This window comes from Natator depressus, chromosome 14, assembly GCF_965152275.1.
Source record: "Natator depressus isolate rNatDep1 chromosome 14, rNatDep2.hap1, whole genome shotgun sequence".
Classification (NCBI taxonomy): domain Eukaryota; kingdom Metazoa; phylum Chordata; order Testudines; family Cheloniidae; genus Natator; species Natator depressus.
In genome coordinates, this window is record NC_134247.1 from 47,484,024 (window position 1) to 47,620,374 (window position 136,351).

The window sequence follows — 136,351 nt, forward strand, 5'->3', positions numbered from 1 at the left end:
AAGCCCAGTGGCTCCGTCACGTTGAATTTAATCTGGATCCAGTTTGAATCAGAGCTGCTCCCTCCAGAACCGCGTACAGCCAGACCCGGCTAACGCCGCGCAGACCACGGCCTCGCAGTCCCAGCGGGTCTGGGTCTGTGCAGGGCAGAGGCACCCCAGCCCCACCCTGCCCCTCCTCAGCCGAGCCAGAGCCGGGGGAGTGTGTTCATTGCCCGGATTGCAGTCGTGTCTGGGGGGCCCAGGCCAGGCGGAGACCCCCCGGCGCCAGGCGCTGCACAGCCAGTCCCTGCCCCAGGGAGCAGACAGCTCTGGGGAGAGACGCTCAGACTGGTTAACGTGGCCGGCCTGGGGCAGGGTGCAGCTCCCGGGGGACTGGCACGACCGGCATTTCAGCCCCGGCTCCCTGCCGCCTGCGTGTGACCCGCGCTGGGCCTGGCGGGCGCCAGACGCTGGATAGCAGCAGCTCCGACGCTCCCCCAGAGCGCGGGTCCCCACGTGACGGCCTCGCGCCCCAGCGGCTGAGGAAGTGGCCAGGGAAGAGGAAGCGTGACCCTGCGGGCTGCTGCGGGCACACTGCGACTTCGCCATCCTGTGCCCCACCCCGGCCCCCGGCATGGGGAACTTGTGGCCCTGCGGTGACCGGGGGAGAGTTAAACGCAGCCGCTGTGCCGGTCCCCTGCCCTGGGCTGGGCGCCCCTGTCACCGCACTGGCCACCGCACAAGGTGCCGGCCACGGAGGGGACAGACACACCCCGACCCCCCGGGGAGCTGGGCCTGTTCGCTGGGTTCGATCCAGCTGCCTTCTACTGCCTATGGGAAGGGGTGGGCACGGGGGTGGGGTGGGGTGGGGCAGGGGAGCGGGCACTGGGGCAGGGAGGTAGGGCTCAGGCAGGCAGAGCCGCAGCAGGACCGGCTGGGGGGCCAATGTGGAGCAGAGTCTCCCCACAATCCACCAGGAGCTTTGTTACTTGCTGTTGAGTTTGTGTGGAAGGTGCCCGGATGCCAGGGTGACGGGCAGCAGGATAAAACCCTGAGAGAGGCCCGGAGGCAGGGCCTGGAGCGATAGGATGGGTCAGTGGGGAAGGAGGACACAGGCAGGGTGAGGATTAAAGGCGGGGGGGGGCAGGGGAGTTAAGGAGCCAAGTGGCGTTGGAGGAGGAGCCCCATTTCCAAGGGGTTTTAGGGTCAGATTTACAAAGGGGAGGGGTTCGAAGGGGTTGAAGCAGGTTCGGGGCCTGACTCCTGTCGATTTCAAAGGAGTTACTAGCTATGGAGATCCGACACTAGGGCGCTAACCCCCCCGGGGGGCTCTGAAAGGTTAACACGGGGGGGGCTGGGAGCCAGGACTCCTGGGTTCTCTCCCCAGCTCTGGGATGGGAGTGGGGTCCAGTGGGTTAGAGCAGCGGGGGCTGGGAGCCAGGACTCCTAGGTTCTCTCCCCAGCTCTGGGATGGGAGTGGGGTCCAGTGGGTTAGAGCAGGGGGGGCTGAGAGCCAGGACTCCTAGGTTCTCTCCCCAGCTCTGGGGTGGGAGTGGGGTCCAGTGGGTTAGAGCAGGGGGGGCTGGGAGCCAGGACTCCTGGGTTCTCTCCAGGACTAAGGCTCCTAAATCACTTTGGAAAACGCCCCCTGGCAGCGCAGGGGGCAGGCTGAGGGGCAGGTGGGTCGTGTGAGCAGGTGGGGGGCGGCTCATTGGGGGGCGGGGGGGGGCTGGTGTGTGTCCTGTCTGAGCACAGAGGGTTCAGTTCTCTCCCCCCATCTCTGTGACTCTGTAACTGAAGTGCGGGGTGGGGGGAGGCCCCGGGACCCCGTGCCTGGGTGGGGCTGGGATGGGGGCTGGGGGTCCCGGGGCTGCCCCCCAGCTGTGCCGGAATCTCACTTCCTCCCTGGCCCGGCCGCGTGGGTCTGTCGCAATGGGCAGGACACGCCCGTGGTGCCCAATCCCCGCGGGGGGGGGGCGGCTCCCGGGGCCGACATCAGCCCTCCCCCGCCCCACACAGCACAGCGGGATCGCGCCCCACACGGCATGGGGGGCCCAGGCAGCCTCCTCCTCCTCCTCCTGCTGGGGGGCGCTGAGTCACGTGAGTAGGGGCAAACGGGGGGTTAACCCCTCCCCCAGGAGCGGGGGCTGGGAGCCAGGACTCCTGGGTTCTCTCCCCAGCTCTGGGAGGGAAGTGGGGGCTAATGGGTTAGAGCAGGGGGGGCTGGGAGCCAGGACTCCTGGGTTCTGTCCCCGGCTCTGGGAGGGGAGTTGGGTCCAGTGGGTTAAAGCAGGGGGGGCTGAGAGCCAGGACTCCTGGGTTCTCTCCCCAGCTCTGGGATGGGAGTGGGGTCCAGTGGGTTAGAGCAGGGGGCTGGGAGCCAGGACTCCTGGGTTCTCTCCCGAGCTCTGGGATGGGAGTGGGGTCCAGTGGGTTAGAGCAGGGGGGGCTGGGAGCCAGGACTCCTGGGTTCTCTCCAGGACTAAGGTTCCTAAATCACTTTGGAAAACGCCCCCTGGCAGCGCAGGGGGCAGGCTGAGGGGCAGGTGGGTCGTGTGAGCAGGTGGGGGGCGGCTCATTGGGGGGCGGGGGGGGGCTGGTGTGTGTCCTGTCTGAGCACAGAGGATTCAGTTCTCTCCCCCCATCTCTGTGACTCTGTAACTGAAGTGCGGGGTGGGGGGAGGCCCCGGGACCCCGTGCCTGGGTGGGGCTGGGATGGGGGCTGGGGGTCCCGGGGCTGCCCCCCAGCTGTGCCGGAATCTCACTTCCTCCCTGGCCCGGCCGCGTGGGTCTGTCGCAATGGGCAGGACACGCCCGTGGTGCCCAATCCCCGCGGGGGGGGGCGGCTCCCGGGGCCGACATCAGCCCCCCCCGCCCCACACAGCACAGCGGGATCGCGCCCCACACGGCATGGGGGGCCCAGGCAGCCGCCTCCTTCTCCTCCTCCCCCTCCTGCTGGGGGGCGCTGAGTCACGTGAGTAGGGGCAAACGGGGGGTTAACCCCTCCCCCAGGAGCGGGGGCTGGGAGCCAGGACTCCTGGGTTCTCTCCCCAGGTCTGGGAGGGGAGTGGGGGCTAGTGGGTTAGAGCAGGGGAGGGCTGGGAGCCAGGACTCCTGGGTTCTCTCGCTGGCTCTGGGGGATATTTCTCTGCCACAGGGAGGGCACAGTGGTATATTTCCCATGGTATTGGGGGAGGGATGGGAGGTACTGCCCAGGTGGGGGAGCGCCCGGCAGCAGTCTGGGGTGCCAGTGGATAGTGGGTGAGTTGTAGGGGGCTGGGAGCTCACTGGGGAGTTGGGGCCAGACCCACCCCCCGAGGGTGATGTCATCGGGCTGGGGCCGGACGTGGCCATGCTCAGCTGTGACAGCGACCCCCTCCCCACTGTTGTCGCCCCACATCTGCCCCATCCCCCCTCCACTCTCCCTGCAGCTCTGTGCTTGGCCTAGGGAATCAGGGCTCATGGGCTGTGCGGTGCAGGGCTGTCCTGCGGTGCTGGGGAAGGGATTTCCGTGTGTCTGTCCGTCTGTCCACTGGCTGTGTGTGTCTGTCCCTCCCTCCCTGCTGGGCATGCGTGTGTGTGTGTGTGCAGCGTCCGTGCCCACACACACACCCTCTGCCCCATTCTCAGCACGGCTGTTCACTCCCTACTGTGTGTCAGGTGCCCTGCAGTGCCCCCAGATGCTGGTGATTCCCCGTTTGCTCTGTGCTTCAGGAGATGAGTGCACTGTGCGTCAATCCCCCTTACAATTACATTGGGGGTCTCGGTGGAGCTGTGGGGACTGCTCTCCCGGCGTTTGGGGAGGGGGGTGCAGAGAGATCCCGCCAACACCTCCGCTCCCCCTCCCCCGCAGGGTCGCACTCCCTGCAGTACTTCCTGACGGCCGTCTCGGAGCCCGGCCCGGGGGTGCCCGAGTTCACCGTGGCCGGCTACGTGGACGGGCAGCGGTTCGTGGAGTACGACGGCGAGGCCCAGCAGATGCGGCCCCGGGCGCCCTGGATGCAGGCGGCCCAGCCCGAGGTCTGGGAGCAGGAGAACCGCGTCCACAAGGTGCGACAGGCCTGCTTCCGGGGCAAGGTGCGGAGCCACCTTCACCTCTACAACCAGAGCAGGGGTGAGTCGGCGCCCGCCCGCGGGCAGAGGGGCCGGGGGCACTGGGGTCGAGGAGGTGGAGGGAGGGGACCTGGAGCACTGCTCTGGGACCCAGGACTCCTGGGTTCTGTCCCCCAGCTCTGGGAGGGGAGTGGGGTCTAGCGGGTTAGAGAGGGGGTTGGGGCTGGGAGCCAGGACTCCTGGGTTCTAGCCCCAGCTCTTTTCCCCTGACCTGCTGAGTGACCTTGGCCAAGTCAGTTCACCTCCCTGTGCCTCAGTTTCCCCTCTGGTTTCTTGTCTCTTTGCCCTGTGAGCTGTTTGGGGGCAGGGACCGTCTCTCACTGGGTCTGTGCCGCGCCCCCAGTGGGCCGGGGCTCCCTACACCCCTCTCTGTTCCCGGGAATGGCCGGATCAGAACCAAGGTCCATGCAGCCCTGCCCGGCAAGGACCCCGCGGGGGCAGGGGAGGGCTGGCACTGAGGGGGACGCAGGGCAAGGCCCCTGGAGAGGGGCAGGCTCCCTGCCCAGCAGGCTCTGGGGGGGATCCAGGGAGGGGTCGGTCGCAGACCCAGCCGTGGTCCTGGCTCCGTGGGGTCCCCGTCCCAACCCCCCGGCTCTGCCCCGCCCAGGCTTCCACATCTTCCAGTACGCCTACGGCTGCGAGATCCGGGCCGACGGCAGCACCGGGGGCTTCCGGCGCTTTGGCTACGACGGGGGCGACTTCCTGATCTACGACGCCGCCCGGCACCGCTGGGAAGCTCCCGCCCGGGAGGCCGAGGCCACCCAGCGCCGGTGGAACGGGGACCCGGTCGCCCTGCAGTATTATCGCCACTTCCTGGAGCGGGAGTGCGGCGAGGCCCTGCACCGCTACCTGCAGCTCGGGCGGGGGGCGCTGGCCGGGCGGGGTGAGGGCGCTGGGGGGCGCTGGGGGGCGGGGAGAGGGCGGGGGGTACTGGGGGGCGGGGTGAGGGCGGGGGGCGCTGGCCGGGCGGGGTGAGGGCGCTGGGGGGCGGGGAGAGGGCGGGGGGTACTGGGGGGCGGGGTGAGGGCGGGGGGCGCTGGCCAGGCGGGGTGAGGGCGCTGGGGGGTGCTGGGGCGGCGGGGAAAGGGCAGGGGGCGCTGGGGGGCAGGGAGAGGGTGGGGGGTACTGGGGGGCGGGGGGCGCTGGCCAGGCGGGGTGAGGGCGCTGGGGGGCGCTGGGAGAGGGCGGGGAGCGCTGGGGGGCGGGGAGTACTGGGGGGCGGGGTGAGGGCGGGGAGAGGGTGGGGGGCGCTGGCAGGGTGGAGGGCACTGGCCGGGCGGGGTGAGGGTGGGGGCGCTGGCCAGGCGGGGTGAGGGTGCTGGGGGGGCGGGGTGAGGGTGGGGGCGCTGGGGGGCAGGGAGAGGGCAGGGGGCGCTGGGGGGCAGGGTGAGGGTGGGGGACGCTGGGGGGGAGGGGGAGGGCAGGGGGACTGGGTGGATAATAGGGGGTTCTGGCGAGGCAGGGGAAGGGGGGGGTGCTGGGGGGGAGGGGGAGGGCCGCCCTCGGGGCCGTGGGGCTGGGGGCAGGGACGTCCCTGATACTCCCTGACTTCCCATTTGGGGACACCCCTGCCCCAGGGATCCCCGGGGCCCCTCACTCCGGGTCTGTGTCCCCATCCGGGCCAAGGGAGGGACGCTGGGGCAGGTGCTGGTAATGGCTGGGGGGACCCGGGTGCTGCTCACTGGCCATGACCCTGCAGCTCCCCCTCTGCCCCCTCGTCTCCCCAGAGCGCCCGGTTGTGCGGGTCACCAGCAGAGACGCCCCCGGCGGCCTCACCACCCTCTCCTGCCGGGCCCACGGCTTCTACCCCCGGGACATCGCCGTGAGCTGGCTGAGACACGGGGGGGGCAGCGAGCAGGAGCCACGGCGAGGGGGGGTCCTGCCCAACGGGGACGGGACCTACCACGCCTGGGCCACGGTGGAGATCGACCCCCGGGAGAGAGGCCTGTACCGCTGCCGTGTGGAGCACGAGAGCCTGGCCGACCCGCTCGTCGTCGTGTGGGGTGAGGCCGGAAGAGAGGGGTGTTGGGGGGGGGGTGAGCCCCTGTGTGGGCACTGGGGACTGACCCTGTGATGGAGGAGGGGGGCTATGGGGCGCTGATGGGGGAGCGGGTGACTGACCCCTGTGCTGGGGGAGGGGGGTTATGGGGCGCTGGCGGGGGAGCAGGGAAGTGGGGTCTGTGGGGTCTCGCCGGGTTCCCTTCAGCCACTGTCCTGTCCCCGACACAGAGCCACCGTCCGACTCGTGGCTGGTCCCGGTGGTGGCGGGCACGATCCTGGCCCTGGGGGCAGTCGCCGTGCTGGTCGGCCTGGCCTGGAGGAGGAGGCAGTCAGGTACGGAGCCGGGGTGGGGGGACCCCCGGGCTGCCCCATGCCCTGTGGTGCAGCCCCAGCACTGGTGCCGTGGGCCTGCCCCGAGGGGGGCTGGCAGGGACACTGATGGGGGACTCAGGGAGGGAGCCAGCTGCTCACCCTGGGGTGTCTTTGGTCCCCTCCCCGCGTGCTGGGTTTATCCGGGGACCCCGAGTCCAAGTGTCCGTGCTGGGCCGGGCCCCGGAGAGCGACCAGAGCCAGCTCCTGCCCTCGCTGAAACCTGCCTTCTCCCCGCAGGGCCCAAGGCGGATCTGTACTCGCCGGCGCCGGGTGAGTGAGACGACCCCCGTGCCGGGCCGGGCACTGTCCATGTCCCCCCCACGGAGACCGGCCTGTCCTCGGTGCTGAGCTGTGCGGTGTGGGGCGAGCTGGGGAGCAGGGTCTGGGCACCACGAACGGCCTGAGGGTGCTGCTCCTGCCGGGATGGTCGCTGTCCTATGGGTCTCCCTGAAACCCGAACCCCACACCCAATCCCCGGGGCCCCTGGCGGGAGGTTCGCTCCCATGCACCTTCCCCAAATGCAGCCTGGAAATCAGGTGTCAGGGCCTGCCTGGGGGCGGGGGGGATTAACCCCTGGAACAGCTGGCCGCAGGCCAGGGGAATTCTCCGTCGCTGGCAGCGCGTAGCTCACCAGGGGGTGTTTGCTGCCGGATCTGCTCTGGGGATCATTGTGGGGCCGGTCGCTGGCCCGGGCTATACAGGACGGGGATGAGATGGTGCCTTCTGGCCTTGGACTCGGTGAAGGGGGCTGATGTTAGCAGCCCCCGCGACTTTAACTGCCCCCCATTAGTACACGCTGAGGTCCCGGGTCTCTGCCGTGACTGGTGCTACAGAAGGGCTGGGTGGGTGGGTGGAGCCGGGTACTTCGGTCTGGCATTGCACCGTGAGATCCTCAGGGCTGGACCAGCCTGGGGTGCTCCGCACGCCCAGTCCCGGTGCATTGTGGGGATTATTACCCCACAGCTGGGTCTGCCTGGTCCTGCCCGTGGTTGGCCCCTGTGGCTGGCCTGCTGGCCCCAGCCCACCTTCCCTGTCGGGGCTGGGCCATTTCTTTGCCTCTGTGTTGCAATCTGATCAGCCCCCGTTTGTTCTCCGTGGGGCTGGGAGGTGGGCGGCTGCGCCCAGGGGACCGCATCAAACCCCGCCAGACACTGACTCCCTTCCCTTCTCCCCCCACAGCCAGCGAGCATGGATCGGACACCTCCATCACCGGTACGTGGGGGGGACTCTGTCCCCGGGGACTCGGTGGAGACCCCAGGCCTGGCACCTCCTACAAACCAGCCCTGAGCTTCATGCCGGGGTGCTGAGTGCAGGGCCGGGTCCATCTCCCCTCTGCAGGGAGGGTGTCTCTGGGAGGGGGAGAGTTTGGGGTGGTCTCTCTGGGCAGTGGCCCCAAGGGGAGCCCCCCGGTGCCAGCCCCTCTCTGACCCGTTCAGACGCAGTTCGGGGTAGACCCTGACTCTCCCGTGTCTCCCTCCTGCAGCTCTAACGTAGCCGGTCGGAGCCAGAGAAGAATCCAGACAGTGAAGACACGGACTGACTGATCCCCACCTCTCCTCAGTGTTATTTCCCTGTTACTCCTTGCACAGGGCCTCGGAGCTGTGCCTGGTGCTTTGGTGAACAGCCCCACATCTCCTGAACCTCCAGCCTCCCTGGGACCCACTGCCGGGGGGCTGCCTGCCCTGTGCTCTGCGTGTCGGCCACGGGACACAAACTGGCCAGCCCTGATGGGCACGGCCAGCCCCATTCACTGCATGGTTTATTTAGTGTGTAAGCCCCTCGGGGCAGGGACCGCAGCCTCCGTATCTCTGGGGTGCAAGAAGCCCCCTCCCAGCAGCCACTGGGGAAGGGTTCTTCACATGGAAAAATCTCAATTTTGGGCCAAAAACTGAACTTTTGTTGAAAACCACAAAATTCCATGCGGCGAAGCTGCCGCAGTGCCTCGTGGGAGCTGGAGTTCGGGTGCCCTGTGCTCCCTCGGTGCAGCATGGGAATCCCTGCTGGTAGGATCAGCGTGGTCTGGGGGCCAGGACTCCTGGGTCCTATTCCCAGCTCTGCTGCTGGCTCGCTGCGTGATTCCCACCCCTGTTCTGTGCCTCAGTTTCCCCTTCTTGAAAATAGGGAAAATACTTTCGTTCCTGCCCTGGGGGGGTTGTGAGGGGTGCCTGTTACAGGGCCCAGAGTAGCAGCCGTGTTAGTCTGTATTCGCAAAAAGAACAGGAGGACTTGTGGCACCTTAGAGACTAACCAATTTATTGAGCATGAGCTTTCCTGAGCTACAGCTCACTTCATCGGATGCAAGTGAAACTCCCCTGCCACATTGCCAGGTCACCGCTCCCTGCTTCCTCACCGTTAGTCTCTGTTTAAAGCACTTTGAAGACTGTTTGTCCCAGCACCCAGCCGGGGAGGGGGAGGGTCCCGGCGCTGGCCGCACCGGGGGGACCCGCAGAACCGGGCTCAGACGTTTCCCTGGCTCTGACCCGCTGCCGTCACTGCCCCAGAACCGGGCACAAACTCCTCGCTCTGCCGTGTGCGTTGTCACAGGGATACAGACACGGCCCTTTCCGTGTCCTGCCCTGGGTGCGCGCGGGGGGCTCTGGGCGGCCCCTGGGCCGGCAGCTGCGGGCTCTGTCCGTGTCCGCGGCCAGGGGCCTGCAGCTGCTGTCTGGGTTCTCGTCGGCGTGAGACTGACCAGCTGGAGACTGTTACCCCTGCTGTTACAATCACCTCTTCATTCGCTATAAAAGTCGACACGAAATGAACCGAACGACCGGTTTTTACCTCGTGGAAGTGGAACGTTCGGCCGTGTCAGGCGGTAACGATGGAGCGGTTTGTTTGGCCTTTCCCCCCCCACGCAGTTCAGCGAGGTCGCCCCGTTCCCAGCATTTGATCGGCCACATTTCTGAATGCACCGAATTTTTGTTGGGTGGTTTCTAGCCCTGCTGGCGCCTGGCAACCACGACACCCCGAAGGGCTCGAACCCGAAGGGTATTTAAACAGAACCAGGATTTTGAAAAACCTCTCTGGGTTTTTTAAGCTGATCTCAAAGTGTCGGGGGGCCTGGCTGGGAGTTATGGATCCAGCCTCCCTCCTCGGCGACCCCCCCGTGGGGCTCTCGGGGCGGGCTCCTCAGCGGGTGGAGATCAGCATGGCCAGGCCGGGGGCGATGGAGCTGAGTTACCCCAGCAGGAGGGCTGGCCCATCGGTCCTGGCTATGCTCCGTCTCCCGCTGTGTGGCGTGATGAAACCCCCCCACCGCAACACACACACACACACACACCCCCGGCTCAGCCCGCAGGCGAACACAAACGCACCTTTCGGAACTTTTTACAAACTCGTGGTTTTGGGGGGCCCAACCCCTGGGGTTCAAATGCCGAGGGCTGACAATGCTGCACCCGCAGAACTGGACCCTGCCCTGCCTTGCGGGTGGGTTTCCAGCGCCAGCCTGCTTCCCACTCAGCATCCACACACGCCCCATTGGCTGGGCCCCTATGCGGCTGGGCGTCTCAGCTCACAGCTATGGGGGGCTGTACAGGGCCCCCTAGAGAAGAGCATGCAGCCTGCCTGGGGACGGGGTGCAAATCCCCTTGTGCCCCGCAGGGCCGGGATGCCGTACACCTGGATCTGAGCTGCCAATTACCGCACCTCACTTACTCTGGGGGAGGCTCACGCCCAGCTGATCTGGCTCTGAGCAGGGCCGAGAGGCACAGACCCAGCTACTCCTAATCAGACGGCACTCTGGGAGCGGCTAATCCAGATCAGCTCAGCACTGTGTTCGCACCTACTTCATGCGGCTCGTATTCGCTGACGCGTCGCCCTGGGCCGGGGTGGCTCATTCCAGCTTGTGCCGCAGCCATAACCCGCCCCAGCCCGTGGGCCGCTCCTGCCAGTCTCCGGGGCAGGGCAGATTGGGGTTAAATACCCCCAGGTTCAGCCAGCCGGGGCCAGTTTGCCGCTCCACGTGGCATCGCCCCGCCCTGCATTTCCTCGCCAGCTGGGCCCAGGCCGGCAGCAGAGAGCCCTGGCGAGGAAACGCAGGATGGGTCCATGCCAGCTCTGGGCCTGGCTGCCTGGGGATTTCCTGGCTACAGACCCAGCAAACAACCCGCCCTGATTAGCCACTAGAAGGAGCCCGCAGCCGCTTTATTGTGTGCCCGTGAGCCAGGGCCCTTTCCGAGAAATCACCCGGGAGAGGAGAAACCTTCCCTCGCTGGGCTCCAGAGGGGGCTGCTGCCTCGCCTAGCCCAGCCTGGGGCTTCCTCCAGCTGGGAGGGGAGCTGGGCTCGGGGGCGGCTGGGACAGAGAAATCCCCTGCACAGTGAAATCCCGAGAAATCCCCTGCTCCTCGCCCGCCTGCCCTGCCACGTTCACCCTGGGGCAGCGCTGGGATGGGAGACCCAGCACCCGCAGTAGCTGGGCATGGGGCATCCGGGGTAAATCGCAGAATTTTTAGGGGGCGTAATTCATGATGTTTTAACATGTGTGGCTGGTTATAGTGCGTATGAAGAGGTGACGTCTCAAGAGGGACTTGACGGAGAAGGTTGGCAGACTTGCTTGGGAAGTGTTGATAAAATACACTGTGGTGGGGGGGGAATATTGTAATTAGCTTGTGGAACTCACTGCCACAGGACATCACCGAGCCCAAGAACTAAGTAAAACGCACAAAGGGGATTGGCCATTTCTGTGGCTCACAGACTCTCCAGTGCTGGACTAGTTCATGCTGACAATGGGCAGGGATCTCAAACCTCGCACCGCAGGGCCTGAGCCAATCTCTGACAATCACAGGGCAGATTTTGTCCCACAGCTGCTCCTGCGGGCTCTGCTACTCACTCTGCCCTGGCTGGCGCTGGTCACCGGTGCAGACGGGAGCCTGGCCCGGAGGCCCCTGGCTCTGCCCTGACCGGCGCTGGTCACCGGGGCAGACGGGAGCCTGGGCTAAGTGGACGTGGGGTCTGATCCACTGTAGCAATCCCTGTGTGACGAAGTGGGACTGTTCTTAATGGTTCCTCCGAATATTGTGGGGGTGCCTCAATTTCCCCTATGCAGTTCTTAAGTATCTAGGTGGTGGGGTAAGGGTGTATGATCACTGCAGAGCCCTAGAGGGCAGGTGTGTGCAGGGGTCTGGACACAGAGAATGGCCGACACCCTGTTTCCTGGCAACTGATGGCCTGGGCCCTTCCCCCCTGCAAGGTGAGAGCTGAAGGGTTGGAGAACAAAGGAATCAGGTGACCTCCTGGCCCGGGAAAGGAACAAAGCCCAGAGGAGCGGGGGCTGGAGGGAGTTTCAGTTTGGGGCTGGCTGGGACATGGAGTGAAGTGCAGACATGGTTGTCTGAGTCACTGCCCCCCAAAATGGACCCAGCCGAGGGGTCCCGTTCTCTGCACCTGCAAGCTCTGTTTTAGACCATGTTCCTGTCGTCTAATAAACCTCTGTTTTATTGGCTGGCTGAGAGTCACGTCTGTCTGCGAAGCTGGGGTACAGGACCCTCTGGGCTTCCCCAGGAGCCCCGCCTGGGCGGACTCGCTGTGGGAAGTGCACGGAGGGCAGAGGATGCTGAATGCTCCGAGGTCAGATCCAGGAAGGTGGAAGCTGTGTGAGCTGTGTGTCCTGCAGACAGGCTGCTCACAGGAAGGCGACTGCCCCAGAGTCCTGACTGGCTTCATGGGGAGCAGTTCCAGAGCATCGCCCAGGGACTCCGTGACAACAGGTGGCAGCGGTGGGATGTACTGCTCCCCGTGGATGGCGCTTCCTGCAGTAAGTGACTGGGGAGCAGTAAAACGAAGGGGATTGATGAGGACCAGGCATGCTGAAGGCTCAGAGAGGAGCGGTTTCGGGGGGCGGTTAACCCCTGGGAGTGTGTGACCAGCGAGAAGGACTGTGCAGTAATGGGGTCACCCTGGGGGCTGCGGTGAGCAGTCTCAGGGGCGGAGGAGCCTGCGGCTTGGCCCTGGGAGACAGAAGGACTTTTGCAGTAACAGGGTTCCCAGGGGGATTGAAGCGAGCGGTCCCAGGGGCGGAGGAGTCTGCAGCTCGACCCTGGCAAAGAGGTGGTGACCTCGAGAAGGGCTGGCACACGAGGGGTTCTCCCTGGAGACCGTGGGGAGCTGAGAGCACACGGGCCTGTGAGTCCACAACAACTTGGGAGGAGCGGAGTGATGGCCTGTCACCGTCTCCTGAAGAAGGACATTGTAACCCTGTGCAGAAAGAGAGGGTTGAGCATTGGAAAGTTCACCAAAGCACAGTTAATCGTGCAGCTGGAGGAGGATGACCGCTCTAAGGGACAGATTCCTGACCCCAAATGGGGCTATAGCAGGATCTGGGAGCAGCTGGAGTAGTAGCCAGGCATCGCCAAGACTACTGTCCCCGACCAGACGAGGGTCTTCACGATCGGGTTCCCCATCCGGGGATCGGAGATGGATGGATTGGAGCTGAGTCCAAGAGAGCGAGAGGACCGTGAGAGACAGCGAGGGACCGAGAAAGAGCTGCAGAAGCAGCAGCAGCATGAACTGGCGGTGGGGGAGCGGAGAGGCATAGGGGACCTCCCCGGGGTGAGTGGGGATAGACCCCGGGGGGCCAGTTCCGCAGGGAACCTCGAGACTAAATTGCTGCCCCTGGTTAAGGAGGGGGGGGGATGTGGATGCCCACCTCACTGCCTTTGAGCAGGCTGGAGATTTGAACCAGGGGGACCCTGCGGAAAAGCCCCGGTGTCTAGCTCCCTTGCTGGGTCCCAAGGCCATAGACTCCGTCAGCCAGATGGGTGGGGAGGTGGACAGGCTCCCACTCCTGACCCCAACCTATACGTCTGTGTGGAGTTTCCTGGGGTCAGGCCCCTCGGACCTCCAGCGGGAGCGGAAGGTGACGGTCAATGGGGAGACATTTCTGGGGTGGCGAGATCCTGGGACAGAGAGAACCGTTGTCAGGCGCTGGGTGGTGCAGCCTCAGATGCTGAGGGGCTGTGTGAGCTGGGTGAGGGTCCCAGGGACGAAACCCCTCGCCCTGCCTATGGCCCAGATCCCTGTGCAGACACAGGAGGGGTCGGGCTGGCTGGTTGTTGGGGTGCTCCAGGATACCAGCTGCAAGACCCTGTTGTGGGATGACTGTGTCTCTTTAGGATAGGATCCAGGCCCTGCTCCTGTAACGGCTGAGGGTTTGAATTTGAATCCAGGGAACCAGTCGGTGGAGAGGGAAATGGTCAGTGAAAATGCAGATGACCTGGCTGGCAGGGGGAGGAGCTGCTCGGCTCAGGCTACCTGCCTGCTTGTAACCAGACCCCTGGGGCTCCCCGCCCCCCTTGCACACTGGAGAGGGGGCTCACGCTGGCTCTGATGCTGTGAGGAAAGCAGGGAGCTCGCTGCCTACCCCCACTGGGACAGCAAGGGCAGCGCTGAGCACAGTGGGAGCTGAGACCCCAGCAGAGGGGTGGGGGGAGACACAGGCAGGGCAAGGGATCTGTTGGGAGTGGCAAGGTGCTTGGTAAGGAAAGTCTGGATGAGCCTAGGCAGCCTTGTGAGCTGATGGCTTTGTCTAGTCAGCAGTGGGGGAAGGCGAGGAGAGTGGAAGATGAGTGTCCCTGGACCTTACCTGTTAGCTGGGTGGAGAATTGGGACAGTGAAGGAAACGTGCCTGTGTCTGTCAGGGGTATTGACTTGCCTATGGAGGGAGCTACCCTGATCTCCAAGCAGTTGTCTGTGACCAGCCTTGTGTGCTGGGACAAGGGGAATGAGATCCCAAGCTGTGTGTCTGGGAAAGGAGAAAGTGTGTCCGGCTCTTCTTGGTCTGTGGAGCAGACAGAAGGGGCCTTGCAGCCTGTGATGGTTGAGCATCGTGCAGTTGTCTCAGAGCTGGTTCTGGATTCAGCTAAAGCCCAGGAAGGGAATGGTCCTAAGTTTGTGTCTGCTCAGGAGAATGGCCCTGTAACTAGGTCGCATCCAGTTAGTGTCTATGTAAAATCCCAGAGCCCAGACAATTCTGGTGCTTGTATTTTGCCTGTTGCTAGTGTGTTGTTGGGAAAGGGTGTCGCAACTCTGTCTAATCAGGGTGAGATCCCAGCCAGGGCACAAGGAGAGCATGAAGGTGTGTGATTATGTTACTGACTGAGGGTGTGGAAACCTGTAGCAAGAAGGAAAAGATTCCTGAACTTGTGTGTGGCAAAGGGAAGGAGAATGCTTCTGACCATTTATCTAGGAAGTCTGTCAGTTTGCCTGAAAGGGGATTGTGTAGGAATCCACCGGACGGGCCAGAGGTAATTCTGGATGTAAGGGAGACCCAGAAAGAGTCTGTTGTTGCTCAGGAACGTGTTCCTCTAGAGCAAGCCCTAGGTAAAGAGGGTAAGAGCAGAATTTCTGGGAGGGGTGAATTGTTGCATAGAAAAGCCCTAGGGAAAGGAATCCTCATGGAGTCTTTGCAAGCAGTTTACTGCAACTGAAGGGTGTGAAAGTGATTTAATCAAGAAAGTTTCAGTTCCTAACAGCCAGAAATTTTCTGTTGTGAATGGATCCACTGACTGTCCTGTTGAAAGACCCAGTGTGGATAGCTTTGAGAAGGTCTCAGATGGAGTGAAAGCTGTTAAGAAACTTAAACAGTCCTATAACCAAGTGGCTGTGTTTGGCCAGCTTGTTGGGGAGAAGACCCAATCCAAGTTTGACCCCCTGGGGTTTTGGGGTGGCCAAAGGGCACGGGCCGCAGAAACCTTCCCACATGCGGCCTGCGAGTGCTATCGACCACCCCCGACCTAAGGGAGGGCGTGAAACTGGAAGGGCCTGGTGTAACTCCTACCAAGGAATGGCAGAGACGCTGGGGCATCCATGGGAACGTTGGTGGCTTCGAACTTCCCCAGGTCACCGGCTAAAGTGACCCCGCTCAGTTCGATCTCGAAGGGGGAGAGATGTGACGAAGTGGGACTGTTCTTAATGGTTCCTCCGAATATTGTGGGGGTGCCTCAATTTCCCCTATGCAGTTCTTAAGTATCTAGGTGGTGGGGTAAGGGTGTATGATCACTGCAGAGCCCTAGAGGGCAGGTGTGTGCAGGGGTCTGGACACAGAGAATGGCCGACACCCTGTTTCCTGGCAACTGATGGCCTGGGCCCTTCCCCCCTGCAAGGTGAGAGCTAAAGGGTTGGAGAACAAAGGAATCAGGTGACCTCCTGGCCCGGGAAAGGAACAAAGCCCAGAGGAGGGGGGGCTGGAGGGAGTTTCAGTTTGGGGCTGGCTGGGACATGGAGTGAAGTGCAGACATGGTTGTCTGAGTCACTGCCCCCCAAAATGGACCCAGCCGAGGGGTCCCGTTCTCTGCACCTGCAAGCTCTGTTTTAGACCATGTTCCTGTCGTCTAATAAACCTCTGTTTTATTGGCTGGCTGAGAGTCACGTCTGTCTGCGAAGCTGGGGTGCAGGACCCTCTGGCTTCCCCAGGACCCCGCCTGGGCGGACTCGCTGTGGGAAGCGCACGGAGGGGCAGAGGATGCTGAATGCTCCGAGGTCAGACCCAGGAAGGTGGAAGCCGTGTGAGCTGTTTGCCCACCGGACAGGCTGCTCACAGGAAGGCGACTGCCCCAGAGTCCTGACTGGCTTCATGGGGAGCAGTTCCAGAGCATCGCCCAGGGACTCCGTGACACCCTGTGTTCCTTGATAATAATCCCCTTTGTTCCTGTCCCCTACCCCATGTGTGTCCTTGTGGGGCTGCCCCACTCACTCCAGGAAACAGATTTGGTTCCCTTTTCCTCCCCGTTAGATAGCAAGAGGGATCCCGGAGCTGCAGCTTTGGGGTTGTGATAAGATGGCCGATGTTCATCTGGTGGGTCCTGCACTTTTCTTGGCGGGGAGCTAAGATGCCACCCTTTGCCCCTGTTCTTGGGGCATCGATGGCCCCGCTAGTGGCCCAGGAAGGTGGTAAAGGAGGGAAGCAGGGGAGGGGTCTGGGTTTGCTTGAGCCCCAGCCCCTCTCAGCCCCTGCGGGTTCTTACCCTCATCCCCCTTGGCTAGGGAACCTGCAGTCCTTAGACACTGGGGAAGGGCATCTCCCTCCCCTCCTGGGCAGGGTCCCCCCCCTTACTTCAGTTCTCTGATTTTCCAGGTCTCACAGCACCCCTCTAAGCTCTAGTCCTCTCTCCTTCCTCCTCTCTCTCTGTCTGCCCGAAGCAGGGGGGTTTATTAGGTTCCTAACAGGGCCTTAATTGACCCAATTAACCTGCAGCCACCTTCCCTAGTCTACAGGGAACCACGCCTCAATTAGCCTTGAGCTGATATATTTCCCCTCTCGCACTCTCCCACTGCTCCCTGGCCTCTCTGTATCCCAGGGGCACAATGACCCAGCGCTGGTGTAGGACGTGCACAAACACGACCCCGGGCGCTCCCCGAGCCTGGCTGGGGGAACAGAGCTGGGACCCGTCTATCGCAGCCCGGGGGTTGGCAGGTGTCGGGAGCGGGGTGATAAGAGGCTGGTTTGTAAAAGGCCCCCGGGGAGTTGCAGGGAGTGGGCCACGGGGGGAGCTGGGGTACAAATCTCTAAGGTGGGTGTAAATCAGGATAGCTCTTCATGGCTCCGCTCTGATCTACACCCTCCGGGCTCCGGCCCTGTGTATCCGCCCAAGGAGTCTCGCAGGCCGCTGGCGCTCGGAGAGGTTTATTGGGTATAAAAGAGGGGCCGGCCCAGAACTCATTCGTCGTAGAACTTGGGGATCTCGTCCCCCAGGAACACCTGCTCCACGGCGCCCGACTTGGTGATGGTGACGAGATAAATAACCCCCCCGCTGGAGCCGTCCCGGCTCATCGCCAGGGCAATGGCTGGGGGAGAGAAACGAGGGGTTAGTGAATCGGTGCCAGTAGTGGGGAGAGGCCCCATGTCCCGTTCCCTGCCCCCGAGCCAGCCGGTCCCTGCCCCGGGGCCGGATCACAGACAGCAGCCCCCAAAGGGGAGAGGCCCTGTGTCCCGTTCCCTGCCCCCTGAGCCAGCTGGTCCCTGCCCTGGGGCCGGATCACAGACAGCGGCCCCTAGAGGGGAGAGGCCCCATGTCCCGTTCCCTGCCCCCCGAGCCAGCCGGTCCCTGCCCTGGGGCTGGATCACAGACAGCAGCCCCCAAAGGGGAGAGGCCCCGTGTCCCGTTCCCTGCCCCCTGAGCCAGCCGGTCCCTGCCCTGGGGCTGGATCACAGACACCGGCTCCTAGAGGGGAGAGGCCCCGTGTCCCGTTCCCTGCCCCCTGAGCCAGCCGGTCCCTGCCCTGGGGCCACCGCGCCCTGGACCTGCCTCACCCCACCCAGGAGCAGGTACCGTTCTTGGTGAACTGGCGACACTCCTCTGGAGTCATCCCGGGCTTGTAGGCTGCATCCACGTAACCATAAATGTAGCTGCTGCCGGACCCGCCGATGGCAAAGGGGTGGCGGGTGAGCATCCCCCCCAGCGTCCCGTACACCTGGGGGAGCGAACGCACGCCGGGTGAGAGCCCAGGCCCGGTGCGGGCCGGGGGGTTGGGGCGTCACGGACGGGGGGCGACTGACGCTGCCGTTCAAGGCACTGACCGCGGTAAAGACCGGCCGTTCCCTCGACCCCCTGCCGGGTGTCAGGGTGGGCGTCTCTCCTTACTACCCGGCATGGCACGGACCCACAGCCAGGCCTTGGGAGCCTCCCGGGGCCACGTGAGCATCGATGGGGCAGGAGGCTCTGGGTTCAGGTCCCCCCGGGGTGCTGGCCTGGCTCCCGGCGGCGGGTGACCTGCCCAGCCGTGGCCAAGGGAGGGAACGAGGACACGTTAATGGGGTGTTTTTCCCAAGCCTGGCCGGGGCGAGGGGCCACGGAGCCCAGCGGGGAAGCGACCGGGATGCACCCGGGGGCAGGTCTCCTTGCCCGGCTGGCGGGTGAGATGCAGGAGCTCAGCCCCACTGGGGGCGGTTAATGCTTCGCCCCCTTTCCATCACCCGGGGGGTCAGGGCCCCTTTGCACCCTGGGCGTAGCTTGTTCTGGGGCATTAACCGGTTCGGCTGGGACGCTGCAGGGAGACGGGGATGGGCCAAGGGGAGGGGAGATGGTCACGGTCCAGAGATCCGCCCCCCAGCTGTCAGCCCCCCCTCACCTGCCCCCCTTTCTTCCGGTCCCATCCCGCCACCATGAGATGCGCCGACAGCTCCTCCTTGTACTTGTAGCTGACGCCCTTCACCAGGCTGGCGGCCGCCAGGACCAGCGGGGCCTCGTCCATGTCCAGGCTGGGGAGAGGAACGGGGGGGTCAGTGACCACAGGAGGAGCCGCCCCCCACAAGGGGCCATGCGAGCTCCAGCCGGCGCCCCCCCCGGCCTCCCCCCTACCTGTGCAGCTCCAGCTGGTAGTGCGCCATGTCCGCGACGGCTTGGGCGTCGGCGGCGGAGCCGGAGAGAGCGCAGTAGATCCGCTCGTGCAGCGGGGCCAGCTTATCGAAGACCCGGTTCACCACGGCCTCCCTGGGGGCGAGAGTCCGGAGCCCAGCGTGAAATCCGGAGCCCCGAGCGCAGAACCGGAGTCCGACCCGGGCGCCCAGACTCAGAATCCAGGACCGGCCCTGGTCGCAGACCCCCTGTGCTGGGGTGGGACACGCGCCCACCCCCTGCTCTAGTGTAAGGCAGGGAAAGGGTTAACGACCTGCAAACCCCAGTCCTGCTCCCCCCGCCCCGCAGAGAGAGGCTGCACCTGGGCTCTGAGCAGGGGCAGGCCTGGCTGTGGGGTCTTCACTGGAGAACCAGGGCTGGAAGCCGGGGTGTGTGTGGACGCCCTGGGAGGCTGCTCCGGGCTGCTGCCGAGAGCCTGGGAGTGGGGTCTGTGCAGGGAGACGGTTCCCGGGGACGGAGGCTCTAGTCCGGCTGGAGATCTCGGCTGGGCCCCAGGGGAGGCCGAGGGACTGAGGACAGGAGCCAGGTGGAGCGGGGTGGGGCTGGGACGTGCGCCCAGCTAAGGCAGGGTCTGAAGCACAAACTCCAGGTGGGAACCAGGACCCCCAGGGAGCAGCGACCAGGCAGCCAGGGGACGGGGAGAAGCTCAGACAGCCCCTCACAATGGGGCACGGTCCAGCCAGTGTCCCTACGCGGGGGAGCGAGAGAGATTCCCTCTATTCACCGGGGACCGGAACGCCCGTCTGCACGGGGGGCCTGTCAGCTGGGTGAGGCCCGGCACTTACCCCGCAGAGACCCTGGAGTCGGAGCCCACCACGACCCCGCCGTCAAACTCCACCGCCATGATGGTCGTCTGGGGAAAGGGAGGAGACAGGGGTTCAGTGCAGGGACCCTCAGAGCCCGGGGGAGACGGAGGGTCACCCCACACCCTGCAGGGAGCCGGCACAGGGCTCCTGGGGGGTCCAGGGCTCCCCCCTAACCAGGGGCTGGTGGGGCTGCTGGCAGAGAGCGTAACTGACCCTCACACTGCGACTCTACTGGGGGGGAAAGGGGAGCCAGGACTCCTGGGTTCTATCCCAGCTCTGGGAGGGGAGTGGGGTTTAATGGGTTAGAGCGGGGGGGCTGGGAGCCAGGACTCCTGGGTTCTCTCCCAGCTCTGTGTGGGAGTGAAACCGGGGCCCTAGACGGGAAAGCCCCTTATCGTGTTCTCTGGCCCAGCCGGTCCCGTCCAGCCCACGGCTCAATGGGATCAGACGGGGGTGGCTCTGGGATTTGCTCACACATGGCAAAGGGCCGGTTGCGACGTGTGACAACGGCCTGGCCTGGCAGCCGGGTACAGAGTCCTGGGGCTGGCAGCGCCGGGGGTGGGGGTGGCTCCCGCACCTGCTGCCCGCAATGGGCAGGTGCAGAGGGCGGCGGCTGCGTTACCGATCCAGGGTTTACACCAGGGAGCGCCCAGCTAGGGCGCCAGGTTCGGGGCGATGTGGGGGGGGGCACACGGCGCCTCCCAGCCAGAGTCCCCCATTCCCAGGCCACTGGTCTGACCCAGGCCACCTGCTCCACTGGGGAGCAATACGAAAATAGTCATTTTGGGGGGTGGGGGTGGAGAGACTATGACTGTGTGGCCCAGTGGTCAGGGCCCCCACCTGGGAGGGGGAGGCCCTGGGGCCAGTTCCCCGTTCGCTATTTATTCAGAGGGCAACAGCTGCGAAGGAGAGAGGGAGGGAGCCCCCCACCCCAGAACAGCCTGTAGCCCAGTGGTTAGACCAGGGGTTCTCAAACTGGGGGTCGGGACCTCTCAGGGGGCCACGAGGTTATTACATGGGGGTCGTGAGCTGTCAGCCTCCACCCCAAACCCCGCTTTGCTTCCAGCATTTATAACCGTGTTAAATATTTGTAAATGTGTTTTTAATTTATAAGGGGGGGGTCACATTCAGAGGTTTGCCGTGTGAAAGGGGTCACCCATACGGAACTGGGTTACAGCTCTCCACAGGGGAGACCCTTGTTCAAATCCCTTCTCCCCCCCAGAACCTGTTCCCCCCACATCTCCGGGGTGTGCACGAACTGCTGGGCTAGAAGCTATGGGGGGGCACCCCATGCCCCTGCTCTAGCTGGATTTGGAAAGGGACCCGATCCAATAAGCAGCCTCGGTGAAGGCCCCCTGGCTCGGGCCCCGCACCTCAGTTAGGCAGCTGAGTGCCGCCCCTCCCGGGTTCGTGGTTAGGTGGGAACCGGGTGTCTGGGGGTGGGGAGGGTGCAGGGCGCAGGCCCAGAGGCAGGGACATCCGCGCCATGGGGACTGTTACTCTGAGGAACGCGGGCGCCCAGGGAGTTTAGGCGCCGACAGGGCGAGGTGGGAGGTGGGTGGATCGCAGAGGAGCTGGGTGCCCAGGTCGGAGGGTTGGGCAGCCAAGTGCTTTCCCGGATCCCCCCGGGAGTCTCACTCCCTAGTAGATTTTCTAGCCCTTTAATTCATCTCGTGGCTCTTCTCTGAGCCCTCCTGCAATTTATCCCCAGCCTGTGGGCCCCAGACCCAGGATCCCAGCCGTGGTCGCACCAGGGCCAAATCCTGGGGGGAAAATCCCCCCCCTGTGCCAGCTCGAGATTCCCCTCTTGATCTGTCCCACTGGCTCCTCTGTCCACCAGTGCAGCACTGGGAGCTGCTGGTGAGCTCGTTATCCACCACCGCGGCCCCACGTCTCAAATGCCTTCATTTGTTAATCCTCAACTGACCCACCTCTCTGTGTGAGGGTATTTTACACGGGGAACTGAAACACAGCCAGGGAGAGAACCCAGGAGTCCTGGCTCCCAGCCACCCGCTCTAACCCACCAACCCCCCCTCCCCTCCCAGAGCTGGGGAGAGAACCCAGGAGTCCTGCCTCCCAGCCCCCCTGCTCTAACCCACCACCCCCCACTCCCCTCCCAGAGCTGGGGAGAGAACCCAGGAGTCCTGGCTCCCAGCCCCGCCCTGCTCTAACCCACCAGCCCCCCTCCCCTCCCCGAGCTGGCACCACCAGGCTGCCTGCGGCTCTTGGCTTTCATTGACAGACCAAGGAAGTTTCTCGCCCTCGTGGCTGGCGAACATGTGGAAAGTGCGAGCGGGAGCCGGGGGCCCAGAGGACACACGGACTCTCTGTCCCTTAGTGTTTAACAGATCTCAGGGTCTGTGAACGTTTCGGGTGGGCAGTTCTGTACACTGGGGTGGGGACATTTGGGGGTTTCAAGGAGGCACGTCTGGGGGTACAGCAGGGGCATATGGGGGCGCAGCAGGGAGACATAGTGGGTTGCAGGGGCACATGGGAGCCAGGACTCCTGGGTTCTATTCCTGATCTCTGGGGAGGGAGGAGGGTCTGCAGTAGGGGCATATGGGATGGAAGGAGGGGAAATGGGACCCTGGAAGGAGGGACCTGTAGGGGGAGCAGCAGGGAGGGGGTGATGGGGTTAGGCGGCAGAGATGGAATGGGGAGTGGAGGGGCAGCAGGGGGGGCACATGGGGCGGCGGGGGGATGGAGGGGGCACATGGGGGGCAGCGGGGGAGATGGGGCCGGCAGAGACAGGACGGGGGGGGATGGAAGGGGCACATGGGGTGCAGCAGGGGAGATGGGGTTAGCCAGCAGAAGACGGGACAGCGGGAGATGGGGGTGGAGGGGCACATGGGGAGCAGCAGGCGGGTCCCAGCCGACCCCCCCGAGCTCCTTTTAGGGTGTCAATGGGAAAAGTTCGCGCAGCCCGCGGCACATGGAAAGCGAAAGCGGCTCGGAGCCTGGCCGGGGGGGACAGGGAGGAGGCTGAGCCGCCCGGATCCCGCAGCCCCCGGGGCCCCCGAGCCGGGCAATGCCCCTGCGGGGCCCGATCCGAGCCTGGCAGCCCCTAGGACAATTAATGGGGCGCCCCCACTTTACCCCCCCGGGATTCCCCCCTGTCCCCCCCCCAGCGGATCCCCCCCGGCCCCACTTACCCCCGTGCGGACCTCCCCGTCCGCCCAGCTGGGCCCCCCGCAGCCCGCCATGGTGCAGCGACCCCGGGAGCGAAGCACCAGCGCCCGGGACAGCTCCGGGACCAGCCGCGCCCGCCCCGCCCTCCCTGCAGCGCCGCCCAGCGCCGCCAGGGGGCGGCGGACACCCAGCGCCGCTGGGAACCTCTCCAGCCCCGCTCTGCCTGGCAACAGGTGATGCCCGGGCCGGGGGGGCGGGGCTGGGACTCCTCCCTCCCGGCGTCCCAAGCCGCTTCGCCATCGATCATCCGCTGGGAGAGGGGCAGGGCTGGGCCCGGACACCGGGTGAGGGGCGGGTACGGCCCTGCCTGCCCCGGGCCATACAGGAGCCGCTGGGTGGCTGCATTGGTGGGGGGCTGGGCCAGGCAGCCGTGGGGACCCCTAGGACCGTGCCCACCCCCAGCATCTCACCGGGTACAGCGGGGGGTCCTGTCCCCCGGGGGCAGGATGGGGGGCAAAGCGAGCCCACCCCATAGCAGTGACTCCTGCAGCACCTGTGCCGTGGGGCTGGCTGGGCTCAGCTCTGGGCCCCGGGACCTGCCCCCCGGCCCCCAGGGTCTCAGCGCCACTCAGGGTCCGTCCACAGGGGAAGAAAAGCCCCATGGCGCAGCCCGGTGGGTCAGTTGAGTCGGGCTGGTGGGGCGGGGGCTGCCCGTCTACACACTGCAGATTGGACGATCCCGCTCGCCTGGAGGCCATGGCCTGTCGTCTCCGGGAGGCCCCCAGAGCCTGGGCTCCGACATCTCCAGGAGGGCCCCAGAGCCCGGGCTCCAGCCCCGGCCCCAGCATCCACGGGTGATTTCTTGCCCCGCGAGCCTGAGTCAGCCGGCCCAGCTCTGAGCCTGGGGGCCACGGGCCTTGAGTGCATGCGGACGTCCCCTCGGTCACTGAGGTCTGGCCAGGCCGCCCCCCGCCCCCGGCCGACAGACAGGCCCAGGCAGGTGTTACACCAGTGTCCAACCCGCCTCCTGAAATGTCACGGGCGGGGGCCGTGTGAGGGCCCGAGCAGTGTCTCTGCCCCTCCCCCAGCCGGCCCAAACCAGGGGCCGGTGTGGGGAGCTGAGCCCATCGAGCCCCCTGGGACAGGAGCCACTTCCGCCAGGATGGGGGGATGGGCGTCAAAGCGGGACAGTCCAGCAAATCCCAGGACTGCTGGGGGCTCTGCACTAGCCTGGGTCCGGGGAGACCTGGGTCCAGCTCCTGGTTCTGCAGGTCGCTGTGTGGCCCCAGCTGTAACCTGGGCCAATAGCCCTGGTGGGCATGGGGGGCAGCAGGGGGTGTGACAATAATTCCACAGCTGACTGTGAGGTGTCCAGAGACCACGGTGACAGATGCGATGTGCGTCCCATAGCTAGACAGACCTGCCTAGATCCCATGGCCTGGGGTCAGTCTGACCCCTCGCTGCCCTGGGCTGGCTGGGAGCAGAATCCACCCGGACACACGTGATTTTTATAGCCCCCCCCGCCGCCCCCCAGCTGCAGTGTCTGCCCTTGAATCGTAAGCCAGGGGGTGCAGGGAGGGGGAAGGGCGCTGGATCTGCGCCATGGGGGGATTTATTATTTCATGCAACAGTAATTCACACCCCGCCTCTGCCCCAGGGTTACACCGCGACCCCGGCGTGGGAATTCCCCGCCCCCGCCCCACCCAGTCAGCTGGGGAGATGCCCCCCGCCCAGGGGGGTCTCTGTGAAGTGGGGGGGGGGGCGCAGAGCCCCCGGCTGTAATTGTGCCGAGGCAGGGGGGCGTCACTTGCTATGGGGCAAGGGGGAGCAGCTCCCCCCCATTATTCATAGGTCAACCGGTTCCATTATATTCCCCCCCCCCTCCGGCTCAGCCGGGTACGAGCTCATCATGTAACGCGCTATGGCCCCCCCGGGGCGGGCTCTGAGCTAATCCGGTTTCACTTTCACTTTTGCGAAGTCGCCTCCTTTCCCAGAAGCGGATCGGTGCAGCCGGGGGCTTCCCAAGGCGGACGGCGAACCCGGGGCCGGTCCCGCTTCTCTCCGCCTCGGCCCGTTCGCGGCCCCTCGCTCCTCGCCCGGGCCGGGGAGTTGCGGGCGGCGGGTTTCCACGGGGCGGCTGCGGAGTGGGGCCAGGAATTGCCCCTGCCGCCCGGGATCCGCCAGCCCCGGAGGAGCCGCAGCCAGACGGGGAAAGGGGGGAAGACCCCAAGAGGCGTGGGACCGGATCGGCAGGACCGTTTCTGCGGTCACTCCGGCCTGGGCTCTGGGGCGCAGTGACCCGAGCGGCCGCCAGGGGGCGCCCCCGGCGGGGACCGGCCGCCGCTGGGACTAGGAGATTTAGACACTCGGCTGCTGGCAGCCGGCAGGGCCCGGCCCGGGGATGAAGCGGGCCATGGCCTGGGTCTCCCTGCCCCTGGCCGTGCTGCTGGACTTCCTCACCCTGCGCCTGGCCCTGCTGCTCCACCCCCCGCTGCAGCCCTGGGACCCCCTGGCGCTGGCCTGGGGGGTGGGGCTGGCGCGGTGGGCGCTGCTGAGCCTGAGCACCCAGGCTGCCCGGGGCCGGGGGCCGGGCCTGCCCGGGGGGCTGCAGGAGGCCCTGCTGCCCCTGGCCGCCCTGCTCAGCCTGCTGCTGCCCGGCTACGTGACCCTGCAGGCGCTGGCCCAGCCCCGGGCGCCCCCCTCCGAGCTGCTGCACGGCTGGGGGCGAGGGGACGTCTTCGGCCTGACCTACGGCGCAGCGGGGCTGGCGGCCGCACTCTGGCACCAGCTGTTCCCCGCCGGCAAGGGGGAGCCGGGGCCCTCGGCCTCGCTGGGCCGCCTGCTGGCCTGCATGAGGCCGGACCTGCTGCGCTTCGTGGCCATCGCAGGGCTCCTGGTGCTGTCCTCGCTCGGTGAGTCGCGGGCGGCGGCTGCGATTGGGGAAGGCCCCGGGTCCTGTTCCCTGCCTCCCTGAGCCAGCCGGTGCCCTGCCCGGGGGCCCGATGGGACAGAAACCCCGCGGTCGATTTAATCGCCTCTCTCACGTCTCTGGGCAGAGACTGTCTTCCTGTCTGTGCAGCGCCTGGCGGGACGGGGACCTGATCTCGGCCGGGGTCTGTGCAGCGCCCGGCGCGACGGGGCCCTGATCTCGGCCGGGGTCTGGGCAGCGCCCGGCGCGACGGGGCCCTGATCTTGGCTGGGGTCTGGGAAGCGCCCGGCACGACGGGGCCCTGATCTCAGCTGGGGTCTGGGCGGCGCCCGGTGCGACGGGGCCCTGATCTCGGTCAGGGTCTGTGCAGCGCCCGGCGCAACGGGGCCCTGATCTCAGCCCAGGTCTGTGCAGCGCCCGGCGCGACGGGGACCTGATCTCGGCCGGGGTCTGTGCAGCGCCCGGCGCAACGGGGCCCTGATCTCGGCTGGGGTCTGGGCAGCACCCGGCGCGACGGGGCCCTGATCTTGGCCGGGGTCTGGGCAGCGCCCGGCGCGACGGGGCCCTGATCTCGGCTGGGGTCTGGGCGGCTCCCGGCGCGACGGGGCCCTGATCTCGGTCAGGGTCTGTGCAGCGCCCGGCGCAACGGGGCCCTGATCTCAGCCCAGGTCTGTGCAGCGCCCGGCGCGATGGGGCCCTGATCTCAGCCGGGGTCTGGGCAGCGCCCGGCGCAACGGGGACCTGATCTCGGCCGGGGTCTGTGCAGCGCCCGGCGCAACGGGGCCCTGATCTCAGCTGGGGTCTGGGCAGCACCCGGCGCGACGGGGCCCTGATCTTGGCCGGGGTCTGGGCAGCGCCCTGCACGACGGGGCCCTGATCTTGGCCGGGGTCTGGGCAGCGCCCTGCACGACGGGGCCCTAATCTTGGCCGGGGTCTGGGCAGCACCCAGCGCGACGGGGCCCTGATCCTGACTGAGTGCTCTGTGCATTACTGGGCCCTCAGACAGGGGGGGGTGTGTGTGGCGGGGGGGGGTCACAGGGGCCCCGTGTGATTAGCGTCCCTGCACATTCACAGAATGAAAGCTGCACAAATATAGGAAATGACCCTGAATGGGTGAGAGGTGTCCTCTCCGGACTCTAACCACCAGCCCCCACTCCCCTCCCAGAGCTGGGGATAGAACCCAGGAATCCTGGCTCCCAGCCCCCCCTGCTCTAACCCACCAGACCCACTCCCTTCCTGGAGAACCCAGGAGTCCTGACCCCATGTGCTGTTGGGCTGCAGGGGAGATGGCGATCCCCTACTACACGGGGCGCATGACCGACTGGATCGGGAGCGAGGACGACCCCTCGGCCTTCGTCCGGGCCATCTGGGCCATGTCCCTCATCACCATCGGCAGGTAGGGCTGGGGGAGTTGGGGTCACGGGGGTGGGGTCAGTGGGTATGGAGCATGGGGAGAAGAGGGGGGTCATGGGGGTGGAGGGGAGCTGGGGTCATGGGGTGGGGGATCTGTATAACAAGATCCCTGCAGGAATTCAGGGGTAGGTCTGGGGGGATCGTGGCTGGGTATGGGGGGGGTTGGGGCAGGCGGGCAGTTGGGGGGCAGGTCTGGAGGGATTGTGGCTGGGTTTGGGGGCGTTTGGGAGGCGGGGAGTTGGGGGCAGGTCTGGGAGGATGGTGGCTGGGTTTGGGGGAGTGGGGAGTTGGGGGGCAGGCAGGAGCCCCAGCACTGAGCACTCCCCCCCACCCCCACAGTGCAGTGACGGAGTTTGTGTCCGACTGTCTCTATAACGGCACCATGAACCGGATCCACACGCGCATCCAGAGCCGGGTCTTCAGCTCCGTCCTGCGCCAGGAGATCGGCTTCTTCCACGCCAACCGCACTGGTATGGGACCCCCACAGACCCCCCCACCGTCCCTGCCCCACACTGACCTCACAGACACCCCCCAGGGCTCCCCACCCCCCCGTCCTGCGCCAGGAGATCGCCTTCTTCCACGCCAACCGCACTGGTATGGGACCCCCCAGACCCCCCCACCGTCCCTGCCGCACACTGACCCCAGAGACACCCCCCAAGGGCTCCCCCACCCTCCCGTCCTGCGCCAGGAGATCGCCTTCTTCCACGCCAACCGCACTGGTATGGGACCCCCCCAGACCCCCCCACCGTCCCTGCCCCACACTGACCTCACAGACACCCCCCAGGGCTCCCCACCCCCGCGTCCTGCGCCAGGAGATCACCTTCTTCCACGCCAACCGCACTGGTATGGGACCCCACCCCGACCCCACAGACCCCCCCGTCCCTGCCCCACACTGACCCCACACTGACAACCCACAGCCAGACCCTGCCCCATTGTCACAAGTTCCCTACTTCCTCGCTAGGGCTCCCCACCCCCCAGCTGGCCCCTAAATACATGAGCAGGGCTGCCTGGCTGGATACGCCGTGAATGAGGGAGGGAGGGACTGGGAACAAGGGTGATGTCTGGCTGGACGGCCCAGGCTGGACGGGTCACTGTGGAATCGCCCCCCTTCCCCCCACTGACCCTCCCCCGCTGCCCCCGCCCAGGGGACATCACGTCGCGGGTGACGGCCGACACGGACGCCATGAGCGAGGCGCTGAGCGAGAAGCTGAACCTGCTGATGTGGTACGGGATGCGGGGAGTCTTCCTCTTCGGCCTCATGGCGCGGGTGTCGCTGCGCCTGGCGCTCTTCACCGCCGTGGGGCTGCCCCTCATCCTGCTGGTGCCCAAGCTCTCCGGGAAATTCCACCAGGTACCGCGCTCTCGCCCCGCAACCTGCCCCTAGGCCCCTGCCCCCAGCCTCCCACCCCACAATCTGCCCCCCACGCTGCTCAGCCCCCTGCCCCACACCCTGCGCTGCCCCTCATCCTGCTGGTGCCCAAGCTCTCCAGGAGAGTCCACCAGGTACCGCCCCTCCCCACTCCCTACTATCCCCCCCTTCCCCCACCCCTACCCTCTGCCCCCTCTGCACTGCCCCCCACTGCCCCTCCTTCCCACCTCCCACGGCAGCCTGTGGGTGCCCAGGAGCCACACGAAATGGGTTAGAACTGGCTAACGGATCGGTCTCCACATGTAACTGTAAATGGGGAATCGTCATTCGGGGGGTTCTAGTGGGGCCCCCCAGGGATCGGTGCTGGGCCCTGCGCTATTTAACACCTTTAGCCATGATCTGGAAGAAAACCCCCCGTCCTCGCTGAGAGAGTCTGCAGGTGACATGCAGGCTGGGGAGGGGTGAAGAAGGAAGTGGGGGGCCGGGGACACGGGGCAGGGGAGCCGGGTGCAGGCAAGCGGTCTGCGCTTGGTCTGGCTCCGTGGGACGTACAGCTGGGAGCGAGGAGTGCAGGCCGGACTCACGGGCTGGGGCTCTACCCTGGGGGCAGCGACTCGGAGACGGATCTGGGGCTGGAGGCGGAGGGGTGCCCAGAGCCGCCCCGCTCTGACCCCCCCGCTCCCCCCCAGAGCCTGGCGCAGCGGGTGCAGGAGTCCCTGGCCAAGGCCAACGAGGTGGCGGTGGAGACCTTCCAGGCCATGGCCACGGTGCGCAGCTTCGCCAACGAGGAGGGGGCCGCCCGGCGCTACGGACAGCGGCTGCAGGAGACCTACCGGCTCAACAAGCAGGAGGCAGCCGCCTACGCCGCCTCCATGTGGACCAACAGCGTGAGGGGGCGCCGCGGCAACGGGGGGAGGGGGCGCCGCGGCAACGGGGGGAGGGGGCGCCACGGCAACGGGGGGAGGGGGCGCCGCGGCAACAGGGGAGGGGGCTGTCACGGTGTCCCCGGGCGATGCTCTGGACCTGCTCCCCATGAAGCCAGGCAGGACTCTGGGGCAGTCTCCTCTCTGTGAGCAGCCTGTCTGCAGGACACACAGCTCACCCGGCTCCACCTTCCTGGGTCTGACCCCGGAGCCTTCAGCCTCCTCTGCCCCTCCGGGCGCTTCCCACCGCGAGTCCGCCCAGGCGGGGCCCTGGGGAAGCCAGAGGGTCCTGCCCCCCAACTCCGCAGTCAGACGGGACTCTCAGCCAGCCAGTAAAACAGAAGGTTTATTAGACGACAGGAACATGGTCTAACACAGAGCTTGTAGGTGCAGAGAACAGGACCCCTCAGCCGGGTCCATTTTGGGGGGCATTGAGCCAGACAACCACGTCTGCCCTTCACTCCATGTCCCAGCCAGCCCCAAACTGCCACCTCCCTCCAGCCCCCCCTCCTCTGGGCTTTGTCCCTTTCCCGGGCCAGGAGGTCACCTGATCCCTTTGTTCTCCAACCCTTTAGCTCTCACCTTGCAGGGGGGAAGGGCCCAGGCCATCAGTGGCCAGGAAACAGGGTGTCGGCCATTCTCTGTGTCCAGACCCCTGCACACACCTGCCCTCTAGGGCTCTGCAATGATCATACACCCTTACCCCACCCCCTAGATACTTAAGAACTGCCTAGGGGAAACTGAGGCACCCCCACACTATTCAGAGGAAACGTTAAGAACAGTCCCACTTCGTCACAGGGGCACCGCGGCAACGGGGGTAGTAGGGCTACCAAGGCAAAGGGGGTGCAGAGGCAGGGTGTAGCCAGGGGGAACATGCTGGGAGACTGTATCAAGGGGGCAGGGGAGCATGGTAACCCTGGGGGCACGGGGCAGGGGACACTATCCCTGGGGCAGGGGGTGGCGGGGGGGCCAGGGCTTGGTGTCCCATGGCCGGGGCGGGGGGGGCATATGCTCAGGGTCAGACAGGAGGGGTATCTCTGGGAGAGGGGCCCAGGGGAGGGCAAAGGGGCCCCCTGGGGGAGTCATGCTGGGCCCCTTCTCCCCGTCAGGGTGGGGTCCCCCAGCCTTGACCAAAGCTCCGAGCCCCCATCACTCCCCCAGAGCTCCCTGGGGTGGAGGGCAGACCCCCCCTTTAACGCTCTGTCGTCCCCCCCAGCTGTCGGGGCTGGCGCTGAAGGTGGGGATCCTGTACTACGGGGGGCGGCTGGTCACCGCCGGAGCTGTCAGCACTGGGGACCTGGTCACCTTTGTCCTCTACGAGATGCAGTTCACCACAGCCGTGGAGGTGAGTGGGGGGGGCTCCCCCATTCCCAGGGGCTGCTGGTCACCTGCCTGGGGATGGGGGCTATGGGGGGGGCACTCCCAGCCCTGACCTTCTGTGCCCCCCAGATGCTGCTCCTTGTCTGCCCCAGTAATGGGGAGGGCTGTGGGGTGAGCTCACCCAGCCTGTACCCCCCTTGCCCCCCCAGGTGCTGCTCTCCGTCTACCCCAGTGTGCAGAAGGCCGTGGGCTCCTCGGAGAAGATCTTTGAGTACATGGAGCGGACGCCCCAGATCAGCCCCCCCGGCACGCTGGCCCCCCCGGCCCTGCGTGGGCACCTCCAGGTGCAGGATGTCTGGTTCTCCTACCCCGGCCGGGACGACACCCCCGTGCTCAAGGTACCTGGTGGGGGGACCCGGCGCAGAGTCTGGGTCAGGGGTGGGAATTCGGGGGCGATCCAGAGCTGAACCAAGGATTCGGGGGGCAGTAGCTGGAGGTGTTACGGGGGCTGCAGGGGAGGAGGATCAGGGGGTCGGACTGGGGGTTGTAGGGGCAGAGCCACAGGGGGAGGGGAGGATGGAGGGTATTTGGGAGGGGTGCCGGAGGGCCCAGGGCTGGGGGAGGGTCCCCTGTGTCTAACCCCCCTCCCCCGCAGGGGGTGTCTCTGGAGCTGCGCCCCGGGGAGGTGACGGCGCTGGTGGGCCCGTCGGGCGCGGGGAAGACGGCGCTGGTGGCCCTGCTGGAGCGTTTCTACGAGCCCCAGCGCGGGCGCCTGCTGCTGGACGGGCGGGACCTGCGGGAGTACGAACATCACTACCTGCACCTCAAGGTACCCCCCTGCCGCCCCCCCACTGCTCCCCCATCGCTACCTGCACCGCAAGGTACCCCCCTGCCGCCCCCCCACTGCTCCTCCCATCGCTACCTGCACCGCAAGGTACCCCCCTGCCGCCCCCCCACTGCTCCCCCCATTGCTACCTGCACCCCAAGGTACCCCCCTGCCACCCCCCCACTGCCCCCCCATTGCTACCTGCACCCCAAGGTACCCCCCTGCCGCCCCCCACTGCCCCCCCATCCCTACCTACACTGCAAGGTACCCCCCTGCCACCCCCCCACTGTCCCCCCCATCGCTACCTGCACCACAAGGTACCCCCCTGCCGCCCCCCCACTGCTCCCCCATCGCTACCTGCACCTCAAGGTACCCCCCTGCCGCCCCCCCACTACTCCTCCCATTGCACCGCAAGGTACCCCCCTACCGCCCCCCCACTGCTCCCCCCATCGCTACCTGCACCGCAAGGTACCCCCCTGCCACCCCCCCACTGCCCCCCCATCGCTACCTGCACAGCAAGGTACCCCCTTGCTGCCCCCCCACGGCCCCCCCATCGCTACCTGCACCGCAAGGTACCCCCCTGCCACCCCCCCCCACCCCCCCATCGCTACCTGCACAGCAAGGTACCCCCTTGCTGCCCCCCCACGGCTCCCCCATCGCTACCTGCACGGCAAGGTACCCCCCTGCCGCCCCCCCACTGCTCCCCCCATCGCTACCTGCACCCCAAGGTACCCCCCTGCCGCCCCCCACGGCCCCCCCATCGCTACCTGCACGGCAAGGTACCCCCCTGCCGCCCCCCCACTGCTCCCCCCATCGCTACCTGCACCGCAAGGTACCCCACTGCCGCCCCCCCACGGCCCCCCCATCGCTACCTGCACCCCAAGGTACCCCCCTGCCGCCCCCCCACTGCTCCTCCCATCGCTACCTGTACCGCAAGGTACCCCCCTGCCACCCCCCCACTGCTCCTCCCATCGCTACCTGCACCCCAAGGTACCCCCCCTTGCTGCGGCCCCCAGCAGCCCCCCAGGCATCCCCTTCCCCTCACCACTACAGGTAACCCCTGTACCCTCCCACCCCACCCCGCTCAGGTGTCTCCATGCCCCCTGGCATGTCAATGTCTGGGGCATCGCCCCGCCACCCTCCCTCCCTCTACGTGGGGCAGGGATCCCAGACTTGCGGAGGGGAAGTCCCTGGCAGCAGGACCCTCTCGGGGGGCCTGCTCCAGCCAGCCCCACCTGAGGTCCCCGGGGTCCCTCAGCCTCTGTCAGCCCCCCGTTAGGTGCGGTGAGTCTGTGCGTTCTCAGCCCCTCGATCTCCATCTCCCCTCGCCCCCAGGTGGCGCTGGTGAGCCAGAAGCCGGTGCTGTTCGCCCGCTCGCTGCACGAGAACATCGCCTACGGGCTGGGGGGGCGCAGCCGGCAGGAGGTGACGGGGGCTGCCCGGCGCGCCAACGCCCACGGCTTCATCACCCGGCTGAGCCACGGCTACGACACAGGTACTGAGCCCCCCCCGCCCCGGGAACCCCCAACCCCCCGGGACCCCTATACCCCGCACCCCAGTACCCCCGGAGACTCCCAGCCCCCCTGGGACCCCTATACCCCTCCCCCAGCACCCCGACCCCCACGGCTTCATCGCCCGGCTGAGCCATGGCTACGACACAGGTACTGAGCCCCCCCCGCCCCGGGAACCCCCAACCCCCCTGGGACTCCTATACCCCGCACCCCAGTACCCCCGGAGACTCCCAGCCCCCCTGGGACCCCTATACCCCTCCCCCAGCACCCCGACCCCCACGGCTTCATCGCCCGGCTGAGCCACGGCTACGACACAGGTACTGAGCCCCCCCGCCCCGGGAACCCCCAACCCCCCTGGGACTCCTATACCCCGCACCCCAGCACCCCAGTACCTTGACCCTCACGGCTCCATCGCCCCGCTGAGCCACGGCTACAACACAGATACTGAGCCCCAGTGCCCCCCTGGGACCCCCAACCCCCCGGTACCCCAATACCCCTCCCCCCAGTGCTTCCGTGGGACTCCCAACCCCCCTGGGACCCCTATACCCCAACCCCCGGCACCCCAACTCCCACGGCTTCATCGCCCGGCTGAGCCACGGCTACGACACAGGTACTGAGCCCTACCCTGCCCCTGGGACCCCAATATCCTCCAAGTACACCCAACTGCCAAAAACCCCTATACCTCTCCCCCGGGGCCCCCACCCTCCACAGGACCCAAACTCCCCCATCTCCCACGGGTTCATCGCCAGCCTGAGCTGCAGCTGAGACACGGGAACAGCACCCCAATACCCTCTGGGACCCCCAAATCCTCCTCATGGCTACTATCTGGGTACTGACCTCTGGGGGCCCCCCCCAGTACCTCCCCCCCACACACAGAGACCGAGACCAACACTAGATCTCGTCCCTCCCTGCTCAGGCCCCTGACACCCCCACCTGCCTGGGACCCCGATACTCCCGCAGCCCCATGGCTACGACACAGGAGCTGAACCCAGCCCCTCCCCGGTACCCCAACTCCCCCCTCCTCTTCCCCCTGGCCACAGGCACCAGCCCTGATCCCACCCTGTGACTCCCCCAATAAACCCCCTGGGAACCCCAGAACCCCTCCCCACAGGCCACGACACAGCACCCAGCCCTGCCCCAGGGTGTGTGTTGGGGAGGGTGGGGGGGGGTACCCACATACTGCATAGGGCACTGACCTTAACTCTCCCCCCACAGACGTCGGGGAGATGGGGGGGCAGATCTCGGGGGGGCAGAGGCAGGGGGTAGCCATTGCCCGAGCCCTGCTCCGAGACCCCCGAGTGCTGATCCTGGACGACGCCACCAGCGCCCTGGATACGGAGGGTCAGCTGCTGGTGAGTGATATGGGGGGGCCACAGGTCGGGCGGGAGGGGCACTGGCAGGCCTGGGGGTGGGGGGAAGCCCAGGGCTGAGCTAGCAGGAGCTGCAGGTCAGGGGTGAGGGGCCCCGGCAGAGCTTGGGGGAGCCCTGGGCTAGCAGGGGGTTGTGGGTCGGGAGTGAGGGGCATTGACAGAGTCTCCATTGGCTGGGGCAGGGGTTGGGGGAAGGGGGATCCCCACGCAGGCCCCCCCCCATCGGGCTGTTTATTACCCCGGGCGTCTGTCACTGCAGGTGGAGAAGGAGATTTACGAGGGGGCCTGGGCCGGGCGCTCGGTGCTGCTCATCGCCCATCGCCTGAGCGCCGTGGAGCGGGCCGACCGCATCCTGGTGCTGGAGGACGGGGCGATCCGGGAGCAGGGCACCCACCGGGAGCTGCTGGCTCGTCGGGGCAGCTACTGGCGCCTGGCGCAGACACAGCTCAACGGGGAGCAGGGGGGCGGCTCCGGGGGTGGGCTGGGGGCCGGGGGGCCGTGAGGCTGGCACCACGGGGCACCCTCCAGGGAGGGGGGTTCTCAGCCCCTCCTGCCTGCGTGGCTCCTCCCCAGGGTAGGGGGGAGTTCTCAGAGCCCCCCCATACGTGGCTCCTTTGCCCCGGGGAGCCGACACAGGACCTGAGGGTGCGCAGGGGGCTCCGACTCTGGACAAACCCCACCTCCGAGACCTGTCCTGATGCACAGAGACTGGGGCCCCCCGCCAGCTGGGGGCGCAGAGGGGGGGCGAGCCGGGGCGGCTGGTGTTTGTCTGGCTTGTGTGTAATAAAGTGTCTGTTTTTCCATGTTTCCTGCGTGATCCTTGGTGTCTGCCCCCCAGCACACCCCAGGGCCCGGCCTCACATCCGGGTGCCTGGAACCCCCTGGATCCCCCTTGGAACACGCCGCTGTGGCCCTGCCCCCTCCCTCCCTCTGTGCCCCTGGGGGGTCCTGCCTGGGTTGGGGGGACCCCAGGGTGCCAAGCAGCTGCTGCAAACTCTGCTGGGTCTGAGCTGGGCAACGCCCCAGGCTGGGAGCAGGGAGGGGCAGGGCCGGGGGCAGGGAGCTGCGAACGCCCCGGGGCAGTGCCGGAGGGGGGGGGAAGTGCTATTAGCCGAGAAATGCCCCTGTGGGGGGACCCGCGTCACCAGTTACCAGGCAGATCGGGCTGCAACAGGTTAGAGCTGCCCCACCCCATCCCCCGCCCCCTCGCGTGCGCCCAGCGCCGGAGCAGCGCCCCTGGGGGCGGATGAGGGCAGCGCAGGGAGGGTCACACGCCCCCCACCCCCCCCCACCCCCCAGCTGCTGTAGGGTGTCGCGCGGACCGGTCCGTGGCTGCTGGGAACCCCCTTCCCTCTCCGCCCCCCGGGGGGGGATCCCTGCGCCCTTCAGTGCCACATTTCCCCGCTGGCTGCCCAGAGCCCCGACCCAAGGCATGCCCCTGAGCAGCCTCTGGACTGTGCCCCCCCCGGCTCCCCCTCCCCCAGGACCCCCCCATGCGCCCCTGGACTCTGGACCGTGCTGGCCCCGCTGCGCCCTCCAATGCCCAGATGTTCCCCTTCCCTGAGAGCCCCCCCGCATCCCCTGAACCCGCCAGCCCCCCTCCCCAGTGCTCCCCCCTGCGTCCCGTCCCCCGGGACACCCGCCCCTGCGCTCTCATCCCCTCCCCGTGCGCCCCCCTCCCCAGGGCTCCCCGTGCGCCCCTCTCCAGCGCGCCCTTGGCCGGGCAGGGCGCGGACGGTCCCTCCCCAGCTGCCGCTTTCGGTTTCTCTTCCCCCGCGCTCAGAGCCGGGCGGGAGGCGCAGCGAGGCGGATGGCGCTGTTTGAAGTCTGCGGGGCTCCCCGGGGGGGCTGGGACTGGGCGCCCCCCGGAGCCGCCGCTGCGCCCCGGGGACCCGATCACTACAGCTTCGGCCTGCCGGCGCCCGAGCTGGCCCTGCCCAGGGGGGAGCAGGTCAGTGAGGGGGGTGGCGGGAGGAGCAGGGAGAGGGCAGCGCCATACGGGGGGGGCAGTGCCCTGGGGGAGGCCTGGGGGGTCAGTGCAGTAGGGTGTGGAGGTAGGGAGTGGGGGCAATGCCCTGGGCATGGGGGGCAGGATGGGGCCAATGCCCTGGGGGTGGAGCAGAGGAGGAAGTGCCCTAGAGGTGTGGGGGACGGGGAGGGGGTACTGCTCTGGGCCTGGGGGGCAGGGCTGGAGAGCCTCCCTCACCATCTCCCCCCCCAGCCGGCCCAGTTCCTGCAGACGTACTCCGAGGAGGGCCGGGACCGGGTGCGGATCCAGCTGGCCCACGGCACCACCACCCTGGCCTTCAAATTCCAGCACGGGGTTGTCGTGGCTGTTGACTCCCGGGCATCGGCCGGCAGCTACATTGGTGAGACCAAGCCCCCCAGCTCTCCCCTCCTGGGCCACTTTCCCCAGTCCCCCCTCCCCAGCGCCTTGGGACTGGCTGGCTCCGTCCACCCCTCCCTCATGCGGGGTTGTGTCCAGGAACCTGGCAGGTGGGAGCAGGTACCCAGAGCTCCAGCTCCCCACCCCACCCTGATCCCTCGGCCCAGCACCTCCACCCCGCCCCTTGGCCTAGATCTGACCCAGCTTGTGACCCCAAATGTGGCCCAATGTACCTGGAGGATCAGACCAGGCCCCCCCTCTCCACCATGACACCCCTCCCCCCAGCCATCTGCCCATGTCACGCAGGGCCCGTCTCTCCTTCCCAACAGCCTCCCTGGAGGCCAACAAGGTGATCGAGATCAACCCCTACTTGCTGGGCACCATGTCGGGCAGCGCGGCCGACTGCCAGTACTGGGAGCGCCTCCTCGCCAAGCACTGCAGGTGCCCATCCGGGGAGGGGGGCAGGAAATGGGTGTCCAGGGCAGGGGACTTAGGAGCTGGGTGCTCAGGGAGGGTCTGGTGTGTGGGTGTGTGTGGCGGGGGGTGGATACTCAAGGAGGGGACCCCATGGTGGGGAGGGGTTTGAGGTGGGAAGCTCAGGGGGGCTGGGATCTGAGACTCACCCCATGGTGGGATCTGCCTCCCCCCGACTCCAGGCTGTACCAGCTGCGGAACAAGGAGCGGATCAGCGTCTCGGCCGCCTCCAAGCTGCTGTCGAACATGATGTGCGAGTACCGGGGCATGGGGCTGTCTATGGGCAGCATGATCTGCGGCTGGGACAAGAAGGTAGAGACTGGGCCCCCTGCCTCAAGCCACAATGGGAGGGGACTCTGGGGGGGAACCCCATAGGCTGCCTCAGTGTACCATAGCTAAGCCCTCCCGCATCCCCATCCACCTTCACCTCTACAGGGGATCCCCCTGGCTCAAAGACCCCCTGACACCAGAATCCACAGTCTCCACATTGGGTCCCCCCTTCCCTTTGAGGTTCAGGCCCCACAGACCTTCCCCCCACCTCTGATCTGACCCCGGCAGCTCCAGTCCCTCGACCCACCCCCAACCCCCACTCTGGTCCCAGCCACGTCTCACCAGCTGCCCCATCCCTGCAGGGCCCCGGCCTGTACTACGTGGATGATAATGGCACCCGTCTCTCCGGCTCCATGTTCTCCACGGGCTGCGGGAACACCTACGCCTACGGGGTGATGGACAGCGGGTACCGGCCCGACCTGAGCGTGGAGGAGGCCTATGACCTGGGGCGCCGTGCCATTGCCCAGGCCACCCACCGTGACGCCTACTCCGGGGGTGTCGTCAACAGTAAGGCATCAGGGCTGGGGTGGGGCCCCTGGGGGTGAGCACCAGCACACCTGGGTCCCATTCCTCCTCAGGGATGAGCCTCCTGCACTGCTCTGCTGGGTCCCATCCTCTCACTCATCAGGGCTGAGCCTCCTGCACTGCCGTCCCAGATGTCTGGGTCCCAAAGAATCACAGAACTGGAAGGGACCTCGAGAGTTCATCTAGTCCAGTCCCCGGCACTCAAGGCAGGACTGTATTATCTAGACCATCCCTGACAGGTATTTGTCCAACCTGCTGTTAAAAATCCCCAATGATGGAGACTCCACAACCTCCCTAGGCAATTTACTCCAGGGCTTAACCACCCTGACAGTTTTTCCTAATGTCCAACTGAAACCTCCCTTGCTGCAATTTAAGCCCATTGCTTCTTGTCCTATTGTCAGAGGTTAACGAGAACAATTTTTCTCCCTCCTCCTCATAACAACCTTTTATGTACTTGAAAACGGTTCTCATGTCCCCTCTCAGCCTTCTCTTCTCCAGACTAAACAAACCCAATTTTTTCAGTCTTCCCTCGTAGGTCGTGTTTTCTAGACCTTTCATCATTTTTGTTGCTCTTCTCTGGACTCTCTCCAATTTGTCCACATCCTTCCTGAAATGTGGTGCCCAGAACTGGACACAATACTCCAGTCGAGACCTAATCAGCACAGAGTAGAGCGGAAGAATTACTTCTCGTATCTTGCTTACAACACTCCTGCTAATACATCCCAGAATGATGTTCGCTTTTTTTGCAGCAGTGTTACACTGTTGACTCATATTTAGCTTGTGATCCACTATCACCCCCAGATCCCTTTCTGCAGTACTCCTTCGTAGGCAGTCATTTCCCATTCTGTGTGTGTGTGCAACTGATTGATCCTTCCTACGGGGAGTACTTTTCATTTGTCCTTATTGAATTTCATCCTATTTACTTCAGATCATTTCTCCAGTTTGTCCAGATCATTTTGAATTTTAATCCTGTCCTCCAAAGCACTCGCAACCAGTCCCACCTTGGTATCATCTGCCAACTTTATAAGGGTACTCTCTATGCCATTATCTAAATTATTGATGAAGATATTGAACAGAACCGGACCAGAACTGATCCCTGCGGGACCCCACTCATTATGCCCCTCCAGCTTGACTGTGAACCACTGATAACTCTCTGGGAATGGTTTTCCAACCAGTTATGCACCCACCCTATACTAGCTCCATCTAGGTTGTAGTTCCCTAATTTGTTTATGAGAAAGTCATGAGGGACAGTATCAAAAGCCTTACTAAAGTCAAGATATTCCACGTCTACCGCTTCCCCCCCATCCACAAGGCTTCTTACCCATCAAAGAAAGCTATCAGGTTGGTTTGACAGGATTTGTTCTTGACAAATCCATGCTGACTGTTGCTTATCACCTCAAGTGCAGTCCTGCATTTAGGACGGAAAAATCCCAATGCATCGCTACAGACTAGGGACCAAATGGCTCGGCAGCAGTTCTGCAGAAAAGGACCTAGGGGTTACAGTGGACGAGAAGCTGGGTATGAGTCAACAGTGTGCCCAAGAAGGCTAACAGCATTTTGGGCTGTATACGTAGGGGCATTGCCAGCAGATCGAGGGACGTGATCGTTCCCCTCTATTAGACATTGGTGAGGCCTCATCTGGAGTACTGTGTCCAGTTTTGGGCCCCACACGACAAGAAGGATGTGGAAAAATTGTAAAGAGTCCAGCGGAGGGCAACAAAAATGATTCGGGGGCTGGAGCACATGACTTATGAGGAGAGGCTGAGGGAACTGGGATTGTTTAGTCTGCGGAAGAAAAGAATGAGGGGGGATTTGATAGCTGCTTTCAACTACCTGAGAGGTGGTTCCAGAGAGGATGGTTCTAGACTATTCTCAGTGGTAGAAGAGGACAGGATAAGGAGTAATGGTCTCAAGTTGCAGTGGGGGAGGTTTAGGTTGGATATTAGGAAACACTATTTCACGAGGAGGGTGGTGAAACACTGGAATGCGTTACCTAGGGAGGTGGTGGAATCTCCTTCCTTAGAAGTTTTTAAGGTCAGGCTTGACAAAGCCCTGGCTGGGATGATTTAGTTGGGGATTGGTCCTGCTTTGAGCAGGGGGCTGGACTAGAACCTCCTGAGGTCCCTTCCAACCCTGATATTCTATGATTCTATGATTCAATGTCTTTTAGGTGTTTGTAAATTGATTGCTTAATTATTTGCTCCATTATCTTTCCGGGTACAAAAGTTAAGCTGACTGGTCTGTAATTCCCTGGGTTGTCCTTATTTCCCTTTTTTTTATAGATGGGCACTATATTTTCCCTTTTTGTCTTCTGGAGTCTCTCCCGTCTTCCATGACTTTTCAAAGATAATTGCTAATGGCTTACTTGTCAGGGGTGAGCATCCTGCACTGCCATCTTGGATGCCTGGGTCCCATCCCCTCACTCTGGGGGGGTTGGAAGCAGTGCTGGGCTCGCCCTAGGGATGCCCTTCCAGACTCCTGGGTCCCATGTCCTTACTCCGTGGGGGCTGGAAGCGCTGTGGGGCCCCCTGCTGGCTGCCCTTGACCCTCCCATGTCCTTCTCCCCCAGTGTATCACATGAAGGAGGATGGATGGATCAAGGTGGAAAAGACAGACGTCAGCCAATTGATCCACAAGTACCTGGAGGCCAGGAAGTGAGACAGGACAGCGACCAGAAGGCTCCGGATTCAGGGATGCAGGAGACTCAGGGCCAGCAGGGGATGCGGTTAACGGGTTTCTGTGTGTGATGCAATAAAGAGAAACAGTGAAAACTCCAATCTGTGGTGTCGATTTAAAGTGTCTCCCAGCTGCTGGGCCAGGAATGGGGGCTAAGGGCGGAAGGGGGACCTGGGCGGTTGAGGAGGGGAGCTGCGTTTTACCATGAAGCAGAGGCAATGGGAGGCAGGCGCAGAAATTCACACGGGTTAGTGCAGCACCAGGAAAACCAGGAACCATTCGCCCAGCTCCGCTGGTGCCCCCCAACCCTGCTTTGCCAGCCCTGGGCTCCCTTCCAGCACCCATCTGCCAGCACCCCTCAGAGTGACCCTCCCCCGCTATTCCAGCCTGGGGGTCCCCCCATCCAGCTCTGCCCAAACATACCTAGCACTGGGGTCTCGCGGCCCCCAGCTCCGCCAGTGCCCCTCAATCCTGACACTCAGCCCCCGCCCCCGACTGACCCAGGCTCTGCACTCAAAGGGCAGCGAAAGGAGCCCAGCCCCATTCCCCAGGCCGGATCCCACCGGGAGCCAAGGTCTGAAGCAGAATCTCAGACTCGCACCCAGGGGTGTCTTTAACCCGAGGGGATCTGACCGCGTCGGACCCCAGACTCCCTCGGCGGCTCTGTCCCAAGAACCACCGGGGGGCTGCACGGGCCAGCCGGAGCTCGTGGGGAGGGGGGCGCAGGTCGGCCCCGGGCCCCCCCGTCGGAGGATGCTGCGAGCCGCCGGTGCAGGGAGCCGGGACCCGGTGCAGCCCGGGCTCCCCCTGGCGGCCGCAGCCGGCAGCAGCAGCGGGCGGGGCCCGGGAATCCCCCGAAAGCGAAACCGGGCGGGCTCGCGCGGGGTCCGGGCGCTGCGGACCCGGGAGAAGGAGCCGGAGCCGGAGCCGGAGCCGGAGCTGCAGGTACCGGGCCGGGGGAGCAGGCAGCGGGGGCAGGAGCGCGGGGGGGCAGGAGAACGGGGCATTGCCGGGGATCGGGGGGCGGTTTGTTCCCTCCCCCCAGAGCTCCAGTGTCTGACTGGGAAGGGCTGGCTTTGCTGGGGGGCGATGGGGACTGGAAGGCACCAGGACTGGATCGGGGTAATGGGGGGGGGTACGCGGGGTGCTGGGTAGGGGGCAGCTCAGGGCCATAGGGTGGAGATGGAGCTATGGGGTAGATTGTAATGGGGTGTGGGGAAGGGGTGTGTGGGGACTGGGGTACGGGGCAGGGTTGGGGGACAGATTGGAATAAGGCATAGGGGGTCACCCAGTGCTGTGGGTCCCCAGCCTCCCTGCCCTGTATAACCCCCCCCCCCATTCTTTCTGCAGACTGTCCTCCACCATGGCGCTGCCCCTCACCCTGCGTCTGGGCTGCCCCCTGCTGCTCTGCGACCTGGCCCTGCTGGCCCTGCTGGGCTGGGGCACCCCTTCGCTGGCCCCCCTGGGGCTGCCGGCCACCTGGCTGGAGGCCGCTGTCCGTTTCCTGGGGCTCTGGGGGGCCTGGGGGCTGCTGGCCCCGGATCGGCCCGGACTGTCTCCCACCAGGGCCCTGGCTGCCCTATGCCTGCTGCCCCCCTTGTACCTCACCCTGCGGAGCTGCCTGCCCCTGCCCAACGTGCCCCCCGCCCTGCTGGCCGGCGCCCCCTGGGCCTGGCTGCTGCTGAGCTATGGGGCAGTGGGGTTGGCCCAGCTCACCTGGGGGGCCCTGGGACAGAGGGACAGGGCTGGGGGGCCCGGCTCTGAGGACACGGAGCGGGAGTCCAGGGCCACCCTGCGCCGGCTGGTGGGGCTGTCCCGGCCTGATGTGCCCGTCCTGTCCGGGGCCTTCGTTTTCCTTGCTATAGCTGTGATTGGTGAGTGGGCCGGGGGGGGGGGGGGGGAGAGGGATTCATGGGACTAGGGGGAGGGGACTTGGGGTGTGAGCGGGGGGCTGTGTTACTAACAGAGCCAGGCAAAACCTTCCAGCCAGAGCCACGCAAGAGTGGCCCAGCAGCTCAGGTGCTGGCCTGTAAACCAGGAGCCCTGGGTGCAATTCCTGGCTCTGCCACAGTGTCCCTGGGTGACCCTGGCCCTGCCACCTGCTCCTGCTGAGCCAGGGGTTTATACGCAGTTAGGCACTGGCAAGATTTACAAAAGCACCCTGTCTGCAGTGTTAGGTGCCTAAACCCCTTGGGAAATCTGGCCACTTTTGGAAGTGGGACTCCAGCACCTGGCTCATCGGGCGATTTGGGAAATGGTACCAAGCTGGCTGTGGGCCCTGTGGGGTCCGTGCAGACGGGAGCGTGCCCCCTTGCGTGGTTCCCTGAGTCCCAGAACCAAGGCAAGTGCTCCAGGGAGCTCTGCACGGGATGGAGGGTTGTGCCTGGGGATGGATGGAGGGAGGCGAGCAGAGTTTGCAAAGGGCCTAGCGTGTTGAGTCCCAGTTTCCGAGGGGGCGGGATGTTGCATGGGAAAGTCTCTTGCGGGAGGATTCCTCTCCCTGGGGATCCAAGGAGACTCCCTTGCCCAGGACAGCCCCTCTCTCACCCCCGTGTCTCTGCAGGCGAGACGTTCATCCCCTACTACACGGGACGTGTCATCGACATCTTGGGCAGTGCCTATGACCCTGACACCTTCACCACCGCCATCGGCCTCATGTGCCTGGCCTCCTTCGGCAGGTGAGACCCCCTGGCCCCTCAGCCCCAGGGCGAGTCCCCCAGTGTCCCTCATGGGACCCCCAGCCCCAGGGAAACCCCCAGGAAACCCCCTTCACCTTCCCACTGCCACCCAGGACCCAGCCCTTGGAGATACCCATCACCCTTTGCTGTCCCACAGCCCTGGGGAAACCCCCTCTCAACTCCCTGCTGCTCCCCAGCCCCATGGAGACCCTCTGACCCCCACCCACTGTCCCCTGTGACACCCCAGCCCTGGGGAGAACCCCGCTACTCCCAAACTCCAGTCCTAACACAGGTCTCCCCCACCTCACATGCTGCTCCCCCCCATGGGATCCCAGCCCTGCCCTGGGGTTCCCCAGGCCAATGGGGTGGGGGCTGTGCTGGGCAAGGTGGGAGGATGGTGTATCTGGAATAGGCTCCGTATGAGGTGCTGGTTCCAGCGGTGGGATCAGTCTCCCCCATGTCTGTCCGTCCCCTCCCCCAGCTCCCTGGCCGCTGGCTGCCGCGGGGGACTCTTCATGTTCACGTTCTCCCGACTCAACATCCGCACCCGGTGCCAGCTCTTCTCCTCCCTGGTGCACCAGGACCTGGCCTTCTTCCAGCAGGTCAAAACAGGTGGGTCCCTCCCTCAGTGACGCCCTCCTGCCTCCCCTCCCCCAAGTAACCCCAGCATCTACCCTATTAGCTCCCTTCCCCAATCCCCACCTCCAGCGTCTGCTCACACCAACCCCCAGCCTCTGCTGCATCCCACTACAGCCCAGCTCCCCACATCCCCTGTATCGGCATCGTCTTCTCCTCAGCACCTTCCCCCAGCCCTGCCCCGGCACCCTCCCAGCACCCCTGTAGCATCCGCTCTGCCCCAGCATTGCCCTCCCATTCTCCCCCAAACACTCTTCCCCCCAGCATTCCCCCTGCCCAGTCTCCCTGTATCAATGGTGCAGCCTCCTCTCCCCCAGGCTCTGGATAGTAAGAAGGCCCTTGTTGCTGCGGCCCCACAGCCCCCTGTCCCCCCCCGCCACCCCAGCCCCCAGCTCCAGGCCTCCCGGGGCAGATCCCTGTCTCACTGTGTCCCCTCTCCCCACCTCAGGGGACCTGACCTCGCGCCTCTCCACGGATGCGGCCATGATGAGCCGCTCGGTGCCGGCCAACGCCAACATCTTCCTGCGCAGCCTGGTGAAGGCGCTGGGGCTGTACGGCTTCATGCTGGGGCTGTCCTGGCGCCTGACGCTGCTCACGCTGGTCGAGACCCCCCTCACCATGGCCGCCCAGAACCTCTACGACGCCCGCCACCAGGTACAGGGCAGGGGAGACCCCCCTTACCCTCCTGATCCTGGGGAGGCGCCCCTGAGATCCTGTGACCCAGAGCCCCCCAGGGCAGTCCCTTTATGGAGCTCCCCTCTCTGATCCCAGAGGGGGTCGCCTTCCAGTGGGGTGTTTCTGGAGGGTCCCAATGGGCTTTTCTTGGCCCGGTGCTGTTCAATATTGTTACTGATGATCTGGGTGGAAAGTTAAACCCATTGCTGGTCAAGTCTGCGGGAGACACTGAGCCTGGTGGGTGGTGGATACTGATGGGGACTGGTCAATTACACACAGCGAGCTGGATTGCTTGGCTCACAGACCCCCCAGCCCTGGGACTCCCAGCCCTTTCCCCAGGAAGGGGATCCCCCCAACTCACAGACTCACCAACCCTGGGGCTCCCAGCTCTGCCTTTGAGGCGGGGATCCCCCCTCTCACAGCCCCTCTGATCTCCAGCCATCAATGCTCTCTGTGAGGTGCGATTTGACATTCAAAGATGTCTGTGAGCTTCGTGGGGCAGGGACTGCCCCTTTGTTCAGTGTCTGTGCAGCACTTGACCCAGCTCCTCTACACTGGGGGTTTTGCTGGCCTAGTTCTTCCCTTGGGGGGAGGGGGGTGTAACTCTGCCGTGTAGACAGGCCCAAGGCAGACACCTAGGCCCCGGAGGTGTGGGTCACCCTTACAGGCTGGGGAGAGCTATCCGGAAAGCAGTGATCCTGGAGAGGGTTTAGGGGTGACCGTGGACAAGCAGCTGGCCATGAGCTCCCCGTGTGACGCTGTAGCTAAGAGGGCGAACGCGACCCTGGGCTGTATAAAGCTGCCTTGCCATGAGAGGCTGGCGGAGCTCGGTCTGCGCTGTTTATCCGAGAGACGGGTCGGGGGGTCTGGACCATGGTCTGTAAGTCCCCCCTGGGGGGAGGTTTCTGCGAGCAGGGGGCTGTTTCATCTCACAGGCGAAGCAGAACAGAGCCAATGGTGGGGTCTGAAGCAAGACGAATTCAGGCTGGAAATGAGGGGCAGACGTCTACTAGGGAGGGGATTAGCCACTGGACCAGCTGACCCAGGGGTGGGGTGGATTCCCCAGCACTGGGAGGATCGAGATTTGAGTATCTCCGAAGAGTCCCCCACCAGGCAGGTTACGGGGCTAGAATCCGGGGGCCCGGGTGCGACTCACTGGCCGGGGCGATGCAGGAGCCCAGACGCGGTGGGCGGGTTGTGACCCCTCTCTCCCCAGGCTGTGCTGAGGGCGATCCAGGACTCCCTGGCGCGCTCCGGCGAGGTCGTGCGCGAGTCCGTCTCCTCCATCGAGACCGTGCGCAGCTTCGCCACCGAGGAGGAGGAGTCGGGGCGCTACGAGGCGGCGCTGGCCGAGACCCACCGGCTGAAGAGCCGCCGCGACCTGGAGAGGGCGCTCTACCTGCTCTTCCGCCGGGTGAGCCGGGGAGAGGGACCCAGGCGTCCGGGGGAGGCAGTTGGGGAGCTGATGGGGGAGTCAGTGAGAACCCAAGTGTCCAGGTGAAGTGGTTCATGAACCAACGAGGGAGCCAGCAAGAGGGGTTCCAGACATCTGGGGATGGCAGCTCACCATCTGACTGGTGAGCTGGGGGCAGGGGACCCAGCCATCCAAGGAAGGGGGTTTGCTCTCTGAAGGGGGAGCCCGTGAGAGGGGACCCAGGCATCCGGGCATGGCAGTTCCTGATGCAGTGGCTTAGCTGGAGAAGAACAAGGGACCCAGGTGTCCGGGGAGGGCTGATAGTGAGACAGAGGGTGAGCTGGGGACAGGGGGACCGAGGCATCTGGGACTGAGGTGTGTTAATTTTAGGTTTGGGGTGCCCAATGCCTCCCTCCCTGCTCCCCACATGACTTGACTCCCCTCCCCCCCAGCTGCTGCAGCTGGCCGTGCAGGTGCTGATGCTGTACTGCGGGCACCAGCAGATCCGCGCCGGGCTCCTGACCAAGGGCAGCCTGGTCTCCTTCATCCTCTACCAGGGGGACGTGGGCAGCTACGTGCAGGTGAGGGGCCCTGCGCCAGGGACAGGGCCATAACGGGGCCACCTCGACCAGTCTGTCATTCTCTGTCTGTGCATCCATCCATCTCTCCATCCCCACATCCACCCATCCTTCCCTCCATCAACCTCCCGCCGACAACGTCCATCTGTCCCTACACCAACCCTTTCATCCAGCCGTCTCATCGCCCCTCCGTCCACATCCCTGCTTGCACCATCCATCTGCCCCCACACTCACCCCTCCACCCATCCATGTCTCCATCCATCCCTATTCTGTCTGTTCAGCTTTCTTTGACTCTTTGCTCTTGCCCCAGACCCTGGTGTACATGTACGGGGACCTGCTGAGCAATGTGGGGGCGGCGGAGAAGGTGTTCGAGTACCTGGACCGGGAGCCGGCCGTGCGCACCGACGGGACGCGGGCGCCGGAGTCGCTGCAGGGACACGTCTCCTTCCACAACGTCTCCTTCTCCTACCCCTCCCGCCCGGACTGCCAGGTCCTAAAGGTACCTACAGCGAGGTGGCTACACCCGACCCCCAGCTCATGGCCCCAGGGCTCCTGGGCCTTCCTCCAGGGAGGGGATCCCCCTGGCTCCCAGACACCCACAGCCCCATGGCTCCTGGCCTGTCCCCCGGGGAGGGGATCCCCCAGCTCAGAGCCTCCCCCCTGCCCCAGAGCTCCTGGCCCTTGCTCCCAGGAGGGATCCCCCCTTGCTCACAGACCCCCCAGTCTCCAGCCCTCCATGCTCCCCGTGCGACTGGCACTCTGAAACTCTCCCGGCTGTTCCAGGCCGTGTCCTTGGAGCTGCGCCCCGGGGAGGTGACGGCGCTGGTGGGGCTGAACGGCAGCGGGAAGAGCACGTGCGTGGGGCTGCTGGAGCGGTTCTACGAGCCCCAGGCCGGGGAGATCCTGCTGGACGGGGCGCCCCTCCGGGAGTACGAGCACCGGTACCTGCACCGCCAGGTGAGGCCAGCAGGGGCAGGGTCTGGGCTGCTGCTCACTGGGTGTGACGAGTTGGGCAGGTCTCAGCCCATAACACCATCCCCTCTCGCCGGCAGGTGGCCCTGGTGGGGCAGGAGCCCGTCCTCTTCTCCGGCTCCATCCGGGAGAACATCGTCTACGGGCTGGGGGGCTGCGGGGAGGAGCAGGTCACCAGGGCGGCCAGAGCGGCCCACGCCTCCGGGTTCATCGCAGAGCTCGACAGCGGCTTTGAGACAGGTGAGTCACCATCATCCATGCTGCAAGGGCTTCTGGGAAATGTACCCCCCCCCCCGTAACCAACTAGCCCCCACTCCCCTCCCAGAGCTGGGATAGAACCCAGGAGTCCTGGCTCCCAGCCCCCCCTGCTCTAACCCACCAGCCCCCACTCCCCTCCCAGAGCCGGGGAGAGAACCCCGGAGTCCTGACCCCTCCCTCTCTCTCTCTCTGACCCCCTGCAGACGTGGGGGAGAAGGGTGGGCAGCTCTCAGCAGGGCAGAAGCAGCGGATCGCCATCGCCCGGGCACTGATCCGCCAGCCGGCCGTGCTGATCCTGGACGAAGCCACCAGCGCGCTGGACATGGAGAGCGAATGCGCGGTGAGTGGTGGGGGTGGTGGGATCCGAACTCCGAGCCTGGCCGGCCTGAGTGTCTCTGGTCTGCGTCGGGTGCAGATGGATCCTAACGCGGCTCTGCTCCTCCCCCTAGATCCGGCAGTCGGTGCTGAGCCGGGGGCCCCGGACGGTGCTGGTGATCGCCCACCGCATGCAGACGGTGGAGAACGCCGACAGGATCGTGGTGCTGGAGGGCGGGGCCGTGGCCGAGGAGGGGACGCACGCCGAGCTGATGGGGCGCGAGGGGCCCTACTACAGACTGGTGCAGAGAGACCTGGCTGAGTAGCCCACCGCCCCGGGGAATAGCCCAACACCAGCCTCACGGCCCTGCCCGCTCCTCCCGCCGGCCCAGTGTTACACGGAAAATATTGACAGCGTCTGATCGGTGTATTATGTTGGGTCTCTGGCTTTATCGTCTGTGGTAGGGTTTGGGTTCTGTGCCGAGGGGTGTCCCGGGGGGTGGGGGTGGGGGGGCAGGCATGTTCGACTGGCTGAGCGCGAGACGAGTGTTTTGTAAAATACATTAACGGGGTGAAACGTCCGACCGGAGTCTGGGATGGTCATTGGCTGGAAACGCCGTCGCTGGTCTCGTGGCCCAGCCCAGGGCTGCAGTTCGCTCTCGGTTGAACCAGTCCGTGGCTGTAACGCCCCACGGAGTCAGTCGTGTGTCACGAAGAGCGTGGCCTCCCGGTCAGCTGGCGCTCGCCGACCCCCACGGCGAGCTGTGAGTTGCCGGGTCAGGGTGTGGCTGGGGCTCGGCCCCCGGCAGTGCCAGCTCGCGGCTGCGGAGAGCCAGCAGGAGGCGCTCCAGGCTCTGAGCTGGGGGGCGGGGGGGTCTGTCTGTCTCACAGTAACAGCAGCTGCTGCCTCTCAGCGCCGGGGCCGGTGTCACTCCTGGTTCATTCCCGGCTGGCAGAGCAGAGCTGATCCCGGGGAGGGGGCCGCAGGCCGGCAGGCAGTCACTGGGTCGCACGGACGCTGCTGGCATGTCAGACAGGCCTTCGCGCCTGGGGGGAGCAGGGGGTGTGAGACAGGCTGTTAACCATGGCCGGGCTGTGGGATCATTGACGGTCTCCGAGCTAAATAAAACGTAACAAGGCTAATGGAATCTCTCCGCTCCGCTGGGCGACTGGTCAACATCACTATCTCCAGAGGGGGAAACTGAGGCACAAGTATCAGGGGTGTGATTTGTCCTTCAGGATTAGACAGCAAGTCAATGGAGTCCTGGCTCCCAGCCCTTCCCCCACTCTAGCCCCACACACCCCTCCCAGAGCCAGGGATAGAACTCAGGAGTCCTGGCTCCCAGCCCCCCCCCCCAGCTCGAACCAATAACAATTCTTTCCTGAGCCACTGTGGACTAAGCCCGCAAAACCCAGCACTGGCTCCCCCTGTGCTGGGTAAGGGGCTGAAGGAGGGGGGAGCGGGAGGGGTAGATTTGGGTCGAGGGGTGCCCTGTTTCTAGAACTGTCTCTCCTCCCAGTCCTGCTCTGGAGGATGGGCTTGTTGCTCTGTACAGCCGTGCAGGGGCGGGTGGTGTTTTTGTGCGGGTCCTACACCAGCTCTGCGTCGTCTTCCACCCACAAAGCCGCGGCTCCGGGCTTCTCAGTCGGGGGTGAATGGAACCGAATCTGTTCCACTGAGCGGGGTGGGGAAGGGGCTCGGGGCAGCCCCAGGGACGCACACCCAGGGGAGGGTGCAGCCAGGAAGGGGTGCTTCTGCTTACCCAGGGTAAAGGTACAAACTCCCTCGCTGTATCGGCTGCCGGGCCAGGGGCCGCAGCGGGAGGAACAGGCCCCCATGGCTGTCCAGCACTCGGGGAGATCCCTGACCGACCTCACGCCAGGGTAGCCGGCGCTGTGGCACTGGGAGGGCTGCTCCCGTCCACACACCTCCCGCCTCTCAGGGCGGAGGAGCACCGGCTCCGGGGGGAGACGCTCTCCTGTCGGCATAGGAGGCGGTTTCGCGAAGCGCCCTGGCAGAGCCGCTGCACCGGGCCGCCCTGGCGGTGGGGACCCGCCGCGGTAGCATCGATGGGAGAATGAAGCAGATGCCCAACCCCTGCTTTCAGGGCTGCCTCCCAGCTGCACCAGCCCCTTGCCTCGGTCAGGGTCACGAGCCGGGGGGCTGGTAAATGCGGCTCCTGCTCTCGTTCCCCACCCCCACTCACCTGCCACCCGTTAAACTGGGCCCCAGCCAGGGCGGGTGGGTGGTTCTCAGGTGCTGGACTGGGCCTGACCCTGTCCCCCTAGACCCCCTGTGTCCGAGCCTCTGAGCGAGACTCCCAAGGGGAGATTAGCCCCCTCCTCTTCCCCTGCACAGGCCCTGTGTCACGGAGTGTGGGGGAGTCCAGGCCCTGCACCCCTCTTCCTGGGATTCACTGAGACTCTCAGCCAGCCAGTAACACAGACGGTTTATTGGACAACAGGAACACAGTCCAAAATAGAGCTTGTGGGTACACCCAGGACCCCTCAGTGAAGTCCTTCTGGGGGAGCAGGGAGCTTAGACCCCAGCCCTGGGGTTCCCTGTGTTCCTCCACCCAGCCCCAAACTGAAACTAACCCCCCCCAGCAGGCTCCCTGCTGCAGCCTCCGTCCACATTCCTGGGCAGAGGTGTCACCTCCCCCTCCCCCTCCTGGCTCAGGTGACAGGCTCTCAGGTCTCCCGTCCCCAGGGCACATTCCCAGGTCAACACTCCCCCCTCCCTGCTGCGTCACATCGTCACACCCTGTTGTGACGAAGTTGGGGATTTTTGTCGTGTTTTACATGAATAGCGTGTGCGTGCCTCAGTTTCCCTGTGTGCTGCATGTTTAACAAGGTGGTGGGAGAGGGGTTGTTGTTGCCGAGGACCAGGTGTCACCTCGCCTAGCAGCCGGGACCCCCAGACAATGGCCTGGAGATGGGAAACCCTAACAACTGGTGACCTGCAGTCCAAGAGGTCCACCCCAGCTTGGCTGTCAGCCGGTTCTGGCCAGTGGGAGGACAGTGGGCTGCGGGGTGACCTGACCAGCCGGTTCCAGCCAGCGGGGAACAGAGGAGAGAGGGCCCCAGCGTCCTGTTTACCTGGGATGGAGGACAAAGGACAGGGGAGGAGCTGTTGGAGCCCCTGATATCGGATGCCCAAAGCGCAGGGTCTCAGGGCTGGAGGAGGGAGCAGGCAGAGCTCCCCTGGATGCAGGGGAGACTGGGATGCGCTGGGCTGAGGGAGGCCAGGCCTGAGAGTGTCCTGTGCTGGGTTCAGACGCTCAATAAACCCTCCTGTTTTATGCTGGCTGAGAGTCGCTCCGGTCTAGAGAACAGGGGGGCATTATTGCCTCTGGGAGTGGAGGCCCAGGGGGTCCAGAGCGAGGGGACTCCCTGAGGGGGCCCATGGCAGAGACAGGGGTGCTGAGGCTCAGAGAGGTGCGGCTCCAGAAGGTGGAGGGGCTGGACCCCCGAGAGAGAGTGGAGCCCCGGGAGAAGGGCTGTCGCACTGAAAGGGGCACCTCCCACGGACCGCACGGGGCCAAGAGTGGGCACGACCTGGGAGTCCATGACACCCGTGTACGGAGAGTTCGCTGCAGCCAGGCCGGTGTGACCGGTCCAAGGCTCCTCGTGGGGCTGCAGTGACAAACGGCTCAGCCTGTACGGGTGGGGATGCCCTGCCTGGTACGAGCACCTGTCCCGGCTAGGGGTGGTACCAACTGCCCTGTCGCCCCCCCGCCCAAACCCAAGTAGGGACGCTGGTGCAAACCCAGTGTGGCTCAGGCCGTAGCGGGCAAAGGTTTCCTCACCCCGCGGGCGAGCGTCCGTAGGAAACCCCCAAGCAGCCCAGAGCACGGTGCACGTCACACACCGTATTTATTGGGGGGGGCCATGACTGGTAAAGGCGAAGAAACCCACCCAAACCAGCGCCCTGTGTGAGCTGCCCTCGCCTCGGACTTCGTTAGCAACAGGGGGGAAAGGCCACAGCTGAGGTGCTGCTCTCTGAAGAATTCATTCTCCCCAGCTGGCCCCAGTCGGCTGTCAGAGCCCGCAGGCCAGCCCCCACCATTTCCCGCCCCAGCCCCATTCCAGGATCTGAACCCTGTCCTAGCCCGGGGGTTACTCTGTGCAGTGCCAGGCTGCGTGGCCCCACACTGGGCAGACTGGCACTCGGACCCTAGAGCAATGGTGGCTGCAAACAGCCTCCTGCATCTCAGCCCGGCTTAGCTCCCCCGTTCAAAGGGCCTGTCAGCCCCGGACCCAGCTTAGCTGCCCCACTCCCCATGCTCCCTGCTGCAGCTGGAGGAGGGGTTAAGGGGCTGGCTGCTCATTTGAACCTGCGTTTAAAGGGATCTGTGAGGAGGCTTTCCAAAGCACTAAGGGATTTAGGAGCATCAGATTCATTGCCTATTCCTGGTAGACATGCTCCTAAATCCCTTAGGCACTCTGGAAACTCTCCTCCTGAGTCCCTGTAATGTTCCTAACCCATCATCTCTGCCCTGTATCCGATGAGCGGACAGCAGGGGCAGCCTGGCCTGTCTCAGCCCATCAGTCAGCCTGTCACGCAGGGCAGGGCAGCTCTGGGCAGCTGCGTCTCATCCGTGTTGCTGCTGCCCAGCCCCGCCCCTGCCTAACACCCATTATTCACCCCCCCAAACACTTCCAACCACCCCAAACCCAACGTACACGTGCGCCAGCCCCTTCCTGCCAGGCCCCTGCGCTCCTCAGCCCTGCGACACACCCCCCATTCCCTGGCCCGCCACGGACAGAATCCTCCGAACGGGCTGAGGAGAGTAAAAACCACACATTTATTGTGTCCCCATGAAAATTGCCAGGAGATTTACAATGTTACTGTTTAAAACAGTTGTTAAAACCTTAACAAAAGAAAAAAATTACATCCGTCACACACAAAATCAACCCATTTGGGAGCAGAATCGGCGCCCGCTTAGGCTTTGTCTACACACAAACGTGCACCAGATCAGTGAGCGGACACGGATTGATTCTGGTAGAAGAGGTGTGGCTTTTTCTGGTTTCACTTGTCAGTTTAAATCAAAACAAGCCCCATCTTACACCAGATTAAGCGTGTCCACACAGGGATTTAACTAGCCCACTTTAAGTTCACAGCTTTGTAGTTACACCAGTGCAAATCGCAATGTAGACAAGGCCTGACACTGGCGTGACCAGGGCCCTGAGAGCAGGATTTATCCCGTTACACAGGAAGCTGCCGCAGCAAAAAGAATAATATCTTAATACCTTAATCACCGCAGAAACAGAATCTGGGTCTGTTACAATGGAAGCAGACAGAACAGTGTGTGCTGGGTAATGATTCATTCCAGCCCACCCTGGTTACTCTTCTATACAAACAAGATCCTCAGCAAAACAAGTTTTCATTTTGTCAAAAAAACAAACAAACAAGAAAAGAGAGAGAGAGTTCTGTAGAAATCAAACAATAAGCGACCCCGACCATCCCTGGCAGTCTGCAGCCACGGAGAGTGCAAGTGTTAAATGAAAGCTGTATTTGCTGGGCGATTAGCTCGGGTACAATCAAGGCAAAGGGCTTTAAGCAGGCTGTGGAAGGTGCTGATGAGCTGTTGCATGCCCAGGAGCCTGATCTGCTCCGGTCTCTCCTCGCGTCTGGGCCCCCCCAGCAGGCCGCGCAGGGGCCGACGGGCTCCGTCACGCTGCAGAAACGAGACGGGGAGAGTCAGCGCCGGGCTCCGGGTGAGCAGAGTCAGCAGTGCCAGCCACGATACCAGGCGCTCACCTGGCGCTCGGGGTAAAGCTCTGACGGGGCGCCACACCCCGCGCCGGGGGGGGAGACCGTAAAGCCGTTCACCGCACCCACCGAGCTACAGTGATCACTGCTCCCGGCGGCCAGCGCAGCATCCGCGACGCATCCCGGCCCCTTCCCCTGGAGCCGGACACACCCCACACCCCCTCCCCGAGTCCCTGCCGCCCGGAACCCCCCCCTGCAGAGGGGAGATGCAGACCCGCCCCCACACGCAGCACCCCCTGACTGCAGGGAGATTGGGGCAGGGCTCCCCACGGCTGGCTGGTCAGAGGGGCGGGGCTGGGGGACTCTGGGCAGGGGTCTCCCCCCACGGAACCCCCCTGGCTGGTCTCCCCCTCGCTTACCCTTGATGCCGGTGTGGGATCCCTGGTTGCTTCCTGGGAGGGGAGAAGGAGAAGGGGGGTGTTAGCGTCTCTGGCCCCGACCCCCGCCCGGCCCCTCGTGTCGGCGTTTACCCTGCTGCAGGGCGGGGGTGACGCTGCCCCAGCCGAGCGGCTGCACTTTGGCCTGGTGCGAGGGACGACGAGGGGGGAGCCAGCGGGAGTCAGGGCTGGTCACTGCTCCCCAGGGCGAAGGTCCCTGCAGCTCCCCCCCACTGGGGACTTGGACATACGGGGGTGGGACTCTCAGAAGCACCTTAGTGACTCGGGAGCCCAAACCCCATTGAAATCAGTGGGGCTGAGGTTCCTACATCCCCCCCCCCCCCCCTTGGTGTACAACACGTCCCATCGGCGCCAAACCCAGCTCCCAGCCGCAGCAGGAGGGGGTGGGGTTAGACCCAGGCCAGACCCCGCCAGGGCGAAATGCTGCTCCGAGGGGTCAGACGCCCCCAACCCCACGGGGAACACACACGGCCGGTCTGGCACGAGGTGTGTGCGCCGCTACCGACTTCACGGGCGGCTGCGGACCGCGGGCTGGGAATTTCAAAGCAGCCGAGCGGAGTTGGGTGCTGACACTCCCCCGACTCCCCTAGGTTCTTTTGAATAATTCAGCTCTGCCGGTCAATCTCCCCATGCAGCCAAACCCCCAGTGTCACCGAAACACCAGGGACCCCCCACCCCACAGAGGGACCCTGGGGTCCGTTAACACGTCCTGTGCCTCCCCCCGAGGCCTCAGGCCCCAGCCGTCCCCTGGGCTAGCGTCACCCGCCCGTCACCTACCGGAGCTGGAAGAGCCTTCGTGAGCTGTGAGGGAGAAGGAAGCCAGGGTCAGTGTCTCGTGGAACGCAGGGTCCCTGTTCTCCCTGCCCCACACTCGTTATACACATACACAGCCCTGTGACTCTGAGCCAGGTGTTGGTGTTTTCCACTGTGCCCAGATACCATGGTGATGGGCGACCTGTACAGAGCACCCAGGCCCAGCCAGGGTGCCAGCGTCACTGCCCAGGACTGTCGCTGGCCAGTCCCGCTGCTGCAGCTCCCCAGCCTCAGAGGCCGTGGGGGCTAGGGGAGGTCTCTGGGTGCTGGCCCCAGGCTGCCATGTACCAGGTCACCCAGCGACAGGAACAGGGGCGCAGAGAGGGCTCAGCACTTACCTGCAGCCGCTTTGTAGCCGTCTTTCTTCTTCCCTGCAGAGACAAGGCAGATTGCAATGAGCACGGCTGCTCCCGGGGCAGGAACTGGCTCCCATCTGTGCCCATGGCCCAGAACCAAGGGGCCCGGCCCATTGCAGGGGCAGGATGACAGGCTCTGTACGAACCATTTTCCGGTGCCTCTGGCCCAGCCAGGGCCACACAGAGCTTTGGGGGGTGTGACGGGGTTTGCTCACCCTGAACTAGCCCAGACAGGGTTAAGCCCGTATTATTGACAGCAGAAGTCCCACCCCCCCAGCGGTGCTGGCATGCTCCCGAGGCTCTCGCAGTATAACGGGAGGGAGCCCAGCTCCTTCTGGGCTGGCGGCCGCAGGGGAAGGACCTGCCTGGGAAGGGCCGGCAGAGGGCCAGCCCACAGCCCCTGACTGTGCTGGGAATCAGAGTCTCCCTGGGCCCACGTGAACCCCGGCGACTGGAGCAGTCACAGGCCCAACTCAGCAGGGAGAATCCGAAGGCTCATGGGAGACCCCAGCGCAGGCTCTGGTCGGGAGTGACCCAGGGAGGGTGATGGAGTGGTACCTCCCACCCGGGAGAGCTCGGCGTGTCTCGGTAGGACCCCCCCGGCTGAGTCAGTGGCAGACTGGGTCAGGGCCCCCGTACTGGGGCTGCCACATCCCTTGGTGGGTGCCCCCCCCATTGAACTCTGGCCACCAGGCCACGCTGCCCTGCTTCCACATCACCTGTGTTTTGGACCTTAGACCCTGACCCGGCCATCTGGAAAGCTGCGGAGGGGACTCGTAGGCGGTGCTCTTCTGCCCTCTACCCCCGTTTGTCTGACTGGGGGGGGTGCACAGACTGTCACAGGGGGCCTGGGGCAGAGTCTGAGGCCCCCCACCATTGCAAGGGTGTCAACACACAGGGGGAGACCCAGATGGTGAGGAGCAGAGAGCGACCCCGCCCCACACTCAGCCTGCCTCGAAGGCACCTGTCCTGGGGGCTGGGCCTGGCTCCCCACTCTGAGCCCTGATGCACGGGGTCACAGCACAGACTCAGGTGTGACGCTGCGACCCCACGTACCAGCTCAGCACTGCTCAGCTTCTGCGGCTGGGGGGCCCAGAGCAAACTGCCCCTTTGCTCCCCATCGGGCAGCCCTGGGCCCAGCAGCAGAGCGGGGCAGCCACACAGCACTGACGCCGGGGGCTGTGGGGGGGGTGCAGGGGCCCAGCCAGTCCAGAGCAGCCCAGCAATCTCCCAGCCCTGGCACCAGGGTGATGGGCACATCACCACGGCCTGGCACAGACACCCGGAACTTACTGAGGAAGACAACGGCTCCAGCGACGGCAGCGACCAGCACGAGAACCCCGATAACGATACCCACGATCAGCATCACGTTGGACTTGGGCGCTGAAATGGAAACGGGAACGGGACAGTGAACAGGTGTCACGGAGTGTGGGGGAGTCCAGGCCCTGCACCCCTCTTCCTGGGATTCACTGAGACTCTCAGCCAGCCAGTAAAACAGAAGGTTTATTGGGCAACAGGAACACAGTCCAAAACAGAGCTTGTGGGTACACCCAGGACCCCTCAGTCAAGTCCTTCTGGGGGAGCAGGGAGCTTAGACCCCAGCCCTGGGGTTCCCTGTGTTCCTCCACCCAGCCCCAAACTGAAACTAAACCCACCGAGCAGGTTCCCTGCTGCAGCCTCCATCCACACTCCTGGGCAGAGGTGTCACCTCCCCCTCCCCCTCCTGGCTCAGGTGACAGGCTCTCAGGTCTCCCGTCCCCAGGGCACATTCCCAGGTCAACACTCCCCCCTCCCTGCTGTGTCACATTGTCACAACAGGGGAACCCCAAACCCGCATGCTCTGTTACATGGGTCAGTCACCTCACCCCACATTGGTGCCCCATAACCCCCCAAAATCCCCTCCCCCCCATTATGGGGGTCAATCTCCTGGCTCCCCTACTAGTGTCCTGTATCCCCCACCCCCAACAAAGAGGTCAGTCACCCCAACCCCCCACTAGAGCCCCACAACCCCACTGAAATCCCCTCCCCCACATCCCAGGGGTCAGTCACTTCACCCCCCCATTAGTATCCTGGGTTTTCCCCCCGCCCCCTTCCTCCCATCCCAGGGCCAGTCCCCCCTTACTCCAGGGCACTCTCAGATCCTCAGTCAGGCTGGGGTGCTCCACGCAGCAGGTATAATCGGTCTCACTGCTGGGGTCGATCTCGATGGTGGCCCGGGTCTGGTAGGTCCCGTCCCCGCTGGGAACAACCCCCCATTTGTTCGTCTCCTGCGGCATGGCCACCCCCTTCTTCAGCCACACGACGTCCACGTTCCGCGGGTAGAAGCCGTGGACCCGGCAGGAGAGGGTGGTGAGACCCCCAACCTGGCTCGGCCGGTCGCTCACCTGCACCCGCGGTGGCTCTGGGGGGAAGGAGACACGGAGCTAGAGAGAAACTCCCAGCGCTGGATTCCCCGGGGCGGGAGCAGCCGAGGGGGCTGGAACCCCCCGTGAGAGGCACCGGCTCAGGCCCCTGCACAGGGAGACCCGGCACCTGAGCCCCCCGCGCCTCTCTCAGCCCAGTGACCCCAGACGGCTCCCCCTTCCGGCCGGAGCAGGCCGCGCTCGGGCAATGCACCGCAGGGGACAGCAAGGCCCCGGCCTGGCCAGAGGGATGGGGCCTGGGGCAGCCGCGCTCTCACTTCAGATTCGGATACACGTGGCCCATGGCCAGGGCGCAGACACCCCGAGGGGCTCTGCTCAGCTGGGGGGGGGCGGGGGGCTGAACGGGGCAGGGAGATGAACGGCGGCTCCTGCAGCGATGCTGGGGCCTCGCCTCATGTGGGGACAGAAACGTCCTGCCAGGGACGACGCTCAGCACGATGGACATGGGGGAGTGATCTCTGCAGTGAGGATACACCCCGCTCAGTGACCCCCGGGTCTGACGTGCCCCCCTCACCTCTCCTCTGCAGCGTCTCCTTCCCGTACTCCAGGTACTTCCCCAGCCACTCGATGCAGGTCCCCTCCAGGTAGGCTCTGTATCCCTGAGCGATGCTCCTCTCAGCATCCCATTTCTGTTTGGTGACCCGAGCCCCGTCATCTGCCGCCACCCAGGTCTCCCGGTCCTTATCCAGGCTGAGGAAGTCTCGCCCATCGTACGCATACTGAAAAAACCCCCCTTTGGAGCCGTCACCCCGGAGCTCACAGCCGCACATCAGCTGGAGAGTGTGAAACCCTGAAACACACGGAGCCGGGGCCCAGGGCTGGGTCATGATTTGAGCCACTGGCAGCAGCTCGAGATTCTCGAACGCCCCCAGCCGCCCTGCGAGGGGGGCACCAGACCCTGAGACCCTCTGCTCACCACACCCTGCCCCAGGTAAAGAGCAGTAGAGGTGAGTCCTCCAAGCTGCCTGGAGAGGCGGCGGGGAACAGCCAATCAGGGACCAGCAGGATCCTAACAAAGGAGCTGCTGGGCAGAGGAGTTCAGTTGCTGGCTGGAGCCGAGGAGCAGGACGCGGCTCCTGGCTGGCTGGCTGCAGGGCTGGGCAGATCGGTGCTGGCTGGAGCCAGAGGAGCAGGACGGGGCTCCTGGCTGGCTGGCTGCAGGGCTGGGCAGATCGGTGCTGGCTGGAGCCAGAGGAGCAGGACGGGGCTCCTGGCTGGCTGGCTGCAGGGCTGGGCAGATCGGTGCTGGCTGGAGCTGAGGACCAAGGACAGGGCTCCTGGCTGGCTGGCTGCAGGGCTGGGCAGATCGGTGCTGGCTGGAGCCAGAGGAGCAGGACGGGGCTCCTGGCTGGCTGGGTGCAGGGCTGGGCAGATTGGTGCTGGCTGGAGCCAGAGGAGCAGGACGGGGCTCCTGGCTGCAGGGCTGGGCAGATCGGTGCTGGCTGGAGCCAGAGGAGCAGGACGGGGCTCCTGGCTGGCTGGGTGCAGGGCTGGGCAGATTGGTGCTGGCTGGAGCCAGAGGAGCAGGACGGGGCTCCTGGCTGGCTGGGTGCAGGGCTGGGCAGATTGGTGCTGGCTGGAGCCAGAGGAGCAGGACGGGGCTCCTGGCTGGCTGGCTGCAGGGCTGGGCAGGGCAGATCGGTGCTGGCTGGAGCTGAGGACCAAGGACAGGGCTCCTGACTGGCTGGGTGCAGGGCTGGGCAGAGAAGCAGGCCAAGTCCTGGGGCCGTGGGGAAGGGGCCCGGGGATATGCAGTAGCAAACGGTTAAAGGAAAGCAGCAAGCAGCGGCTACTTGTCGGGCCCCTGAGTCGGGACCCGGAATAGCGGGTGGGTGGGCCTGGGTCACCCCTATCGGTCACAGTGGGTGACAAACTCTGAGCGAGGAGTAGCCCAGAGGGTGCTGAAAACCCAGAAGAGTCACGACTTGTTAAGCTTTGTTACCCCCCCCCCCGAAGGCAGCTGAACTATTAACCGTGATGGAGCTGGGGCCCCCGGCGAAGGGCCCCCAGGGAGGAAGCCGAGGGCTCACTGCTCTGTACCAGAGCAGGGGACCACACTTGAGCGAGCCCAGGAGGGGCTGGAAGCAGGGTGCTGTGACAGGCCCTGTTGGACGGTGCACCCCAGAAGGGAGTTAGTTTCCGTGGGTTTCACATACGGACTGAGAGAGACTCGGCCAGAGGGGTGAGTCACTGAAAACCTGCCTGAGAAGGTGAACTGCTGGCCGGGGTCACCGCAAATCAATGCAAAGTTGGGGAAAAGTGCAGACACACACCTGGCCGGCAGGGGCGCTCACGAGAGGCGAGTGGGCCCCGCCACAACCCCTACTGCAAGCTGTCTGCAGCCTGGCCACCCTGGGGTCCCCTCAGCCCTGTGCCTACCAGAGCTCACTCAGCCCCACATGTACCCACCACTGCAGGGGGTGAGTGGGTTTCCCAGTGCAGGGGGGGCTCTGGCTGTGGCAGGGAAAGGCCCCCCCGGCATTGTTCGCATCCCTGGTCCCCTCACACTGCGGTCACTGCCTCTGGCCAGCCCAGTGCCCCACCTGCTCTGGGGGCCAGTCCCTCCATCCCCAGCCCAGGCCCTGCTCTCTGGAGGGAGCCCCCAACACACTTGGGTTGCAGCCAGAGGGGCTGTCAGGGAAGCCCCACCCCATGGGGAGAGAGAATGGGGCCCCCCACCCTCAACCCTGCTCTGGCTAGAGCAACCATGCAGGGTCCCTCTGCCCCCTCCCCGTTCACACTGACCCCACCCAGCAGTGCCCCCGCCCCACAAGTGCCCGATGTTCCCATTATCTACTTGTTCCAGTTTCTAGAGCAAAGCTCCAGGTGCCGTCCAGCGCTCCGGGGTGTGACCATGGCCCAGGGACCCTCAGGAGCAAACTCCGGTGGTTTCGCTCCTTTTCAGACTGGCCGCCCTCTCCCACTGCTCTCAGGGCTGGAGCCGCAGGACGCCCTGTGTTAAGATGGCTGCCATTTCCCGACAGCCAGGCAGAGACACTGGCCTTGGCTAAGGTGACTCCCCCTGCCAGGGTTTGCCGGGAACCCAAAGCAGGGCTGCCCTTGGTACATGGCTGCACCCTGGGATGCCAGGAGGTGTGGGGGGACATGGGGCATTGGGGGCAGGAAAGAGAAGCTCGGGGCAGGAAGGGCGACTGGCTCGGCAAACAGAAGCAGGGAGCCCGTGGGTGCAGCGGGGGGAGGGGGAGGTCTGAGAACAGCCCAGCCGGGGTCCCAAACACCCTCACACGCCCCCACCCCACCCAGAGAAAAGCACAATCTGGGCTGCGTGTTCACCCGTGACAGGCAATTTTGGGGAGGGGCCCAGCCCGAGACACTGAAAAGGCAGAGCTGAGCATGTCCCCCCACCCCGAACCAGGCCCCTGTACAGCGTCCAGCCAGCCCCCCCACCTCCATGGGTCACCGCGGGGGTTCAGGCCAAGCCATTAATGGCAGTTCAGTGCCTGCTGGAGGCAGGAGCCAACCCCATTAACCATCTTCGCAGCTGGCACCAGCCTGAGCTCAGCGCAGGTTGGACACAATTAGCCCCCATCTGCACAGCGAACCCCAGAAGCTGGGCAGGCTGCCTGGGTCCCCTCAGCACGGCACATCTCACAGCCCTGGGGCCATGGCAGCCAGGGGATGAACTAGCTAAAACTGCCCCCTCTCCCCCCCTGCAGGCACCGGGGTCCCCTCCCCGGGCTCACCCCGTTCCCTGGGTCTCTCCTCCTGACCTTGTCCTCCTGCCTTTTGGTGTCTGCTCCCCGTTGATTCTCACCCAGGGGAGTCTCCCCTCCAGCCCCTGCACTGCCCCCCAGCTCTGGGCACCCCCCCTCGATGCCATCCTGGCCCTGCACCCTGTGTAACCCCTCTGCACCCACTGCCACCCTACAACAGCCCCTTCCACCCGCCTGCTTCTGAAACTGCTCCGTGCCGGTCTGTCCTCCTCTGGCCCAGTCCCCTCCATCCCCCATCCCCTGCCTGCTCTGTCCCCCCCGCCTCAGCACCAGCCCCCTCTGCACCTTCTGTGCCCCCACCCCAGCTCCTTCTGCACCAGCCCCCTTGGTCCCCCCAACCCAGCTCCCCTCAAGACGCTGCCCTCCTGGGTCACCCCCGCTCCCAGCTCTGCACTAAGATGGGAGCGGAGCCTCCTGCCCTGCAAGGGAACAGTCTGGGCTCGGCATGGCCGGGACACGCAGGCAGCTGGGGGCGTGGGAAGCTCAGCGCACACAGGACACGGAGAGGCTCGGGGATGTGGGCTGGGGGAGGGGGGTGGGGTGGGGCACGGCCCAGAATTAATGAATGAGGACGCTGGGTTTAGGGAGAAGGGGGAAGTTCAGCTCCCATCTGGCAGCTCCTGGAGTGGGGCCAGAACCACCTGACTCTGGGCTAGTACGGGGTAGGGGAGCCCTGGGGCCGCGTGTGCATTCCTGGTTACAGTGTGACCCCTGGATGCTCTCACACGCCCTGGGATGGGGGGCGTCCCCCAAACGCCTCAGCCACGAGAAGGCAAAACAAACTATTCCCACGTTAGAAAAGTGATTCCGACTGACTGTTTCTGCTCCATTTTACCGGGGCCGCAGCTCTGTCCCCCACGCCAGGCCGGCTGCAGCTCCATGGGCACGAACAGACCCGGCAGGTGGTGCCTGAGAAGGACCGGGCCAGCTGCCCCCAGAGCCTGCCTGCCGAGACAGCTCCCCAAGTACAGGACACCGGCCGCTGTGGGCTGAGCGTCAGGAATGAGCCTCTAGCATTACAGAGAGAAACGGTGAATTCCTGCTGCAGAGGAACTGGGCTAGGATGGACCCGCCAGGGCTTTTTATCCAGCTGGCCAGAGAAATGCTCCAAACGGGGGGTGGGGGGGTCGGGTCATGGACCTCGTGACTCAGAGAAAGGAAATGGACAATCTGTCAGGACAGGTTTTCCTTTTCTCTCCCAGCTACACGGGCGCAGACCTGGACCCCAGGGGATTCCCACAGCAGGGAGCTGTCAGGGCTGTTCCGACAGAACGACAACCGGGGTGCTCAGCTCCTTCTCTGCTACCGGCAGACACAGCGCGGGGCCCCCTCCCGCCGACAGCAGCATGGGCTGGTGCCGGCCTGTCCAGCTATGACACGGTGGGAAGGTCTCACCATACGGGGCAGCACAAACCCACAGCCCCGGGGCTGCTGCAGCTCTCAGCGAGGGGGTGGATGCTGGGGTGGCTGCGGGATGCACCATCTCAGCCATCCTGGCATGGCAGATTTTGATGCTGGTTTTCCTTTAGACGTCGGATGGCAGAGAACAAACTGAGCCCTGGACGCACACGAAGCCCGTGTGCAGTGGGTGTGGATCTCGAGGGCTCCATGAACACCCAGCATTTGCCAGAGCTCCTCCCTCGGTCAGACAGTGCTGGATAAGAAGAGGGAAATCGCCATTCCTTGGGCCCGGGGACAAACAGGGATCATCTTTGGGGAAAAAGCCAAGTCTCCATTTGAAGAACCACCGGATCGCTGGGGAAATAACCACTACTAACCTTTCTGTAACTGCAGGTCTTCGAGATGTGCTGCACACGTCCATTCCCAGGTAGGGGTGTTTGCACCCAATCACCGCTGCCGGAATATTTCCCCCCTAGTGCTACCCATCGGGTGGGCTCGGGCACCCCCTGGTGCCGTACGCTCCTAGAGCTGGTATAAGGGGCCCCACCGCACCCCTCAGTTCCTTCTCATCGATCAGTAACCGTCGTTTCTTCTTCCAGCGCTTGCTCGGGTCCATTCCGATTTCGGTGACTCACAAGCCGCGGCATCGGAGGTGGGCCCAGAGCTCAAGGACAAGCCGGCTGCAGCTCAGCGGGGCCAGAGCGTGCGTCGTCTCTGGCCTGCTGAGTGAGGGCCCAGTGCGCTGGGAACGTGCGCGCCGAGGAGCAGGTCGCAGCGCTGCAGGTACCCTGAGCAGGGACTTGCGCTAGAAGGGCCGCTGAAGAGGCCTGAGACCCCGTGAAATGAGCAGTTACATTCGGCAGACGGGGAATCCCCGTGAGGTCAGGACACACCTGGATGCGCGATGTAACCCAAGATGAAATCCTCTGGGTGGAGATGGGGAGCCCCTTCGTTCTTCCCGCTATCGCTAAGAAAAGCTGCGGGGATTTACGGGAAGGGTTTAGCCCCCCGAACGTCAAATGCCAGCGCCCGTCTGACCTCCAGTGAGCGCAGGCGTTGTCCTTCCCGGTCTGCGTGCGGCTTAGGGCAAAGGACTGGGAGAAAAACCAGCTGGTTCAAGTGGAATTGGGGACCCCACGTTTGGGAGGAACTTTGGAGGTGGGCGTAGCTGGACTTTGTGTCTAAAGGAGATTGTGTCCGGGGGCTCCGCAGCGAGGGCTCGGATCTCTGACTCTCTTCTGGCCGACGTGATGGGCACCAGAAAGGCGACCTTCCCACAGAGGTGCAGCAGTCAGCATGGTGCTAGCGGCTCGAAGGCTGGGCCCGTCAGTTTTCAGAGCACAAGGTTCAGGTCTCGGGGGGGAGCGGTTCCTTCATCTGAGGGAAATACCCCCTCCAGGCCTCTGAGGAAACGAATTCCCCGGTGAGCAAACCTTTGGATGGCCGGCTGAGACGGCCGCCAGCTGGACTTTGACTGAAGGGAAGGCCAGGCCTTGCTGGTTCAGGGATCGGAGGTAACCCAGAATGAGCTGCAGCGAGGACTGCACGGGTGTAACGCCGCATTGGGTGGAGCAGATGGAGAATCATTTCCGCTTTGCCCCATCTCAGTCACCCTCACGGAGGGTTTCCCACTGCCAAGCAGAACTCTACAAACTGGCTCTGAACAAGCCGGATCCTCAGGGTTTAGCCAGGAAGATTCCAGGCCTGCAGGTGCAGCGAGCTGAGGTTGGGTGGAGCAGCTGGCCATGGTCCTGAGTGATCAGGTCCGGGTGCAGTGGGATCCGGAGCGGGACCTCTACCGAAAGTGGTACGAGCGTGGTACACCAGTGTTGTCTGGGCCACGCTGGGGCTATCGGGATGACCCGAGCTCGGTCCTGCTTGCTCTTCGTCAGACCCTTCTGTATCGACGGAATGGGGGAAAGGCGCAGAACAGGTCAGTTGACCCTGTCCGCAGGAAGGCGTCCGTAAGGGGCTATGACTCCTGAGGGAGGAGAGCTGCTGGCATGGCCTGTTGGCGGGGTGCAAACAGGTCTACGGGGGAAATCCCCGCCTGTGGAAGGGTCCTTGGCACTATCTGGGTGACGGGACCACTCGTGGTGAGTGGAGAAGGACCTGTGGAGATGATCCGCAGGCTGGTTCTGCGCCCCTGGTGGATGAGAGGCTTCGAGGCCGATGGAACGTGCGATGCAGAAACCCCACGGACGAGCTGCCTCCCGGCATGGGGGGAAGAGCGAGCGAGCGCCGCCCTGCCCGCTGATGTAGCACGTGGCTGTTGTATTGTCTGTGAGAACGGAGATAGTCCGGCTTGCGATCTGGGCCGAGAACGCGTGATATGGGAAAACGTGGACTCTCTCTCTCAGAAAGGCCCCTGCTACTGCCATACACTTGGTGAAGACTGCCGGGGCGGCCGACAGACCGAATGGCAGAGCCGCAAATTGGTAATGGGTCTAGTTTACCGCAAATCTTAAACACCTTCTGTGGCCTTGGAAAATTGATATGTGGACGTATGAATCTTTCAAGTCGAGGGCGGCAGACCAACCCCCTGGAGCCAGCCACAGGATGATGGAGGCCAAGGAGACCATGCAGTACTTCCACTTTCTGAGATAGCGACTGAGCCGAGGAAGGTCTAGGATCGGTCTGAGACCTCCCCTGGCTTTGGAGATCAGGACGCAATGCGAATAGAGCCCCTTTCCCCTTAGCGGGTAAGGAACCTCTGCCACAGCTCCCATCCGAAGGAGGGATTTTACCTCCTGCTCCAACCGCTGCTTGTGAGAAGGGTCCCTGAAGAGGGACGGGAGAGTGGGTGGGAAGGTGAGGTAGACAAAAATTGGAGGCTATACCCAGATTCCACTGTGTTTAGGACCCAGTGCTCCGAGATAAATGTGTTTCCAGGCCCTGAGGAAATAGCACGGTTGGAAGATACAGGGGTGACTGGATCCCGGTGTGGAGGGACTGGTGTGGACGAGAGCTTCGAGGCGCTGAAATGACGACGAGCCAACTGGGATGGCCCCATGGAGGAGGGCGGAGGGGGCCTGCACCCAAACCCCTTGTTCTTTCTCCTCCGCTGGTCGTGTCTGGGCGGTGGAGAATAGCATCGCACGTATTGTTGGGGCCCACAGCGCCTTCCAGCTTGTGAGGGCAAGTGTAGGCCCAGGGATTTCAGCGCTGCCTTAGAGTCTGTAAGGCCCTGCGGCCTGGCGTCTGTCTGCTCTGAACAGAGCGAGGAACCTTCGAATGGAAGGTCCTGGGTCGTCTGCTGCACTTCCCGTGGAAATCCCGAAGACTGTAACCACAAGCTCCTGTGCATGGTGACAGCCGTGGCCCCTGACCTGGCCACAGAACCCGCGACATCCAGGGCTGCCTGCAGGGAGGACCAGGCCACCGCTCTCCCTTCCTGCACAAGGGCAGAGACCTCCAGCCGGGTGCCCTGGGGGAGCATGTCCTCCCATTTCTGCATCGCTTTCTGCCCGTTAAAATCACAGCGACCCAGCCAGGCTTGCTGGGTCGCTATGCGGAGCTGCAATCCCCCGGCGAGGAGGCTTTCCTCCTGAACAAGGCCAACTTTGGGGCATCTTTTGCCTTTGGTTTGGGCCCCGGGGCAGGGGTGTGAGAATAAAATTCTCAGCCCTTGGCAGGTACAAAATATTCCCGCTCCGTTCGCTTAGGAGGGAGGGAGGCTGGGTTCTGCCAGAGCCTCCATGTGCTCCGTGATCGCCGATTGAAGGGGAAGAGCGACGAGGGGCCTGCTGCCGCTCAGATATCCGGGAAGGCCTGAGTGACTCTTTCACCACCTCCGCCTGGACATCCAGATTTCAGCCACTCGCTTCATTAAGTCCGGGTGGGCTTTGTGCTCATCCTGGGGTGGGGATACCTCCGGGGCCACCAGCGCCTCATCCGGCAAAGAGGAGGAGGTGGGTAAAGCTGGTAAGGCCTCTGCTCTCTCCTCTGAGTGGGGAACCTGCTTCAGTTGCTCGGCACCGGGATTCGGGTCTGGCGTCTCACGGTGCGGTACCGGAGGGGCGCTGCTCTCTGAGGCCACCGAGTAAGAGCGCTGCGAGCCGGTGCCCTGAACCAGGGGAAACCCCCCCGGGTTCCAGAAAGGTCCCCTGCATGGGTGTCGGCCCCCCTGGTCCCAGTGCTCGGGGCATCATCACACTAGATCTCCCTGTTGCGTAAGATGGCCATGGAGAAGAGCGTGGATGGTCCTGACGGTGTGAATAACAGGACCCCATATCCAACTCCGAGGAAGAGAAGGAGCGAGGAGACCATGGCGGTGCCGACCCTCCCGGTGCCATGCGGACACCCTGGGCGAAGTGACCCGAGGGGGTTTCCCCTGGAGAGCGGTCTCGGTGCCGTTCTACGGCCGGGTGAGGGCTCTTTGCCACCCGATGGTGCTGGCGATGCCAAGTCCAGGACCTCCAGGGTCCCTGGAACCGGCAGCGTAAGCAGGTCTCTAGCTGCCGCGTACGCCCCCGGGGTGGCTGGTACCATGAAGTGTCTGATACACTGACTGGAGGAGGGCGGCACGTCCCTTGGCGGGGTACACGGGGCCGGCGTGGGTGTCTTTAGCGGGGGCTGCAGCGGTGCCGGCGAGGGAGAGCAGCCCGGCGCGGCTCTCGCACTGTCCCGGTCTCCTTGCCTGGCTCCTTTCGGTACCGGGGAGCGGCTCTTGTCTCGGTACCCGCAGTGCTGGTCCTTGGGCACCGGCAAAGAAGGGCGGTGCCGCGAGCCCCGACTGGTGGGAGCCATGCTCTGCACCGAAGTGGAGCTGCTTGGTGCCAAGTCCGATCTCGGGTCCGATGCCAGCCTTCATGCTGCCTCCATCAGGAGAGCTTTCGGTCCCGCGGCCCGATCGGTCTGGGTGGGGTGTTGAATTCCCTGCAGATCTGACAGTGACCCATCCTGTGAGCGGCCCCCAAGCCCCTCATAGAATCATAGAATATCAGGGTTGGAAGGGACCCCAGAAGGTCATCTAGTCCAACCCCCTGCTCGAAGCAGGACCAAGTCCCAGTTAAACCCTCAGACAGCTCAGGTGCGGGTCACTCGTTAGCATGGATTTGCCGCAGGAAGAGCAGGGCTTGAAGCCCAGTGAGCGAGGCGTATCCCGGCCCCGGGGAGTGGACAGCCTCTCCAGCGAGGGGAGAGGTGTCCAAGCACTCGCACTACTAAAAACGACTTCCAACTAACGACATACATGATGAAACCAGAGAAAACCACTAGAAAAACTGGCCGAAGCAAGGAGGGAAGTTCCAGCAGCCGCCACGGGAGGTAAGAAGGAACTGTGGGGCGCGGGCTCGGCAGGGCCCCTTATACCCGCACTGTGAGCGCACGGCACCGGGGGGTGCCAGAACCGACCCGATGGGTACCACTAGGGGGGAATTCCAGCCGCGGTGCTCGGGCGCGCACACACCGACATGGGAATGGACGTGTGCAACGCACTTCCACGAAGAACGTGCAGGACGGATCCTTAGGGGATAAGGCCCCGAACTCCTACACCCCCCGGGGGGAGGGAAGGGCTACGAGGAAGGCCTCCTTGATGGAGAGGAAATACTGGGATGTCGTCCTGAGGGGCTCAAAGGGGCCCCGAGTCAGGGTGGGGGGGTCCCACGCCGGCGCCCAACGAGCCTGAGAGGATGAAGCAGGGATGCAGCTGTGAGGAAACGCTGAACATCCCAGTGTACAGAGACCCTCTGCCTGCCTGGGGAGATCAGCCCCCTGACGTGACACTGAGACTGCCAAGCCCTGGGTCCGAATTCCAAGAGCTGCATCAGAGCCGGGGAAGAAGCAGGGAAGCTACGTCTCCTGCAGCACGGCTTGGGCGGCCCCCGGTTCTGGATCACGCAGACCCCGTGGGCCCCGGATGCCAGAGGAGAGGAGATGACGCCACGTGAGCATCACACGGGGCCGCTCTAAGGCCAGGCTGTCAGTCTGGGGTGCGCTGGCTCTGGGGGACAGAGCGGGCCCTGGGACAGCACATCCTGTTCTAAAGGAGGACAAGGGGGTCAGACTGAGCCAGGCTGAGATCGGGGAACCAGGGCCTCCTTGGCCAGCAGGGAGCTGCTGATATCACCAGCGCCCTCTCCCTCCTCAGCCCCTGGAGAGACAGGCCACGGGACGAGGGGCCCTGCAGGGTCATCGAGTCCTGTCCCTGCCGTCACAGGCAGCCCCGCCATGATCCCATTCATAGACTGATCGCCGTTGGCCCCCTGTATGCTGGCCCCCAGAGCTAACTGGCCACCCCGGGAGACGCCCTCTGTGCCTATAGCCCTTGGGCCCCTCTTTCAGCCGGGAAAGGAGGGGCCCCTGCAGCTTGGGGAGAGGCAAACGGTCTCTCGGGGAGACTGGAAATTCCTTGGCTAGGAACAGGACCACGTCTGGGTGCAGGCTCCTGAGCCATCTCTTCCCTGCGTCGCCCGTCAGGTCTCATTCCTCGACCACGCCGCGCTCAGCCGCGCTGGGGGCTTTGCTCCACACAGGACATCAGGGGGTCGGCTTCCTCCTGCTGGGGTGACGACCTCGTCCCGCCCTGTCCGCGGACGCAGGGCACTGCGCTGGCGTCAGTTCGGAGTCGGGAGCTGCTCGCCCCGGGGACGGGGACGGATCCGCAGCCAATCCCCCTGCGCTGCAGCCAGTTCGTGCCAGGCTCCCTCCCCTGCTCCGTACTGAGCTCATCTCCTCGTGAGTGCCCCCTGCCTGGCACTGCCCATAGCACTCTCCTGTCTGGCCCGGCTCTGGGAAACGACGGGCGCTGAGCCCCATCCGAGAGGGGCTGAGGCTCCGGGGAAGCCGGACTCTCCTGGTTGGACGCCCCGAGGCGTGAGCAGGCAGGACAGCAGGAGCCACTGGGGCGCTCTCGTGAGCGCTGTCACTGCAGGGTGTCCACACAACACCCCCCCAGCAGTGACATCGGGGCAGGCGGAGACCTCCCGCAGGCTGCTGGCCGTCCTGAGCAAAGCAGGGAATTGTCCCATCTCTCCTGAGCAATAACCCCCGAGAGACTGTGGGTCATTCCCACCCCCAGGCGAGCTCTCCGCAGGGTGGGGCCCAGGTGTCTCTCTTCCCGGCACAGAATGAACCCGCGGTCCCAGGATCCAGAGCACCTGGGAAGCGGTTTGTGCCGCTCTCCCTCTGGCTGGAGCGTCGCTGAGGATGGCCAGAGGTGACCCCTTGCTGTCTGAGGGCAGCGACCCTGACAACAAACCCTTGGCAGGTACCCTGGGGCTGCGGCAAGGCCGACAGACGAGGAGCTGAACCGGACGCGCTGGGAGGCAGAGGGGACACCGAGCTCTGCGGTGACGCTGACGAAGGGGGGTGGGCAGGGGGCTGCGTCTCTCAGGTCCATGGAGCACAGACAGGCCCTTTGCTGATCACCGCCAGGGTGGGACTCAAACGTCTGTCTTGAATCGGGGCTTCCTGGGCCTCTCCCAGCGACGTTTCAGACCCAGCACGGTCCTATTGCCCCGATTTCTCCTTGAGCAGGGAGAGGATGGAGTACAGGCCCTGTCCCCTCTCTGGGGCTGGACTGGTCCTACGGCCCCCATCTGCAGGAGATGAGGGACCGCCGCCTGCACCCCCCCTCTCCTGAGGGACCAGGGACGAGGGAGAAGGGGCAAATCTGGGCAGAACCAGCGCCCACGCGCTCTGGACAGCGCAGAAACTCACCTGGTGCGGGGATTAGAGAACAAGGATCCGCACACTGGAGAAACGACCCCCTGGGCGCTGCTCCGACCTGTCTGCTCTGGCGGCGAGTCCCATGGTGTCTGGGACGAGAGGCTGCCTTGGGGGTGTCCCCCCGGATCAGCCACCTCCGGGTGCAGACGCTTCCCCTGCAGCAGCCGGGATTGTCTCAGCTGCTGAACGGCTGCTCTGGACGCTGGGAAAGACGGTCTGGATTTGGAGCAGGATTTACAGCCCCTCTGCGGGCCTTGGCAGGAGCCAGGGGCATCTTCGCTTTGTCCGAGTCGCCCGTTGCCTTCCCACCGATTCCCCAGCTGGCCTCGTCCAAGCATGGGGAGGGGAGTTGGGGTCGCTAGGGCCTGGCCAGCTGCCTTCGGCACCCCGCTGCACACGCCGACAGGTCACAGCACCGCAGCCCCGGCTCCTGCTGAGCCCGCAGGGCGTCCAGGGGGGAGTCAGAACGGACGGCGGCTGCCAGGGGCGTCGTTCTGAGGCCCCCAGGCCAAAGCCTTCGCTGTATGTGAGGGGGCCGGATTCACGCAGGCCGGCCGGTCCCGCGGGGCAGAGCGCGGGACGCAGCGGGAGCTCTGAGGGACACGGGGGCTGCCTCGCGGTGTCTCCAGAGCCCCGTGTCCTTCCTCCTGGTTAGGGGCTGGAGGATTTCAGTCTCCCCCCTCCTGCGTCCTGAGCTAGGGGCGGCCGCGCTCCATCGACCTCTGGAGAGGAAACGAACTCTGGCTCGGGCTGGTTCTCTGCCCCCTTGCTCCGTCTCTCAGGGGCGCACCCGTTCCCCCTGGATCCCGTCTATCGAGGCCGCGCTGAGAGGAAGACGAGGCTGGTTTGGCAGCCTCAGGGTAACGCTGCCGAGCGGTGTCGCGGCTGCTCTGACCTGGCTCCTCCTCGTCTGTCTGAGACGTCTCTCGGGCGGTCGCTCTGAACTGGACACCGCCCGCTTACCCGGGCTTCCCAGAATCCCGGCTGGAGGGGTCTTCCCTGCTCTCCCTCCCCTGTGGCTCCTGGTCTGAATCCCAGAGACCCCCAGCCAGGTGCCCGGGGGGGATGGGTCAGGCAGCCCCCCATCCCTCTCCTCCTCCACACTGCTCTCCACCGGGGTGAGGGCACCGATGGGGTCTCGGAGGGACCAGGCCTGTGGCTCCCCCGTGCGGGTGGGGCGCAGACACCGTCCTGCTCTGTACCGACAGCACCCTGGGGACCTTCCTGCAGCGCCGGGGGCAGAGCGGGAGCCTGGCGGCCCCTCCGGGCAGCGACTGGCAGGTCCGGCTCTGCCCGGGAGCTGCAGCCGGCGCAGCCCCTGGGACGGAGCCGGGGAACGCGCAGGCGGAAGGAAATCGTGGTGTAAAATCCTGCGCTGCCGAAGCCGATCTCACGAGGGTGCTGGGCCTGACGCGGGACGTCTGAGCGCTCAGGACCCTGATCTCCAGCCCCCCATCCCAGCCCCCAGGAGACCCCTCCTCGGGAACCGCCTCCCTGCAGGGCCCCGGCCCCAATTACACACCCACCTCTGCCCCCCACCGGCCCCGCTCTTTCCCCCCAGGTCTAGCCCAGGCCCCTCCCAAGGCCCCACGGGGCTCTGTCCTGGGTGGGGGAGAGGAGGCAGTGCGGGGGGGGGCCCCAGCAGGCCCAGGACCCCCAGGGGTGGGGATCTTAAAGCTCAGCGCTGGGAGCTGTTCCCAGGATGGGGGGGCTGTGAGTGGGGAGACAGTGTCCCCCAGCACCCCCTTAGCGAGGGGCATGGGACTGGAGAATGGGGGGCCGGAGGGAGCCTGCGGGATGCATGGGTGGGATAGGAGGGAGCACAGAGCCCCCCCATATGTCAGCAGCAGGCTGTGAAGCCCACCCCTGCCCCTGCAGCCCCGATTGCTAGGGGGGTGGGCAGACAGGAGAGCTGCCCTCTTCCCCCCCAAGCCCCATTGCTAGGGGGGTGGGCAGACACACGCTGGGGCCTCTCCCCCTGCAGAGCCCTGTCTGCCTAGCGAGCTGGCAGGGATGCCCCGCTGCATCCTGCCCCCCCCTTGGGCAGGAGGGCTGGCACTGTGGGGCAGGTGCTGCAGGGACACAGCAGGCCAGAGCCCCAGCTCCGGGGCCGCCTGGCTGCACACGAGCAGAGCCTGCCTGGGGGGGCCGCCTGCACCGTGCGTCACGGCTGGGGCTGCAGCCCCCCCGTTCAGCACCGGGGATTGTCGCCTCCTCCTCACGCTCAGTCTCGCCCACTGGCCCCGGGGGGCCGCCCCTCTGCTAACCGCGGTGGGGGAGATCTGTGTGCGGGAGACACCAACTGGGAACCTGCCACCCCAGTGCTGGGGGGGGCCCTCACCCCAGGGCGAGGGGTGGGAGTTTGGGAGACTCAGAGGGAGCCCCCCACCCAGGAGCCGGAGGAGAAGCAGGGGGCTGTGGGAGGGGTAGGAGGGAACCTGGGGGGGGGAGGGAGGGAATGGGGGGAGCAGGGGGCTGTGGGAGGGGGAGCAGGGGCTGTGAGAGGGGGTAGGAGGGGGTAGGAGGGAACCTCAGGGGGGAGCAGGAGGCTGTGGGGGGGTAGGAGGGAACTTGGGGGTGGAGCAGGGGTTGTGGAAGGGGGTAGGAGGGAATCTGGGGGGGAGCAGGGGGATGTGGGAGGGGGAGCAGGGGGTTGCGGGGGGTAGGAGAGAACCGGGGGGGGTGGAGCAGGGAGCTGTGGGGGGGGGGGGTAGGAGGGAACGTGTGGGGGGAAGCAGGGGGATGTGGGAGGGGGAGCAGGGGGCTGTGGGGGGGTAGGAGGGAACCGGGGGGGAGCAGGGGGCTGTGGGAAGGGAAAGAGGGGGCTGTGGGATAGGGTAGGAGGGAACCTGGGGGGGGAGCAGGGGGCTGTGGGAGGGAACGTGTGGGAGGGGGAGCAGGGGGTAGGAGAGAACCGAGGGGGGTGGAGCAGGGGGCTGTGGGGGGGGTAGGAGGGAACGTGGGGGGGGAGCAGGGGGCTGTGGGAGGGGGTAGGAGGGAAACTTGTGGGGGGGTAGGAGGGAACCTGGGGGGGAGCAGGGGGATGTGGGAGGTAGGAGGGAGCGGGGGGGGCGGGAGTAGGAGCTGTGGGAGGGGGTAGGAGGGAACCAGAGGGGGAGCAGGGGCTGTGGGGGGGGGTGGGAGGGAACCTGGGGGGGGAGCAGGGAACTTGTGGGGGGGTAGGAGGGAACCTGGGGGGGGAGCAGGGGGATGTGGGAGGTAGGAGGGAGCGGGGGGGGCGGGAGTAGGGGCTGTGGGGGGGGGTAGGAGGGAACCTGGGGGGGGGGAGCAGGGGAATGTGGAGGGTAGGAGGGAACCTGCGGGGGGAGCAGGGGGCTGTGGGGGGGTAGCAGGGAACTTGTGGGGGGAGCAGGGGGATGTGGGAGGGGGAGCAGGGGGTAGGAGGGAACTTGGGGGGAGATCAGGGGGTTGTGGGGGGGGACCAGGGGCTGTGGGAGTGGTAGGAGGGAACCTCGGGGGGAGCAGGGGGCTGGGGGGGGTAGGAAGGAACATGGGTGGAGCAGAAGGCTGTGGGGGGGTAGGAGGGAACCGGGGGGAACAGGGGGGCTTTGGAAGGGAGTAGGAGAGAATTTGGGGGGGGACCAGGGGGCTGTGGGGAGAGCAGGGGAACTGGGGGGGGGACTAGGGGGATGTGGGGGGGGGGGGACACGGGTAAGCAGGCTGCAGCGTCACCATCCCCGAGAGGGCGAAAGGGCCGGACAGACCCGCACCCCCCGGGAGTGTTTGTGTGTCAGGCCCAACTCCTGCTCCCCTCGGCTCTGAGCTGGGCGCCCGGGGGGGGCGGGGGAGGGAGAGCGGCCCGGGGGTGGGGGGCACCGCAGGAAAGGCTGAAACCCACCGAAACCCACGCACAGACTAACGGGCCCCTGCCAGGTACTGCTGACCGAGGGGGGGACCCTGCCCCAACACCCGCCCCGGCCCCTGCCCCTGCCCGGGGACCTACGCCAGCTCCCTCGCCAGGCACCTCCCACCCCGACGCTGCCCCAGCCAAGCCCCCTGTCGGAGCCGGCAGCAGAGGGGCAGGTGGGGGGTGGGGCTCACTCAGGGGATCCCTTCCCCCCCACCACTCACTTTGGGTCCCCTCCCTCTCTCCGGCTGGCAGCAAGTGGGGTCAAGGGTCAGGCAGGAACTGCCTCCGGTGCCCCCACCACCACCACCACCACTGACCCACCAGCTGCAGCCCCCTCTGCAGACACCGCTGCTGGGGGAATCCTCTGCCCCTGCACACGCAGAATTCATGTCCCCCCCCCACACACACGCAGAAGACACATTCAGCTGGCGAGGCGCTGCAGTTACACCCTCAGCCCACCAGGGGCTGCTATGGCGCCAGCCCAGCCAGCGGTGTGCCCCACAGCACCCCGCCCCCGGGGCCGGGTTGGGGGCTCGGGATATGGGGGCGGGACAGACAGAGCGGGACGCACGGGGGTCACGGACTGGGCTCAGCAGGGCTAGAGGGGGGACAGGCTGAATGGGAATGGAGGTGCAGGGCCACACGGGAACGGGTGGGGGGCTGAGGGGGGGGTGCAGGGCCACATGGGGACAGGGGCAGATGTGCCTCGCTGAATGGGAGAGGCTAGGGGGTCAACTGGGGTCTGCAAGGGGGAGGCTCCCCAGCTCCCTAGCAATCCTCCATGCCCCCAAAAATCCTGTTCCATACTTCTCCCAGGCACCCCCAACAACCCTCCCGGTTCACGCCCAGCAAAGACCTCCCTCTCCCTCAGCTGCTCCGTTACCCCCGACTCCCCCCAGCCATTGCTGCTTCTGAGGGGGGCAGGGAAACCGGTTCTGAACTTTAGTTTAAATGAATTACTCTGTGGTCTGTATCGACAGGCCTAGTAAGGAATCTAGGTGTCAAAAGACCAATGTCCTGAATCTTTGTCGTCTGTACTGTCACCGACATACTTGTGACAAGTATTCTGAACTAAATTATAACAAATAATTGAAACTGGAAGGATTATATTGGGTCATTTTGGCAAAATGAGTGCAGAATTTTAAAACACGGCGCGCAGAACGGGGAAGGTTTTGGCGCAGAATCCCCCCGGGGCAGCGGGGAGCGGGGCAGAGCAGCACCCCCTGCTGGTGGGGAGAGCCCGAGCAGCGGCCGCTCCAGCCCTGAGCTGCCAGGAACAGGGGCAGGACTCAGGCTGGTGCCCCACGAGTGGGGAGGCGGGAGGGGGTCAATATGGGGGGCGGGGGAGGGGACGGCAGGGGCAGGGGAGCAGCCCCCCAGCACAGGGTTCGGGGCAGGCGAGCGGAGCCCCCTCTCTCAGCACGGGGGGGTGGCGTCCTTAGGGGCAGGTCAGGCTGGAGGGTCTCACAGCAGGGACCAAGGGGCCAGACGGGGGTTAAACCGGCCCCAGAGGGGGAGTGCTAAGGGGGCAGACACGGGGCAGGGGGCAGGGCCCCAAGGCACCCCGGGGCAGGGACAGGCAGGGAATTAGCGCTCACGGTTGCGGTCTCAGGGTGCGGGGGGCACTGGGGGGGCTGGGGACACTCCGAGGCACGGACCTGGGGAGCCGGGCAGGGGCAACCCCAGCTCAGGACAGGGCGGGCACCGGGGGGGGGGGCAGCAGAGACACCCCCCCCCCACTCGGGACGGGTCAGCAGCGCCCGGCACTGACCCCTCACAGACCCCGGCAGCGCGATCCGGGGGCCTGGCCTCCGCTCCCCCCACCCCGACCCCCCAGCCCCCGCCCTGTCGGGTCCCTCTGTCCCCTCCCCCCACGGGTCCCCCTCTTCCGCTCTCCCGACCCCCCCAGCCCCCGCCCTGTCGGGTCCCTCTGTCCCCTCCCCCCACGGGTCCCCCTCTTCCGCTCCCCCGACCCCCCCAGCCCCCGCCCTGCTGGGCCCCTCTGTCCCCTTCCCCCACGGGTCCCCCTCCTCCGCTCCCCCACCCCGACCCCCCAGCCCCCCCGGCCGGGTCCCGTGTCCGGCCCGGGGCGGGAGGGGCCCCGCACTCACCCGCGCTCTGGTTGTAGCGGCCGCGCAGGGTGTCCAGGCCCGCTCGGAACCAGGCCTGCCAGCCCTGCGAGTTCCGCGTCTCCCGCTCCCAGTACTGCGCGTCCACGGCGCCCTTCACCCAGTCCCCGCGCGGCTCCATCCTCCGCCGCTCGCTGTCGTAGTAGTTGACGGGCTCCCCGTCCACGTAGCCGACGCTGATGAACGCGGGCACCCCCGGGCCGGGCTGCGACACCCCCGTGTAGAAATAGCGGTAGGAATGCGAGCCTGGGGGGGAAAGGGGGAGGGTCAGAGCCGCCGGGCTCGGGAGCGGCCGCGGGGGGGGGCGAGGAGACGGGGGGGGCCCAGCCGCAGGAGCAGCAGGAGGAGGAGGAGGAGGGGTGGGGAGGGCTGGACACTGCCCGAGGGGGGGGCAGCAGGGGAGCGGGAAGAAGAAAGGGGTCCTGCATGAGGGCAGGGCAGGAGGGGAGCAGACAGAGGAGGGGGTGTGCGGGGGGGGTAGGACTGCAGAGCGGGGTGGGCAGGGGGAGCAGGGCTGGAGGGGGAGGGGAGCAGAGAGAGGAGGGGGTGTGCGGGGGGGCTAGGACTGCAGTGGGGGGAGGGGCAGGGGGCACCAGGCTGGAGGGGGTGTGCGGAGGAGGATGTGGTTATGGGGCACAGGGCTGGCAGGAGGGAGAGGTTATGGGGGAACTCAGCACATTGTGCCAGGAGGAGCCCCCAGGGGAGGCTGGAGCAGGAGGAGAAGGGGGGGTAGGAGATGCAGGAGCTGAAGCTTGGGGGGGGGGGGGTTCTGGGGCAGGGGAGGTATGGGGGGGAGAATGTGCCCAAGCTGCGGGGAGGGGGGGGCAGCGCCCCGGCTGTGCACACAATTGATCACTGATTCACGCTGTGGCTGCCCCCCAGGTCCCCCGTAGGGATTGGGGCCCCTGTTGTGCCAGGCACTGCACGAGCCCTGCCCCATGGAGCTCACAGGCTGATGTCCCCTCCCTGCCGTCGGGTTCACCCCACAGGCAGGGTTGCGGGGGGGGGGGGGGGGGAGGGCTGCGACTTCCAGACAAAGGATCTGGTGCTGCAGAGACTGAACCCCCACGTCCCTTCACCCCCGTGAGTGTGTCTCCCCCCCCCACATCAGACACTGCTCAGGGGAGTTACACGGCTGGGGGTCGGGGCCTGGGGGTCAGGCTGATGCAGGTTTGTTTGGTCCCACTAGGTCCTCAGCGTGTTGGGGGCTCAGACCCTGCAGAGTTGCCATGTGGACCCTCCCTCCCTCCCAAAGCCCCACCAGAGCCCCCCTCAGCCGAGTAACGTTACACACAGTGTCTGCAGGATCGGGGCCCTGTTCTCTAGTCACCAGTTACAGACCAGAGCCCCCCTGCGCTGGGCGCTGGACACACACCAGGGACAGCCCTGCCCTACGTCTGAGCTGGGAGAGACCAGACGGCGCTAACCGGAGACAGATCTCCCCCTTTTCTTCCCCTCCTCTCCTCCGGCTGCTGAGCGCCCTGTGACCCCACCTCAACGCCAGCCACTTGCCCTCTTGCTCCCCTTTGTTCAGAGCCTAGGGGCCCGATCCGGCGAGCAGGGCTGCTGGTGCTGCTCCTCTCTGGCCGACTAGTGATCAAATCAGTGGAGCAGGGGGACTGGACCCACCGTTTCCCACGTCCTCGGTGAGGGCTCCAACCCCGTAAGAACGGCCACACGGGGCCAGACCAAGGGTCCATCTAGCCCAGTATCCTGTCTGCCGACAGTGGCCACTGCCAGGTGCCCCAGAGGGAATGAACAGAACAGGAATCATCGAGTGATCCATCCCCTGTCGCCCATTCCCAGCTTCTGACAAAGAGAGGCTAAGGACACCATCCCTGCCCCTCCTGGCTAACAGCCATTGTTGGACCTGTCCTCCATGAATTTATCTAGTTCTTTTTTGAATCCTCTTATAGTCTTGGCCTTCACAATATCCTCTGGCAAGGAGTTCCACAGGTTGACTGTGCGTTGTGTGAAGAAATACTTTTTTGTTTGTTTTAAACCTGCTGCCTATTCATTTCATTTGGTGACCCCTAGTTCTTGTGTTATGAGAAGGAGTAAGTAACACTTGATTTGTTTTCTCCACACCCATCATCATGATTTTATAGACCTCTATCATATTCCCCCTTTGTCGTCTCTTTACCAAGCTGAAAAGAGCCAGTCTTATTAACCTCTCCTCATACGGCAGCTGTTCCATGCCCCTAATCATTTTTGTTGCCCTTTTGTGGAACTTTTTCAAATTCCAATACATCTTTTTTGAAATGGGGCAACCACATCTGCACGCAGTATTCAAGATGTGGGCGTACCATGGATTTATAGAGAGGCAACATGGTATTTTCTGTTTTATTATCTAACCCTTTCTCAAGGATTCCCAACATTGTTCGCTTTTTGGCTGCTGCTGCACATTGAGTGGATGTTTTCAGAGAACTATCCACAATGACTCCAAGATCTCTTTCTTGAGTGGTAACAGCTAATTTAGACCCCATCATTTTATATGTATAGTTGGGATTATGTTTTCCAACGTGCATTACTCTGCATTTATCAACATTGAATTTCATCTGCCATTTTGTTGCCCAGTCCACCAGTTTTGTGCAACCCCTTTGCAACTCTTCGCAGTCTGCTTTGGACTTAACTATATTAGGTAGTTTTGTATCATCTGCAAATTTTGCCACCTCACTGTTTACTCCTTTTTCCAAGATCATTTATGAATATGATGAATAGGACTGGTCCCAGTACAAACCCCCGGGGGTCACTACTATTTACCTCTCTCCATTCTGAAAACGGACCCTTTATTCCTACCCTTTGTTTCCTCTTTCAACCAGTTACCGATCCATGAGAGGACCTTCCCTCTTATCCCATGACAGCTCACTTTGCTTAAGAGCCTTTGGTGAGGGACCTTGTCAAGGGCTTTCTGAAAGTCGAAGTACACTATATCCACTGGGTTCCCCCTTGTCCACATGGTTGTTGACCCCCTCAAAGAATTCTAGATGATTGGTGAGGAATGATTTCGTTTTACAAAAACCATGTTGACTCTTCCCCCAACAAACTGTGTTCATCTCTGTGTCTGAGAATTCTGTTCTTTACTAGAGTTTCAACCAGTTTGCCTGGTACTGAAGTCAGGTTTACAGGCCTGTAATTGCCAGGATCATCTCTGGAGCCTTTTTTAAAAATTGGCATCACATTAGCTATCCTCCAGCCATCTGGTACAAAAGCGGATTTAAATGACAGGCTACATACCACAGTTCGTCGTTCTGCAATTTAATATTGGAGTTCCTACAGAACTCTGGGGTGATACCATCTGGTCCCAGTGACTTATTACTGTTTAATCAATTTGTTCCAAAACCTCCTCTAATGACACCTCAATCTGGGACAGTTCCTCAGATGTGTCACCTAAAAAGTATGGCTCAGGTTTGGGAAGGTCCTTCCCATCCTCAGCCATGAAGACCGATGCAAAAAATTCATTTAGTTTCTCCGCAATGGCCTTATCGTCCTTGAGTGCTCCTTTAGCACCTCCATTGGCCAGGGGCCCCACTGGTTGTTTAGCAGCTTCCTGCTTCCGATGAACTTCAATGTTTTTTGCTATTACTTTTTGATTCTTTGGCTAGTTGTTCTTCAAATTCTTTTTTAGCCTTCCTAATTACATTTTCACACTTCACTTACCAGAGTTTATGCTCCTTTCCATTTTCTTCAATAGGATTTAAATTCTACTTTCTAAAGGATGCCTTTTTGTCTCTCATGGCTTCTTTTACTTTGTTGTTTAGCCAGGGTGGCACTTTTTCAGTTCTCTTACTATGGTTTTTAATTTGGGGTATACATTTAAGCCTCTATTACATCTAAACATCTTTCAAAAGTTTCCATGCAGTTTGCAGGGATTTCATTTTTGGGACTGTACCTTTTAATTTCTGTTTAATGAGCTTCCTCATTTTTGTGTAGTTCCCCTTTCTGAAATTAAATGCTACTGTGGTGGCTGCTGTGGTGTTTTTCCCGCCACAGGGATGTTTAATTATATTATGGTCACCATTACCAAGCCGTCCAGCTCTATTCACCTCTTGGACCAGATCCTGCGCTCCACTTAGGACTAAATCAAGAATTGCCCCTCCTCTGGTGGGTTCCAGGACTAGCTGCTCCAAGAAGCTGTCATTTAAGGTGTCAAGAAACTATCTCTGCATCCCGTCCTGAGGTGACATGCACCCAGTCAGTATGGGGATAGCTGAAATCCCCATTATTGAGTTTTTAAATTTTTTTTATAGCTTCTCTAATCTCCCTGCACATTTTGCTGTCACTATCACCATCCTGGTCAGGTGGTCGGTAATCAGGGTGGATAAAAATCCGTGATTTTAAAAAATAATTTTAAAAAAATCAAATTTTTTTGATAAAATGCTTTGAGGAAAACGCCTATCTAAATACACATTATACCTCAAAGATATCTCATCACGGAATAGGGATTATCAATTCTAATTCTATAGTACGAGACAATATATTCATGTCATGTTTAAGAAAAGTTTTGTAAATGAGTTCCAATAGTTCATGGATTAGGGACCCAATCTTATGGGGTTCCAGGGGCTTCTGTGTAGATTATTTAGGTTAATCTTTCTATCTACCCAATGGGACTCAGTGCTCAGTCTAGAAGATACCATCAGAGCTGCTTAGTTTTGCAGTTCTCAAACTGTGGATTTGTGTCTCCAGAGATAACATGCTTGTTAATAGCAAAAAAAAAAAAAAAAAAAAAAAGCTTTTTTAAATAAAGAGAGAGAGAGAGAGAGAGAGAGAGGTGAGAAATAACAGACCTCAACCCTATTGTCCCTCTGCAACTTTGTGTACACAGAGTCAATCCCTTACCTGTCTCTAAAAGGGCAAAGTTTCAAAAAGTTCAATGAATGGAAGATTGTTGGGGGCCGAATAGATCTGGACAAGGAGAAGACGTCTGGAGATAAATGTGAGACGGGAGGGACAGGCAGTAGAAACAAAAGTGACCGAGCAGCATATTTCAGAAGGCTTGAGGTCTTTCTGAGTGTAGCCTTCATTGATCTGAGATCTACCATACCATCCTCTCACTAGAAGGGAAAACCTGGAATGGCAGCAGGCCGTAAAAGAGACCTAGTTTGGGAATTTTAATGAAGTTCCTCTATCTGTGGGTAAGACAGGCATGTGTGCAAAATGCAAACAGTGCAACAAAGAAATGCACGGCCTGGTTTCCCGAATGAAACATCATGAGAAGTGTTCCTTTCACCATCTTCAATGCAGCTTCCTCCTGAGAAGGAACATGTCTGAACATGCAGGATCTTCAGGTTGGTAAACTTTTTTATTTCACACTTCTTTCTTAAGGACTGCCTGTCTTCCTTCAGGACTATTCTTGAATTCTCATGGCTGAACATATATACTCTATGGTCCTATCATTTTAGATGCAGTTGTGATAAAAAAATAAACAGCTGAAATAGGCAGATCCTCCTTTTAAAATTTCACCTTTAAAGTAGTGCTGAGTGTCAGTGAGTGAGCAATCAGTAACACGAAATGAGCAATATGGTAATAATAATTAAATAACTGCATTCACTTATTTTGTTTAGGAGAATCCATCCTCAACATACAGGATTCTGAAGACTATCCACCTTCAAGATCACCATCACTTTCTAGAGTTTCAGAGTTATCTGCCAATGACAGTGTAGGTCACATAGCCACAGTATATCCCCTGTAGCAAAAAGAAAAAAAATCTCCATCATCCAGAAACCACCATGGATAAGTTTGTGATAAGAACCAGCAGATTACAAAAAGAGGTAATTGATGAAAAAAACTGCCCACTTTCTTTATGCAAACAACTCTCCTTTGCGTATGACTGAGAACCCACACTTCATTAACATGGTTCAGTCATTGAGACCAGGATACAGTCCACGCAGCACAGCAGATGTCACAGGCAAATTGCTGGATAAAGTGTATGAAAGAGAAATTGAGCAGTGTGCAAAAGGTCTAGAGGGTGAAACTGTTAACCTGCGTCTTGACGGGTGGAGCAATGTCCACAAGGATCCTGTTGTGTGTGCTTGTGTGACCACAGAAGAAGGGAATGTCTTCCTTACAGAAACAACTGATACACCAGGAAATGCGCACACAGCAGAATACTGGCAAGAAGCAGGAGTAAAAGCTGTAACAAACTGTGAAAAAATTCAAATGTCCAGTATGCCGCTTGGTCACAGACAATGCTGCAAATGTATCCAAGATGAGAAGAGAGTGAAGAGAGTCGCAAGCTAACAACATACGGTTGCAGTGCTCATCTGATGCACCTCCTAGCCAAAGACTTTGGTGTTCCAGAAATAAAGGCTAATGTTGTTGAATTTGCAAAACACTTCTGTAACAATCACTTTGTAGCAGCTGCTCTGAAAAGAGTGGGAGGAACCAAGCCAACTCTCCCACAAGACGTGCCCGATGGAACTCAGCAGTGGACTGTTTTGAGCACTAGATCAAGAACTGGCCTAATCTGATGACCGTTTGTGAACAAAATTGTGAAAAAATAGATGGCACCGTCACAGCCAAAGGTCTCAACGCTGGGATTAAGAGAAATGCCAAACACCTGCGGAGTAACCTGAAGCCTGTTTCCGTAGCCTTGAACAAAACGCAGGGAAATCGCTGTTTTATTGCTGATGCTGTTGAAATTTGGAAGAGAAATCTGCAATGACAGAGTTAAATCACAAGCATTAAAAAAACCAAACGGGACAGGCACCATCTCCAGCTCATCTTCTTGCAAATATTCTCAATACCAGGGTCAAACCTGAACTGCTGAAGAGGAGGAGCTGGCGATGACATGGACATCCAGCAATCAGCCCTCCATAACGCCAACTACAATAAACTTCAGAGCGAAGGGTGAACCGTTCAAGAAATAGATGTTTGCTGATGATGTTTTAAAGACAGTCACACCAGTGAACTGGTGGAAGTCACTGAAGCACCTGAGACGGCTGAAGTGATCATCTCACTTTTACCAGCAGTAGCTTCTTCTGCCGGTGTAGAAAAAATATTTTCTTCCTTTGGACTAAGTCATTCCAAACAGAAATAGTTTGTGGCCTGACAGAGCAGGAAAGCTGGTTTTTCTTATCCAGATGATGAGCAAAGAGGAAAATGAAGGTGCAGACGACTATGTTAGCTGCAGAAGCCAACATTTTAAATGCCTCATGTTGACCTGGCCGACATCGTCAATTTAATTTTGGGTTTTTTTTTAAAAAATATTTCATTGAACTATTTTAGTTAAAAACAATTTTAACAAAAACAAACCTGATTTTAAAAAAACTTGAATGTTTAACTAAATTCAAAAATTCATATGCTTGTTTTGTTAAAATATTATGTTTGCCGTTGGAGAAAAAAATCCAGACTACATAACGTTGTTGTTTTAGTTAAATAAAACAATATAAATGTCTGTCTGGTGATGTTCTCCTCCTAATACAGCATGGCAAGAAAATCCTCCAAATATTAATGATTAACCTGTTGAACTGGAGATATTTATGAAGTCACTGAGAGGTGAACTATCTGCTTCAATTATCTTTGGTAAATGAAATAACCAAACAAACAATCATTCATTTTCTGATATCGCTGTAAAATTCATCTGAAAAGTTTTCAAAATAAATCACTGTTTAAAAATGTATCGTGTGTACCTTCTAAAAATGAAACCTACATCTCTCTCTGAGTGGTGAAGAATATGTATTAAGGTTAGAACAACCAACAAGAATGCACTTTTGTGCAGAACTCCATGATTAAACAGAGTCTTCCTGACTAGAGATTTAAACTACGATTTAAATCAAATCCACCCTGTTGGTAATATATCCCTAATGCTAGATTCTTATTATTCAAGTATGGAATTGCTATCCATAGAAATTCTGTGGTACAGTTTGGTTCATTTAAGATTTTTTACTTCATTTGACTCAACCCTCTCTTTCCCATAGTGCCACTCCCCCACCAGCACGACCCGTTCTGTCCTTCCGATATATTTTGTACCCTGGTATTACTGTGTCCCATGGACTATCCTCATTCCACCAAGTTTCTGTGATGCCTGTCCTATCAATCTCCTCATTTAATACGAGGCACTCTCGTTCACCCATCTTAGTATTTAGACTTCTAGCATTGGTATATAAGCACTTTAAAAACTTGTCACTTTTTAGCGGTCTGCCATTGCGGGATGTAACTGAATGGGACTCTGTTTTCATTTCAGTTTCTCATCAGATCCTACCCGTATTTTGTCATCTTCCATCCTCCCCTCCTTACTAGGACATAGAGAATCTCCATTAACAGACTCTCCCCTAAGGGATGTCTCTGTCCGAACCACATGCTCCTCCGCACCTGTCGGCTTTCCCCCAGCCCCTACTTTAAAAGCTGCTCTACGACCTTTTTAATGTTAAGAGCCAGCAATCTGGTTCCGTTTTGGTTTCGGTGGAGCCCATCCCTCCTGTATAGGCTCCCCCTTTCCCAAAAGTTTCCCCTGTTCCTAATAAATCTAAACCCCTCCTCCCTACACCATCGTCTCATCCATCCATTGAGACCCTGCAGCTCTGCCTGTCTAACTGGCCATGCGCATGGACCTGGGAGCATCTTAAAGACTGCTACCATGGGGATCCTGGACTTCAATCTCTTACCTAGCAGCCTAAATTTGGCCTTCAGGACCTCTCTCCTACCCTTCCCTAGGTCACTGGTACCTACATATACCACGACCACCGGCTCCTCCCCAGCACAGCACATAAGTCTCTCTAGACGCCTTGAGAGATCTGCAACCTTCGCACCAGGCAGGCAAGTCACCCTGCAGTTCTCCCGGTCATCGCAAACCCAGCGAATTATGTGTCTAATGATCGAATCCCCCGTAACTTGTCACCTGTCACTTCCTAATAACTGGAGTTGCCTGCCCCGGAGAGGTGTCCTCAGTGCGAGGGGACACCACGGCAGCATCTGGAAGGAGGCTATTGAGATTCGTTCTCCCCTATCCTTAATTCTCTTGACCCTCTGTCCCAGTGCAAGGCTGGCCCCGCCAGCCCCCACCCCGGCTCACCCCCAACATCTGCTTCCTCCATTCCTGTCTCGCACTGCGGAGCGTCTCTGGCAGAAATCTCGCGGACAGGCTGACGTCCTCCACTACAGAGTCGTTCTCCCCTCCCTCACTTCTGCCATTTTCCTTCCTACACACCTCGACTTCTCCAGCCTCACTGGATCCCCCGCCCACAATCCCAGCTGCCTCTTCTCCACCTTCGTCTCCCCCCTCAAACCCTCCCCACCTCCTGTCCCCACTGCACTCTGCACAGGATGGATCTCTTCCCAGACAAATTTACACAATTAAACCCTCCCCTCAGCTCATCTTCCCTTCCCACCCTACAATTCCTGCCTCCTTCTCCCTCTTCGCAGAGGTAGACATTTCTCATCTGCGCTCTTCCTAACCCCATCCCATCTCCTGATCTCCTCACCACACTCCCCTCCAGCTCTTCCCCTCCACAACACAAACACACCTTAGTGTCTTCCATCATACAGACCCTTGACTCCATTTGCCTCTCCAGCGACTGCCCCTTCTCCCTTTCATCTCTCAGCTCATTGAATGTGCCCCTGCAATCGCTGTCTGGAGTTCCTGTCCTCCACTTCCATCCTAGATCCTCCCCACTCCGGCTTCTACCCCCTGCGCTCCACGGAAATCGCTCCTGCCAAAGTCTGTAATGTCTCTTCCTAGCTAACTCACACTCAGTGCTCCATCCTCACCCACCCTGGCCTGCCAGCCGCCTCTGACACCAGTCACCAGGCTCTTCTACAAATCTTGTCCTCCTCGGCTTCCTTAGCGCTGTCCTCTCCTGAGTCTCCTCCAACCCTTCTAACCACTCCTTCGCCGTGTCCGCCAGAGCATCTTCCTCAGCTCCCCTCCAACTGTCTGTGGGGCTCTGTCCTTGGTCCCCTTCTCTTCTCCCTCTACACCTTCTCTCCGGGCAAAGTCATCCACGAACACAAATTCAGCTACCGTCTCCATGCTAACAACTCACAGATCTGCCTTTGTACTCCAGACCTCTCGCTTTCTGTCCAAACGACACTCTTGGCCTGTCTCTGACGTCTCCTTGTGGATGTCCTGTCATCAGATCAAGCTCAGTCTGGTTAAACCAGAGTTCCCCAATCTTCCCCCCACGTCCTCCCTGCTAACTCTATTCTCAATCACTGGACAACGCCAGCAACCTGCCTGTCCCTTAGGCCCATAACCTGGGCATCATCTTGGGCTCACACCTCTCTCCAGGTCCTCGCATCCAGGTTATGTCTAAGTCTTGCTCACTCCTTCTGCAGAGCATCTGGAAGACACGGCCCTTCCTATCCACCCCCACAGCTAAAACTCTCGTCCAGGCTCTCAGCATCTTGACTGCTGCAGGAGCCTTTTCTCTGGCCTTGACAAACGCAGTCTCACCCCGCTGAGGTCCATTCAGATCATGCTGAAAAGATCATTTTTCTAGCTCGTTGATCGATGTCAGCTCTCTCTGTGCATCCCGCCGCTGGCTGCTCCTCCTCCATCACATCAAACAGACATCAGCGGCCTGTCTTCAACTGGGAGGCCCTTCGCGGCCTATCCCCACCCGCTCTCTCATTTGCTACCGAAATGTCAACCCTCACCTCCGATCGGCCCATGATCCCAGCCTCCATCAGCCACTCGTTAAATCTGCAAACAAGCCCCTTCGTCCTGTGTCCCATGCTGCCCCTCACGCCTGCGAGGAGCTCCCCATAAACATCCGCAAAGCTACCTCGTTACCCTCCAAACCCTCCTCAGCGCTCCCCTCTGCCAAGGTGCCTAAAAACCAGACAATGGGGAGGCCACTGGTGCCTCGAGCCCACAGCCGGCCAGTGCTGTCCCCTTGTTCCCTAGTAGCTCCCCATTGGTCTATAGTCATCTCTCGTCTCATACTCAGCCGGGACAGTCTCTGTATTCTGTGTCTGTACAGCACCCGGCGCAACAGGGGCCTGGACCATGACTGAGGTTCCTGGCACAAGACCATCACAAATAATGAGGACGATGAGAGCAGGGCAGGGAGCTTTACTTTTAAATTGGCTTATTTTTCCCATTAGAAAGGCCTGTTCTATGGACCCTGTGCAGTCAAATAACGCTCTCCCGCCGACCAAGCTACTGTCCCTCGTTGGGAATAGTTTTCTTGTGTCCTCAGGAGAGCTCTCCCCTGACAACACAGAGCGGCTACACCGCGTGCCCCACAGCAGCATGGCTGAGCCGCTGTGAGGTGTGCCGTGTAGACACGGCCTCAGTGAGCAGGGCCTGGCCAGGCACGGACGGGGGTTGGCGCTGGATTCAACGTCACTAAAGAAAGGCAGACACACTCTGATCTTCATTCGGTCCTTCTCTGCGCACACACCCAGCCCTGCCGGCCCCAGGCCAACGCTCTGTGCAACTGGAGTTACGCCAGTCCTGGGGGCGACCCAGGGGACCTCCTGTCTCTTGGCTCCAGGGGCACCGAATGCAAAGACCCCCCACTTCCATTCCTGGACCCTACTATGACTCAGCCCCGTGGGGCCAGGCTGCACTGGGGCCGAACCCTGTTTACCTCAAACCAAGCCTGTCACTGAAGTGATGTGAGGGCAACCAAGTGCCTGAAACCACTTCAAACAAACCCCCAAACCCACCCCGCAGCCTCACCCAGCTGGCTACGGGCTCCCGAGCTCCCGGGGTCTGAGCTGCTGCCGCCCGGGGAACTCTGGGGCCAGGCTCGGGCCACGGGAGAGTCACGTCCACGCCAGGAAAAGCAGGACCTGCCCCTGCCCCTCTCCCCACACACCCCATGGGGATCCCAAAGCTCCTCTCCAGCAATCCCGGGAGATCCCAACAGCACCAACGCAGCCGCTGTTCGGTGCTTTGCAACGGGCGCTCGCCCCCAAACTGAGCCCCGATTAACGCCATTAAAGGTTGGGGAGTCCAAGGAGCCTCTCTCTCCTACCCCCCCGTAACTCTTGGGGGGGGGTGAAGTTACTCCCTGTGACTACGGGCCTGGGCTCTGCAGACAGGGATCGTGGGAAAGCCCCGTCCTCTCCCGAGCTGCCGGGAACATGCAGCCTGGGCAGCGCCGAGCACAACGGGGCCACGAGCCTGGCTGGGCGCTAACACGCGACATGCCAAGAGCCAGCCTCCGCCGGGTGGTATCCCGGCCCGGCACCGACCGGACCCCCCGCTCCGGTCCGCACGCAGAGCCCCGCACGGCTGGCGCCCCCCGCGTCCGGCCGGACCCCCCGTACTCACTGGAGTAGCCCCCCTGGATGGCCGCAGCCCCCAGCAGCGCCAGCAGGCGCAGCGCCGTCGCCATCGTGTCCCGCACCGAGCCCCGCACCGCGTCCCGCACCGAGTCTCGCCGCCAGCTGAGCCCCGCCGCCCGCAGCCCGCTGCTTATACCGCGCGCCGCCCGCCCGCCCGGATTGGCCGAGCGGGGACCGTCCCGCCAATAGCGACGCGCAGGCCCGTCGCCGTCACCGGTCGCTGGGCAGAACCGGGCCGCGCAGGTTGGACTCGGGAAAGCGAAAGTCTGAGCCTGGGATGAGCGCAGCGGGGAACCCCGGGCAGCGCCCCGCCCCCACCCCTGAGGCCCCGCCCACTGGGGCCACCCCCTCTTTGCCTTTCCCAGCCATCAGGGCGCTCTTGGGTCACGACTTCAAACTTTTCTCCACAAGGGCAAGGGCGGGAAATGTCCCTTTGACTGACGAATGCCGAGAGTCTCCCCCGCTCACGTGACTCCAGGAGCTGGGGCTTGAAGAAAACACCAAAATAGCGAGACTCACAAAATCAGGGGGTAGCCATGTCAGTCTGTACCCACAAAAACAACGAGGAGTCTGGTGGCACCTTAAAGACTAACCGATTTATTTGGGCAGAAGCTTTCGTGGGTAAAAACCCCACTTCTTCAGATGCGTGGAGTGAACATGACAGATACAGGCATAAATATCTACTGGGACATGAAGGGAGGGGAGTTACCCTGCAAGTGGAGAACCAGTGTTGACAGGGCCAATTCGGTCAGGGTGGACGTGGTCCACTCCCAGTTCAATACCAAGAGAGGGGAAATTGCTTTTGCAGTGAGCCAGCCACGCCCAGGCCCTGTTCCAGCCCAAACTGATGGCGTTACGTTTACAGATGAATTGCAGCCCTGCAGTTTCTCTTTGAAGTCTGGTTTTGAAGTTTTTCTGTGGAAGGAAGGATGGCTGCGTTTCAATCTGTTATTGAGGGTCCGGGGAGACACTCGGTAACACTCACACCAGAGTCACGAGAGGGGGCAGCTCTGGCAGTGGGACGCCGGCACCCGCCTGGGAGCAGCCAGGGCCCGGCCTCAGCCTTGCTATGGTCGCCGGGCGGGAGTCTGGCCCAGCTGAGAACGTGGCCCCGGGCTTTAGTTACCAGAACAGCAATTAACTAACAAGGAGTTAATTCTCTGCCCACCGCCAGAGCCGCCTCTAGGGATTTATTTCTCCTTTCAATTTATTCTACGGCCAGACGGCACCATTGGCTCATCTCATCCGACCTCCCGCAGCACCCGGGCCGGAGAACTTCCAGGTACCTCGGTCTGGAGCCCGAGAACGTGCCTGTCACACTGGGAACTTCAGGCACTTTATTACCTGGATGAATTAAACACCACAGCCCCCCCCCCGTTGCGCTGAGTGACAACACAACAATCCCTAGCGCGTCTACAGCATTACTGCCCCCACTTCATGGGTGGGGAGAGGCACAGAGAGGAAAGTGACGGATTTGCTGTGTGACAACAGCAAAGATGGGAACAAAATCCAGGAGTCCCGGCTTCTAGCCCCCCCTGCTCTAACCACCAGACCCCACCCCACTGCCCTTCCCAGAGCCGGGGAGAGAACCCAGGAGTCCGGGCTCCCAGCCCCCCCCGTTCTAACCACCAGACCCCACCCCACTGCCCTTCCCAGAGCCGGGGAGAGAACTCAGGTGTCCTGGCTCCCAGCCTCCCCTGCTCTAACCACCAGACCCCACCCCACTGCCCTTCCCAGAGCCGGGGAGAGAACCCAGGAGTCCGGGCTCCCAGCCCCCCCCCCCGTTCTAACCACCAGACCCCACCCCACTGCCCTTCCCAGAGCTGGGGAGAGAACCCAGGTGTCCTGGCTTCCAGCCCCCCCTGCTCTAACCACCAGACCCCACCCCACTGCCCTTCCCAGAGCCAGGGAGAGAACCCAGGAGTCCTGGCTCCCAGCCCCCCCTGCTCTAACCACCAGACCCCACCCCACTGCCCTTCCCAGAGCCAGGAATAGAACCCAGGAGTCCTGGCTCCCAGCCCCCGCTCTCAGCATGGGCGGATAACAATGACCTAACCCCTGGGTTTTCTTTGTCTTTACAAGCACTGGGCTGTTTACATCATTTCTGGGAACTATTCTGGGCCAGTCTCCTCCCCTTGCGGGAGGGGGGGCGCTCTGGGCGTGTGAAGTTTGCCCCGGGCTGCAGCACCCTCACTGTGGGCGTTGGGAGCGGTGGGGATTGGATCTGGCCCTGGGCCGGTCTCTCCTGGGCTGGGGAGCCAGGCTAAGGGGAGCCACCCCCAGCTGGGACCTCACCCCACTCGGGCGGGTTGGGGGGGGCGTTCATGGAGACAGATCCCCAATGCAGCTTCCTGTTTCCCGGCTCCCAGTGCTCTCGGTGGATCCCCCACTTGCTTTCAGTTTCTGCTGTATCACAGTTTGGATAGAGACCAGCATTGCCCCCCCCCTGCCATGCATGCCTCTTGCCCCCCCGCCATGCATGCCTCTCGCCCCCCCGCCATGCACGCCTGTCGCTCCCCACGGTCCCGCTCAGAGCCTCCCCCACACTGGCTGGGGTGACGGTCTCTCACAAGCCCAGTGACTCCCACACTATCTGTCTCCCGGGGGTGGCTCTGAGTTGCTGGCGTTGACTCTACACCCAGGACATTTCTGGCCCCCTCCTGGGCCAGGCAGCCATTTCATGTATCCGACGTGCGTGAGTGACTACAAGATGGGCGCCCCGGTGGGACTCCCCCTTTCGTCTGACGATCGCGCCAATCCGTCTGTCCTGGGCTGTGGATTAGTGGCCCAGGGCTGTGGGGCAGCCGCCCCAGTGCCATTACAGAGACTTGCCCTACGGCCCTGTCACGGGGTCCCCGGGCGATGCTCGGGAACTGCTCCCCACAAAGCTGGGCAGGACTCTGGGGGAGCCTCCGCTCTCGGCGCCGACTGTCCCCAGGGCAAGACGCTGCCCCAGCTTCCACCTTCCTGGGTCTGACCTCGGAGCATTCAGCCTCCCCTGCCCCCCCGTGCGCTTCCCACTGCGAGTCCGCCCAGGCGGGGTCCTGGGGAAGCCAGAGGGTCCTGCCCCCCAACTCCGCAGTCAGACGGGACTCTCAGCCAGCCGGGGAAACAGAGGTTTATTAGACGACAGGAAAATGGTTTAACACAGAGCTTGCAGGTGCAGAGAACAGGACCCTTCAGCTGGGTCCATTTTGGGGGGCAGTGAGCCAGACAACCCCGTCTGTGCTTCACTCCATGTCTCCAGCCAGCCCCAAACTGAAACTCCCTCCAGCCCCTCCTCCTCTGGGCTTTCTCCCTTTCCCGGGGCCAGGAGGGCACCTGATCTCTCTGTTCCCCGACCCCTCTAGCTGGCACCTTGCCGGGGAGGGGCCCGGCCATCAGTGGCCAGGAGCCGGGGTGTCGGCCAGTCTCTGTGCAGACACCATCCCACTGGCCCTCTAGGGCTCTGCCACCATCCCACCCCCTTAGCGCACCCCCTAGACCAGGGGTCGGCAGCCGTCCAGAAGCGGGGACCCAAGTCTTCGTTTGTTCGCTGTAATTGAAGGTGTCGCGTGCCGGTCGTACATTTTAACATTTTTTAGAAGGTCTCTCTCAATAAGTCGATATATTATAGAACTAAACTATTGTCGTATGTAAACAAGGGTTTCAAAATGTTTAAGAAGCTTCATTTAAAATTAAATTAAAATGCTGATCTTACGCCGCTGGCCCGCTCAGCCCGCTGCCAGCCTGGGCTTCCGTTCACCTAGGCCGGCAGCGGGCTGAGCGGGGCTGGCGGCCGGGGCCCCAGACCGGCAAGGGGCCGGCAACCAGAACCCCAGACCGGCAGTGGGCTGAGTGGAGCCGGCGGCCGGGACCTCAGACCGGCAGCGTGCTGAGCGGGGCCAGCAGCCGAGACCCCAGACCAGTAGTGGGCTTCAGCCCTCTGCCACTCAGCCCACTGCCAGTCTGGGGTCCCAGCCCTGCCCACATAGAGCGGGTACCTACCTTCTCCCTGGTTCTAGCCCATTCTCTTCCTCTCTCTGCACTGAGCTGAGGGTGGGGGTGTGCTGAGCACAGGGCTGGGGGTGAAGGAGCAGGCTGGGGGTTGGGGTGCAGGGTCTGGCCAGGAGCTAGAATGAGGGCGGGGGCTCAGGGTTGGGGCAGGAGGTTTGGGTGTGGAGCTCTTACCTGGGCAGCTCCCATTTGGTGCGAGGGGTGCAGGTGGGAATGTGTGTGGGGGTGTGTGCAGGAGCTCCTGTTTGGTGCTCAGAGTGGGGGTGGGGATGTGGGGGATGCAAGAGTCAGGGCATGAAGTGTGGGGAGGCTGGGGATGTGTGGGAGATGTAGGAGTCAGGGCAGGGGGCTGGTTGTGTGTGAGGAGGGTTCAGGGGTCAGGGCAGAGGGCTGGGGCGTGTGGGGGGATGTAAGGGTCAGGGCAGAGGGCTGGGGGGGTTCAGGGGTCAGGGCAGAGGGCTGGGGGTGTGGGCTGGGGTCGTGGGGGTGCTCCCAGCCCCCTGCTCAGAGCGGCTCACGGCAGGGGGCTGGAGGGGATATGCCCTGATTCCACCCCCTTCCCCAAGGTCCCCGGAGCAGAGAGCTCCCCCTCCGTAGCAAGGGCCGCCAGCTGATCGGCCGCAGGGAGGGAGAGACGGAGGGGCAGGAACCCCGCACGCTGGGGGAAGAGCGGGGGGAGGGGGGAGCTCGCCTGCCCTCCAAGGAGCGCGCGGGGGGCGGGGGGCGGAGAAGAGCGGGCCGGGCCGGGCAGGATTTTTAGTGGCACGGTGCTGGCTGCCCGGGTCCCGCAGGCAGCAGGGTGCTGTTCAGAATTGGCTCGCGTGCCGTGTTTGGCCCGCCTGCCATTGCTTGCCGACCCCTGCTCTAGAGACGTAAGAACTGCCTAGGGGAAACTGAGGCACCCCTACAGTATTCAGAGGAGACATTAAGAACAGTCCCGCTCCATCACTCGTCTCCCTCCCCCTGCTCCAGAGGCTCAGAGCTCAGGGGACGGGACGTGTCCGGGTGGGTTTCTTTGGGAAGCTGGAGTAGGAAAAAACCCTCCCTGAGGCCGAGACGTGGGCTAGAGGGGGCGGTGGATCCAGGACAGTCCCAGGTTCCCCCAGCCAGGCCAGTAATTTACGGTTACCAAGCTGGGAAAGCGGGCTCCCTGCCGGCCTCTGAGCCATGCTGGGGTGGGGCTGTGATCAGAGAGACCCTCAGAGCAATGCAGACAGCACCAGAGCCCTCCAGGGAGGGGGTGTCCTGTATTCCCGGCCCCCTGTCCACAGAGTGAGCTCCCCGCACTGTGGGGTTCATTGCTTTCCTGCCATTTATGTAGTTCCTGTCATCCGCAAGGGCCTCACAGACAATGCACAGCACCTGCAGCCCCATGGAGATGCAGCCAGCTCTGGGGAAGAGCGCATCGGCCAGACACACAGGGGAAATGTCAGCCAAGGTCTGTGGGGCAAACCCCTGCTCTAATGGAAAGTGCCCCATGAGGCCTTTATTCTACACCCATTGGACAGGCCTTGGGATTTAAGGGCTCCCCCAAGCCCCCCACCCGCACGTGATGACCTGCCAGGAGCTCAGTCCAAGGGGGAGGGAGCAGGGATTCTCCCCTGCAGTTCCAGTGTGTCACCCTGATACTCACAGCCCCAAATCGTCCCCCTGGCTGCTGCGAATACACAGCACTGCCTGACCCCAGCAGGGGCCCAGCACCCATTTAAACAGACGGCCCTTTCTTCAGCCCGGCTGCCTCTCCCCGTCTCTGCGGGGCTGATACTGGGAGTCCAGCAGCAAAGATACAGGCTGAGCCGGGGGGATTTCATTCTATGTCCTCTCTCTGGCTCACCCTGCCGGGCCTTTTCTCCGCCGGTCTGGGTTCAGGGCCCCCTTCCCATTTAATGCAGTGGGGAGAACACATCTGTCTTTGGGTGGGGGATCCTGTCCCCCATTCTCCAGGGGATCACTTTGTGTTTATGGGGAACTTTAGCCTGGGCACCAAACTGAACCCCCCAGCCCCCGCTCAGCCGCTCTCTTTGCTCCTGGCCTCCCCATGCCCAGCCAGGTGGGGTTCTCCCCTGGGTGCTGTTAAATGTCCCGGGACCAGCACGGCTGCAACGCTGCACACATCAGCGATGCCGTCCCCGTCCCACGGCCAGGTCCCGCGCGCCCAGGGGACAGAGCTTCCCAGGCTGGGTCACACACTCGTGTTCCCAGCCCGGGGATTTCCTCTCCCTGCCGCCCCCGGATCCCAGCACCCCCCAGCGACAGCTGAGGTTGTGCTGAGCTTGCGGGGCCCCCGCAGCCCAGGGTGGGGACAGTTCTGCCTCCTCACATGGTTTCCCAGAAGCGGCAGCGTCCGACTCACTGGGGCTGGAATTAAACGGTGCAGCGTTTCCTTGTTGGCTGCCAGCGCGGGGCGTTCCCTGCAGCCGGCCAAAGAGCTCACCTGGCAACCGGGCCGGAGCGGGGCACAGGCAGGCCGCAGGGCTGGGGCTGAAGGGCCGTCCGGGCCGGTCCCAAGGGGAATTTGCAAAGTGACCCAGCCCTGCCCTAATCGGTTCCACACTGCACCCGAGACATGCAGCATCCGTCTCCCTGCTGGGGTTACTGCCCCTGTGAGAGCCGGGGTTAGCCACAGAGAATGGCATGGTCAGGCCGCAGCAACCAGAACGGGGTCCCGCGTCCCGAGTCGCCCTGGGACTGGCCACCCGGAGTGCAAGCTGAGTAGGTGTCACGGAGTGTGGGGGAGTCCAGGCCCTGCACCCCTCTTCCTGGGATTCACTGAGACTCTCAGCCAGCCAGTAACACAGAAGGTTTATTGGACAACAGGAACACAGTCCAAAACAGAGCTTGTGGGTACACCCAGGACCCCTCAGTCAAGTCCTTCTGGGGGAGCAGGGAGCTTAGACCCCAGCCCTGGGGTTCCCTGTGTTCCTCCACCCAGCCCCAAACTGAAACTAAACCCACCGAGCAGGTTCCCTGCTGCAGCCTCGGTCCACATTCCTGGGCAGAGGTGTCACCTCCCCCTCCCCCTCCTGGCTCAGGTGACAGGCTCTCAGGTCTCCCGTCCCCAGGGCACATTCCCAGGTCAACACTCCCCCCTCCCTGCTGCGTCACATCGTCACAGTAGGGTTAGCCGGGGTGGGATCTCTTTGCCCTGCACAGAGGCAGGCCGGCTGGGTTTGAGCATATCCTGCTCTGCTGTGTATCACCGAGCGTGTCTCTATTACTCTGGTCTGGATTCAGCTGGTTGACTGTGTAGGATACAAGGGATGCATCCGATGAAGTGAGCTGCAGCCCACGAAAGCTGATGCTCAAATACATTGGTTAGTCTCGAAGGTGCCACAAGTCCTCCTGTTCTTTTTGTTATCATCAGTGTTACTGAACCTCGGACTACTGGGAAACAAAGGGATTTGCCGCCCCCCCCCAGCATGACGACTCCATTAAATCCACCCGATGGCTGTTACCTGAGACCCCCCAGGGCCCTACGAGCAGGCTCTGGGGCATGAGCGGATGCCTATTATGAAGTCAGCCGCTGCTGGAGCACGGCCCAGCCGATAATGGAGGGGCCCTGTGTGTGTGTGCATGCGTGTGCGAGTGTGCGTGTGTGTGCGCGTGCGTGAGTGTGTGTGCGTGTGTGTGTTCAAGAGGAGGCACACGTGTGTGCAGGGGCGCTGGACCCATGTGTATAGGGGGGTGCTGAGAGCCATTGACCCGAACTGTGAAGCCTGCGTCCCCTCGCCCGGCCAGACAGCGCACTGCCTCGCTCTGATTAGTGAGTAGGGGTAGGAAATCCGCTCAGGTTGTCTCCCTCTTCCTCTCCCCTCCGGCCCTCCTCCAATAGTGATCTAACCCCCCCAGAGTCTGTCCTTTCCCCCTCCCAGGGCTGTGCTACGCACAGATTTTGCACCAATGTAATGCTACGGCTTTCTGAACTGTAAAGTTAAATTGGTGTCTCCCCTAGTGTGAACACACTTATATTAACACAGCTGAGTTGGTACCTTTGCCAGAACAAGCTAACCCAACAGAAACCCTTTCACACTGACATCCCTGGGTCCACATTAAGGGGAAGTGCATTGATTTAACCAGATCAGGTTAAAAAAACCCGGCTAGTTAAACTGATGCAAAAACTGGGTTCAGACCAGCTCTGATTCTCAAATATGGGTCCAGTGCTGCCAGCGCTGGCCATTTTATTGCAAATCTCACAGTATTTGGCATTTTCCCAAGAGCCCCAGCTCCTGGAGTCATGGGATGATGTGAGAATTTCAGCTTAAAACAATGTAACTTTCTGGCCCACACAATTGAGGGGAACAGCTTGGAAATGTGACTGCTGGAGGTTCCAAACCCTGGAGGCAAATAAACTCCCCACTTCTGTGATTCAAAGTCTCATGATTTTTGAGCCAATGCTCTGACTTTTTGAGGGTGTCAGGGGCACCTGCCATCCGCACACGCCCCTGGCCGCCAGGCACAGCTCTGCAAGTGCCCCCTGCCCAAGCTGGGTCATCAGTACGGTGACCGAGGCTTTTACACATTGAGCAGCCCCGCTTCCGAGGTTTGAATAGTTAATGGAAAGTGCAACAGACCCGAGGTCCCCCTTCCCTCAGCCCCTTGGTGTAGGGCAGACTCCATGTGAGTGTCTCAGCCCCACGGCCAGGCCCTTTGCCCCCAGGGCTTGGCCATTCTCCACTTCCTCCCTGGAACCAGGCCCTTGCTACCAACCTCAGCACCCCTCCCAGCCGCACACAGCTCCCAGCCGGCTGGGAGACACCCTCAGCTCCTTCCCCAGCAGCTCTCCTGCTGTTCTCTAGGCCTGTTCGCTCCTACTCCCCTCTGGGAGCCCGTTCTCAGGGCCAGGGGCTCGTTAGCTAATTACCTGCCAGCCAGCCACCCAGAGTCAGGCCCAGCTCCACGAAGGGATTTAGGCTCCTCACTTCCATTGAAATCCTTTGTGGAGCTGAGCCTGGGTCACTGACAGCTGGCTAAGTGGGGCTGGCTCTCCCCAGAGAAGCCATCACAGATAGACCAGGCCCTGACTCCCCTTAACGGAGCAGCCAGCCCGTGAAAGGCGCCAGACCGGGATCTGGGAACGACTTGGAGCTGGCCGTGCTCTGAGCTAAAATCCCCTCCGGTGTTGCCCTTTTCCCTCCAATGCACCACTACGGACAGACAATCCCCCAGATCTGGGGCCTCCCGCAGGTTTTAACCCCAGCCCCTTTCCCCGGGTTTGGAAGGAGAATTGTTGCCCTGAGTCTTTGCCTGAGCTGGGGGGAACTCAGGGGCGGTTCAAACCCCGCAGCCATCAATTGTCCCCTTTCCCCTCAGATACCGGAGTCAGATCCCTTCCCCGTCGCCGTCAGTAACACGCCGCCCATCGGGGGTGAGCAGAGCTTTCCCCTTCACGGCAATGACAATGGGCGGGTTGGCGACTGACGGGACGTGTTCCATGTTTAAGATTCACCTGGTTCCCGCTGGGACAGGCCGTTGTTTCCCCACGCCCCCAGCCGTCTCCCTCCCTAGGCCGAGGTGTCCGCGTCCTGTGGACAGCACCCGGCTGGTCCCGCTGCTGTGCGGAAAATACCCAACCCGGCAACTGCAGCCCACTGGCCTCCTGCCCCTGGCATGGGCAGCGCCAGCTACCGCTGCAGGCTGGGAGCGCCTGAGCCTGCCCGACAGGAGCCCCGCGTAGGGCCTGGAATGGGGCATCCCCGTGCCCCGAGGGAGGGGAGAGCTGGGACGTTGGGTCTCAAACCCAGAGCTTCACAGGGCCCCCAGGTGCCTTTTCAGTCTCCCCAGAGCTGCTCGCTGCCCGTCGCGTAATGATTGGCCTTGCCACAGCAGCACTTCGCTAAGTGCCAAGTGACGCACGCTGGAAAACCTCGGCCCAGCAATACATAGCAAACCGTGGGGTCTAAACTGGCCGTGACCCCTCAGGAAAGAGACCCTGGAGCCACTGTGGAGAGTTCTCTGAAAACATCTGCTCAATGCACAGCGGAAGCCAAAGAGGCGAACAGAAAGTTGGGAACCATTGGGAAAGGGACAGATAATAAAACAGAAAATAACCTGTTGCCTCTCTAGAAATCCTTGAACACTGCGTGCAGATCTGGTCGCCCCATCTCACAAAACATCTATTGGAATTGGAAAAGGTGCAGAAAGGGGCCACAAAAATGATTAGGGGGTTGGAACAGCTTCCGTATGAGGAGCGGTTAATAAGACTTTTTTAATTAATGGGACTTTTCAGCTGGGAAAAGAGACACCTAAGGTCTATAAAATCCTGACTGGTTTGGAGAAAGTAGATAAGGAAGTGTTATTTACTCCTTCTCATAACACAAGAACGAGGGGTCACCCAATGAAATTAATCGGCAGCAGGTTTAAAACAAACAAAAGGAAGTATTTTTTTCACACAACACGCAGTCAACCTGTGGAACTCCTTGCCAGAGGATGTTGTGAAGGACAAGACTATAACAGGGTTCAAAAAAGAACTAGACAAGTTGTCACGGAGTCCCTGGGCAATGCTCTGGAACTGCTCCCTACGAAGTCAGGCAGACTCTGGGGAAGTCTCCTCTCTGTGAGCAGACTGTCTGCAGGGCACAAAGCTGTGACGAAGTGGGACTGTTCTTAATGTTTCCTCTGAATAGTGTGGGGGTGCCTCAGTTTCCCCTATGCAGTTCTTAAGTATCTAGGGGGTGGGATATGGGTGTATGATCATTGCAGAGCCCTAGAGGGCAGGTGTGTGCAGGGGTCTGGACACAGAGAATGGCCGACACCCTGTTTCCTGGCAGCTGATGGCCTGGGCCCTTCCCCCCTGCAAGGTGAGAGCTAAAGGGTTGGAGAACAAAGGAATCAGGTGACCTCCTGGCCCGGGGAAAGGGACAAAGCCCAGAGGAGGAGGGGCTGGAGGGAGTTTCAGTTTGGGGCTGGCTGGAGACATGGAGTGAAGGGCAGACGTGGTTGTCTGGCTCACTGCCCCCCAAAATGGACCCGGCTGAGGGGTCTGGTTCTCTGCACCTACAAGCTCTGTGTTAGACCATGTTCCTGTCGTCTAATAAACCTTCTGTTTTACTGGCTAGCTGAGAGTCACGTCTGAGTGCGCACGGAGGGGCAAAGGATGCTGAAGGCTCCAAGGTCAGACCCAGGAAGGGGGAAGCCGGGGGAGCTGTGTGTCCTGCAGACAAGCTGCTCACAGAGAGGAGACTCCCCCAGAGTCCTGCCCGGCTTCATGGGGAGCAGTTCCAGAGCATCGCCCAGGGACTCCGTGACAACTGGTGGCAGAGGTGGGATGTGCTGCACCCCATGGATGGCGCTTCCTGCAGTAAGTGACTGGGGAGCAGTAAAACGAAGGGGGATTGACGGGGACCAGGCGTGCTGAAGATTCAGAGAGAGACGGTTTCAGGGGGCGGTTAACCCCTGGGAGTGTGTGACCAGAGAGAAGGACTTTTGCAGTAACAGGGTCCCCCGGTGGATTGCAGCGAGCGGTCCCAGGGGTGGAGGAGTCTGCAGCTCGACCCTGGCAAAGAGGTGGTGACCTTGAGAAGGGCTGGCACACGAGGGGTTCTCCCTGGAGACCGTGGGGAGCTGAGAGCACACAGGCCTGTGAGTCCACAACAACTTGGGAGGAGCGGAGTGATGGCCTGTCACCGTCTCCTTAAGAAGGACATTGTAACCCTGTGCAGAAAGAGAGGGTTGAGTGTTGGAAAGTTCACCAAAGCACAGTTCACCGTGCAGTTGGAGGAGGATGACCGCTCTAAGGAACAGATTCCTGACCCCAAATAGGGCTCTAGCAGGATCTGGGAGCAGCTGGAGTGGGAGCCAGGCATCGCCAAGACTCCTGTCCCCAACCAGACGGGGGTCTTCACGATCGGGTTCCCCACCCGGGGATCGGAGATGGATGGATTGGAGCTGAGTCCGAGAGAGCAAGAGAACTGTGAGAGACAGCGAGAGCCCGAGAAAGAGCTGCAGAAGCAGCAGCAGCATGAACTGGAGGTGGGGGAGTGGAGAGGCCTAGGGGACCCCCCCGGGGTGAGTGGGGATAGACTCACAGCTGCGATACCCTGTTGTGGGGCGACTGTGTCTCTTTGGGACAGGATCCAGGCCCTGCTCCGGTAACGGCCGAAGGTTTGAATTTGAATCCAGGGAACCAATCGGCAGAGAGGGAAATGGTCAGTGAAAATGCAGAAGACCTGGCTGGCAGCGGGAGACACAGGCAGGGCAGGGGATCTGTGGGGAGTGGCAAGGTGCTTGGTAAGGAAATTTTGGAGGAGCCTAGGCAGCCTTGTGAGCTGATGGCTGTGTCTAGTCAGCAGGGTGGGAAGGCGAGGAGAGTGGAAGATGAGCGTCCCTGGACCTTACCTGTTAGCTGGATGGAGAATTGGGACAGTGAAGGAAACGTGCCTGTGTCTGTCAGGGGTATTGACTTGCCTGTGGAGGGAGCTACCCTGATCTCCAAGCAGTTGTCTGTGACCAGCCTTGTGTGCTGGGACAAGAGGAATGAGATCCCAAGCTGTGTGTCTGGGAAAGGAGAAAGTGCGTCCGGCTCTTCTTTGTCTGTGGAGCAGACAGAAGGGGCCTTTCAGCCTGTGACGGCTGAGGGTAGTGCAGTTGTCTCAGAGCTGGTTCTGGATTCAGCTAAAGCCCAGGAAGGGAAGGGTCCTAAGTTTGTGTCTGCTCGGGAGAATGGCCCTGTAACTAGGTCGCATCCAGTTAGTGTCCTAGCAAAATCCCAGTGACCAGACAATTCTGGTGCTTGTATTTTGCCTGTTGCTAGTGTGTTGTAGGGAAAGGGTGGAGCAACTCTGTCTAATCAGGGTGAGATCCTAGCCAGGGCACAAGGAGAGCATGAAGGTGATGTGATTGTGTTACCTACTGAGGGTGTGGAAACCTGTAGTAAGAAGGAAAAGAGCCCAGGCCATCAGTTGCCAGGAAACAGGGTGTCGGCCATTCTCTGCATCCAGACCCCTGCACACACCTGCCCTCTAGGGCTCTGCAATGATCATACCCCCTTACCCCTCCACCTAGATACTTAAGAACTGCCTAGGGGAAACTGAGGCAGCCCTACACTATTCAGAGGAAACATTAAGAACAGTCCCACTTCGTCACACACGTTCATGGAGGATCCTTCCATCAGTGGCTATTTGCCAGGTTGGGCAGGGATGGTGGCCCTGGCCTGTGTTTGCCAGAAGCTGGGAATGAGCAACAGGGGACGGATCACTTGGTGATTCCCTGTTCTGCCCATTCCCTCTAGGCACCTGGCATTGGCCACTGTCGGAAGGCAGGACACTGGGCTGGATGGACCTTTGGTCTGACCCATTATGGCCGTTCTTTATGTTATGTTATCTGGAACCCCAGACTGTGGCCCTGTAGTCTGGGCGGCCTGCACAGACCCCGACTGAGATCAGGGCCCCGTGGTGCCGGGTGCTGCGCAGACCCCCCATTGAGCCGTGTGCTGTATGCACAGATGGGGAAACGGAGGCACTGAGAGGTTCAGTGATCTGCCCAAGGTTGCACACAGAGTCTGTGGCAGAGCCAGGCAGTGAACCCAGGAGTCCTGAGACCCAGGCCTGTGGCTTCGCCACCGACCATCCTGTTCCTGGGCCACATTCCCAGAAAGGCTCCTGCCGCCTTGCGGGGGAGGTGCCGTAGAACCGGAAGCCTCCAGGGCGCCGTGCGTGGCTGGGCTGGGCTGCGGGGAGCCGGGGTCCGAGCCCGACGGCAGGTCCCATCCAGCAGCTGAGTCTGAGGGCCCAAGGGAGAAGGTTCCTGCTTCACACTGAGGGGCCGCTGGGGCAGTTCCCCCCTCCCCCCGTGTTGCCCCACCCTGGGGCCGGTGCTGCGGACGAGGGGTTCCAGGGTGACCCAGGCCAATGGCTCCCTATCCCCATAGGCCTGGTTCGCCCCGCCCGGCACCTTGTACTGCCCGTGGCACCTCTCCAGCCCGGGCATTGACACCCCCCAGCTGGCATTGCCCACCGCCCTGCCCAGGCCAGCCGCAGGGCGACAGTGGGTGAACCAGGCCCCGTGTGATGGCTGGGCAGGATCAGAGACACCAGGTTCCCGCAGCTCGCCTGGGAGTCTGGCCGGAGACCCCCGCCCCTGGGTCAGGCTGCAGCACGGCCTGAAAGCAGCAACCGAGGCAGGAACGGCACCATGGGGGGAGGGGAGGTTTGTGACCATATGATTTGTGTCAGCAGCTACAGAGTGGGGCCCAGTGGGTCAGAGCAGAGGGGCTGGGAGCCAGGACTCCTGGGTTCTGTCCCCAGGTTTGCTGCTGAGTCAGTGTGTGAGCAGAGTCAGCTCCCTTTCCCCTCTGTGCAATGGGGACAACCCCCCCACCCCCCCCGGGGCTGGGACCCCCCGTGCTGACTGTGCACCCAGCCCCGGTGGGGGGAGGCAGCCCCAGGTGGGCAGAGGCCAAAGCAGCCCCCTGGGAACAGAGCCAGCTTGGTGGTGTGATGCCACCCCGGCCACAACAATCCACCTGCTCAGGCTGGGCCCTTCGCCCGCTGCGGGACGTTGGCTGGAGATCCCCGCCCTGGGCTGTGAATCTTTCGGCCATCGGTGTCACAGCATTGGGGGTGGGGGGGGGGAGGAGTGCCAGGGAACCCCGCCCCGATAGCACCCATCCAGGCCCGTCGGCGTTTCCATCCCAGCCATCGCGTGCGCCCCGGGACCTTGGCTGCGCTAACCCTGCCCTGTGTTTACCGGGGCACAAGCAGATTCCTGTCTCTGCCCCTGGCCCTGCTCCAGCCAAGCGGTGACCCTGCCAGGGCCGGATCGCGGTGCCGGCGCCGAAGGTCTGTGCCTCGGGCCCTGGCCCTGCACTCGGCGCTGGCAGCGAGTAAAGCCAGCAGTGTCCAGCCTTGCCGGCAGCACAGACGCACTGAGAACATGACTCGTGTGTAACTGATGCAGTGACGCTGCCTGAGTCTGCACAGAGCCTGACCCCATTGCTGGGGGGGGGAGCTGCCCTGAGCATGACGGACTCAGCAACGCTGTCTGAGTCTGCAGAGAGCCTGACCCCATTGCTGGGGGGGGGAGCTGCCCTGAGCATGACGGACTCAGCTACGCTGTCTGAGTCTGCAGAGAGCCTGAACCCATCGCTCCAAGACGGAGGAGCTGCCCTGACCGTGACGGACTCAGCGACGCTGCCTGAGTCTGCAGAAAGCCTGAACCCATCGCTCCAAGAGGGAGGAGCTGCCCTGAGTATGCCCAGTGATGCCTGAGTGTGCAGAGAGCCGGAGCCAAGCACTATGAGAAGGGGCAGCTGCCCCGTGTGTGATCCAGGCCTGGATCTGCAGAGAGCCTGAGTCCAATGCTGGGGAGGGGTGGGGAGTTGCCCTGAGTGTAACTGGGGTAGCCAGGCAAAGGAAGGATTATTATCCCATTTTACAGAGGGGGGCCTGAGGCCCACAGGCTGGAATTTTCAGAGGAGCCCAAGGGGCTTAGGCATCCCCTTCCCACTGAGTTTCTCTCAGCCAGACAGATTCAATGATTGGCCCCGGCGGGAACCGAACCCAGGTCTCCGGAGCCGTAACCATACACCCGCCAGCCCGGGCTGTGTGCCCCATGGTAGCGCAGTTCAGCCGCTCCTTGTGGGGCGTGGGCACAGCAGCCCTGGGCTGGGGCACAAACCAGGGAGGTCTGTCCCCTGGGAACGGCCGTGGGGGTGAGGGGCTTTGCCTGCATTCATAGCCCCCCCACCCCTGGCAGTTTAAGGCCCTGGGCAGATGCTGCAGCTCCCGTTGGCAGGTCTGAGCGAGCCACGGGCTGGTACGCAGGGGAGAGCCGGGAACGTGCCCCGGTGTGTGTGGGGTGAGATCCAGGCGTGAGTGAGGCTGGGTGGAGCCGGCTGGAAAGTCCCGTCTCACGGCAGCGTCAGGGCTCAGCTCAGACCAGGCCACCTCCTTACAGAGTGTGGGGCACCCCACACATTAGCTGTGCCCCACATTACAACAAAAACCTGATAGCACCTCTGAGAACAATGGGACGGGGACACAGACAGATTCCCAGGCTGGACGGCAGGGGAGATCAAGGAAGTACAGAGCTGGGCGAGAACCCAGGCGTCCTGGCTCCCAGCCCCCACTCCCCTCCCAGAGCTGGGCGAGAACCCAGGTGTCCTGGCTCCCAGCCCCCGGCTCTCGAGGAAGGCTGGCAGGGCTCCAGCTACCCAGCTCCGTGGGCGGTGCCCGGAGCCCCGGGGCGGCCTTTGCCCCGCACACACCGTGCGGCCCTGCGCCCGGTCACACGGCCGCGCTCTGCCGGCTGGGCTGAGTCACTGGAAAGTCCCTCGGTACCCGGGCTGGAGCTGGCACCGCGCCCCGGCTCGCTGCCTGAGGCTCCACCGCCCCCTGCCGGCCGCACGCCACCCCCTGCCAGGATCTCGGCTGGTTTCCGAGAAATCACCTGGGCACGGGAGGGGCGGTTGGAGCCGGCCACAAGGGCGGAAGGAGCGTGAACCCGTGACCCCCGCTGGGGGGAACCAAATAGCCCAGGTTTATAGGGACAGACCCGCGATTCGGGGCTTTGTCTGACCCTATCACCCCCGCCCGCCCCCCAGCCTGAGTTTTCACACTTGCTGTCTGGTCACCCTGCCCCCTGCCGGCCAACGACCCACACAACCCACTGTGGGGTGTTCCTCCAGGAGCAGCCGGGCCGGAGAGACGGAGCGCCCCCCACTGCCAGGCGCAGGCCATGCATCAATCTCAGGCCCTCAGCCCCATGGCACAGACCCCAGCCTGACCCCCAGTCCGTTACCCGCTATGATGATGTGAGGATGTGACTGCAGCCGGGGGTGGGGGGGGGGGGAGTGTTGACCTGGGAATGTGCCCTGGGGACGGGAGACCTGAGAGCCTGTCACCTGAGCCAGGAGGGGGAGGGGGAGGTGACACCTCTGCCCAGGAATGTGGACGGAGGCTGCAGCAGGGAACCTGCTCGGTGGGTTTAGTTTTCAGTTTGGGGCTGGGTGGAGGAACACAGGGAACCCCAGGGCTGGGGTCTAAGCTCCCTGCCCCCCAGAAGGACTTGACTGAGGGGTCCTGGGTGTACCCACAAGCTCTGTTTTGGACTGTGTTCCTGTTGTCCAATAAACCTTCTGTTTTACTGGCTGGCTGAGAGTCTCAGTGAATCCCAGGAAGAGGGGTGCAGGGCCTGGACTCCCCCACACTCCGTGACAACTGGTGGCAGCGGTGGGATCTACTTCACCCCGTGAACGGCGCTTCCTGCAGTAAGTGACTGGGGAGCAGTAAAACGAAGGGGGATTGACGGGGACCAGGCGTGCTGAAGATTCAGAGAGAGATGGTTCCAGGGGGCGGTTAACCCCTGGGAGTGTGTGACCAGAGAGAAGGACTTTTGCAGTAACAGGGTCCCCCGGGGGATTGCAGCGAGCGGTCCCAGGGGCGGAGGAGTCTGCAGCTCGACCCTGGCAAAGAGGTGGTGACCTCAAGAAGGACTGGCACACGAGCGGCTTTTCCTGGAAACCGTGGAAAGCTGCCCGGCCTGCGAGTGGCCAGCAGGGAGATGTACGCTAAACGCCTTAAGAGCGACCTGGTGGAGCTGTGCAGGCAGAGGGGGCTGCGCATCGGGAGGTCCACCAAGGAACAGCTGATTGCCCAGTTGGAGGAGAGGGATCGCTTGGATGACCCGATCCCTGTCCCGAAGGGAAGCCGCCCGGGGGACACAGCATGGGCCCTGGGGCCTAACCAGGCTGGGAGGGGTCAGACTGCTGCCGAGAACATCCCGAGACCCTTCCTACCTATGCCTGGGGGAGGGGTTGGGGGAAGCCCAGCGAATACCGAGGGCACCCTGACCCCAGCAGCCAGCAGGGGATCCTCCCGGCGGAGCTCCCCATCCCTGGAGCGGATGCGGCTGGAATGGGAGAGGGAGAGGAAAATGAGGGAGCTGGAGGAGCATGAAAAACAACGTCAACATGAGCAGGAGGAGAAGGAGAGGGAGCGTCAGGAGAAGGAGAGGGAGCGTCAGGAGAAGGAGAGGGAACGTCAACATGAGCAGCAGGAGAAGGAGAAACAAAGACAGCATGAACTGGAGCTGGCCAGGCTGAGGAGCAGTGGGGCCCCGGCTGCGGTGAGTGAGGGGGGACCCAAGACTGCAAGGAGCTTTGATAAGTGCTTCCTGGCCCAGCGGAAGGAGGGGGAGGACATGGATAGCTTCCTGACGGCCTTTGAGAATGCCTGCGAGATGCACAGGGTTGACCCTGCAGACAGGCTCCAGTTCCTCACCCCCTTACTGGACCCCAAAGCCGTGGAGGTCTACAGCCGGATGACAGGGGCGGAGGCAGGGGACTATGAACTGTTCAAACAGGCCCTGCTCCGTGAGTTCGGGCTGACCCCCGAGATGTACCGGAGAAGGTTCCGGAGTCAGCGTAAAACGCCTGAGGTCACCTACCTACAACTGGTCAACAGGATGCAGGGATATGCCCGCAAGTGGACAGCGGGGGCCCAAACTAAAGAGGACCTGCTTGACCTGTTTGTACTGGAGCACCTGTATGAACAGTGCCCTTCCGACCTGAGGCTGTGGCTGGTGGACAAAAAGCTCGCGAACCCCCAGCACGCAGGGCAGCTGGCCGACGAGTTTGTGAACAGTCGGTCAGGGGGTAGCCGGGAGGAGTCCCAAAAGAACAGGCCCCCCCCCGATGCAGAGAGAGAGTCACCATGGGGCCTCCCAGCGGGGAAATAGGGAGAACCCCCTCCCAAGGGGAATGCCTGGCGTCGGGCCCCTCCGACCCGCTCGAGGGGACCAACGTGACCTGAGCTGCTATCACTGTGGCCAGAGAGGCCACGTACGGACCCAGTGCCCCGGGCTCAGGGACAAACTGAGCAGACCCAACCTACCCAGGGTTAACTGGGTAGGGACTCAGCTGGACGAGGGGCAGACGACCCAGGAAACGGGGGCTACCAGTTTACCACCTGCGCAGGAGGGAAGAGTACCCCCGGCCAGCCCCGCCAGAGGGCCGGATGCTCCGGACTCAGGGTGCTCAGTTTACAGGGTGGGCGCGGGGCTGTCCCTCCGGAGAGAGTGCCTTGTTCCCCTGGAGGTGGATGAGAGGAAGGTCAATGGATACTGGGATACGGGGGCGGAGGTGACGCTGGCCCGGCCCGAGGTGGTGGCCCCAGATCGGGTGGTGCCCAACACCTACCTGACCCTGACGGGGGTGGGCGGGACCCCATTTAAGGTGCCCGTGGCAAGGGTACACCTGAAATGGGGGGCCAAGGAGGGCCCCAAGGATGTGGGGGTACACCACCATTTGCCCACTGAAGTTTTGATGGGGGGAGACCTAGAGGACTGGCCAAGCAACCCCCAGACCGCCCTGGTTGTGACCCGTAGCCAGAGCCGGCGAGGGGCACTGCACCCTGACCTTGGGGAGGGTACCACACCGGAGGCACAGGACCCTACCCTGGTGGGGAGGGAGCGCCGAGGGGCACGGCTCAGAGAGGCGGAGGCCTCAGACCTGACCACTGAGGGGGAACCGGGCCCCATCCCTTCCCCAGCCGCTGAGTTCCAGGCCGAGTTGAGGAAAGATCCCTCCTTGCAGAAGCTCAGGGACCTGGCCGACCTCAGTGAGGGACGGACCATGAGGAGAGGCTGCCAGGAGAGGTTCCTGTGGGAGAAGGGGTTCCTGTACCGGGAACGGGCTCCCCCAGGGGAAGTGGAGTCCTGTGGGATCAGGAGGCAGCGGTGGTCCCCCAGAAGTATCGCCGCAAGCTCCTGTACCTGGCCCATGACATCCCCCTCGCAGGGCACCAGGGAATCCGGCGCACCCGGCAGAGGTTGCTACAGAACTTTTACTGGCCCGGGGTCTTTACCACCGTCCGGCAGTATTGCCGATCCTGCGACCCCTGTCAGAGGGTGGGGAAGGCCGGGACAAGGGGAAAGCGGCTTTGAGACCTTTGCCCATCATAGAGGAGCCTTTCCAGAAGGTGGCCATGAACATCGTGGGGCCTCTCAGCAAGACGACCCGGTCGGGGAAGAAATACATTCTGGGGGTGGTAGATTTTGCCACCCGCTACCCCGAGGCAGTGCCCTTAGCTTCCATTGAAGCAGACACCGTGGCAGATGCGCTCCTGACCATTTTCAGCCGAGTGGGGTTCCCCAGGGAAGTCTTGACAGACCAAGGCTCCAACTTCATGTCGGCCCTGCTCCGGTGCTTGTGGGAGAAATGTGGGGTCCGGCACGACTGGGCCTCAGCGTATCACCCCCAGTCCAATGGGCTGGTGGAGAGGTTTAACGGGACGCTAAAGATGATGCTGAAAACCTTTATGAACCCGCACCCGCAGGATTGGGACAAGTACTTACCTCACCTGCTGTTCGCGTACAGGGAGGTGCCCCAGGAGTCTACCGGATTTTCGCCTTTCGAACTGTTATATGGAAGGAGGGTGAGGGGCCCCCTGGACCTGATGAGAGACGAGTGGGAGGGGAAGGCCACTCCCGATGGAGAGTCAGTGGTGGAGTATGTCCTGACCTTCCGAGAGAGACTGGCTGAACTCATGGGCCTGGCCAGGGAGAATCTGGCCAGAGCCCAGAGGAAGCAGAAGGTCTGGTATGACCGCACGGCGCGGGCCCGGGCCTACGCCACCAGGGATCAGGTGATGGTTCTCATCCCCGTGAGAAAGAACAAACTACAGGCCGCCTGGGAGGGCCCGTTCAAGGTCGTCAAGCAGCTCAATGAGGTAAACTATGTGGTGGAGCTGTCGAACCGGGCCCACCACCGCCGGGTGTACCATGTGAATATGATGAAGCCATATTATGCCAGGGGGAATGTGGTGTTAGCTGTGTGTGGTCAGTGGGAGGAGCAGGGAGATGACCCTTTAGTAGATCTATTCCCTGGGACCAGAGCTGGTTCCCCCCTGGAAACAATCCCCCTCTCGGATCAGCTCACCCCTGCCCAGCAAGCTGAGGTCAGGGGGGTGCTGCATCCGTACCGACAGCTGTTTTCCAACCAGCCTGGACGCACTAATCTGACTGTCCACCGGGTGCAGACAGGGTCGCACCCGCCGATAAGATGCTCCCCCTTCCGAGTCACAGGGAAAACTGCTCAGGACCTGGAAAGAGAGGTCCGGGACATGCTGGCTTTGGGGGTGATCCAGCCATTGGCCAGCCCTTGGGCCTCGCCGGTGGTGCTGGTCCCCAAAAAGGATGGGTCGGTCCGGTTCTGTGTGGACTATGGGAAGCTCAATGCCATCACTGTATCTGATGCCTACCCCATGCCCAGGCCGGACGAGCTCCTAGACAAGCTGGGAGGAGCTCGGTACCTTACCACCATGGACCTTACAAAGGGCTACTGGCAAGTGCCGCTGGATGCAGAGGCCCGGCTGAAATCGGCCTTTATCACCCCTCTGGGGCTCTAGGAGTTCCTGACCCTGCCTTTCAGACTCAAGGGAGCGCCGGCCACCTTCCAGCGCCTGGTGGACCAGCTCCTGAGGGGGATGGAGAGTTTTGCTGTGGCGTATATTGATGACATCTGTGTCTTTAGCCAGACCTGGGAGGACCACGTGTCCCAGGTTAGACAAGTGCTGGACCGACTCCAGGGGGCTCGGCTGACTGTCAAAGCGGAGAAGTGCAAGGTGGGGATGGCTGAAGTATCTTACCTGGGCCATCGGGTGGGGAGTGGCCGCCTAAAGCCGGAACCGGCCAAGGTGGAGGTGATCAGAGACTGGCCCGCTCCCCACACCAAAAAGCAGGTCCAAGCCTTTAGTGGGATGGCAGGATACTACTGAAGATTTGTGCCCCACTTTAGCGCCATAGCCACCCCCATCACTGAGCTATGCAAGAAGGGGAAGCCAGACAAGGTGGTCTGGACCGAGCAGTGCCAGGAGGCTTTCCGGGCGCTGAAGGAGGCTCTGGTCAGTGGCCCAGTTCTGGCAAACCCAGACTTTGACAAGCCCTTTGTGGTGTTCACCGACGCCTCAGACACAGAATTGGGGGCGGTGTTAATGCAGGAGGATGGAAACGGGGAGAGACACCCCATCGTGTACCTGAGCAAGAAGTTGCTACCCCGGGAGCAACACTACGCGGCCATCGAGAAGGAGTGCCTGGCCATGGTGTGGGCCCTCAAGAAACTAGAGCCCTATCTCTTCGGGCGACACTTCACCGTCTACACCGACCACTCTCCCCTGACCTGGCTGCACCAGATGAAAGGAGCCAACGCCAAGCTCCTGAGGTGGAGCCTGCTCCTGCAGGATTACGACATGGACGTGGTCCATGTGAAGGGAAGTGCCAACCTGATAGCGGATGCGCTGTCCCGGAGAGGGGGCCCCGAACTTCCCCAGGTCACTGGTCACAGTGACCCCGCTCAGTTCAGTCTCGAAGGGGGGAGAGATGTGACGATGTGACGCAGCAGGGAGGGGGGAGTGTTGACCTGGGAATGTGCCCTGGGGACGGGAGACCTGAGAGCCTGTCACCTGAGCCGGGAGGGGGAGGGGGAGGTGACACGTCTGCCCAGGAATGTGGACGGAGGCTGCAGCAGGGAACCTGCTGGGGGGGTTTAGTTTCAGGTGGGGGCTGGGTGGAGGAACACAGGGAACCCCAGGGCTGGGGTCTGAGCTCCCTGCTCCCCCAGAAGGACTTCACTGAGGGGTCCTGGGTGTACCCACAAGCTCTGTTTTGGACTGTGTTCCTGTTGTCCAATAAACCTTCTGTTTTACTGGCTGGCTGAGAGTCTCAGTGAATCCCAGGAAGAGGGGTGCAGGGCCCGGACTCCCCCACACTCCGTGACAACCTGACAAACCAGAACCGACCCCCCGGGAGCCCCACGGCCAGGCCGCGCTGGCTGACCAGGGTGCGCAGCGCCGAGCACAACAGGGCCACGAGCGCGGGGGGGGGGAATCCTCGCCCGGCACAGACCGGACCCCAGCTCCAGTCCGGATGGAGAGTGCAGCACGGCTGACGCCCCCCCGCCCGGTCAGAGCAGCCCCCAGCAGCATCAGCGGCGGCAGCGCCATCACCGCCCGCTCTGTCCCGCTGCCCGGGCGGAATCGGGCCGCTCTCGCCGTCCCGGGCTCGCGCTGTCCCCTCCAATAGCCGCCCGCAGACCCCCCGCGTCACCGGTCGCTGGGCAGAGCCCGGCCGGGCAGGTTGGGGAGGCGAAAGCGAAACTCGATGAGCGCAGAGGGGAATCCAGGCAGCGCCCCGCCCCCACCGCAAGGCCCCGCCCCCGGGACCTCCCCATCTTTGCCTTTCCCAGGCTTCAGGCGGCTCTTGGGTCCCAGCCCCCCCTGAGCTGGGAGAGAACCCAGGAGTCCTGCCCCCCAGCCCTTCCCACCCCCACCCGAGCCGGGAGAGAACCGGGGCTGTTGACCCCGTTTCCGGGAGCAGTTCGGGGTCAGTCTCCGCCCCCCGGTGAGGGGCTGGGGGGGGGGCCCTGGGCAGTTCGCCCCGGCCCGCGGCACCGTCCCTGCTGGGAGCGCTGGTGATCGCGGCCTGCCCCGGGCCGGTCTCTCCCGCGCTGGGGAGCCCGGCGAAGGGGAGCCGCCCCCCACTCGGGCGGGTTGGGGGGGGAGACTGTCTGCCCCGCGCTCTGGGCCCCGCCCCGCTGCCGTTAGAGCCCAACGGCCGGGCTGGGCCGCGCGCGCTCTCGCCTTAGCGGCTGCTGCAGGCGCCGTTCGAATCCCCACCCTCTCTCCCCATTGGTAGAGAGCGGACACGCCCCCTAGGCGCCCGATTGGTAGGAGCGAGGCAAGACCCGCCTCTTCGAGCTGCTAGGCCACCCCGCTCTTCATTGAAGGAGCCCGCCCCTTTGCCCCTAGTTTCCCGTGGGTGAAGGGGGGGGGGTCCTGCCGTCGTCCCTCCCCATTGGCTGGCTGCCTGGGGGGCGGGGCCGTGCGCCGGCTCGCGGCACGTGACTCGGACGCCCCCTGCTGGCCGAACGCCGCCCCTGCCGGGATCTCGGCTGGTCTCCGAGAAATCACCCGCGCGCGGCGGGGAGGCGGTTGGAGCCGGTCACGAGGGCGGACGGAGCGTGACCACGTGACCGCCGCTGGGGGGAGGGGCAAATAGCCCAAGTCTGTGGGGCCAGGCCAGATGGGCCTGTTGGGCCGGGCCATAGTCTGGGCGTGTGGGGCACTGGGCCACATGGGTGTATGGGTCTGACTAGGGTTGCCAACCCTCCAGGATTGCCCTGGAGTCTCCAGGACTTGCAGATTAACCTTTCAGTCGAGATGAAACCTCCAGGAATATGTCCAGCCAAAATTGGCAACCCGTGATCTGACACAGGGAGGCCAGGGACACCAGGCTTTCCCGTCTCAAGAACTCTGCAGCCGTAAAACATGGTGCCCGCAGTTCTGCAACGCTTCTACTTTGCTGTTAAAGTCTATTCTAGGATGTTGAAAATTGACACAGTGTAATGGATGGTCCTGTGGAACTCCCTGCCACATGATATAAAAGGCAAGAGCTAAGAAGGATACCAAACAAGTCGGAACATTTCTATCGAATGCTGCAATGTCTGAGCACCTCACAGTCCTTTTATCCTCATGCCCCCTTGGCAACAGGGAAAGGCTATTATCCTGATGGGGAAACTGAGGCCTAGAGAGACCAGAGTCACCCAGGAAGTGTGTGGCAGAGCCAGGTCTCCCAGGCTAGCACCCTAACCACTGGAATGCCACAGGCATACTCAGAACAACCAGCTGTACACTGGGATTCAAAGATATCAGAGAGATAAATCCCTAGCTCCAGGGCACAAGCCAGTGAGTAACTGAGGGGGTGGAGGTGTGGGGAGCACAGACTGATTCAGTGGGGACTGATTCACAGACTGATCCACCCTGGGCCCCCCAACGCTCTGGATCCATGTTGCTGAGGGAAATAAACGATCAACGCACAGGTCAACTTTCCCTCGACAGCCAGCAGCTGCCAGGGCTGGTGCCCGTCACTAGAGGACACTGGGGAAGTTCTAGGGACCAGCCCGCGGTGGGGCAAAGAGTCTCCCCCTGAGGTCTGGGGAACAAACAGCCGAGCCGCCCACGGTTCCATGGTCTGTATTTTATTAGCTCAATCACCGAGCAAAAGCATCAAACAAAATATGTAAAAATGAAAGAACATGAAATCATCCAGTTACTTACTGTGCTCAGGCAGGTTCATTAAACCACCCCACATACATTAACCCCTGCTAAGGGCACGTAGCACCGGGAAGGCGGCGGATCTGGGTCCCTAGCGGTACCGCAGGCACAGCGCATCCCCAGGGCGAAGCCGTACGTTTGGGTTCCAGCCCAAGAGCGGCTAGAGGGAGGGTCCCCTCGCTCCCCGGGGGACGTGAACATTGGCAGCAGAGCTGTCGGTTCCATTAAGGCCGCCTGCCCGAAGTATGGCAGATTCGGTAACAGCCCATCTCTTCCCCACGTCACACAGAGTCACAGTCCAATACACTGAACGCTCAGGCGACGAACGTAGTGAAAAGAACAGGACTTTGTAGGGTTAATTGTACAGGTGCTAACCCCTGAAGTACCCGCGTGTGTGAGGCTGTTTGACCTAGGGCTGGTGTAGGGATCTGGGCAGCTATTCTATAGGCGCTGTGCTCATATAGATTCTCTGGGTCTCTCTCACACACACAGGCCAGAACGCTGAGCCGGAGGCGTCCAATGAAAACTAGAAAACACCCCGAGAGGCGGACGCTTTTGCTGGGTGTTTCAGCACGACTCTCGGGGTCCCATTCAGCCGGCTGGGGTGCGATTAGCCGGTGGCCTTGTCAGCTCACTTGTGTTAAAGTCGATGGCTCTGCAGGCCAGCTAGCGGTGACTCGCTTGTATAGGTCAGATCTTTGACGCCCCACGTTGCTGGATCTTACCCCTCGGTGGCCAGTGGGGGGTGAATGAGGCACAGGGCACTTTATCAGTCGTGGCAACATGGCCAGAGGCCAGCAGCCAGTGCAGGCCGACCAGCCTGACAAGTGATGGCCAAAAAGCCAGAACAAAAGTTTCTCTTTCCTTTGCTTTTTGCAGACGATGACCTGCTGGAACCTCAGGGCTCCTGTGACCAATGAGAACAGGGCACTCTCCTTCTGAGGTCATAGGCATCACCCAGTGGGGTCTGATTAGAACATCTTTAAGCAAATAAAGGACCGCCTCACTCCAGTAATTTCAGGTTGGAATACCCTTGGATCCAAAATTGATCCAGTCTGCAGGTCTGTAGGGATCTGAGACATTGGAGGTCCTGGATCAGCCCCAGACAATATTTGACCCAGCCTGCAAAAGTCATCGCCAATACTGAAAGCAGTTCTTAAAAATGCAAAGCCAGCACAAAGCTGGAACTGGAAAAGAAATAGGGAAAACCAGTTCTACATCCCCTCAGCCATGATCAGAGAGGGACAGGTCCTTGTCCGTCCGCTGTTCCTGCTCCGCAGAGAGACACTCACTAATTATCCCCTGAGCTTTGGAGACTCAGTGGCTCAGCGTGAAGCAGATTTCTGTGTGTCAAAACCAGGTGGAACCTCAGACCTGAGCTCAATCAGAGCACAGAGTCCTTTCCTCCTACAAATCACAATTTGGGGATTCAGTTTTTCAAGCGGGCCCATCTGCCTCACAGATGGGGGTCGGATCTCAGAATTCCCTACTAGCTGGGCAGGGTCTCTGTTAGGGGGCTTATTCCTTCACCCACTTACTTCCCTGGTCCTTCTCGCATGAAAAGAGAGCAACAATACCCGAAGTCCAAAGGTGCAAACAATTCAATGTTTATTGGGGTAAATTTCCAGCAAGCATGATTCCAGTTTCCTTCCTTATGTAAGCGGGGGACTAGTCCCGCTCTTGTGGGGAACTTTCCTGGCTTCTGCACTACCCTGGTGAAGTGGGCTAGCGAAAGGATCTGAGTCTTCGCTCCCACTTCCTTTACCCAGAGGCCTGCCTGACCTCGAGGGCTCCCCTTCCACTCTCCTGTCTGGCAGAGTCCTCGTAACCCCAACAAGGCTGGGCTCAGGATTCCTGGGGGGCTCGACCCCCAACCCTGCTGTGGTCACCTAGGACAGGGGCTAGGGTGTCCCCACTCCGGGGTACTCTCTCTGCCCTGGGCACTTCTCTGACCCACTGACCATTACATACAAGTTAAAGCAAAGGCAAGTTATTTAATCGACAATTAATTTTAAAAAAAGAGTAAGGGAAAATGGGAAAGGTTAAAGGAAACACATCACCCCACTCTGTGGCAGGGAACATCACAAACAGTGTCTCTGGAACGTCAGGGCGGTTCACAGTCTGCTCCTTGTAAGTCCCAGGCCTCCTTCTCAGGCCCTGGCTGTGCTGCAGGGATGCTGTGGGTTCAACACTTGCTCTGGTGGTGGCCACACGCTCTCAGGCTCTAAGTGGCAGGACCCTTCTGCCCAGTGTCGCCCCCGCCCTGTCGGGGTTATGATCCAAGCCTGGCCTGCAGAGCCTCTTGGCTGAGGCGTCTCCCTGTGCTGGGCCCACTGCCCAGGGTCCCCCTCGCTCTCCCCAGCTGCTCACCACACGCAGCTCCGGGCTGCTCCAGCCCCAGCTACACCACTCGGTCTCTGCTGCTGCTCTGCCTCCAGCTCCCTGGGCTGCTTCTCTGGCCCCCCTGGCTCTGGTTGCTGCAGCTCCGCTCCCAGGACAGGTCTGCTCTGCCAGCTGCTTCTGTGACTCTGCCCCCAGCACAGACCTGCTCCTCGGCTGCTTTTCTGGCCCCTCTGGCTCAGGTCGCTGCAGCTCTGCTCCCAGGGCAAGTCTGCTCTCTCTGGGCTGTGCCTCTGGCTTTGGGGCTGCAGCTTTGCTCCTAGGACAGGGTCAGCTCTCTCTGCATCTGGCCCAGCTCTGCTCCCCAGCTCAGCTCAGCTCGGGCCCCTGCTTTCTCCTTAGCGCGGCCCCACTCAGTCTGACCCAGGCAAATCCAGCTCACAGGGAGGACAGGACCTCCCTGGCCTCCTGACTCCCTGATTAGCCTGCCCACCCTGTCATTCAGGCTGACCTGGAGCATTGGCCTCTCCCCATTGTTTCTGGGGACTATGAGTCTCAGGGTCCTGGTTTCCCATCGACCCTTCCCCTTTTAGTACTGGGAGCTAGCCAACCAAAACACCCCCACTGAATGTTAGTAAGGGGGCAACAGTCCCCATTACACACACTTTTATATTCCTTAATGCTACTGCACGACACATCAGCCAATCAAAACTTTGCACAAATACTCTGCCTTCCTTATATGGGTTATAATAATGTTTATTTTTTGTAACTTTTAACAAGCATTTTTAGCAACGTAAACAACCAGCACATTCTGTCTGGCCTTGTAGCTGTCCCTCCTGTTATCTTTAACTTGGCGTCAGCAAACCTTACACTATGAGGCATTATCTGCGGCTGCAACATTGTTTTAAGAGCAAAAGAGCTTACTCAAACCAGCCAGGCCTGAGTTCTATTAAGGGGGGTTGAGAAGAAGCCCTTAGGCCTTCAGCAGGGAGACCTCCTCGACCCTTATGGCCTTCCATCCCCTCGACTTAACTAGTGGCCATGCCCTGGGGTCTCCAACATGATTATGTAACCAATTATATCCCACCACCTTAATTAGTTTACACCCAGCAAAATTAATTATACAGCAGACAGGAACAATCACAGAACCAGACAGGTTTCAGAGCAGCAGCCGGGTTAGTCTGTATTCGCAAAAAGAACAGGAGGACTTGTGGCACCTTAGAAACTAACCAATTTATTTGAGCATGAGCTTTCGTGAACGACAGCTCACTTCATCGGATGCATTCAGTGGAAAATACAGTGAGGAGATTTATATACCCAGAGAACAGGAAACAATGGGTGTAACCATACACGCTGTAAGGAGAGCGATCAGGTGAGGTGAGCTATTACTAGCGGGGTGGGACCTTTTGTAGTGATAATCAAGGTGGGCCATTTCCAGCAGTTGACAAGGGGGGGTGGGGGAGGAATAAACTCTCCTGCTGATAATAGCTCACCTCACCTGATCACTCTGGTTACTGTGTGTCTGGCAACACCCCTTGTTTCCTGTTCTCTGGGTATATAAATCTCCCCCCTGTATTTTCCACTGCATGCATCCGATGAAGTGAGCTGTAGCTCATGAAAGCTTATGCTCAAATAAATCGGTTAGTCTCTAAGGTGCCACAAGTCCTCCTTTTCTTTTTGCGGATACAGACTAACACGGCTGCTGCTCTGAAATATATCCTAACAGTCTCTCTGCTGCTAGGTCCGGGGTCCCATGCTCTGGGGGTCTGTTCCTGATGAAGAGCTGGAGGCAGAATCTTCTCCAACCTTTGCTGCAAAGCAGAGAGAGAAGAAAATCGTCCAGAGGCGGCTTTAGCTGGGGGGATCCCAGCTAGAGAAGGCGGATGGGAATTCAGCTCCCCCTGCCATGCCCCCTGTGGACCCCAAACTGTGCTCTGCACAAACCCCCCCGGCCCTGACAGTGGGACAATGGACAGGCCTCCAGGAGAGAGCGTAACACCCCTACGCAGCCCCAGGTACCGGCCTGCACTCCCACCCCGAGAGCCGCGCTAAGGGGTACCCAGTGCATGCTGGGACACTGGCTGAGCTCTGCCCTCAGAGGTGACCTGTGGATGCTGTACCAGCCCTTTGGGGTTCCCTTGGTTTGGGCGAAGGCAGCGCGTGTGTCAGAGAATCCCGGGTAGCCGGGGAAAGGCGACGGCTGGGGACGGCCTCGCAGATTCCCACACGCCGAGGAATTGTCAGACCCAGAGTAACCAGCGATCGGGGCCCATCTCCAGTCACTTCTGGGCTCCCTCCTCCCCTCATGGGGAACCCCCGCACCCAGAATGCACTGGGGCCTCTGGGCCCCGTACCCAGGATTTACTCACTGGCTGCTGGAGCGTAGCCGGGTTTGCGAGGGCCTGAAACACAAGCAGAGAATGAGGGTCAGTGCAGGGGTAACCCCTCCCCCGCGGAGACCCCAACCTCCCTCCCCTGGACACAGGGCTCCCCGCCACCCCAAATGCACCTCATCCAGGCCAGCCCGAGCCCAGTGCCCCCACCCCAGCAGGGCACACGGCGCCTAGCCAACGAGAGAGCCCACTCTGCCCCCAGCAGGGCTGGGCTATGGTGATCAGCCCTGCCCCATGGCCCTGCCCCACCTCTCCTTGGGGGGCAGTGGGAGGAGCCATTCCCCCTTGGGCTGGCTGGGCTGCCCCACTCCCCAGACATCCCCACATCACGGCTCCACGGGGACCGGCTCTTACCTGCTGATCTTCTCCTCCACAGGATGACGCCGGCCCCTACGGCTCCAGCCAGAACCAGCACGGCCAGGACGATGGCGGCCAGGACCCCGGGGGTCAGGGGGCCCTTCTTCCCAGGGGCTGTGGGATGAAGAAGGGCCCAGGTCACCGAAGGGAGCAGCTGCTGGGGCATCCTCCTGGGGCAGCCGCAGGCCTTTGCCTTGAACGTCTCCCCAAGGGCGTCTGCAGAGACCTGGCCTCCGGGGGTGGGGAAAGGCTGAGCTGGGAGGTGGACGAGGATGGGGCACAGAGGGCAGGTGCTCTACCGGGCACTGCCAGCCACACACGCCACGCAGCAACCAGGCCCTTCCCTCATAACGACATCAGTCCGTGGAACTCACGGTCACTGGATGCCACCACGGCCAGAAACTTAATGAGATTCTCTGAGGGATTGGCCATTTCTGTGAGTCACATGAATGCCCAGAACTAGACGAGTTCACACTGACGATGGGCAGGGATATTGACCTTCCTGTAGCAGGGTCACACCCCACCTCTGTAATTCCCATGGGCTGTGCCCCCAACCCCTGGGCCCTGCCATTCACCCCACCCTTACCCCAGACGAGTGTGGGCTCCGGCAGGCTGCTGTGCTCCACCCGGCAGGCGTAGCGGTGCCCGTCCTCCTGCTCTGGGGAGATCTCCAGGGACGACTGCATGTAATAGGTGCCGTCGGCATTGGGCAGGATCCCGCTGGAGTCCTTCTCCGCCAGGATGTCTTCTCCGTCCCGCACCCAGGAGACGTGGATGGGACACGGGTAAAAGCCCCTGGCATGGCAGCAGAGGGTGATGGAGCCGTCGGGAGAGTCTGTGTGGGAAACCGAGACCTCGGGGGACACTGTGGGGGAGACACAGTGCGTGAGCCACATGCCAGGGGCTGGGACCATGTAACAGACAACAGGTAGAGGCCCTGCAGCGTCTCATAGACTTTAAGCTCAGAAGGGACCATTGTGATCATCTAGTCCGACCCCCTGCACATCGCAGGCCACAGCCCTTCACCCACCCACTCCTGTAACAGACCCGAACCTCTGGCTGGGTTACTGACAGCCTCGAACCGTGGGTTAAAGAGGTCAAGTGACAGAACATTTCTCCATTCACTCTAGTTTAAACCTGCAAGTGACCCGTGCCCCATGCTGCAGAGGAAACAAAACCCCACCAGGGTCTCTGCCAATGTAACCCAAGGGAAAATTCCTTCCCGACCCCAAATCTGGTGATTGGTTAGACCCTGAGCATGTGGGTGAGACCCGCCAGCCAGACACCTGGGAGAGAATTCCCGTAGTAACTCCCCAGCCCTCCCCAGCCAGTGCCCCATCACCGGCCCTTGGAGATTTTTGCTATTAGCAGTCGCCGATTGGCCATATGCCCCCCTGTAGGCAGTCTCATGATACCATCCCCTCCATAAACTCACCAAGCTCAGTCCTGGAGCCAGTTTGGTGTTTTTCCCCCACTGCTCCCCTCGGGAGGCTGCTCCAGAACTTCACCCCTCTGATGGTTAGAAACCTTCGCCTAATTTCAAGCCTAACTTGTTGATGGCCAGTTTGAATCCATTTGTTCTTGTGTCCACATTGGCACTTAACTTAAATATCTCCCTCAGCCTTTGTTAAATCAGATTTGCCCTCAGCCTGCATTTCGTCAGGCTAAACAAGCCAAGCCCTTTGAGTGTCCTCTCGTAAGGCAGGTTTTTCATTCCTCGGATCATCCTAGTAGCCCTTCTCTGTTCCAGTTTGAATTTGAGTAGTCAGGTGTGTGAGAGACCTGGTCTGCACCTGTTTACACTGATCTGTAAATGGAGCCAGTTAATCTAGTGTAAATCCCCTCTGCAGACTCACTCAAACGGCTCACATTGGTATAACTGAACTGGGTGGTTGCCAGAACAGGCCTGGGCCTGGGTCTCCTTCGCTGCCCGCGATCCCGCGCTGTAACACGGCTACGCCCTGGCAGGTTGTCACTGGGCCGTCCAAACACACGTGTGCTATTTAGGGGCTAAGGGCCAGATTTCCAAATGCCCCTCGGTGCCTAACCCCGGTGAGCTCATGGGGAGCCAGGCACCTCCAATCGGAAATCCCAGCTGGCCCCTGTCTTCATTGTCAGGTGCTTAAATCTCTTTGTCACACGGCCCTGAGTCTCTGTCCCCGTCCATGTCTCTGCCCTCGACTGCGGAGGTGCCAGCGCTGGGCACAAGAACCTCAAAACAAGTTTTTTCTTTGTATAATGATACATCTCCTTCCCCCACCCCGCCTCCTTCACACTCACAAAGGGCTGGGCCTTTTCCAGACCGAACTTGGCAAAATTAATCAACTCAGCCCAGAGCTGGGATGTTTCAGCCCGAAAAGGTAAGCCTGAGGGAGCTGGAAGCCAACGGGAAAGGCCCTGCAGAACGGAGACACCCAGGCAGCCAGAACCGGCTAATAACCCGTCTGCTCTAATAACAACCTGTAGCTCTCGTCTAGCGCTTGTCATCGGTTGATCTCAAAGCACTTTACAAAGGAGGTCATTGTCCTCATTATGCAGAGGGGGAAACTGAGGCACAGAGAGGCGGCATGACTGGACCCCTGTCACCCAGCAGGCCAGTGGCAGAGCTGGGATTAAAACCGAGGTGTCCTGAGTCCCAGTCCGGTGCATTATCCACTAGGCCACACTGCCCCTTCTGGACATACCTATATCCCATTGGTGTCACTGCACCCCATCGCCCACTCCTCATGACAGATCCCTGCTGCTCACTCACCCTGCTGCTCCAGCACCGCCCTTCCCCGCTGCACCAGGCTCCGTAGGGTCCCCAGGCACTCGGACCGCAGGTAGTGCTGGACGTACTGAGTCCAAGTCTTGCCTGTCTCCCAGCGCTGCTTCTGGAGGAAGGCCGGCTGCACGGCCGCGACCCACGTCCCTGTCTGGGCGTCAAAGCTGATGAAGTCCCCCCCGTCGTAGGCGTACTGGAACCTCGGGTCCACGGGTGTCTGGCCACTCAGGGCACAGCCCACGTGAATCTGCTCAGTGTGAATCCCTGCGGGGGAGGGAGAGAGCTCAGACCATGCACTGAGAGCTGGGAAATGTGTCTGTAGGGCAGGTGGGGGCAGAGGGGGGCTCGGCCGGACGGTGACACCAGGGCACTGAGATCAGGGAAATGTGTCTGTATGTGGGTGGGGTCAGAGGGGCACTTTACTGTCACTGACCATGTGGCTGGCCTCATGCTGAGCTAGTGAACAATCCCAGAGGACGCTGAGAAGCAGGAGGGGTCAGAGCAGACCCACGGGAAGGACTGAGGTGTTGGGATCCTGCCGGACAGTTACTGAGCTCCTGGAGTCTCTCCTCCAGTGAACAAGCCATACTGGCTGAGATCAAGGTCTGACAGTGGCCAACACCAGAGATTCAGGGGGAGTGAACAGAACAGGGCAATTTGAAGTGATCCACCCGTCTTCCGGCAGGTGGAGGTCTAGGGACACCCAGAGCATGGGGTTGTGTCCCGGACCATCCTGGCTAATGTCCATTGATGGACATGTCCTCCAGGAACTTATCTAATTCTTTTTTTAACCCAGGTATACTTTTGGTCTTCACAACATCCCCTGCCAACGAGTTCCACAGGGTGACTGTGCATAGCGTGAAAAAGTATTTACAAACAAGAGGAACAGACCTGCTGCCTATTCATTCCATCAGGAGATCCCTGGCTTTTTATTGTGGGAAAAGGTAAAGAACTCTTCTCTATTCACTTTCCCCACACCAGTCATCATTTTATAGACCAGGGGTGGCCAACCTGAGCCTGAGAAGGAGCCAGAATGTACCAATGTTCATTGCCAAAGAGCCACAGTAATACGTCAGCAGCCCCCCACCAGCTCCCCCCACCCGCTCCCAGCACCTCCCGCCCACCGGCAGCCCTGCGGATCAGCGCCTCCCCGCACCTCCCAATCAGCTGTTTAGTGGGGTGCAGGAGGCTTTGGGGGGGGGAGGAGCGAGGGCACGGCAGGCTCAGGGGAGGGGGCAGGAAGGGGTGGAGTGGGGGCAGGCCTGTGGCAGAGCTGGGGTTGAGCAGTGAGCACCCACCGACACATCGGAAAGTTGGCACCTGTAGCTCCAGCCCCGGAGTCGGTGCCTAGACAAGGAGCCGCATCTTAACCTCTGAAGAGCCCATGTGGCTCCGGAGCCCCAGGTTGGCCACCCCTGGTATAGACTCTGTCATATCCCCCCTTAGTCGTCTATTTTCTCAGCTCAACAGCCCTAATCTTTTTCGTCTCTCCTCAAATGGAAGCCGTTCCATACCCATGATTATCTTTCAGAGTAACAGCCGTGTTAGTCTGTATTCGCAAAAAGAAAAGGAGGACTTGTGGCACCTTAGAGACTAACCAATTTATTTGAGCATGAGCTTTCGTGGGCTACAGCTCACTTCATCGGATGCATGCTGTGGAAATCGCACAAGACATTTTATACACAGACACCATGAAACAATGCCTCCTCCCACCCCACTCTCCTGCTGGTAATAGCTTATCTAAAGTGATCATCAAGTTGGGCCATTTCCAGCACAAATCCAGGTTTTCTCACCCTCCGCCCTCCCACAAACAAACTCACTCTCTTGCTGTGAAGACAGTGGTCACTTTGGATGGGCTATTACCAGCAAGAGAGTGGTGGACTTTCTGAAAAAGGTGGAATTTCTGAAAAATTTCCTTCCCATGGAAACCTCCCATTTCCGACTTTCCTTTTGATCGGGAATGAAACCACTTCTGGGAATGTGAAATTTTCTGAGGGAAGAAAACTCCATTTTCCAGCCAGCTCTGGTTTGGGCCTCACCTAGCACAGCAAGGCCCCAATCCCCAGTGGGAGTGATTTTGAGGGGGCAGCTCTCACGTGTCCATTAATAACAAGAACGCTCAGACACTCACCGCCCGTCTGGTTGTGCAGCTGCATCCACCTCCTGGTCTCAAGTTTAATGCGCTCCTCGTACCCCCAGAACTCCTGGGTCTTTTCCTGGAGATACTCAGCGCCCACGGCCTGTGCTGCCCATGTCTGGGAGGGTCTGAGCTCTCTCGTGGCACTGCTGTAATACGCGATCTGAACGTCATCCAGTTTGGAAATCATGAAGTAGTGATGAGTCCCATCTTCATGGGTGACGGCTGTGACTAGCACGGCCAGGCTGTGGCGCCCTAAAGCAACAGCAGAGAGGCTGAGTGAACCAGCGATTTCCCTCCCTTGCTCAGGGGACACCAGAGTCACCCAGTGGGGACCAGCAGTGACGAAGTGGGAATGTTGTTAATCTTTTCTCTGAATACTGTGTGTCTGCCTCAGTTTCCCCTATGCATTTCTTAAGTATCTAGGTGGGAGGATAAGGGGGTGGGATTGTTGCAGAGCCCTAGAGGGCCAGTGTGAGGGTGTCTGCACAGAGAATGGCCGACACCCTGTCTCTTGGCCACTGATGGCCTGGGCCCCTCCCCGACAAGGTGCCAACTGAAGGTGTTGGAGAACAAAGAGATCAGGCGGCCTCCTGCCCTGCCCGGGGAACAAGACAAAGGCCAGAGGAGGGGCTGGAGTGGGTTTCAGTTTGGAGCTGGCTGGGAAAAAGGACAGAAGCCCAGACCGGAGTCTGGGCTCCCTGCCCCCCAAGATGGACCTGACTGAGGGGGTCCTGTTGTCTGTACCTACAAGCTCTGTTTTGGACTGTGTGTCACGGAGTCCCTGGGCGATGCTCTGGAACTGCTCCCCATGAAGCCAGGCAGGACTCTGGGGAAGTCTCCTCCCTGGGAGCAGCCTGTCTGCAGGACACACAGCTCACCCGGCTTCCCCCTTCCTGGGTCTGACCCCGGAGCCTTCAGCCTCCTCTGCCCCTCCGTGCACTTCCCACAGCGAGTCCACTCAGGCGGGGTCCTGGGGAAGCCAGAGGGCCCTGCCCCGCAACTCCACAGTCAGACGGGACTCTCAGCCACCCAGTAAAACAGAGGTTATTAAACGACAGGAACAAGGTCTAACACAGAGCTTGTAGGTGCAGAGAACAGGACCCCTCAGCTGGTCCATTTTGGGGGGCAGTGAGCCAGACAACCCCGTCTGCCCTTCACTCCATGTCCCCAGCCAGCCCCAAACTGAAAAACCCTCCAGCCCCTCCTCCTCTGGGCTTTGCCCCTTTCCCGGGCCAGGAGGTCACCTGATCTCTTTGTCTCCAACCCTTTAGCTCTCACTTGCAGGGGGGAAGGGCCCAGGCCATCAGGTGCCAGGAAACCGCGTGTCGGCCATTCTCTGTGTCCAGACCCCTGCACACACCTGCCCTCTAGGGCTCTGCAAGGATCATACACCCCTATCCCACCACCTAGATACTTAAGAACTGCATAGGGGAAACTGAGGCACCCCCACACTATTCAGAGGAACCATTAAGAACAGTCCCACTTTGTCACACTGTGTTCCTATCATCTAATAAACCTCTGTTTTACTGGCTGGCTAAGAGTCCCGGGGAATCGCGGGAAGTGGGGGGTGCAGGGCCCTGACTCCCCCACACTCCATGACACCTCCCACTCCCAGCCATGTCCCCCTGCCCTCAGCCCCATCCTGGGTGAGGGACTGAGCTGCAGGGGAATCAGGACTGGCGATCTCTCAGCCTGTGCCTCTGAAAGCCAGCGGCTTGTATGGTGGAAGGGGCAGACATTGGTGGGGGGGTAGCTTCCCCCAAACAACTGCCCCCCACCAGGCAAATGCCCTCAGGCTGGGAGGGGTGGATGTGCAAAGTGCTTACAGCGGAATCTGGGGTGTTTGTAGCGTGTGTGCATTTCTGGGGTGTTTGGTGAGCATGTGGGGTGTGTTCCTGTGATATGTGTGTGTGTGGTCTGCGTGTGTATACACATGTGTGCTGGGGGTGTATGCATGTGGGGTGTGTAATGTACTTTGTTTTCAGTTTTAATTGACTTTTTACTGAAAAATTCCCGGGTTTGACAGAAGCCGTTATTTGGTGTTAACTAATTTTTCACCCCAATTTTGGCTCACTCAGGCCCACGGAAATACTGATTGTGGTAAGAAAATCCAACCCGTGACAGCAGGTCGATGTGTTTGTGTGAATAATGAATTAGTCTAAGTGTCAATGCGAGGCTGCCTGTTAACCTAAGGCAATGGAGAGGAAGTTACACACACACACGACACACACACGTGTGTACATACCATTAAATGCAGTTCCTGAAATAAACCACAACATTGAACTACTTTCACTTTCACTACTCAGACTTTTCCCTCTTTGTTGCTTTTTTTCTGCCCTCCCGTCCCCCAGTATTAACCCGGAGATTGCCCCGGAAAACTGGGCAGTTAATAGCCAGTGCTGGTTTTCACCCACTTTTTAAAAGTTTTGTAATTAGCACTGATAAATTCCCAGGAACTTTTAAACAAATTAAAACCTGAAAACAAAGGACCTGGGGCGTGTGGAGTGCATGTGGGTATGCAGAGGTGATGCGTCGGGGGGGGGGGGGGGGAACACACAGGGTCAGGTGCCCCCAGATTTCTGCCAGGGTTTATGTGCCCGGCCCTGAACCCCACTGCATACCACCAGAACCTCTACATTGTGCCCCCCCACTATCAACAGTTATGTGCCCTGGCTGGTGGGGTTCACACGCCCCTTCCCAGGAACTAAACAGGCCAGTCCTGCAGGGATGTGGGGCTCTCAGGGGGCCAATCAAGCAGTTCCCCCCCCATTTCTGTGCCAGAGGTAGGGGACAACAAGCCCACCCCACCCTGCAGGGAAAGCAGCCCCCAGAGTTTCCCTGAGGGTGTCTGCCACGCAGCGTGGCCTGGGGCGGGGAGATGGCTGGTGTAGACAGGCTGCAGGAGAGGGCAGGACTCTCCTTTGCTGCTGGAAACATAATTTGCTTCTTTTGTTTCCACCTTACCTGAGACTGGTGCCCCCTGCTCCCCAGCTGAGCTACTGCACGGCGGTGCTGGAGCCAGGGAACTAGGGGTAACGGGAGCTCACCCACTTCTCATTGGTGACATGGAGTTTTGCTGAGGTTAGGTGACCCACCGCTGTATTTACCACTACCCCACTGCCCGCGAGGGTCGCTGGGCCGCTCCTCCTCTGCTCCCGTAGTGCGGGCTGGCTCCTCTCCCTGCGCTCAGTCACCCTGGTTTGACATCGCCCCTAGGGGCTGGGGGTTGGTGTGACAAAGCGGGATTGTTCTTAATGTTTCCTCTGAATACTGTGGGGGTGCCTCAGTTTCCCCTAGGCAGTTCTTAAGTATCTAGGGGGTGGGGTGAGGGTGTATGATCGTTGCAGAGCCCTAGAGGGCAGGTGTGTGCAGGGGTCTGGACACAGAGAATGGCCGACACCCTGTTCCCTGGCCACTGATGGCCTGGCCCTTCCCCCCTGCAAGGTGAGAGCTAAAGGGTTGGAGAACAAAGGAATCCGGTGACCTCCTGGCCCGGGTGTCACGGAGTGTGGGGGAGTCCAGGCCCTGCACCCCTCTTCCTGGGATTCACTGAGACTCTCAGCCAGCCAGTAAAACAGAAGGTTTATTGGACAACAGGAACACAGTCCAAAACAGAGCTTGTGGGTACACCCAGGACCCCTCAGTCAAGTCCTTCTGGGGGAGCAGGGAGCTCAGACCCCAGCCCTGGGGTTCCCGGTGTTCCTCCACCCAGCCCCAAACTGAAACTAAACCCACCGAGCAGGTTCCCTGCTGCAGCCTCCCTCCACATTCCTGGGCAGAGGTGTCACCTCCCCCTCCCCCTCCTGGCTCAGGTGACAGGCTCTCAGGTCTCCCGTCCCCAGGGCACATTCCCAGGTCAACACTCCCCCCTCCCTGCTGCGTCACATCCTCACATCTCTCCCCCCTTCGAGACTGAACTGAGCGGGGTCACTGTGACCAGTGACCTGGGGAAGTTCGGGGCCCCCTCTCCGGGACAGCGCATCCGCTATCAGGTTGGCACTTCCCTTCACGTGGACCACGTCCATGTCGTAATCCTGCAGGAGCAGGCTCCACCTCAGGAGCTTGGCGTTGGCTCCTTTCATCTGGTGCAGCCAGGTCAGGGGAGAATGGTCGGTGTACACGGTGAAGTGTCGCCCGAAGAGATAGGGCTCTAGTTTCTTGAGGGCCCACACCATGGCCAGGCACTCCTTCTCGATGGCCGCGTAGTGTTGCTCCCGGGGTAGCAACTTCTTGCTCAGGTACACGATGGGGTGTCTCTCCCCCTTTTCATCCTCCTGCATTAACACCGCCCCCAGTCCCGTGTCGGAGGCGTCGGTGAACACCACAAAGGGCTTGTCAAAGTCTGGGTTTGCTAGAACTGGGCCACTGACCAGAGCCTCCTTCAGCGCCCGGAAAGCCTCCTGGCACTGCTCGGTCCAGACCACCTTGTCTGGCTTCCCCTTCTTGCATAGCTCAGTGATGGGGGTGGCTATGGCGCTAAAGAGGGGCACAAATCTTCGGTAGTATCCTGCCATCCCAATAAAGGCTTGGACCTGCTTTTTGGTGTGGGGAGCGGGCCAGTCTCTGATCACCTCCACCTTGGCCGGTTCCGGCTTTAGGCGGCCGCTCCCCACCCGATGGCCCAGGTAAGATACTTCAGCCATCCCCACCTTGCACTTCTCCGCTTTGACAGTCAGCCCAGCCCCCTGGAGTCGGTCCAGCACTTGTCTAACCTGGGACACGTGGTCCTCCCAGGTCTGGCTAAAGACACAGATGTCGTCAATATACGCCACGGCAAAACTCTCCATCCCCCTCAGGAGCTGGTCCACCAGGCGCTGGAAGGTGGCCGGCGCTCCCTTGAGGCCGAAAGGCAGGGTCAGAAACTCATAGAGCCCCAGAGGGGTGATAAAGGCCGATTTCAGCCGGGCATCTGCATCCAGCGGCACTTGCCAGTAGCCCTTTGTAAGGTCCATGGTGGTAAGGTACCGAGCTCCTCCCAGCTTGTCTAGGAGCTCGTCCGGCCTGGGCATGGGGTAGGCATCCGATACAGTGATGGCATTGAGCTTCCGATAGTCCACACAGAACCGGACTGACCCATCCTTTTTGGGGACCAGCACCACCGGCGAGGCCCAAGGGCTGGCCGATGGCTGGATCACCCCCAAAGCCAGCATGTCCCGGACCTCTCTTTCCAGGTCCTGAGCAGTTTTCCCTGTGACTCGGAAGGGGGAGCATCTTATCGGCGGGTGCGACCCTGTCTGCACCCGGTGGACAGTCAGATTAGTGCGTCCAGGCTGGTTGGAAAACAGCTGTCGGTACGGATGCAGCACCCCCCTGACCTCAGCTTGCTGGGCAGGGGTGAGCTGATCCGAGAGGGGGATTGTTTCCAGGGGGGAACCAGCTCTGGTCCCAGGGAATAGATCTACTAAAGGGTCATCTCCCTGCTCCTCCCACTGACCACACACAGCTAACACCACATTCCCCCTGGCATAATATGGCTTCATCATATTCACATGGTACACCCGGCGGTGGTGGGCCCGGTTCGACAGCTCCACCACATAGTGTACCTCATTGAGCTGCTTGACGACCTTGAACGGGCCCTCCCAGGCGGCCTGTAGTTTGTTCTTTCTCACGGGGATGAGAACCATCACCTGATCCCCGGTGGCGTAGGCACGGGCCCGCGCCGTGCAGTCATACCAGACCTTCTGCTTCCTCTGGGCTCTGGCCAGATTCTCCCTGGCCAGGCCCATGAGTTCAGCCAGTCTCTCTCGGAAGGTCAGGACATACTCCACCACTGACTCTCCATCGGGAGTGGCCTTCCCCTCCCACTCGTCTCTCATCAGGTCCAGGGGGCCCCTCACCCTCCTGCCATATAACAGTTCGAACGGGGAAAATCCGGTAGACTCCTGGGGCACCTCCCTGTACGCGAACAGCAGGTGAGGTAAGTACTTGTCCCAATCCTGCGGGTGCTGGTTCATAAAGGTTTTCAGCATCATCTTTAGCGTCCCGTTAAACCTCTCCACCAGCCCATTGGACTGGGGGTGATACGCTGAGGCCCAGTCATGCCGGACCCCACATTTCTCCCACAAGCACCGGAGCAGGGCCGACATGAAGTTGGAGCCTTGGTCTGTCAAGACTTCCCTGGGGAACCCCACTCGGCTGAAAATGGTCAGGAGCGCATCTGCCACGGTGTCTGCTTCAATGGAAGCTAAGGGCACTGCCTCGGGGTAGCGGGTGGCGAAATCTACCACCACCAGAATGTATTTCTTCCCCGACCGGGTCGTCTTGCTGAGAGGCCCCACGATGTCCATGGCCATCTTCTGGAAAGGCTCCTCTATGATGGGCAAAGGTCTCAACGCCGCTTTCCCCTTGTCCCGGGCCTTCCCCACCCTCTGACAGGGGTCACAGGATCGGCAATACTGCCGGACGGTGGTAAAGACCCCGGGCCAGTAAAAGTTCTGTAGCAACCTCTGCCGGGTGCGCCGGATTCCCTGGTGCCCTGCGAGGGGGATGTCATGGGCCAGGGACAGGAGCTTGCGGCGGTACTTCTGGGGGACCACCAGCTGCCTCCTGATCCCACAGGACTCCCCTTCCCCTGGGGGAGCCCATTCTCGGTACAGGAACCCCTTCTCCCACAGGAACCTCTCCTGGCAGCCTCTCCTCATGGTCCGTCCCTCACTGAGGTCGGCCAGGTCCCTGAGCTTCTGCAAGGAGGGATCTTTCCTCAACTCGGCCTGGAACTCAGCGGCTGGGGAAGGGATGGGGCCCGGTTCCCCCTCCGTGGCCAGGTCTGAGGCTGCAGCCTCTCTGAGCCGTGCCCCTCGGCGCTCCCTCCCCACCCGAGTAGGGTCTCGCGCCTCCAGTGTGGTACCCTCCCCAGGGTCAGGTCGCAGTGCCCCTCGCCGGCTCTGGCTACGGGTCACAACCAGGGCGGTCTGGGGGTCGCTTGGCCAGTCCTCTAGGTCTCCCCCCATCAAAACTTCAGTGGGCAAATGGTGGTGTACCCCCACATCCTTGGGGCCCTCCTTGGTCCCCCATTTCAGGTGTACCCTTGCCACGGGCACCTTAAATGGGGTCCCGCCCACCCCCGTCAGGGTCAGGTAGGTGTTGGGCACCACCCGATCTGGGGCCACCACCTCGGGCCGGGCCAGCGTCACCTCCGCGCCCGTATCCCAGTATCCATTGACCTTCCTCCCATCCACCTCCAGGGGAACAAGGCACTCTCTCCGGAGGGACAGCCCCGCACCCACCCTGTAAACCGAGCACCCTGAGTCCAGAGCCTCCAGCCCTCTGGCGGGGCTGGCTGGGGGTACTCTTCCCTCCTGAGCAGGTGGCAAACTGGTAGCCCCCCTTTCCTGGGTCGCCTGCCCCTGGTCCAGCTGAGTCCCTACCCAGTTAACCCTGGGTAGGTTGGGTCTGCTCAGTTTGTCCCTGAGCCCGGGGCACTGGGCCCGTACGTGGCCTCTCTGGCCACAGTGATAGCAGCTCAGGTCACGTTGGTCCCCTCGAACGGGTCGGAGGGGCCCGACACCAGGCGTTCCCCTTTGGAGGGGGTTCTCCCTATTTCCCCGCTGGGAGGCCCCATGGTGACTCTCTCTCTGCATCGGGGGGGGCCTGTTCTTTTGGGACTCCTCCCGGCTACCCCCTGACCGGCTGTTCACAAACTCGTCGGCCAGCTGCCCTGCATGCTGGGGGTTCGCGAGCTTTTTGTCCACCAGCCACAGCCTCAGGTCGGAAGGGCACTGTTCATACAGGTGCTCCAGTACGAACAGGTCAAGCAGGTCCTCTTTAGTTTGGGCCCCCGCTGTCCACTTGCGGGCATATCCCTGCATCCTGTTGACCAGTTGTAGGTAGGTGACCTCAGGCGTTTTATGCTGACCCCGGAACCTTCTCCGGTACATCTCGGGGGTCAGCCCGAACTCACGGAGCAGGGCCTGTTTGAACAGTTCATAGTCCCCTGCCTCTGCCCCTGTCATCCGGCTGTAGACCTCCACGGCTTTGGGGTCCAGTAAGGGGGTGAGGAACTGGAGCCTGTCTGCAGGGTCAACCCTGTGCATCTCACAGGCATTCTCAAAGGCCGTCAGGAAGCTATCTATGTCCTCCCCCTCCTTCCGCTGGGCCAGGAAGCACTTATCAAAGCTCCTTGCAGTCTTGGGTCCCCCCTCACTCACCGCAGCCGGGGCCCCACTGCTCCTCAGCCTGGCCAGCTCCAGTTCATGCTGTCTTTGTTTCTCCTTCTCCTGCTGCTCATGTTGACGTTCCCTCTCCTTCTCCTGACGCTCCCTCTCCTTCTCCTGACGCTCCCTCTCCTTCTCCTCCTGCTCATGTTGACGTTGTTTCTCCTCATGTTGACGTTGTTTTTCATGATCCTCCAGCTCCCTCAATTTCCTCTCCCTCTCCCATTCCAGCCGCATCCGCTCCAGGGATGGGGAGCTCCGCTGGGAGGATCCCCTGCTGGCTGCTGGGGTCAGGGGGCCCTCGGTATTCGCTGGGCTTCCCACAACCCCTCCCCCAGGCATAGGTAGGAAGGGTCTCGGGGTGTCCTGGGCAGCAGTCTGACCCCTCCCAGCCTGGTCAGGCCCCAGGGCCCATGCTGCATCCCCCGGGCGGCTTCCCTCCGGGACAGGGATCGGGTCATCCAAGCGATCCCTCTCCTCCAACTGGGCAATCAGCTGTTGTTTGGTGGACCTCCCGACGCGCAGCCCCCTCTGCCTGCACAGCTCCACCAGGTCGCTCTTAAGGCGTTTAGCGTACATCTCCCGGCTGGCCACTCGCAGGCCGGGCAGCTTCCCACGGTTTCCAGGGAGAACCCCTAGTGTGCCAGTCCTTCTTGAGGTCACCACCTCTTTGCCAGGGTCGAGCTGCAGACTCCTCCGCCCCTGGGACCGCTCGCTGCAATCCCCCGGGGGACCCTGTTACTGCAAAAGTCCTTCTCTCTGGTCACACACTCCCAGGGGTTAACCGCCCCCTGAAACCGTCTCTCTCTGAATCTTCAGCACACCTGGTCCCCGTCAATCCCCCTTCGTTTTACTGTTCCCCAGTCACTTACTGCAGGAAGCGCCGTTCACGGGGTGCTGTAGATCCCACCTCTGCCACCAGTTGTCACGGAGTGTGGGGGAGTCCAGGCCCTGCACCCCTCTTCCTGGGATTCACTGAGACTCTCAGCCAGCCAGTAACACAGACGGTTTATTGGACAACAGGAACACAGTCCAAAACAGAGCTTGTGGGAACACCCAGGACCCCTCAGTCAAGTCCTTCTGGGGGAGCAGGGAGCTCAGACCCCAGCCCTGGGGTTCCCTGCGTTCCTCCACCCAGCCCCAAACTGAAACTAAACCCACCCAGCAGGTTCCCTGCTGCAGCCTCCGTCCACATTCCTGGGCAGAGGTGTCACCTCCCCCTCCCCCTCCTGGCTCAGGTGACAGGCTCTCAGGTCTCCCGTCCCCAGGGCACATTCCCAGGTCAACACTCCCCCCTCCCTGCTGCGTCACATCGTCACACCGGGAAATGGACAAAGCCCAGAGGAGGGGGGGCTGGAGGGAGAGTCAGTTTGGGGCTGGCTGGGGATGAGGAGTGAAGTGCGGACATGGTTGTCTGGCTCACTGTCCCCCAAAATGGACCCAGCTGAGGGGTCCTGTTCTCTGCACCTACAAGCTTTGGTTTAGACCATGTTCCTGTCGTCTGATAAACCTTCTGTGTTACTGGCTGGCTGAGAGTCCCGTCTGACTGCGGAGTTGGGGGGCAGGACCCTCTGGCTTCCCCAGGACCCCACCTGGGCGGACTCGCTGTGGGAAGCGCACAGAGGGCAGAGGATGCTGAAGGCTCCGGGGTCAGACCCAGGAAGGGGGAAGCCGTGTGAGCTGTGTGTCCTGCAGACAGGCTGCTCCCAGAGAGGAGACTTCCCCAGAGTCCTGACTGGCTTCGTAGGGAGCAGTTCCCGAGCATCGCCCGGGGACTCCGTGACAACTGGTGGCAGAGGTGGGATGTACTGCACCCCATGGATGGCGCTTCCTGCAGTAAGTGACTGGGGAGCTGTAAAACAAAGGGGGATTGACAAGGACCAGACGTGCTGAAGGCTCAGAGAGGAGCGGTTTCGGGGGGCGGTTAACCCCTGGGAGTGTGTGACAAGCGAGAAGGACTGTGCAGTATTGGGGTCCCCCTGGGGACTGCGGTGAGCAGTCTCAGGGGCAGAGGAGCCTGCCGCTTGGTCCTGGCAAAGAGGTGGTGACCTCGAGAAGGGCTGGCACACTAGGGGTTCTCCCTGGAGACCGTGGGGAGCTGAGAGCACACAGGCCTGTGAGTCCACTTAAGAAGGACATTGTAACCCTGTGCAGAAAGAAAGTGTTGAGCATTGGAAAGTTCACCAAAGCACAGTTAATCGTGCAGCTGGAGGAGGATGACCGCTCTAAGGAACAGATTCCTGACCCCAAATGGGGCTATAGCAGGATCTGGGAGCAGCTGGAGTAGGAGCCAGGCATCCCCAAGACTCCTATCCCCGACCAGACGAGGGTCTTCACGATCGGGTTCCCCATCCGGGGATCGGAGATGGATGGGATTGGAGCTGAGTCCGAGAGAGCAAGAGGACTGTGAGAGACAGCGAGAGCCCGAGAAAGAGCTGCAGAAGCAGCAGCTGCATGAACTGGCGGTGGGGGAGCGGAGAGGCCTAGGGGACCCCCCAGGGGTGAGTGGGGATAGACCCCGGGGGGCCAGTTCCGCAGGGAACCTCGAGACTAAATTGCTGCCCCTGGTTAAGGAGTGGGGGATGTGGATGCCACCTCACTGCCTTTGAGCAGGCTGGAGATTTGAACCAGGGGGACCCTGCGGAAAAGCCCCGGTGTCTAGCTCCCTTGCTGGGTCCCAAGGCCACAGACTCCGTCAGCCAGATGGGTGGGGAGGTGGACAGGCTCCCACTCCTGACCCCGACCTATATGTCTGTGTGGAGTTTCCTGGGGTCGGGCCCCTCGGACCCCCAGTGGGAGCGGAAGGTGACGGTCAATGGGGAGACATTCCTGGGGTGGCGAGACCCTGGGACAGAGAGAACTGTTGTCAGGCCCCCGGTGGTGCAGCCTCAGATGCTGAGGGGCTGTGTGAGCTGGGTGAGGGTCCCAGGGACGAAGCCCCTCGCCCTGCCTATGGCCCAGATCCCTGTGCAGACCCAGGAGGGATGGGGCTGGCTGGTTGTTGGGGTTCTCCAGGATACCAGCTGTGAGACCCCGTTGGGGAGTGACTGTGTCTCTTTGGGACAGGATCCAGGCCCTGCTCCGGTAACGGCCGAAGGTTTGAATTTGAATCCAGGGAACGAATCGGCAGAGAGGGAAATGGTCTGTGAAAATGCAGAAGACCTGGCTGGCAGGGGGAGACAAAGGCAGGGCAGGGGATCTGTTGGGAGTGGCAAGGTGCTTGGTAAGGAAAGTTTGGATGAGCCTAGGCAGCCTTGTGAGCTGATGGCTGTGTCTAGTCAGCAGGGTGGGAAGGCGAGGAGAGTGGAAGATGAGTGTCCCTGGACCTTACCTGTTAGCTGGGTGGAGAATTGGGACAGGGAAGGAAACGTGCTTGTGTCTGTCAGGGGTATTGACTTGCCTGTGGAGGGAGCTACCCCGGTCTCTAAGCAGTTGTCTGTGACCAGCCTTGTGTGCTGGGACCAGGGGAATGAGATCCCAAGCTGTGTGTCTGGTAAAGGAGAAAGTGTGTCCGGCCTCTGGATGGGCCAGAGGTGATTCTGGATGTAAGTGAGACCCAGAAAGAGTCTGTTGTTGCTCAGGAAAGTGTTCCTCTAGAGCAAGCCCTCGGTGAAGAGGGTAAGGGCAGAATTTCTGGGAGGGGTGAATTGTTGCATAGAAAAGCCCTCCGGAAAGGAATCCTCACGGAGTCTTTGCAAGCAGTTTACTGCAACTGAAGGGTGTGAAAGTGATTTAATCAAGAAAGTTTCAGTTCCTAACGGCCAGAAATGTTCTGTTGTGAATGGATCCACTGACTTTCCTGTTGAAAGATCCAGTGTGGATAGCTTCGAGAAGGTCTCAGATGGAGTGAAAGCTGTTAAGAAAGTTAAACAGTCCTCTAACCAAGTGGCTGTGTTTGGCCAGCTTGTTGGGGAGACAAGGTTGTTGAGAAAGGGATGTCTCCATGCTAGTTCTGTAAGTGAACAGTATGTGGCCCAGGTCAAGATGGGGGCTCTTAACCTAGAGAGCCCGAATCGCAGCCCTCC

At 61.8% G+C, this 136,351-nt stretch overlaps 6 protein-coding genes across 7 annotated transcripts in view; 3 read left to right on the plus strand and 3 right to left on the minus strand.

Moving 5' to 3' along the window:
• The first annotated feature begins 2,024 nt into the window (after positions 1-2,024).
• LOC141998116 (class I histocompatibility antigen, F10 alpha chain-like) lies at positions 2,025-10,997 on the plus strand. The gene is made up of 8 exons (XM_074970747.1): positions 2,025-2,079; positions 3,833-4,093; positions 4,700-4,975; positions 5,820-6,095; positions 6,322-6,426; positions 6,703-6,735; positions 7,645-7,677; positions 7,949-10,997. Exons 1-8 carry the CDS (start codon positions 2,025-2,027, stop codon positions 7,957-7,959), a joined length of 1,050 nt encoding a protein of 349 aa, XP_074826848.1. The 3' UTR covers positions 7,960-10,997.
• Positions 10,998-17,075: 6,078 nt separating this feature from the next.
• On the minus strand, positions 17,076-22,882 carry PSMB9 (proteasome 20S subunit beta 9). Its single transcript, XM_074970625.1, has 6 exons — positions 22,776-22,882; positions 19,603-19,670; positions 18,761-18,892; positions 18,531-18,660; positions 17,732-17,873; positions 17,076-17,246 (listed from the first exon to the last, which is right to left on the minus strand). Exons 1-6 carry the CDS (start codon positions 22,824-22,826, stop codon positions 17,119-17,121), a joined length of 651 nt encoding a protein of 216 aa, XP_074826726.1. The 5' UTR covers positions 22,827-22,882; the 3' UTR covers positions 17,076-17,118.
• A 2,581-nt stretch (positions 22,883-25,463) lies between these two features.
• On the plus strand, positions 25,464-48,789 carry LOC141998117 (uncharacterized). Its single transcript, XM_074970748.1, has 23 exons — positions 25,464-25,664; positions 26,963-27,077; positions 27,434-27,564; positions 28,240-28,445; positions 29,153-29,350; positions 30,603-30,731; positions 30,916-31,104; positions 31,362-31,535; positions 32,868-33,027; positions 34,259-34,395; positions 34,673-34,880; positions 41,428-41,749; positions 42,155-42,678; positions 43,368-43,482; positions 43,964-44,094; positions 44,567-44,772; positions 46,010-46,207; positions 46,660-46,788; positions 47,096-47,284; positions 47,569-47,742; positions 47,838-47,997; positions 48,219-48,355; positions 48,465-48,789. Exons 1-23 carry the CDS (start codon positions 25,604-25,606, stop codon positions 48,654-48,656), a joined length of 4,185 nt encoding a protein of 1,394 aa, XP_074826849.1. The 5' UTR covers positions 25,464-25,603; the 3' UTR covers positions 48,657-48,789.
• On the plus strand, positions 36,201-40,885 carry PSMB8 (proteasome 20S subunit beta 8). The gene is made up of 6 exons (XM_074970604.1): positions 36,201-36,364; positions 36,635-36,782; positions 37,129-37,240; positions 37,456-37,585; positions 37,906-38,110; positions 40,698-40,885. The coding sequence occupies exons 1-6, from the start codon at positions 36,224-36,226 to the stop codon at positions 40,784-40,786; spliced, it is 825 nt and encodes a 274-aa protein (XP_074826705.1). The 5' UTR covers positions 36,201-36,223; the 3' UTR covers positions 40,787-40,885.
• A 5,129-nt stretch (positions 48,790-53,918) lies between the features above and the next one.
• On the minus strand, positions 53,919-89,274 carry LOC141997997 (major histocompatibility complex class I-related protein 1-like). 2 transcript variants are annotated; one of them, XM_074970600.1, is made up of 9 exons: positions 89,126-89,274; positions 76,885-77,148; positions 58,611-58,886; positions 57,796-58,074; positions 56,967-57,056; positions 55,656-55,688; positions 55,282-55,305; positions 54,466-54,498; positions 53,919-54,011 (listed from the first exon to the last, which is right to left on the minus strand). In XM_074970600.1, exons 1-9 carry the CDS (start codon positions 89,187-89,189, stop codon positions 54,007-54,009), a joined length of 1,068 nt encoding a protein of 355 aa, XP_074826701.1. In that variant the 5' UTR covers positions 89,190-89,274; the 3' UTR covers positions 53,919-54,006. The 2 variants fall into 2 exon arrangements, with proteins under 2 accessions (XP_074826701.1, XP_074826702.1); XM_074970601.1 differs by lacking the exon at positions 55,282-55,305.
• Positions 89,275-118,198: 28,924 nt separating this feature from the next.
• LOC141997995 (class I histocompatibility antigen, F10 alpha chain-like) overlaps positions 118,199-136,351 on the minus strand; it is a 19,816-nt gene continuing 1,663 nt past the window's right edge. The window contains exons 2-7 of the mRNA XM_074970599.1: positions 124,165-124,425; positions 122,022-122,297; positions 119,856-120,134; positions 119,267-119,383; positions 118,889-118,921; positions 118,199-118,330 (exon numbers count right to left, since the gene is read on the minus strand). Coding sequence (XP_074826700.1) covers positions 118,257-118,330; positions 118,889-118,921; positions 119,267-119,383; positions 119,856-120,134; positions 122,022-122,297; positions 124,165-124,425 — 1,040 coding nt within the window. The 3' untranslated portion in view covers positions 118,199-118,256. The remainder of the gene's footprint in view (positions 118,331-118,888; positions 118,922-119,266; positions 119,384-119,855; positions 120,135-122,021; positions 122,298-124,164; positions 124,426-136,351) is intronic.

Coding starts and splice junctions, on each gene's coding strand:
- LOC141998116 (XM_074970747.1), top strand. CDS start 2,025: ATGGGGGGCCCAGGCAGCCTCCTCCTCCTCCTCCTGCTGGGGGGCGCT. Junction 4,976..5,819: donor GGGGGCGCTGGCCGGGCGGG/GTGAGGGCGCTG, acceptor TCGTCTCCCCAG/AGCGCCCGGTTGTGCGGGTC. Junction 6,736..7,644: donor TCTGTACTCGCCGGCGCCGG/GTGAGTGAGACG, acceptor CTCCCCCCACAG/CCAGCGAGCATGGATCGGAC.
- PSMB9 (XM_074970625.1), bottom strand. CDS start 22,826: ATGGCGGGCTGCGGGGGGCCCAGCTGGGCGGACGGGGAGGTCCGCACG. Junction 19,671..22,775: donor ACGGGGAGGTCCGCACGGGG/GTAAGTGGGGCC, acceptor CCCTTTCCCCAG/ACGACCATCATGGCGGTGGA. Junction 17,874..18,530: donor ACCGGAAGAAAGGGGGGCAG/GTGAGGGGGGGC, acceptor TCGCTCCCCCAG/GTGTACGGGACGCTGGGGGG.
- LOC141998117 (XM_074970748.1), top strand. CDS start 25,604: ATGAGGCCGGACCTGCTGCGCTTCGTGGCCATCGCAGGGCTCCTGGTG. Junction 41,750..42,154: donor AGCCGGAGCCGGAGCTGCAG/GTACCGGGCCGG, acceptor TTCTTTCTGCAG/ACTGTCCTCCACCATGGCGC. Junction 47,743..47,837: donor ACCGGTACCTGCACCGCCAG/GTGAGGCCAGCA, acceptor TCTCGCCGGCAG/GTGGCCCTGGTGGGGCAGGA.
- PSMB8 (XM_074970604.1), top strand. CDS start 36,224: ATGGCGCTGTTTGAAGTCTGCGGGGCTCCCCGGGGGGGCTGGGACTGG. Junction 36,365..36,634: donor CCCTGCCCAGGGGGGAGCAG/GTCAGTGAGGGG, acceptor CTCCCCCCCCAG/CCGGCCCAGTTCCTGCAGAC. Junction 36,783..37,128: donor ATCGGCCGGCAGCTACATTG/GTGAGACCAAGC, acceptor CCTTCCCAACAG/CCTCCCTGGAGGCCAACAAG.
- LOC141997997 (XM_074970600.1), bottom strand. CDS start 89,189: ATGGCGACGGCGCTGCGCCTGCTGGCGCTGCTGGGGGCTGCGGCCATC. Junction 77,149..89,125: donor CATCCAGGGGGGCTACTCCA/GTGAGTACGGGG, acceptor TTTCCCCCCCAG/GCTCGCATTCCTACCGCTAT. Junction 54,499..55,281: donor CGAAGGCTCTTCCAGCTCCG/GTAGGTGACGGG, acceptor CTCCCCTCCCAG/GAAGCAACCAGGGATCCCAC.